The following is a 121896-nucleotide window of genomic DNA, read 5'->3' on the forward strand; positions in this document are numbered from 1 at the left end:
CTATAATGTACCTTCCATGCTTGTCCTTAACACACTCTATATATTTAAAAAGAGAGTTTTTTTCCTCACAAGGATTGCCACCCCTCTACTTCTTGAGGCAAATGAGGAGAAAAATACCTGTCCAACTCCACCTTGCTGTAATTTAAGGTGTTCTACGTCATCTAAATGTGTTTCTTGTAAAAGTGCAATAACAACATGTTCTTTTTTCAAAAAAGGTGAGTATTTTTCTCCTTTTAATAGGATTATGGACCCCTCTTAGATTCCATGTACACAAATCCGGTAGTACCTAACGTGTTGACATCGTAGCAGTGTCCAAGCATCCTGCTACATAATTACTATGCGACACTCCTGGGTTTCAAAAATGGCAGTTTCAATTTCTACCTTACAATAGAAATACTAGACCTCCCGAAAGCCTCAGGAATTTAATAAAGTCACAAATTATAAAGCAAGTTTAGTCTTTTATAGCTCCTAAAACTATATCTTTAGGTTTCTTTTTTTGCTGGACATCACACTAGTTTCTCTTGTATATCTGATAAATGTTTTTCCCTCTCTGTTGATCATCTGTCCAGATTTTCTTTCTGCTTTTCATGCAGTGCATGCTGGACCACCACCATATGTGGAAATTATTTGAAAAAACACACTGACAAATTGTTGCATGAACAAGGAAAAGTGCATGTTTGTTTTGAGGTATTATCAAGAAAGGAACAGATGACAGCAGAAGGAAATGAGAACAAGCTGCACACACTCCCAATGTGTTAAAACTGCTGAATAAATATCCTGTCACACCAATGCTGTGAAAGCAAAAAAAAACTCTGAACTTCCCATCTATATCAGCAAAAAGCAGAAGTTGGAAGAAATGAAATGAAAGAAGTGAAAGGCGTGGAAACAACTTTTTTTCTTAATGATTCGCTTTAGTTTTAACACAGTGCTACTTTTTGGTGCACAAGTTACGAGAAGCTCAACAGAAAGACTTCAGCAATGGCAGAGCAGAGGTTTAACAACACACCCGTCAATCTAAAACCTAAAAAGCGATGCCAGTCAAAAGGTATAAGCTAAGCTAATGCTATTCCTTCTTCTCCCCTGTGCATCATTCTGCATCACACTAATCGGTAGTCTTTGAGGCTGCTAATGTTGGTTTGTTTGGGCAGTAGGACGATTGTGGCTGACTTCAGGCATGGTGGGATGCAGGACTGGGACAGTGAAGCGTTAAAGATCTTAGTGAAGAACCCAGCCAGCTGATCTGTGCATTCTTTTAAAAAGAGCTTAAATATATTTAAGATGGTTGATTGTGTCAACAAATTTGCTGAATTCTGTTGAGCAAAAACTTTTGTGCATTGAAAATAATCAAAAGACGCTTTGGAAAATTGTGGTTACTTACTAACTAATTAACTCCAAATACCCTTTAACCAACAAACCAAATCAGATTACTCACTAACTTTTCTTAACCAGGCATTTCTTTTTTACCTGCAATTTAAACATTCTTTGTCTTCTGTTACAACATTGTCATTCAATTCCTTCAGTTAAAACAAAGGAAAACAACGTGTTTGAAGAAATGAACATGAAAAATAAAGGAACTAAACGAACTTCTGACACAAACGGTGAGTTATACAAAGGAAATGCAAAACCACTACTTTTACTACAAGGCGTCATGCTAAGTACTGATCAGCCTGTCTTACAAACTGGAAGGGTAGAAAATTTGGTGCCTCATAATCTGCAAATGACAGTGCCCTCAACAGAAAAAACAATAGCAGCAGTCACTTAAACTAATAAATTAGACTTGACATCCACCAAATGAATGTGAAAAACAAAGAAACTAAACAAACTTCTGACACAAATGGTGAGTTATACAAAGACAAAACAAAAATGCTACTTTTGTGACAGGAACTGAAATGAAACTTACTTAGAAACTGGAAGTGTGCTGTTGGCATTTTCCTTACAAGAGCTTAATGAAAACATCCTCTCAAGTCATGTTTTGATATGCACAGGATTCACTGTTATTGAAGTTTGATCCATAATATGGGCTTCACCTTGGTTTTGCCTCTCAACTTTTTCAAATAGATTTGTCTGTTTTTCCCTAGACAGTAACAAAAAAGTACATTAATTAGAATGGTTTTATGAGTATAAAAAGCTAATTAATGATTTTAAGTTGACACAAGCAATTTAAAATCTTAAATGTAAGAATGAATTTGATTGCTATAATAAGTATTTGTTTCTCCTAGATAAGCAGTGTGCATGTATAAAATCTTGTACATCAGTAACCGCTTGCTGGGGTGTTCTGTTACTGATCATGGCCCTTCGCATCTATTGTGAGTATAACTTTTAAAATTAGTTCATCTGCAATGTGCGTGTAAAGCCAAAGAAGTGTTACATTTTGTTTTTCAGTTACCACATTGTTAATTCATAAGAACGAAGACTTAACGAGGAGTCAACTCAACTGGACAAACACCTCCACTGCCTTTGAAACACAGATCAGAGACCTGAGTGCAGAAAACCAGAACCTAACAGAACAAATAAAACTCATGAAGATGGAGCTCAGTCTTGGTCCAGGTCAGTGCAGTGTTGATGCCTACTGTCCCAAAGAAAATAACAATATGCTCCAAATCTATCAGCTAAAAAAATAGGTAATGTAAAATAAATGTGCACTGATGATCTTTATTAATTGATTTCTATACTTGCAGAAAAGTCATGCAAACATTGTGAGGAGGGCTGGCTCCACTTTGAGTGCAACTGCTATGCAATTAATGATGCTGAACCTCATGAGCAGAAAACCTGGGAAGAAGCTCGAGAAAACTGCAAGGGAAAGATTTCCGATTTGGCTGTTGTAATTAATGCAGCAGAAAAGGTAATGAGACTGTGGCTCATTAGCACAGATTTATTTCATAAAAATGCATTTTCTTTTGATCTAAACACTCTGTGTCGCAGTGCCTTAAGCAAAGTATCTGAGTATTTCTAATAACTTTCTCTTTCCTCAGAAATATATCAGTGAGAAAAGCTGGGGGAGTTCAGGAAACAAAGGATACTGGATTGGTCTCAGAGTTGAAGGTGGGAAATGGAAATGGGTAGATGGAAGTTATCTGACTAATAAGTAAGAGAAACTTTGAATCAATAACGATTTAAAAATATTTTTCCAAATCTGGAATAAATCAATTTTGTTTTATACCAATAATTATCAGCTTTAATCAAACTTGTTTTTTTCCTCAGCTCCTGGATTCAGCAGCCTCCTTCTGATGGTCTCTGTGTAATTTCTGTCCAAAACGAAGGATTTAAATCAGTGAGCTGTGACAAGAAGAAACAATGGATTTGTAAAAAGAGACTCTAACTATTTGAATTACCACAGTTAGACTTCAGAAGACTTTTGTAATCTGTAAATATAATTTACAGATTACAAAGGTCGACTGGAAGGTGGAAGGTTGACTCCCTTCGTTATTCCCTTCTGGGCGGGCCTCTTACCATCGATTCACTAGAGGTCCACTATCTATGAGCAAATGGCTCAAGGCTGTTTTGATAACATGACAAGAGCATACTAAGAGGGCCTTGTGACTGATCAGCAGATATCAAGAGCTGACAAGGGCAGGAAATATGTCTTTTAAACCAATGTTTTAAATTGACTGACATACATGCATTGCAGTGATACATGCATGGGTTTACTACTGACTGCAGTAATCATGATAACTCATATTTCAGTCTGCAAACAGGTTCATCTTTAGAAAAATGCTTTTTGCCATTGTGGTATATAAAAGATTTACAATTGTTTTAAAATGTCAGTTGTTTCAGAGGCTGGATCAGAGGCCAATTTTTCCCACAGAGATCATAACAACTGCTCTGCAACCAGACTTCGTCCTTTGGTCTAACTCCCAAAAACTTGCGTACGTCATTGAGCTGACGGTACCATGGGAGGGAGCAATTCAGGAAGCATTTGAGCGTAAGAAGCTGCGGTATGGAACTTGGCAGCTGAGGCAGAGGCTGGAAGATCAAGGTGCGCCTGGTGGAAGTGGGGTACAGGGGCTTTGTTGCCAGTACAACAGCAAAACTGCTTAGAGAGATTGGGTTCAGAGGACAGGCACAATGGCAGCCTATAAGAGAATTAGCTAACACTGCTGAGAGAACCAATCACTGGCTATGGCTAAAATGGGCTGACATCACTTGGGCAGCTAAGGTAGTCAGCTAACCGCGAAGGAAAAAAAAGAGGGAAGCCAGATCGGGCGCCTCCCTTCCGGCTCTCCTCTCTGCTCTCTCCTATGTTGTCCCTTTTGTCTTTCTTCTCTCTATCACCTTTTCTATCCCTTTGAAGAAATGAGGCTCTATCAGGGTTATATTTTATGACTGTCATTTGTACTTAGAAACATAATCATTTATGCTTAGAGGTATATAATCGTTTGCATATTGATAGAATGTCTCATCCTTAGTAGGTCTTTAAGATTCTGTGTACCATGAGATGGGAGTACGTTCACTCCTTTTCCAGAGTTTTCTGGCATACCACACACATCCTAAGGTCATGAGAGAGGTCGTATCTTCTCTTTCTTTTATATGGTATGGCAAACACATCTACACATACACACGCATACCTACACGTACACAAAGACTGGTAGTATTTGTTCACACACATGCCTGTTTAAGATGTCATATGTTAATGAAACTATTCATATTCATGTAACCACAATAAAGAGCAGTGCTACGGAGGGGCTGACCGAGAGTGACGGGGTTCAAGCGGGAACAGCGCTCGGTCCCGGTTACCTCCCTCGTGCACGAGATCACGCAAAGAGCTCTGGTGTCTTGTGTGTAGTCTTTGCCACTGCAGTAGATTGTCTCCGTCCCAAATTTTAATATGATAATGTCGATCAGATCTCTAATCATTAAACCTAACCAAGGAAAAATGGCAGATTATCTTGGTTAAAAGACCAAAAATTGAGGCACACAACGTTTGCCGCTGGTAAAGTTTCTGGCCTGCTTTCCTCATAACAGCCATCCCTCAAGATTTCCTCCATTCAAAGCAATGTTTTATCAGGGATTGTAAAATCTAGTCCTTTTACTGAATCATTCCCCTCTCTAAAGCCAGAGTTGCAGAAATTATAAGGTCACGCCTCTGCTAGTTTCTGGTTCTGATAGGAATAAAGATTATTGTTAAAGGTTCAGTGTGTGGCAGGTAGGAATTGGACTCAAACATACAGGAAAGGGGAAACAGGAGTAGGGGGAAAAGGAACAATCTGAAACGCAGATTTATTGATGAACACAAACCAAGTACAAAATAATGAAGGTCAAACACAGATACCAAAAACTGTCACTCCTATCAAGGACCCCATCAAAGTTGAAGGAATACACAAGGCACACAGGAAAAGGGAAACATGACAGGTGACGACTGAGATCATATTTACACCAAGATGATAATGAGGCAACAGGCAAAGGGTAGGAGAACAGCTGACACTAATCACAGATAATGGGACGGGAAGTAGAACCAGCGAGTTTCCTTTTTTTACTTTGAAGGTTTGTGTCTTGTTAGGTCTAATTAGGTTCAGCTGTGTTCCCCTCTGGTGTGTCATTCCCTTGTTACCCTTGTGTGTATTTATAGTGTGTGCCAGCCTGTGTTCTATGTTGGTTCGTCTGTGTTACTTAGTAATCTCCGCTCCTCTCCCCATTCTGCTCTCCATCCCCTGCATAACCTCCTTATGTTTTCCCCTGCATGTGATTCTGTGAGTTATGGTTTTGTTTGTTATTAGTTTTCCCCAGTTTAGGTTTACATTTAGTTTTGCCCTCGCTTTTGTTATTTATCGTTCACTGTAAATAAACTCACTTGCATCACCGTCGCTGTCTGCAACTTGGGTCCTCCTTCGCTTCCCCACACGACTGCTTCCCCAGCCGTGACATTTAATCATTGCATTTCATACAAAACCCACAAAGATCTTAAGAGTATGAATACATTTAACTGTTTGTGGGTTTTTTGTGTTTGCATTTGTTTGTATTAGTTCATAAAAATGAACTTTTAATGAAAACTAATCTCAACTTGGCACAAACGTATTAGAAAATCTGATGAGAACTAACTGAAGAAAACCAGAACCTTAAGAAGAAAAATGAGCAGCTGGGGACAGATAAGAAACATAACCGAAGAAATGTGAAACACGATGACATCATGGAATGAGTTCGGTGTTAGTCGAGCTCAGTGGAGCATTGATGCCTGCTGTCCCAAAGAAAACAACGGTATTTTCCAAATCAATTAGCTCCAAAAAGACATAATTTTGGATAATGGTAATTGCATGTGGTTCAGCTGCCAAGTATTTAAATGTCTGTGTGCCGGGGGGGAAGGGCTATGTGTACAACAGAGATATGTTTATAAAAGTTCACAATTAATAATTATAGAAGTTTTACTGTACAAAGAATAGGACAGCTGACAGCATTTAGGACAACACAGAGTAAGATGTAAATTGGCACTCGGTTGTTTTTCATTTGTGTCACTAAAGGGGGCTTCTTCAGTGCAGTGCAGTTTGTATACTGAGTTTCTGTTCCCTGTATTGATGCTGTTTGGCCAAGGAAGGGCGATGAGTTACTTCACAACAAGAAGGCTGTTGTCTGAAGTACAGTGAAACCCCGCCTTACGAAGACCCCATTTAACGAAAAATTCAAGTTACGAAGGCACTTAACGGCAATATTTCTGCCCGTGGTACGGCAAAATGCCTGTGTAACGAAATCCGCTGGCTGAGCCCAGAATGCCCACAATGCCTTCCGAATTATGTGATAACCCCTTGGCTTTCGTACTTGCATTTCGCTGTTCCACGTGAAAGACGTATTGTTGTTGCAGTGCGCTATTTCGTGTGCTTTTCGTTTGCAATTAGCCTATCGTTCATTCATAATGGGGCAGAAAAAACTTTCTGCAAGTGATTCGAGTGAAAAGAAGAAGCGTAAAGTGCACTCAATGGAAACAAAGAGAGAAATTATTGATAAATATGAGCGAGGTCCTCCTCTACCAAGAACTTCGTCTTCAGCCAGCATCACCTCACTCAAAAGGCGAAATTTTGACTTACGAAAGACCCCTTAGAAAGAATTTATTTCGTAAGTCGTGGTTCCACTGTAGGCTATCTGTATTCTGGTATTTTTGTGGTTTTTATATATCTGTATCTGACCGTATTCTTAGCTTAAGTGCATTCTATTGAATCAAGTTATTGTCACAATATTGTGGAATTTTGACAAAAGTTTCTAATCAAGTTTTTTACAAATAAATAACTGAAAAGTGGGGTGTGCGTAATTATTCAGCCCCCTGAGTCAATACTTTGTAGAACCACCTTTTGCTGCAATTACAGCTGCCAGTCTTTTAGGGTATGTCTCTACCAGCTTTGCACATCTAGAGACTGAAATCCTTGCCCATTCTTCTTTGCAAAACAGCTCCACAACTGCTCTGTGATGGCCTCAGAGGTTGTCTAAGAGAATATTGGGAGCAAAAACACCATGAAGTCCAAAGAACACACCAGACAGGTCAGAGATAAAGTTATTGAGAAATTTAAAGCAGGCTTAGGCTACAAAAAGATTTCCCAAGCCTTGAACATCCCACGGAGCACTGTTCAAGCGATCATTCAGAAATGGAAGGAGTATGGCACAACTGTAAACCTACCAAGACAAGGCCGTCCACCTAAACTCACAGGCCGAACAAGGAGAGCGCTGATCAGAAATGCAGCCAAGAGGCCCATGGTGACTCTGGACGAGCTGCAGAGATCTACAGCTCAGGTGGGGGAATCTGTCCATAGGACAACTATTAGTCGTGCACTGCACAATGTTGGCCTTTATGGAAGAGTGGCAAGAAGAAAGCCATTGTTAACAGAAAACCATAAGAAGTCCCGTTTGCAGTTTGCCACAAGCCATGTGGGGGACACAACAAACATGTGGAAGAAGGTGCTCTGGTCAGATGAGACCAAAATGGAACTTTTTGGCCAAAATGCAAAACGCTATGTGTGGCGGAAAACTAACACTGCACATCACTCTGAACACACCATCCCCACTGTCAAATATGGTGGTGGCAGCATCATGCTCTGGGGGTGCTTCTCTTCAGCAGGGACAGGGAAGCTGGTCAGAGTTGATGGGAAGATGGATGGAGCCAAATACAGGGCAATCTTGGAAGAAAACCTCTTGGAGTCTGCAAAAAGACTTGAGACTGGGGCGGAGGTTCACCTTCCAGCAGGACAACGACCCTAAACATAAAGCCAGGGCAACAATGGAATGGTTTAAAACAAAACATATCCATGTGTTAGAATGGCCCAGTCAAAGTCCAGATCTAAATCCAATTGAGAATCTGTGGCAAGATCTGAAAACTGCTGTTCACAAACGCTGTCCATCTAATCTGACTGAGCTGGAGCTGTTTTGCAAAGAAGAATGGGCAAGAATTTCAGTCTCTAGATGTGCAAAGCTGGTAGAGACATACCCTAAAAGACTGGCAGCTGTAATTGCAGCAAAAGGTGGTTCTACAAAGTATTGACTCAGGGGGCTGAATAATTACGCACACCCCACTTTGCAGTTATTTATTTGTAAAAAATGTTTGGAATCATGTATGATTTTCGTTCCACTTCTCACGGTTACACCACTTTGTATTGGTCTTTCACGTGGAATTCCAATAAAATTGATTCATGTTTGTGGCTGTTGTTAAAATCTCCCAGTTCTTTTAATCTTTGGGCTGAAGGAAGGACAATACTCGGTGTATAAATGCTCAATCAACAATATTTTATTTCCATACAATTCAACACTTAAGAGCATAAGAACCATCATGATGGGGAGACCTGCCTGCAGAGGGTCACAGCAAGTCTCAAAATGGTGACGGGTTACTCAGCCTTTTATAGCCTCTAGTAGCCCCCACCTAGTCGTAAAAAGCCTAAACATTCACATGTTTTCTCTCTTACGGCGCCTAAGTTATGACCTCGACTCCTTGTCTTTCTGCTCTCTGTAAAGGTGGGGGTATGGAATGTGGTCTTCTCTTCTTCTATTCTAGACACAAGGTCTCCTGCACACAACATTCTCTTCATGATTCAGCAGTATGAAATGTCAAGAAACAGTGTAACACATTCAACAGTGTCGAGTAATACAGGTCAATCAAATAGATCTAATGATTTTCACACTCTTTTAAGTCAGAAGTATAATGCAAACTAAAACTACATACTGATCACACACTCTATATTAAGGGGTATAATATGATCTACAGCAATATCATAATTCAATTACTTTGATTACAGATATAAGGTAACATATGATAACAGAATAATCTCACACTGTAATGTGTCAAAATGTGGAAAACTTCAAGGGGGCCGAATACTTTTGCAAGCCACTGTATTTAATTAAGATGGGGAAGAAGAAGAGCTGTCCTCTATATCTTTATCATACTGTTCACATCAACCACAGAGAAAAACAGGAAGTTCAGCTTATTAGTAGTCTGATGTTGTGTATGTTACACATAGTGTTCGTCAATTCAAGTTCACTGTTTTTTGGTTTGATTTTTGTTTTGGTTGTTGTTGTTTTTTTATTTTTAGTGTGCATGCTTAATAAATATACATAAATCCATGCAAAGAAGATTTAAGGCAGTTCTGAGGCCAAAAACGGGCCAAACATGGTGCTAGCATCACTAAGTCTCTGGTGTGTGTGTGTAAAAGAATACACAGTGTAAAGTTCGAACATGCTGTAGGACAACTTATTTTTTTCAGCCAAAAGCAGAAGCTGGCCTGCCCAACAGTGCAACATCTCTTATTGGTTGCAGTGACATCTTCTACAAGACAATGACCAAATTATACTTCAAAAACATAACAACTGTGAAAACTGCTGTTATGTATGGTTGGGTGTGAGGGAGTTATAGATATGAGCCTAAACAATTGATGGAAGAAGTGCTTCTGTAACTGTTAGAATGAAACTGTGCTGTGCAATTTCTTTCCAAAGTAATTGATGGAAATCAGTAAGCTGTGGTGAACCATGAACCAGTGGATTATGCAAACTTCAGACATCTACTGGATAGCCTGTGAAGATATTATTAATTAAATTAAAACATGGACATTGTAAGTTGTTGCTGCTGTTTGGCCAACAGTGGGCGCTGCATTGCTAATCTCTGGCTCTCTTCCAGTTTGGTTTTTGTCCCGTCTTTCTGTCCATCACCCCCAGCCATTCACTGAAAGATGATGGCTGCCCCTCTCTGAACTTGATACTGTTGGAGGTTTCTTTCTGGTAAAAGGAAGTTTTCTTCTGCACTTTCGCCAATTGCTTCCTCAAAGGGGATTATTCGATTTCTCTGTATTATTGTCAGGTTTCTATCTTACAATAGAAATACTAGAGCTCCTGAAAGCCTCAGGAATTTATTGGTCTCAAATTATAAGGCAAATTTAGAGTTTTATATTTTATATCTTTAGCTTGAGATTTTATGCTCGACATCTTGTGAAGAAAAAGGAACCTCTCCTCTGAACTGAATAAGTATGAGTTAGAGTTGGATGTCTCGAGACCGGTCTTGGTCTCGAGACCACTTTTACGTGGTCTTGGTCTCGTCTTGGTCTCGACTGACTTTGGTCTCGGTCTTGGTCTCGGTCTTGCGTTCTCAAATCGACGTAGTGTTCGGGAGATTTGGAGTCAACCATCAGCGGAGCGGGGAGCGGGGGGGGGCATACTGGGCTTAAGCCCGGGTCATTTTTTCAGAAGCATGGGGTCTTTTGGAGTGTAATTTATTAGTTAGATGCCTGACTGACAACTGTATAAAACAAAAACAACACACGAAGCGCAGAGCGCACCGTCGTAAATTCCCCCTAATTTTGGTATGATCCGAGCTCAGGCACTAGGCGACTGAGCGCAGCACACATGTAAGCGAGGGGGGAGAAGCTGCTCCCTGCGAGTTTGCTGCAGACAGAGGAGAGCTTAAGTTTGACCAGGTACCAAAGCAAATCATTTGTACTGTACAAATAATGTAAATATGATGGTGTATCACAAAAGATCGATATAAACTGATCACTTGGTTGCGTTACTTGCTCTTCGAGTGAATCAACAAATGGATAAATAAAAAGCCGAACGACAATGCTGATTTTTTTAGAGTCTTAGCTTACATTTCATATTTTCAGTTCTTACCCTCCACGGCTAAACAAACTCTCTAAATCAGTTTCAATTGTGTACTGATGTAAACAACAATGGACATAAGGAGCTTCTTTCAAAGAAAAAACTCAGGTTATTTTATATATTATGCTTTGTATGTTGTTCAGTATATTTCTATGCAAAACAAGAGGAATTTCAATACAGCAGTATATTCACAGTTTAAACCAGATATTTACATACACTTTAGGGAGAAAACATAAAAACTTTTTTTTTTACTGTTAAACATCAATTTAGAGTAAACTTGTTTTGTTTTAGATAAATAAATGTTGAAATATCTTCTGAATTAGTTAAATGTCAGAATAAAAAGAGGGAGCTGTCTATTTTAATCACTTTCGTCAAATTTAGGAGTACATATACACTAAGTTTATTGTTAATTAATAAGAAAACTCCAGACGATTCCATTCTGAACTGAAGAAGCTTCTGATAGGTTAGTAGAGTCCATGTGAGTAAATTGGTGACACACCTGTGGATGCATATAAGGCAAAACACAGAGTCTGTTTCTTTGAAATGGGGAAATCAAGAGATGTCAACCGAAACACCAGGAAAAGAATCGTGGAGCTCCATAAGTGTGGCTCAATTTTGAATACAAAATACAAAAGTTAACAAATATGTTTTTTATATTTATCAATCTAAAAAAATAAACATTTAGTCTGATTTGATGTTACAATGTTTGTGTTTTTATCTGAAGAGTATGTAAATATCTGGTTTCAACTGTATATTTGATGATGTTGGTGTTTGGCTTGATTGTCAGCACAAAGAGGGAGAGAGAGGAAAAGAGAATGAGAGAGAGGAACAGAGAGAGAGATGAAGAAAGAGGACAAAACAGAGATGGAACAAGAGCAGGTGAGACACACATGTTAGTCAAATGGTTGTTTGCCAAAACTCATCAGAACATGTATCTAGTACATAGTGTAACTTTTTAGATACCATTTGTTAGTTTTCAAATTCTATATTTATTAAGTTATGCAGGCTTATGAAGGCTAAATAATTATATAAACTTTTCTGAATCTAAATAGTGTACTTTGGTAGAATTAAAAAATAAGTGTAGTGCAGGTCTATGATGATTTTTAGTGCTACTATCATCTAGTTTTGATTCTGGTTCTGTTTTGGTTAAGTCCTAAGTAGTCCTGATTTTGAACTGTTGTAGTCCTGTTTTAATTCCGGATCAGTTCTGGGTCTGGTTGAATTGGGGTTTAGTCCCTGTGTCTTGATACAGTTTAAGGTGTCCTGCATATGTGATATTTATTTTTTTTCCTATATGAAGTCATTTTTTTTTTTTTAACAAAACTCAAAACAGAGCCTAATAATCTTTCAGTCATTTCTACCCTCACTTAATTTCCTTTCGCTGCTCAGCTCTCACACAGTGGCTCAGCTATGCTCCAATCCCTCCATGTTGTGGCCAATCACATGCGAGGATATAGGATAATATCATTATGTGAAAAACAGAGAGGGTGAGAGACGCGACAGTCAAGTGGAGCGTGCGTCTCTCCTCTCAGTAAGTGAGTGAGACAGTAGACAGCGGTGAGGAGGGCTGTGCGAAAGCAAAAACACATAAATATGTCTGACACCTGTAAACGTAGCAGCATCTGGCTGCAGTTTAAAGACTTTTTTGTCTCGATCTTGGTCTTGGTCTTGGCCTCGTCTACTTGGTCTTGGTCTTGGTCTCGATACCCTCTGGTCTTGGTCTTGTCTTGGTCTCGGATTAAGCGGTCTTGACTACAAGTCTAGTATGAGTTGACATGTTTACACTAGTTTCTTTTGTATATTTGATAAATGTTTTTTCTGCTTTTCATGCAGTGCATGCTGATGTCTGTTTGTTTTAAGGTATTACCAAGGAAGGTACAGTTGACAACAGAAGTAAATGAGAACAAGTTGCAGTGATTTCTGATGAGTTAAAACATCTGAATAAATATCCTGTCAAACAAATGATTTCAAGACAAAACAAAACTCTAGGAACTTATGAGTAAAAAGCAGAAGTTGGTTGAAGCAACGGAAATGAGAGGCGTGGAAAGAACTTTTTTATGATTCTCTCTAGTTTTATCACAGTGCTCTTCTTTGGTACACAAGTCACAAGAAGCTCAACAGAGATTGAGATTTTAGCAATGGCAGAGCAGAGGTTTACCAACGGATCAGTTAATTTAAAAGCTAAAAAGCGATCCCAATCAGAAGGTAAGCTAAGCTTTTCAAATACGGTGCATCTACAACCTGATGTTTACAAACTCAGATTGTAGATCATGTAGATGAAAGTCTACATCTTTATGTTTTCATCATTTCAAGCAATGTTTATTTCTTGTACTGTTTTTTCTACTGTAATAGTAAATGCAAAAAACTGACAAAACCAAGATAAGTAAGAGGATGAGCTTACTAAAAGTGCTTCCACAAAAGACAAAATTTCCCTTGATAATGCAACAAACAAACAAGCAAAACCTTTTATGCATTGCAAATAACCAAAATATGCTTTGGAACATTGGCGTCATTTTGTAACTAATAACTTCAACTACACTTTAACCAACAAACCAAATCAGATTACTCAGATTTACTTTTTTACTTGCCCCACTCTTTGTCTTCTGTTACAAAATTGCTATTTAATTCCTTCAGTTAAAAAGAAAGGATGACAACGTGTATGAAGAAATGAACATAAAAAATAAAGGAACTAAATGAACTTCTGACACAAACAGTCAGTTACTGTATACAAAGTAAATACAAAACCGTTACTTTTACTACAAGGCATCATGCTAAGTACTGATCAGCCTGTCTTACAAACTGGAAGGGTAGAAAATGTGGTGCCTCATAATCTGCAAATGACAGTGCCCTCAACAGAAAAACAATAGCATCAGTCACTTTAACTAACAAATTAGACTTGACATCCACCAAATTACTCAGATTGACTACCTTTTTTTCTTTTTTACTTGCCATGAAATCATTCTTTGTCTTCTGCTACAAGGTTACCCTTTAAGTCTTTCAGTACGAATGCAGGAAGAAAATTTATATGAAGAAATGAACGTGAAAAACAGAGGAACCAAACAAACAACTGACACAAATGGTGAATTATACAAAGACAATACAAAACTGCTACTTTTGCGACAGGAACTCATATCAGCCTTGCTTAGAAACTTGAACTGTGCTGTTGGCATTTTCCTTACAAGAGCTTAATGAAAACATCCTCTCAAATCATGTAGACGATTCACTGTTAACGAAGTTTGATCCATAATATGGGCTTCACTTTGGTTTTGCCTTTTTAAACTTTTTCAAATAGGTTTTTCTGTTTTTCCCTAGACAATAATGAAAAAGTACATTACATAGTTTTATGATTGATTGATTTTTGCCTCTTAACTCAGTTCACATATCAATATCATATTTAAATCTGTTTTGTCAGTAGCAAATAATGAAAGATGAAATTAATTAGAATGGTTTTATGAATCTAAAAACCAAATTAATGGCTTCAAGTTGACATAAACAATTTAAAATCTTAAAAGTAAGAATGAATTTAAATGCAATATTTATTTCTCCTAGATAAGCGGTGTGCATGTATAAAATCTTGTACATCAGTAACCGCTTGCTGGGGTATTCTGTTACTGATCACGGCCCTTCGCATCTATTGTGAGTATAACTTTAAAAATTACTCCATCTGCACCCACAAGCAGACAGGTCTGGTGTCAAGCCGGCACTGCTGGCTGTCTACTGGTATGGCAAGTGGTATGTCATCAGGATATGGGCCAGGCCTGGCCTAGATGGCACTGTTTATGTGATAGCATGCCACATCTGGCCCGAATATGGTTTGGTTTATGTGGCCCAGGCTCATAGAAAACAGGTCTGGCCCGGATCCGGTATCAAAAGCTGGCACTTCTGACTGACTGGTGTCATGGCAGGGTGTATGCCAACCAGATATGGGCCAGGTCTGGCAATGATGGCACTATTTATGTTCCTATTTTCCTATTTTAGTTAGAAGACCCAAATGCAATGTTGCAATACTACACTGCTATGGTAGCCAACGTTTCAAATGCAGGTTTGTGAGTGTACATTTTATCCAAAACTTAGTGAGGGTTTAGTGTTTACCACTGGGTGGCTATAGCTCAGGATGTAGAGCACTTACTGATCAGTAAGTTAGTGGATTGATCCCTGGTTCCTCCAGCCTATATGTCAGGAGTGTGAATGTGTATGAATCTAGTTAGGAAGCACTCAGTGTAGAGAAAGTCTGTGACTGGGTGAATGTGGCATGTTGTATAGAGCATTTCGAGTGATCTGGGAGAGTAGAAAAGCGCTATATAAGAATTAGTCAATTGACTCACTGATCAGAGCTTTGGCATTTTACTTTTGCACTATTATGTTCTGGCACATGTTGTTATTACATGGCTTGATTAAGGTACACATTAGGCTGACACCTGGGGCCTGAAACTGTTCTGGGCCAGCACAGGGCCAGCGGTGTGTCTGCACCTGGCCCATGGCTGCACACAACTTACACATGGCCCACATACTGCAAAGAATGATGCCCCTTTGGTGGCACAGATAAGGTTTGCCAGAGGTAATCCACACATGGGCGAGCACAGGGCCACCAGTGTGTCTCCTGCTGGTCCATTTGTGGGCCACATCTGGCAAACCAGATCTGGGCCACCAAAGGGCCGTCATTCTTTGCAGTATGTGGGCCATGTGTAAGCACATTGTGTGGGCCAGATCCAGGCCATACCAATTTTGCTATGTGGGCAGTGTAGCGGCAATCTTCGGTCCTTCTTTGCTGCTACTGCAGAACGTTTCTGACTCGTGCTTTTCTTGGATCCCTTGTATGCCTTTCAGTAGCAAGAAACAAGGCGAATGTAAAAAAGCAAAACATTTATTTACTCCACACAAAACCGAAAAAAAAAAAATGAATGCCTACGGAGCTCCGTTTACATGTGTGTTATATCTGGGGCGACCGTGGCTCAGGGGATTGGGAAGCTCATCTGTAACCCGAAGGTTGCCGGTTCGATCTCTCTGTCCTGGTCGCTGTGTCCTTTACCCTACCGCCTACTGGTGATGGCAAGAGGGGCCGATGGTGCGATATGGCAGAAGCAAGGCTTCTGCAGACTGTGGCTACAACTGTAGCTTGCCTCCACCAGTGTGTGAATGAATAGTGGAATTGTAAAGCACTTTGGGTGCCTAGAAAAGCGCTATATAAATGCAATCCATTATATCTGAAACAACAGTAAAGAGCGACAGTCAGAAAACTGTTGCTCCAAGTCCTGCTTACTTGCTTAAACCTTCATCACCAAATGGTGGCTCAGCACAAACCTGCTTTACGACACCTACCAACTAGTGGTGGGCGGATGGATCCAAATATAGATTGTATCGACACCAAGTCGGCTTCTGATTTATATTAGCCTCATAAGATTGATTCTTTACTTTAAGTTCCGCTCTTGTTTGCAATGCTGTTGTTTTGGCAAAGACGAAACAGCCAGGTCACTGCACTTGCCGCTCATGTGTCAGTGCAGAGCAGGCACACTATGGTTCCTCTCCGCCTTCTTGTGTTTAGATGTTGCGCTGTCACATGACATGACTTAGACGCATTGGGGGTTGTTAAGTTGTTAACAACCCCCAAACCCCCGTGATTGTAGACCACGCCCCACCACAATAATAAAGCATTTTCTATTTAATTATAAACTTTGTCCTAATTATGTCCTAGGTTTTAACTATTTAATAATAAAAAAGGAAACATCATAAAAAAAAACTTAAGGTCATGAAAATTAATTGAGATTTAGCAATTCAATGACGCATCAGCCTTATTTATTGAAAAAGTATCGGTATCGGTATCAGCGATACTGGCCCGTATTTACTTGGTATTGGACGGACACCAAAATATGCAGTATCGCACACCACTACTACCAACACTTTACAGCAACACAATAGATTAACAAAGCAGGATACATTTATGGAGCATAGTATATTACATTACAACATAAAATAATCAAGATTCTAACTAGGAACACAAATTAAAGATCATAACAAAATACTTAAATACGCCCTGATGTATTTGAGTAAAATATTGGCCTGAAATGACAAACCTCTAATATGCAATGTGTGTTTAAAGCCAAAGAAGTATTCCATTTTGCTTTTCAGTTACCACATTGTTAATTCACAAGAATGAAGACTTAATGAGGAGTCAACTCAACTTGACTGCAGAAATCCAGAACCTAACAGAACAAATAAAACTCATGAAGAAGGAGCTCAGTCTTTGTCCAGGTCAGTGCAGTGTTGATGTCTACTGTCCCAAAGAAAATAACAGTATGCTCCAAATCTATCAGCTATAAAAATAGGTAATGTAAAATAAATATGCATTGATGAGCTTTATTAATCTTTCTATCCTTGCAGAAAAGGCATGCCAGGAGGGCTGGCTCCCCTTTGAGTCCAGCTGCTATGCAATTAATGATGCTAAACCTCATGAGCAGAAAACCTGGGAAGAAGCTCGAAAAAACTGCAAGGGAAAGATTTCCGATTTGGCTGTTGTAATTAATGCAGCAGAAAAGGTAATGAGACTGTGGCTCATTAGCACAAATTTAATTCATAAAAATATATTTTCTTTTGATCTAATATACTTTGTGTCACAGTGCTTTTTGAGTATTTCTAATAACTTTATCTTTCTTCAGAAATATATCAGTGAGAAAAGCTGGGGGAGTTCAGGAAACAAAGGATACTGGATTGGTCTCAGAGTTGAAGGTGGGAAATGGAAATGGGTGGATGGAAGTTATCTGACTGATAAGTAAGAGAAACTTTAAATCAGTAACGATTTAAAGATATTTTTCCAAATCTGGGATAAATCAATTTTGTTTTATATCAGTAATTATCAGCTTTAATCAAACTTGTTTTTTTCCTCAGCTCCTGGATTCAGCAGCCTCCTTCTGATGGTCTCTGTGTAATTTCTGTCGAAAACCAAGGATTTAAATCAGTGAGCTGTGACAAGAAGAACCAATGGATTTGTAAAAAAAGACCCTAACTGTTTGAATTACCACAGTTAGACTTCAGAAGACTTTTGTGATCTGTAAATATAATTACATATAAGTAAATATTACCATGGAAACTTCTACTCAGGTTTTGTTTTTAAATATTACTAAATAAATAAAGTTAATTATAAGTTTTTTTATTGTCAAGCTGTATATTCGGGAGATTCTGACTGCTGATATCAGCATTTAGAAAAACGCAGTGAAAGGTTTAAAGTGTCACTCAGCTATTGCTCTTTGTGTCACTGAAGTTTTTTGTACTTTGAAAAGATACAGTTGGTATATGTCTGTGTAGCTTCTCAGTTATCCAGGTCATGGTCATCTAAGGAGCTTGGAAAGAAAAGAGAGTGGACTTTTCTTGAAGACATTTCACTTCTCATCTGAGAAGCTTCTTCAGGTCTAAGACCAAATGGTGGAGAGCCAAGAGGTTTTGGGTGAAACCACTGTGAGACCTTGCCTTACCCTATAATGTTACCCGTTGAGATCAACTGAGGCAAGATGTGAGTCAGTGTTAGCGCCCACTCACATCTTGCATCAGGCGTCATGTTGATATTCCTGTCTTATATTCGAGTTCATTCTTTTTTTAGTTCATTTTTATCAAGTCTGTGAGTTTATCTGTGAGAGAGAAAACACCCATCCCCACAGTTAAGAAATCTGCAGCACTGTGTGAGGCTAGCACTGTAAAAGAAAAAAAAGCTCAGTGTGATAGTACCAATCGAGCATTCTTTAAATCCCATAGCTGACCATGTTAGCAACAATACTCAGGTATGTCTGTGAAGGTTCTCAGTCATCCAGGTCATCGTAGTCAAAGGAGTTTGCAAAGAAAAGCGTCTGGACTTAATCTAAGCAAGCAACTCAAAGAAGTCCAGACGCTTTTCTTTGCAAACTCCTTTGAATACTCAGGTATGTCAGTAACAACACTCAAATGACTCCCACAGTCACCACCAGACAAGTAAAGGATCTCGTGAGTGTCTATAGAGCCCTTCGTGTAGTGTTTCAGGTTAAAAATGGACGCAAATGACTCTGTCAGTCAAAAGCAGAAGTTAGAGGAAAGACTCAGGAAGCAACAGTTTATTATGATCCTCCGCGATTCAAACAGTGCTGTTTCTTGGTGTACAAGTCACAAAAAGCTCAATGGCAAAACTGTAAGTCTGGCAGAGGAGAAGGTCATTAAAACAAACAAATGAGATCAGAAGACAAGTTAAGCTTTTCATGCATAATATGTCAAGAAAAACCATTCTTAAACTCAGGCTATTGACGTGAATCAACTCTGCATCTTTCAGTGATTATTTTTTATCCCATGTTAGTTTTTTGTACTGATGTTTTTTTTCATTAAGACTAAACAGAAAAAAAGACTACACAGCAGGGTAGATGCTGAGCAAACTGAAAGTGCTTTCACATAAAGAACCTAATATTCTCAAGGTGGCCCAAGATATTTACACCTACAAAATGATTAATTAGAGGCTCTTCTTTTTAGAAGTGCAACAGATGCAGCAAGTTCCTCAAAATCTTTCTTTTATATTTAGAAAACAAAGCACTTCAACATGAAACATATTATTAAATTCTCTCACCTCCCACCTAAAAATAAAAACAAAAATGAAAATAAACTGGGCAAGTGTCTAGATCAGGGGTCGGCAACCCGCGGCTCCGGAGCCGCATGCGGCTCTTTAGTCTTCATTTTGCGGCTCCGGGTGGTTTGGGAAAATAAATTAGAAGTATTTCGCTGAAGTGAATTTTATTTGTGTTTAGTTCTTTTTTTAACTTGTAGTTCTAAATTGGAAGATTATTGTGATATTGAAATATAAAAATAAAATTATATCTTATTATTTTTTTCATCGCTCAAAATAAGCGTCACACTCGCGGAAGCCGGTGTACCCGCCGAAACGCTGTGCATTTATCGAGACTTTCAACCCCAGGTAGGCCAATTATGGATCTTCGGATCCACATTATGTCAGCAGCTGTTTTCCACTGTGAACTATGTTAAAAACAAACACCGCTCACACCTCACAGATGACAGCTTACAGTCCTGCGTGAAGATGAATTCTCCGATTTGCAGATGCTGTGCGCAGAGGTTCGGGACCAGAAGTCTCATTGAAAACATACCACGGCAGACCCGACGATGTTTGCATGAACATGCTTTTCAGCATCTCTTTATTGACCGTTTTTCACACACCGTTGCTGTACGCATACAGCTGGTTGTAGCTTTGCAGCTCACAGCCTGACACATACCAATACAACAGCAGAGAGAGCACAGACTTTAAGGCGGCGAGGCGTGATTGCGGGTGCCGCTCAGGTGCGTCCGACTCCCATGCAGCGGCACTGCAGACCACGCCCCGCCACATACATTAACCAGGTAAAATACATATTTAGGCAGAATTTTGCAAATATCCATTTCATTTCTTTTTTTTTTAGCAGCATAGTGCTTTTTCTCCAATTATTTTTTAAAAGTCAGGTCAAGGCTCCAAAAGCCCAAAGGCGATATAAGGGTGGCGGCTCACAACAGTTTTTGTTTGCTACATGGATCATTTTAGTTCAGCTGGGTGTCTTTGCTGTTGTTATATTTCTTTAAGAGTTCAAAATGTGTTAATTACATAAATAAAATGTAATTTTCTCTGTAGCACTTTTATAAGTAACACACCTTAGTTTCTCTGTGGATTCTTTTAAAAAGCAGTTAAAAACTTTTCTGTTCAAACAAGCCTTTTGTTGATCTACGTATTTTATATTCTTTACATTATTTACATTTGATCTTTTACATTATGTATAAAGTCTATTGATTGTATTGTTTATTTGAATCTTTGTGTACAGCGCTTTGTGACTGCCTGTCTGTGAAAAGCGCTTAATAAATAAACTTTACTTACTTACTTTAGTTGTTCACAGAAAGCACAAAGGTAAAAAAAAAAACCCAATATATACAGTGTTATCTTCATTTTAGATTTCAAAAAGTATTTGCGGCTCCCAGTGTTTTCTTTTGCGTGGAAACTGGGTCCAAGTGGCTCTTTGGGTGTTAAAGGTTTCAGACCCCTGGTCTAGATGAATAGAAAATATATTAGAAAACAAGTTTAACCAGCAACAACATGAATGTGCAAATGACAGCGCAAGATGAATATAAAATAAAATACCATTAAAGTACAATAAACATTTTTCTATTTTAAAATGAAAATAATATAAGCTAAACCACAGGATGAGTAAAATTTATGTTCACATATCACATATGCCTGTGATCAGAGTCTTTATTATCTTCAAAACTTCTCCTTTTTGCCTGTTTTAGAAAAGTTGGTCAAAATTTGCCTTGATCCATCTGGATAGGTATCCACTGGCTCGGGCTAACGTTTTTGTCATCCTAACATGACGTGAGAATTAATCAACCTATCAGATGGTTATAGATGTCACTCACTGATGATTATGAATTGATTATACCACAAACACAAGCTAAAGCTTCCTATCATTTCAGTTTAGCTTTGTTTATATACTACATCAGGGGTGTCCAAACTTTTTTCACTGAGGGCCACATACATAAAAATATAGGAGGGGCTGGGCCACTTACTAGAAATTAGGTATATAACCTTAACTGTAGTGTATTAAAGTTAGAAAAATCATTTAAAAGTGGTCAAATGTGTTATATTGTTGAATATAATTAAAGACAAAACTGCCTTCATCACAGCTCTCCATAAATGGATCTTTATTGATTTATTCAGAAAAAGCTTTGGTAGCTCATTCTCAGAACAGCAGCAGATTTCTTCTTAGACAGCAGATTTACAGCACAGAGAAAAAACAAAGGGGAAAATGGGACGGGTACATTTCAAGCTTGTTATTTAAGTTCTTAGGCTTAGCAACACACCTATTAACGTTCGTTTGAAACGATTATCAACATTAACAGACTGAACTGGACCTAATAACAGGAGTGCATATAATTTTAGTAAATTATTCTGGTGAGTATCAGCTGCGCTGGGTATGTAAATCGGGCCATCCAGCCGCGGTGCTCATCGTACGCCACTCGTGCCAAAAATCCGGACAAATGTCACTTGATCAAGGAGCAGATCTGCATCAGATGAAATCAGCTGAGTTTGCGTTTGCGTGCGCTGTGCACAGCGGTGTGTACTCTGTGTGTTAACAAGAAAAACGCATATAAGAAAGTGGTGCGCAAAAGCAGGGTAGTGACAGAATTGATGCGCATTATTGATATTTGAAGCATGTGTACCTGCACATGCATGCTTATTAACACACGGGTACTGTGGAATATATTTTTTACTCACCTAAAGCGCTCGTGCTCTCGTCCACTCCCCGCAAAAAAAAAAAAAAATAGCAGCTGTGCGGTGTCTGTGGCATCAGTGCTCGGATCGCATGCGATGGAGTAAAAATCAAAAGCACAGCTTTATCAGACAGTTGCAGTTTAATGTTGGCTGACGAGTCTTCAATGCTTCGCACAACTGTATTTCTGGACATGCTGACGTTGTTGAAGTCCTGCACTTTTTTCGGGCACATTATTTCGGTGACTTTAATGAGGCCGTGTTTTATGAGGTCTCCATCTGAAAAGGGCTTGCCATGTCTTGCGATGAGTTGGGCGACCTCATAGCTGCTATTGGAGCCTTTTCCTGGACAATTTGAGCACGAAAAAAATACTGTTGCTGACCCCGCAGGATAGCTACCCTTTGCTTTAATTTCTGCTCTGGCTCAGCACCAGTGTAGGATGCATAGGCCTGATGTTTGGTTTCATAATGACGTCGTACATTATACTCTTTCATAACTGCCACAGTTTCAGTGCAGATCAAACAGACACACTTCCCCTTTAATTCTTTGAAGAAATATTCACTCTCCCACTGTGTCTGAAATTTTCTGCACTCACTTTCTACCTTTCGCTTCTTTGGTTCTGCCATGTTTAGTAACTTGGGGTAAATTTCTTCTGTGATTGTCCTTTTTGGTAGAGCAACTGTCTTGATCATCAGTAGCTCCCTCTGGTGTTAAAACCAAGAAGTGCAATACACTCAAGCAAAAGTTGAAGTGCGGGCCGTTTTCTATTCTATTTATAAAATTACTTGAGGGCCAATTAAAAATGGACCGCGGGCCAGACTCTGGACACCCCTTTACTACATTTAATGTTTAACCAGTAAACACATGGAGCTCATCTAGCTACAAATGAACACAAGTGATTTTAATTCTCTCCAAACATACTGAGGCTGAGCTTGAAACTCAGGGGGTCCTACTGGCTGTGAGGCCCTATGCATCCATTGAGCCCACACATGGCACGAAAGAGCTCTGCGTGCCCTCTTCTTATGAGGCAATGAATTACATGATACAACAAAAGCTACTAAGGAAGCTTAAAGAAACACAATAAGAAGCTCAAATGGTTTACCTGATCTCAAAACTCCCCAGATTCAAATCCAATCATGCATCTGCAAGTTGTGCCAGAATAAGCCTGATTCATTAAAATGGACTACATGCATAAAGGCTAATTTTCAACATGGAGTCCTGCTCTCAAAAACTGGCAGAGATAAAACACTGTCTGTGAAGCTGGATTTAAGAAGTAAGTGCTTAAAGTTAAAGTTTTTAGAACATATTTAGCACCATCTTGTGTCAGGTTGGTTGGTTGTGATAAATAGACCTACATTACACACTGTTGTACTGTCTCTTTGCAGCAATGAGTTTTATGTTAATAAACTGGATATACTGTCCACTTTCACCCTAAAGCAATAAATGGTTCTTCATTGTTTGACTGGCTGTACTGATATGGGAAAATCCAGCTGTTAACTGTAATGTTCGGGTTTGTAAGCTTGTTTGAGTCCCATCAGCATGTGGGCAGGAAAAATAGATTGATGTGTGCAATGGACAAAAAAACAGAGGCTTTGAGGAAGAGATGCAGCACTGTTTGGAGACTTTTTCTTCCACACATCATCTCACTGTCTGGATTACATTACAAGTGAGGAAAAGCAAAGCCCAAATGTGAGTGATGGAGAGCGTAATGTGCACATTTTTTCCCCTCTGCGAACACGTTGATGGATGTCAGGATTCCCTATCATGCTTTGATTTTCCCATTTCAGTGCAGCTAACAAAACAAAGAACCACTTACAGCTTGAGAGACAGAGGGTGAAAGTGACCTCAGCCAACCAACCTGATGACGTCGCGCTCTGTACTGACACAAGATGGTGCTAAACATGCTCTAAAAACTGCATCTTAAATCCAGCTCCACACATAGTGTTACATTGATTCAGGTTTTTGAGAGCAGGGCTCCATGGTGTAAATTTGGGCTTATACATGTAGTGTTTCATGTCCACTTTAAGGTCCCATTCAATAACACACAGGGCTCAGATGATCAGCTGCAAATATCCTGGATTATGACATACACTACGAGAGATCCAGGGTCAATCACCAAAGAGCTGTTTGGGTGGTATTAGGTTGATAGCACCTTGTTTGATTAGCAGATATCTTAGTACAGACCTAGCATAGATTTACTTTTGTGTTTATTTTCTTCAAGCTGATAGGGGCAGGAAAAATATTTGATAAAATCCAATTGAGGCGATTCATAATTCTTTCTGGATTTGGATTTATCTTTCAGAAGTATTGTCTGAAGTACTGTATCTGTATTCTGGTATTTTTATGTTGGTGATAGTTATTGTTATAAATCTATGTTTTAGTGTTAGGCTGTTATATTTAACGGAATGTCACATTGTTGTTAATTTTTATCTTTTTGACAAGTTTTCATGAAGCAAAGAACAACAGTATTTAAGCTGCTGTAAGAAAGGTGAAGGCTGACAATCATCCACTAAAATAATACCTGCAACAATAGAAATTTTACTAAAAAGGTCTAAAAAGCAGGTTACTTTATTTATTTATTTTAGCACATTTTAGCTTAGATGTGCTTTTGCTTGATTTCCAGCTAATCTGTCATGATCCGAGCGAGTGTTGGGTTTGTCTCCTGGCCCACTGTGTGTCCCTGGGTCCACCCTGAGGCGTAGCTCAGGTAATCTCCTTCGCCTGTGGTGCATCAGCTGCAATCAAGAGGCTGCATTTAAACCCAGTGTCGTCATCTCTCCTTTGCCAGTCCGACAGCTACCAATGGTGGTAACAAGTTGCATCTCTCTGTGTTTCCTTTCAGGTCGATGTTTTGCCTTACCTAACTCTCCTTGTGTTCTCAGTTTTTGACTCATCAGTTATACTGTAAGCACCCAGCTTCCAGCCAGAAATCTCACCCACCACTGAACCTTGCCGTCTAAACTTGGATTCTCTTCACCTCTACTGCCTGCCCTCCTGCCTGCTGACTGTGCTGGAAACACTAAACCTCAGGTTGGACAAATACTCAGCTGCTCAGTCTTCAATACCCTCCCCAAGCTGGAAATCGGCTTCACTGTGTGTAAGCAGTCAAGATCTGTGTTGTAAATAATGTGAGTCTGATTCACTGAGTATGTTGTGTCTGCATCTGGGTACTTTCCTTGTGTTGGCCTCTGGGCCGTTTGTGACGTAATCTTAAGATGTTGCCTGGGCTTCTTGTTTTCAGTCATACTCCGTAGCATTGATGACATGTGCTTGATTCCCAAACAGAGACCTGTGTGACATGTTTTGAATGTGCAGAAGATTTTTTTTAACCTGAGCAGAAATATTTCTGAAGCATATTTAGGCTATTAAAAGCCGCAAGGATATATATTGTTTTATGAATAAGTGACACATACATGTTTAAGCAGGTAACGTCTCCTGACAAAGAAGCCAAAGTCTCCTAATATCAGACAAACCTTATTTATTTGTGAACACCTGGCTATTATGTGGTAACTGTGTGATGCTATCATGTGGACCAAAATCTCTGAAAAAATGTTTGCAGCACTTTGTTGAATCTACTCCAAAAAAGGCAAAAGGTGGTTCAGCCTGGTACTAGCACAGTGTATGTAATACATTTTCCAGTGAGTGTATATGTAACACAAAGTGTTGCAAAATGGGGCAACTTACTTTTTCCAGTCAAGAGCAGAAGTTGGTACAAGAAACAGAAGTCACGGAGTTAAGAAACAGTAACTTCTTGTATTATGATGCTCTGTGGCTTTAATACTGGGGCATCTCTGAGTAGAGTTCACAAAAGGCTCAACAGAAAGACAAAATAACAATGACAGAGAATGATATTAAGTACACTTCTTTTGTAGGTAAAACGAACAGTAAGTCCAAATCAAGAAATGCATATACAGGGAGACAACTTCATCAGTTTTGGAAGCCACTGAGGTCAACCTCAGACACATATGTGTGGATGAGTATTTTACACATACCACCTTAACATTGTGACCAAAAGACAGCTAGCAGATGTTGCAGCGATGAAGATGCCAAAAGTAGAAGAGAAGATGTCAAGTTGTCAGGATCTGCAAGATTTGAATTAAATTGAATTGTTCTGAATTCCTTTATTGTCATTGTACACAATACAAAGAGATTCAAAGGCAGTACTGACCATTTATGCTGTACTGACCAACTCAGCAACACTAAAAGGCCTGAAGACAACAGAAGACAACTAAAGTGCATCACAGAATTGTCTATGAAGGTTCTCAGACATCCAGGTCATGTTAATCTAAGAAGCTTGGGAAGAAAAGAGACAGGACTTCTTTAAATTTCTTGAGGATGTTTTTTTCTTTCCAAGCTCTGAAAAAAGCTTGAAAATGCATTACAGAATTATTTCCATGGTCAAGAAAAACAGTTTAACATCTACACATAAAGAAATTCTTGGCAATGCAGGTGTATAACTGTCAAAGTCTACAAACAAGATACACCTTGATGAATAGAAAAACTGTAATGAAGCAGAATCTGGCTCAAATGCCGGACTTGTAAGGGAGAAATGTACTCAAAAAGTAGCTTCATACTGTTACTTGTAAGAATGCAAAGTATACACAAATGAGAGCAAGCACTAGAAAAGACAGCACAAAGAAACACACACCCATGAGAGGAGACTCAGATAATAAATGCAATACAGGTAATGAGGGAGGAGGAAACAGTAATGAGACAAGGGAAGTAAAATTGAAAACAAAGCACTAGAGACAAGACAACAGCCTATCAAAATAAAAGAGTAAGTATAATCAAAACTGAGTCAGCGACTCAACCATATTAATTTGACACAGCGACAAAAGACAAACACGGGAAAGACTGGAGGAGAAGAAGGGAACACAAAAGGGAACTAGCAGACCTATCAACAAAACCAAAACACAGACTAAAGGCATGAAATATCAAAAACTCATAAATAGAAGGGAACCATTAATAAAAGAATAAAGCCTGATCATAATCCCTTTTTGACAACAAATAATGAATACACAAAAATGAATACCCTGGTTCCAAGACCCGGGAACTGTAATAAATACACGTTTACACTCAAGATGAGGAAGCTAAGATTAGGCTTTGCAATAAAAGATCTAAAAGACCCTGCACAGTTCTATGAGAAGACCACGTGAGGGTCATCTCATGATAAACCTCTTGAACATGAACCTGTTCAATGTGACATATAAAAGAAATCCAAATGTAGATCATAGCATTGCATTCACAGGAGGGTGATAACATAATACATACAAATATCCAAAGAATTGGAATTTATAATAAATGTTTTTTACAAAGATATATGTTGATAAACAGTAATTTCTAATGTATGTTTCATGAATATTTTTGCCTCTTTATTGACCACTGCTGTTCATGAAGTGCAAGTCCCAAGGAACTCGGAAGAAATGTTGTTTACGTACATACAGAGTGCATTTTTAAATCAGGTTTTTATCTGTTTGAATCCTGCAGTCAAAATTCAGACTATTGTATATTTTTACTGTCTGTCAATTTGAGCAATCTGTCTTCAGCATGCACACTGCTTGTAACTGCAAGGTTATCTTTCCTTTCACGTCTGCTGAGGCAGATGGCGTGGAGTGGAGAGAGTGTAGATCCAAATGCAGACTATGGAGGTGCATATTAGCAAAAAGCGAGCCTTTATTTTGGGCTGCACAAAACATTAAAAACAAAAGGTGACAGGACTGCGATAAACTAACAAAAACCTAAACTGGGGAAAGCTAAACATAAAGACACGAGGTGCATAGAAAACAATATAGAAACCTAAAACACAAAACCTGAAACCAGGAAAGAGGAAACTAAGACCTGAAAAGAACGGGAGACTTGGGAAACATGTGGAACTTATCCAGACAACCCAACAACGAACCGAGGAAAACACACACAATATATACACTGAGGGTAATGAGGGAATCTGCAACAGGGCAACACAGCTGGACCTAAACTGATATAATCAGAGACAGGAAGGAAGCAAAACAGAATACACAATTATCACAGAATTATTACAGTAAAACAAGAAACTAGAGACACACGCTGAGACATGGACTTGACATAGGGGCCGGGAAAGAGCAGACATGAAAACATAACTGACTCAACGTGACACCTGTAACACATGGAGGCACAGCTACAAAACCTAAGAACTAGAATTCACAAAAATATAACCAGTAACTAAATCAAAGAATATTAATGATCAAAAACATAAACACTGGCTCACCAGACCTAGAACCATGACACATTACAATACATTCATTGCTACATTATTAGTTACAACTCTTCAGCCACCCCTTTTGTCTTACTTCTCTCTATCACCTTTTCTATCCCTTTGAAGAAGTGAGGCTCCATAAATGCTAAAGAGGTAAGTATTATTTCTCAGTTGGAGTGAATAGATATGAGAAAATAAACTGTAGAAAACTAAACAGAAGAAAGTAGAAGAGAAATAAAAATTTAACATAAACCAGTCACACACTCCGGGGCCTGATCAACCCTGGCAGGGCCTCCTTGGATGAGGGTGTCTAGTGATAATGGCTGAAACACCCGATGAATCCAAGGTCCACTACTGACGATGTGTCAGATGGCAGATTAGCTTGGGTAAAAGGCCGAAAGGCACACAACAATGTGTGCTGCTGGTAAAGTTTCTGGGCTGCCTTTCCTCATAACAGCCGTCCCTCAAGATTCTCAAGATTCTCGCCATTTAAAGCAATGCATTATCACTACAACATCTAGTCCTTTTACTGAATCATGCAGATGTGCAGCTGACAAATCTCAAGCAACTGTGTAATGCCATCATGTCAATATGGACCAAGATATCAGAGAAATGTTTCAAGCACCTTGTTCAATCAAAACACGAGAAAGTGCTTTTGTTAACTACAAGCCTCATTCACTCAGTCACACACAGGTTCATATAAGTGCTTTTTTTCAATATCTAAGTGTCTTGTATGACGACACTCACACACAGTCACACTCCAGTGGATGCATTGGGGGTAACTTGGGGATCAGTATCATGCCCAACATCCAGAATGGAGAAGACGGGGGATCAATTTAACTTTATGCAATGAGCTACCACAGCTGCCCCAGTACACCACAGAGTGTATCTAGTAGAATTTCTGGTGAATGCAAATATACAGTGACTTGGTCAAACTCATGTGCTCTATCCTGAGATAATCTCAGTCCCTAAAATGATAATGTCTTTATGCGAACAGTTATTAAATAACATGCTATGTTTTGACTTTAACATATTTTTGATGTTGTGATTCTGCTTTGCAAATCTATAGAAATCACTTTCCAGTATGTACACTGCCTCCAGTATATATTCACAACTTTGAGGTTCATACTGATCATGACATGCATGCAATTATTTTCTCACCCATAAGCAGAAGTTGGCAATAGAAACAGACATGACACGTGAGAAGATTCAACCTTGTCTCTTATTTTGCTTCTCTGTGGCTCTTATAGAGGGTTATTTCTCTGTCTAGAAGTTACACGAAGCTCAACAGAAAGTCTGTAAGGATGGCAGAGGAGGAAGTTAACTATGCCACAGTCAAATTCAAAGAAAAGAAACATTCCCAATCAAAAGGTAAGTTTTTCCAATGCACTGCATCAAGAAAATACATTCTAAGCTACTTTTGATGAATATAATTGCAAATTTACTCAATGTTGATTTGTTTTAAACAGTAACAGTGACTATAAAAAATATCAGTAGAAATCAGCAAATAAGATCTTGAGCTAAGTAGGATTTTTACACTGATATTTTAACAGCTTGGTGCCTGAACCACTTCAGCTAGTGGCTTGGGGATCTGACTTGAATGTGTCCCAGATGCCTCTTAGGTGAGGTGTTTCTGGCATGAAACCCTGTTTGTTGTATGATAACTTATGAATGCCAGTTAATTTTTAAACCTTTCAGTTAAAAAGGAGGAAACTGTTTTTGATGAAGTGGAGGTGAAAAATGAAGCAAAGGAACAAACTCTGGACACAAACGGTGAGTTAAGAAAAGAAAACACAAATCCACCGTAAACAAATGTCCAATACAGTGAAAATTTCTAAAACTGTCAGTACAAGAAGGTGTGACGAGTACTGATCAGTTTGAGTGTCTTTCAAACTGGAACATTTCCCTAACAGGGATTTAATGAAGAGACATGAAGCATCCTGAGTTTTACAATTAGATTCAAATGGTGAATGTTCTCGTTTTACAATTATTTTTACCAAAGTTTTGAAGGACAAGTGGTATTTAACAGTTTAATATTAAAATGCTTTTATCATTCATGCTCATAATAGTTAGGAGATGCTCCTTATAGGGTTTACATTCCAAAGATAGAGAACAGCATGAGTTACATTGTGTAAATGCGCATTTCAAAGCTGATATGTAGCTTCAGCTGTTCCAGACACTCAAATGAAGTTTAAAATACCATCATTTGAGACAGCGAGACAAAAAGGAAATGTTGGACTTATAAATAGCAACATTGAATAATCAATGAACCAATAATCAAGTAGATAAAACAATATATTTCTGTTATTTAGATTTTTACGCCAGACAAGAAGAACGTTTACTTCAGTTTCGTTGCCCTACATGAATAAAATACGTTTTTCAATGGTACAATATGCGTTTTAAAGTGGACACAGACTCCCTTCTCTCTAAACAAAAAAAAAAAAAAAAAAAAGGAGAGAAAAAAAGCGATTATAGATTTAGCACTGTTTACAAATCTGGATTTAAGAAATAAGTGTTTAAAGATTTTAGAGCATGTTTAGCGCCATCTTGTGCCAGCATAGAACATGATGTCACTGGGTTGGTTGCTGCAAAGTCGTGTCAGGGTTCATAATTCACGGTTGTCACTTATACTAGTTCCCGTAAGAGGTCCGCAAGCATGTTTGAATAAAAAAATGACAAAACTGCATTTTCGGTCATTAGTTTTCAAAAATACATTGAGCTACAACAGTTTATATATCATAGTGAGGTATGTGTATTTCAATCTTTGTACATTCATAAGTCATATATTCAAAGGTTTGTTTTAACTTACTATAATACGAAAGTATTATAGTAAGAAACGTTAGGCTACTGGTTAATTTCACAGTCAGCTAACTAGTGACCAATAACTCAGCAGAAAACAAGGACACTAGAACTAAAACCATTTATAATGGTTGCTCCCAACCCTGTCAGCAATGAGCTTTATGTTAAAAACAAAACAAAGCAAGGATATACTGACCACCTTTGCTCCATCTCTGAAGAAGTAGTTATTTAGTTGTTTGCTAGTTAGCGATCAGCACTTTATTTATGCACTTAAATGTTCTCTCTTTCCCAAAGCACATGCAGACAGTTTATGGCAGAACTGATTACTATGCGCATCACAGCATAAATGTAACTAAGTTTCTCACTGAAGTGTGAGCGGGAATCCTAACATCCATCAGCATGTCCACAGGGAAAAGATTCCCTACAAGATTGACTGACACACTTTTTGGTAACCTTAATTTCTTATTTTGATTTAGAAATCGTTATCTCACATTATCTCAAGCGAAGTCCGATTGTAAACAGTTTTTTTCATGCTGACATGCTGTCAGGATGTCAGGACTTCCAATCATGTTCGACATAAAACATGCCAGGGGCTGCCACAAAGAGTTTTTTAAGACTGTTTTTTGTTTGTTTGTTTGTTTGTTTTAGTGTCCTTGTTTTCTACTGAGATCACTTCTGTCACTAGTTTCTAACATAAACTAATGTAAGTCTATTAACAACAACCAAGCAGTTCAGTGATGTTACGTTCTGTACTGGCACAAGATCCCGCTAAACATGTTCTTAAAAACTAAAACTTTAAACAGTTATTTCTTGTCAGTTATTGCTTTGGCTTCACAGACACTGTTAAATCTATTATAGTTTTTTACATAAGGGCTCCATGGTGTAAATTAGCTCCAATAAATGTGTTCATGTCCACTTTTAAACTATATGAAATTTTTATCAAGTCTTCACTAACTCAAGACTATAAATATTTTTCCAGACAAGACATCAGACAGAACTACGAGCAGACATCGCCACTATAAACAGTTGGCTTGTTGTTTGGGAATCATTTGTGTCATGTTGGTGTTTGGCATCATAGCAGTCACTGTCTACCGTAAGTATGAAAAAGATCATTTCATGTATAAAAGATGCGTTTATTATTATTAGTAGTAGTAGTAGTGGTATTGTTGTTGTTGTTGATATACAAATTCCACATTTCTTGATCAGGACAATTTCAACTACGATTTTTGAAATGTTTTGTTACTCAGAAAACTGTTTTATTTTTAGAGGCAACCACTGACAACAATATTTTGACAGACACTTAGAAAATATTCTTTGACAACAACGAATGCAGTCAAAGTGGATTTGAAGACAATCTACAAGGAATCACACCTGCAGTCACAGTACAGCCCTTATGCTGACACAACATATCTTCAGCTAGAAAAAAAAATCAAAACAAATATATACTTTTTATTGTCAGAGTATTTACATGAAATACATGAATGCATGGTATGAAATAATGAATAATTATATGGCAGATATCGGCAGTGATAAAAGACAGAGTATGGGGTTTGTGGTTTACTTCTTTTTGTTCTTTATTTAAAATTAATCTGACAAATCTGAAAAACACAAACGTAGCTATTAATGCGCAGAAATTTGGGAAACCTGAATTAGAACAGACAGAAGATGTTTTGAACTGTGATAAAATTAAAAAACAAAATGGAAAAAGAAATTAAACAATATAATGGGATTTCTTTAGGGGCTTAGAGTTTGCACATTATAAACTGACAATTACTGAACTCACCTGAAGCAGTTAGAAGAAAACCAAACAACTAATTGTTGCCAATCACAACCTGATAGATGTGTACTACAAACTCAGCTCAGACACTGAAGACTTGAGGAAGAACCAAACCAACCTCATACTCCAGATTCACAACCTGACACGAGACTCTACTCTCGCAGAAAAACAACTTGCAGAAAACGAGGAGCTCAAAAAGAAAAATAAGGAGCTGGAGACAGAAAAGAAAAACCTAACAGAAATAATACAACAGATGACGACATCAGGGAATGACTTCAATGTTAGTCGAGCTCAGTGGAGCATTGATGCCTACTGTCCCAAAGAAAATAACAGTATGTTCCAAATATATTTGTACAAAATTACCTAATTTAACATAAATATGCACTGATGTTGTTTATTAACAGTTCTCTATTCTTGCAGACAGAAAATGTAACCCTTGTCAGAAGGGATGGCAACATGTTGAGTCCAGCTGCTATGCAATTAATGATGCTAAAGGTGGTGAATGGAAAACCTGGGAAGAAGCTCGAGAAAACTGCAGTGGAAAGATTTCAGATTTAGCTGTTGTTATTAATGAAAAAGAAAAGGTAATGAGAAAACTGTGGGACACTTTATTACAGACTTCATGAAAATAAAAATATAATTTCTTTAGATTGAAAGCTTTCTTAGAGCAAAGCATTTAAATATCTCTGACAACTTTCTCTCTGTCCTCTGAAAACTGTCAGTGAAAAGAGTTGGAAAAATAATGAAAACAAAGGATACTGGATTGGTCTGAGAGTTGAAGATGGGAAATGGAAGTGGCTGGATGGAAGAAATCTGAATAATAGGTAAGAGACACTTTGAATCAATATAAATTTCAAGTATTTCCCAAATCTGTGATAAATCAATTACAGTGTACCAGTGTCCATCAGCCTTGAGCAGATTTCTTGTTTTCCTCAGCTCCTGGATCGACCAGCCTCCTTCTGTTGGTCACTGTGCAATCCCTGTCCAAGACCAAGGATTTAAATCAGTGAGCTGTAATGAGAAGAACCGATGGATCTGCAAAAAGAAAGCTTTGTCTGTTTGAATACTGCAGTAAAACCTCAGAGGACTTTTGGATAGTCTCAATCTCAAAAATATAATATTAATGATGATATTAATAACTGGTCAACAGAGGGCACTGCATTACTTCAAATCAAAGAGTTGTTGCCTGAAGTATCTGCACTGAGATTTTTTTCATGTTGCAATGATAGTTATTGTTAAGCTATGTTATATGAATGACAAATGTTTTAGTCAAGCCAAGAACAACACTGTTCAAACTGCTGTCACATGTGGAAGGAGGACATCTGGCCTCTACATTTGGACTTTGTTAATCAGTCACAGTGTCAACATCAGCTACAGAGCAGCAGAGAAGAACAGGATGTTCATCTTATAATTCAAGTCTCATGTTGTGTATTTTGCATATTGTTATCATATCAACTTCACTTTTTTAGTGTTGTTAGTAAAGTTTTGATTTTATTCATTTACATTGATTGAAATGAAAGTATGGATCCATCCTGCTTTGTATCACCAGCTCAGCCTGGTGGTGGTGCTGTAAGGGTTTGGGGGGCATTTTCTTGGCACACTTTGGGTCATTTATGCCAAGTGAGCATAAATAAAAATGGCACAGCCCACCTGTGTGTTGTTGTTGTCCATCTCTCCGTACCCACAATTGTTTTGGCTGATTCCAGCCAGATAAAACACTATGTGAGTTCACTATAGTCAAATTGCCTCCACAGTCACCAGATTTCAGTCCAGTATCAACCTTTCAAAAAGATTTCAAAAATATGTTTTTTAATTTGGAATTTGAAAAAACTTTTTCAAATGAGGTTTTTATTCAGAGTTTAATTCTTTTTTTGTTAAATCAATTTTCAATTTAAGTATTTATTAATGGATGAATAATTCATTTGAAATATTGATTTATAAATAGTGTTTTTATTCTAAATTAAATTATTTTAAAAAATAACTTATTTTATTAATGTTTAAATAAATAGAATCGTTAAAACACACATTCATAAATGAATTTACAGATGCACATTATATTACACAATATTATTATTTAAGCACAGGATTCGTTGTTTCTCTTGTGGTCCTCCATAAAAATAGCACAAAGTATGTGGAAGTAGTTAAAGGCCAAAAAATGTGTGGAACACTATTTCGTGAATGCTAGCTTGAATTTACATTTAAATGCTGTATAGCATTCACACAACAATGTTCCTGTTTCTCTTTATTATTCTAGTTGCTTCTGCATGTTTTTGTGGCTTTTAACCGCTTCCACATACTTTGTGCTAATTTCATGAAGGACCACAAGAGTCTCGCACATCGAAATAAAGAATCCTGTGCTTTACAGCATTAACACAACTAAATCTAAAGTTGACTAAGCACACTAAAGTTATCATGATTTTAATGGTGAGAGCTGCTCCACATGGTTTAAAAAGTCTCTTATTTGCCTTGACACATCGATTCTCTTCCCCACAAGCATCAACATTTTGTGATTTTTTTCATAAAAAACAGGGAGCATGGGAGTTGGTTTCCTTATATATATCTACATTTCTAAATGCAATGAGTTGATGCCTTGTGATTGGCTTATTAGTTCTGTGTGGTGTGGGGAATTCACATCATGGACTTCCAGCTGGCAAATCTGCAGCAAGTGTAAGATGCTATCATAATAATAATAATCTCAGGAATATTTCTTGGACCTTGTTGAAGAATTAAGGGAGTTATAAAGGCAAAGCCAATGTCATCTCAGTACAATCAATGTGTGCCTAATAAAGTGTCCAGTGAGTGTATATGTCAAAATCACAGGTTAGTTAGAAGAGACAGAGTTACACTGATGAAGCAGCAGTTTATTATGATGCTCTGTGGTATTTCTCAATGTGCAAGTCACAAGAAGTGTCGAGTCACTGATACATAAGAACTACCTGTCTTCAGTTTGAAGCCATAAATGGAATCAACTTAGATTCTCAGGCAAAAGCAGAAGCTGGTACAAGACAGACTGGGCACTGAGGAAGTTTATTATGATGCTCTGTGGTATTTCTCAATGTACAAGCCACAAGAAGTGTGTCTAGTCACTTGTAGATAAGAACACCACGTCTTCAGTTTGAAGCCATAAAACAATGTAAAATTCAACTCATCTTACATTCTCACGCAAAAAGCAGAAGCTGGTACAAGACAGACTGGGCACTGAGGAAGTTTATTATGATAATTATTATGTTCTATGGTTTAAACACAGTGCTATTGCTCAGTGTACAAGTCCCAAAAACTCAGCAGCAAGGCGGTAATTATGGCAGAGGAGAAGGTCATATTAAGAACTAACAAATGAACACAATCAGCAGGTAAGCTAAGCTTTTCAAATGCAGTGTATCAAAAAAAGATTTTCTAAAACTCAGGGCTATTGACGTGAATCAAAGTCTGCATCTCTGTGTGATTACTGTTTCAAGTCATGTTGGTTTAGGTGATGTTTTCTTCAGTAATAATAAACAGTAAAGAAGACTAAGCAAATCCAGTGGGTCAGATACTGAGATATGTGCTGTCACATAAAAGGCAAACTTTCCCTGTACAATCCAAGGCGAAGTTCCAGAGAAAAAAGACATTTTTAAAAAGAGCTATGATGTATCAAATTGGATTTAAGATGCTGAATTCTGTCAACATTGAGCAAAAACATTTTGTTCATTCAAAATGACCCAAACTAGTCTACGAAAATTGTGGTTGTTTGAAAGGTACTTAAGTCCAATTACCCTTTAAACTCTCAGTAAAACAGGACAAGGAAGCTGCACATGAAGAAATGAAGGTTGAAAATGAAGCAACTCAACAAACTCCTGATTCAAATGGTGAGTTGTCAAAAAAACAACAACAACAACAACAACAACAAAGCTCAAACAAAATCACTCTGTGTTAACACAACTGGAAGGAGGGATGGGAATCGAGAACTGGTTCCCAGTAGTCCAATTCCCCGGGATCGTTAGTCTGCCTGCCTATCGATCACACTTATCGGTTCTTCTGCTCTCGATACGATCATCTGATATTACTTTGTGTGCTGTATGAAAAACATGAGATCCATAATTATTGGAGTTTATTCAGATCGTGGGCTTTGTATTTCACATTTACACTCTTTCAAATATGTAATTTCCCCAGAGTGTATTTGATAAGCTCTTCAACCTTAATTATTTCTTGAGTTGTAATGATCTAATAAAAAAACTGACAATGTGTATAACTACATAAAATTAGAGTTTAGACCAGAAAACATAGAACTAAACCAGCAGGAAATGTGGTTGTAGGGAGGAGGGTGACATTCTAGTCAGTCTTTAGCAAGCCCCAGTCAACATGAGTGCAACACTCGTTATCAGAACCTCAGCATGACACACACTCAGAGACCGTTGGATGAGTTTGGGTGCACTTTTATTAACAGTGTTGAGAGCTGGAGGCTCTGTGGAATCTGTAGCTTCAGCTCAGCTCTTGTCTGCCTCTGCTCCTCCAGCCCTCAGCAGCTACTAGAAATAGGGAAGTCTTGGTTAGCATGATGACAATCAGCTGTGCCAGCCGGGCTTGCTTGGCACTATCCTGTGAATCCACTTCTCCACCCTCCCCCGCAGCTTTGCCTCAAACCACACCCTGCTACAATGACACACATTCTCATTGATATTTTGATACACCTGCCATTTCCTACACCAAGGCATTATTTCATACCAAGACCTTTATTTTGTGAAAGACAGGTAAGATTTGTAAATCTAAAATTAAAGCTCTCAAGTTGACCCAAGCAATTTAAACCTACAGAAATAATGTTAAAACATTTTATTTTAATTTAGGAAACACAGTTCTTCAATACGAAACATGGCAAAATTCTCTCCCCTCCCTCTTAAAGAAAGAAAGAAAGAAAGAAACTAGGCCTTTGTCCAGAAGAATATGAATTCAGAATAAAAATTGAGGGCAAAGCAGAACAGAAGATGAAAAGAAATCGTAAAATAATTAAAATACAGTGAACAATCTTGTCTTGATGCATGCTCAATCAGGAAATCCAAAAAACTTGAATCTGTTCATCTGGAGGTCGCGTTTTCATGGGGAGAAACGTTTCATTACTCATCCAAGTGACTTCTTCATTCTCAGCTGAATGCAGGTTTCTCCAACCTTAAAAACACTACATTTGCATAATGACTGAAACTAGCACCACTGACTACAATACGCATATTGTAATGAATACTGACCACTGATCATTGATGAAACCATGGTCAGACATGCAGTCAGCTGAGACAGATCGGGAGATATTGTAGCACAGACTCCTGTAATACTTTAGTTTTCCTTCTTCAAGCTGAAACAGCAGGAAAGATCTTTGCTAAAACAGCATTTATAATTTTTCATTGACTGGCGCTCGTGCATCAAGGTGTTGCACTAATGGGTTTACTACTGTGAGGAAACTGTGGTAATTGAAGTAATACGTAATTCTGTCTATAATCAGATCTGCCTTGTTAAGGTTCAAAAGTTGGAGAAAAGGAGTACAGAGGGCTCACAAGCAAATAACAACTCTGGTCCCGAAGATGTGATCAAAGCAAAGATTTATTGATTACACGCGTGGAGTCCGAAGCTGGGCAAAGTCAGCAATCGAACTGAACTTACAATAATTAGACAAAGGTTTTATATGGATACAACAACAAAGCCCCCTCTTTTGCAAAAACAGACAAAATACAGCTTACGTCAATCTAAACCACAAAATGTTCCTGCTAACTTTAACATAGTTTTAAAGAGCATTACGTCTCCTCTCCATCCCGGTGTCGCACCATGAGCGCCTCCTTATCTCCCCGAACATCAGGTGCACTTCCTGTAAGCATCTGACAATATGCCGGCACAATTTGCAATTGCAGCAAAAACACATCTTCACTTCTTACCTACCAAAATAGATCTCATATGGTGTGTATGTGTGTATGTGAGTGTGTGTGTGTATGTGAGTGTCTGCTGTGTAGGCTATGTATGTGTCATGACCTCGTCTGCACCCCAGCTCACCTCACACCTCTCGTCTTAGCCAGACATAAGGCCTGTGCACATACACAGCTGAACTCTGTGTGATTTCTAGGCTAAATGTCACACTCAAATGATGATACTCAAATCATGAAGGAAACTTACTCAAACTGAACATAAATGAAACTTAAGACTTACTCAAAAGGATATAAGGTGTAAATGATAAAAACTTAAATCTTACCTCTAAAGGATATAAGTAATAAAAGATAAAAAATCACTCCAGGCGTATGTCATGTAAGCAGGTGTGTTGCCATTCCTTTCCGAGCTCCTGTCCTCCTCACCGTGTGTTGGCTGATCCTTAACGCCTGCCAAGAGTTTCTGACCTTCACTTGACCAGGAGCCACAGCTCTTTAATAAGCTCAAATGCAATCATGTATAAAAGATTAAAATCATTTTCATAACAAAAGTTCTCTCTTCTCAGATCTACCAATATGTTTGCTCGTCTCTACTACAGTTCAATCATTGAAAATTACACTGATCAGCATACTTTGTGGAAATTACAGATTACATAATGGCAAAAGCATTTTTCAGACCCCTCAGCCTCCAAAATTATGTTTAATTGAATATTATAAGTTGTTGATATAGATTTTTCATAAAACAGTTTTGAATAAATTACCATATGTCAGTCATATTTTTGTTCATCTGTGTTCCTGGACTTTGTAAAGCAATTCTTACCAAAGGCCATTTGTGCACAGAGTATTTAAAACAGAAATGTACCCATTAAAAGGAATTAAATGTTTAAAACTGTGTAACCTTTGACTGAAAATAAATAAAAATATTGTACAATGGAATCCAAGTTTTTGACCATGTTTCTGAATTTTAGGGTTTTTCAAACAACATTTTTTAAGATGTAATATCTCCCACAAAGATACAAAACACAGAAATGACAAAAGCTGTCACTGACCCTGAGTTTTTTGCCTGAGTTTTCAGTTTTTGTACTTACATTTTTGCCTTTTTCTGTATATATAGTGTTCTGAGTTTTGGGGGTCTGTATTACATTTAACAAGGTTTAGCCTTAGTTTTGCCTTTAGGTTTTCTGATTTAGTTTTCTTTGTGATTATAGGTCTGGTCTAAAGTTAAATCATTTTTTCTCTGCCTCCAATAGGTATTTTGTGGTTGTACATAACAGAACAATGCTTAAATAATTAGGGATCTTTGACACATTGTATTTTATTCTAAAGACTTTAAAACTATGAATAATTTTGGTTGTTGAAATAACTTTTTTTTTTTTTTTTTTGCTAGATAAGAAGTCGTCCTGTAATAAATCTTTTCCATCACTAGCAACATGCTGGGGAATTCTGTTACTAATTATGCTCCTTCGATTCTACAGTGAGTATAAATTTAAATCTTACACTTTGATCTCAGGTGTGTAAGGCCAAAGTAGTCTCATGTTTTATATTTGATTGTGTTTTTTAACAGTTATTGTTGCATTAATTTATAAGAAACCTGTAAATACATTCAAACCACTTAAAAAAAAACCTAACTGCTGTCCTTTGTAACCTCATAGTCTCCACAGTTTTAGAAAAACAGATCGCAAACTTGACTGCAGAGACACAGATGCTCAAAAAGAAAAATGAGGAGCTGGAGACAGAGAAGAAAAACCTAACAGAAATAATGCAACAGATGATGACATCATGGAGTGACTTCAATGTTAGTCGAGCTCAATGGAGCATTGATGCCTACTGTCCCAAAGAAAATAACAGTATGTTCCAAATATATTTGTACAAAATTACCTAATTTGAAGCTGTTTATTAACAGTTCTCTATTCTTGCAGACAGAAAATGTAACCGTTGTCAGGCTGGCTGGGATCATGTTGAGTCCAGCTGCTATGCAACTAATGATGCTGACCGTGATCAATGGAAAACCTGGGAAGAAGCTCGACAAATCTGCAGAGGAAAGATTTCAGATTTGGTTGTTGTGATTAATGACGAAGAAAAGGTAATGAGAAAATTGAGAAAAATTGTGAGACACGTTATTACAGACTTCAGGAAATAAAAATAATTTCTTTAGATTGAAAGCTTTCTTAGAGCAAAGCATTTAAATATCTCTGACAACTTTCTCTCTGTCCTCTGAAAACTGTCAGTGAAAAGAGTTGGACATATGATGAAAACAAAGGATACTGGATTGGTCTGAGAGTTGAAGATGGGAAATGGAAGTGGCTGGATGGAAGGAATCTGAATAATAGGTAAGAGACAGCTTGAATCAATATAAATTTCAAGTATTTCCCAAATCTGTGATAAATCAATTACAGTGTACCAGTGTCCATCAGCCTTGAGCAGATTTCTTGTTTTCCTCAGCTCCTGGATCGACCTGCTGTCTCCTTCTGATGGTCACTGTGCAATCTCTGTCCAAGACAAAAGATTTAAATCAGTGAGCTGTAATGAGAAGAACCGATGGATCTGCAAAAAGAAAGCTTTGTCTGTTTGAATACTGCAGTAAAACTTCAGAGGACTTTTGGATAGTCTCAGTCTCAAAATATAATATTAAAAAAGATCACTGCTACATAGAAAGTGACACACACAACAGAAGAATAGCTTATAGTTGGTGTTGCTCTGATCCTGTGTGGGCTGGACTTTAGCCCACGTGCACCTGCAAACTCAAACTCTGTGCTTTCTGATTACATTTGTTTCTGAAAGCGCAGAAAATTGGCTGGATTCAAAGCCTCTGGTGTTTTCGCATGTGCCCTCACTTCCTGGATTTCCAGTGTCTGCAGGAATATTATGATGGAGTGGCGCTGTTCCACTCATTTCCACATATCCTCCTCTTTATTTTCAACTCCACCAGAGTGGCTAAAAACACATTTTAACATATGTTTGTTAAGACTCATTCATCTCAGCAGTCCCATTTGAGAAGAGCGCAACCCATGTTTTTGTGCTTGGAACTACAGATGTACCCTGAACGCATCACACTGAGATAATCAAAGTTTATGTAAACTACAGGAGAAGTGCGATGTTCTTACCGGACATTTCTGCATTTGTTCCTTTGCTCCTGTGAATGTTACTCCTAAGATGATCACATAGGATATCTGCTCCCTTTGACGTCACAGAGGCTTTGTGGAGCAGTCTGAAGCCTGATCTTTGGCTCACATACTCATTATCTGGAATGTTTAATATGAACATGTGCTGTTGTAAGGGATTTAAGAAAATAAGAATGAGCATAAGGGGCGATGATAGGCCTCACTGCCGGGGCAGCCCTTCGATGTGCTGTAATCCGAGTATGTGATGATTATGTGATGTGCTGTAATGCCACTGTTAAACGTCCACCTCCCCCTCTTTCAGTTAAATCCATTAATGAAGAGACAGAATAGCAGTGATGCTCTGAAATACAGTGTATGTGTTTTGATTTTTTTAATATGTTCTTTTCTGATGTTTATTTAATTTTAGTGATTGTTGGGCTTCATAGCTACGCCAGTGTGACAGCAGACTTATCCGCTCCTCCGCTGTTGAGTCACATTTTGATCGCTTTTTATTCAGCGTAAATCAGGACACGGGGAAGCGGAATTAGGCAGAATAAGAGAGAAACTTACAAAGCAACACTGGTGTTGTTGTACACTGTTGTATTCTTGAATGACGCTGACATTTTGAGACGTGTCTGTTTTCCAGTCTTTCATACTCGCTGATTGAGTGTGGATTTAGATAGAGCGTCTAACTTCTATTGAACTAAGTGCTGTTTAAATGAGCTGTTATTGTGTTATTTGTGACTGATGATTTATCTTAGATATTTTATCTTTTTCATAGTTCTTTCACTTTTTATACATAAACTACCTGCATTTTTATAGTCATCTGATTTTGATTTCAAATAAGCCTTAATGTAGCAATACTAACTTCCATTACTTAGATCTGTTAAAGAAAATTCATGTTCCAAACAATCGCACTCGTGTCACATTTATGATAACATAATTAACAGTGAGTTAACAGTTTATGAAGCAGAGATGAACATATACAGCAGTTTGCCAGACAACAGCTTAGAATAACTTCATGATCCATTGTGTCCAGTCTGGTGATGGTCTTGAAGTCAGCTTTAGGACAGTCCAGTGGAGCCACACGCTGCTCATTAATGCCCCACAAGTGCAGTACCCCTACCTGGTATTGAAAGTGCTGTAGTATTATTTATGCTTACTTTTGCACTTTCCCACCGATGTCAAATGTAGCTGAAATACTGAAGACGTCATGCAGGCACAGAAGGAAACACAAAATCATCTCAGCTGTCATAAGGCGAAGCGGGTCACTGCTGCAGGGCATTTAACCTCCTAAGACCCGAACTCTTCCACAGCATGCATTTTTAATTTCTCTTTGAAATTTGGGCATATTGGGGCCTAATGAATGTAAAAACAAAGAATTACTAGATTTTTTTTTTTTTTTTTACCCAGTTTTAAGAAAAATGAGAGCCACAAATGAGGATATTCGTTTAGAATTTCGATAGAACAGTGGTAGTATGATGTCCTCGTAAGTGGATATCAGGCCCTTGTAGAGCAAAATGAGCATTGGTCTAAATAACCATGATCACATATGTGACACAGTCTGACAGGGTGCACTACAAAAGCATTGAGATCAAAAAAAACTGGCCGCAAATTACATAAGAGATAACATAATTTATCTATTGTAAAACAATTCGCTTAAACCATGAATGCTACAGAGAAAATATATTTGTAATAAACATTGAACCTTAAAGAAATATAACACAAAGACACCAGGACAAAAGACATGCAAACAAATGCAATACCGGCGACGACACTAAAAAAATGAAAAAACACTATCCGATGATAGATTGAAAATGTGTATACCGGAATGCTGCGCGGCTGGCAGCGCCGCTGTAGGGAGGCGACGCACCGACGACACCCATCACGCCTCGCTGTACTCGGCCTCTCGCTGTTGGTGTTTGTGTAGTCGGCTGTGAGCTGAAGCTACAGCCGTAGCTACAGCAACCGTGTGGAAAGTGCTCAATAAAGAATGCCAAAGCATGTCATGGAAACATCGTCGGTCTGCCGTGATTTTTACAATGGACTTCTCCTGAACCTCCCACAGAGTCCAAATCGGTACAAGTCAGTACGCAGACGTCATCGTCAGCGTAACGTGCTTAACATTCACGTGGAGAACAGCTGCGACAAAGGGATCCGAAGACCATAATGGCCTCCTGGTGAAACCCGATAAAGCACGCTTTCGGCGTATAACGGCTTCCGGAGGCCTATTGAATGAAAAAAAAAGAACCTAGGAGGTTAATATAAGTATACATTTTTAGTCACGGCTCCATCCTTTTAAAATCCTCATCCAACTGAAGTCATTGGAGATGAGTAAGAGGATCAGCCAATCATGTTGTTACTAAGCAGCAGTATTAACCCCTGCATCATCATCCCAACAAAGTGACCCCAGCTGTGTTCTCTCTATATTCAAACTCTGATGTTATGGAGCTTATCTACACTGTAAAAACCACAAAATGTCCTGGTAATTTTCTGTTTTTTTACAGAAATTGACTGACTTCTCCATAAATGATGATAAAATAAATTTCCTAAGTATTTACAGAATACTCTGTAGGATTTAGACATTTCCTTCAGCTATAAAGGGGAAAATTCTCTTTATTCACAGTGCATTTTCTGTATTGTTAACTAATATTTTCCATTAATAGAAAAAGTTCTGTTTATATTACCCTTTACAGGCACTTCTTTTTACTGTAACTCATTAAATGTTCATTTCTATACAATTCCAACCTAATACACCATTTGCTCAAACATTCATAAATTAAAACTTTATAAATTAATCTGTGCTTAGTACACAACAACATTGGTACAGTTACTGTTAAATATTCTTTTATTCTCCTCAACTCAGAAACTATCCTAAAATATAGTGACCGTCAAGACAGGCTGTGTGGCAGGCAGGCAGGAATGGTGGACCCAAAACGCAGGACTCTCAGAGACGGGACTTGGACTCAAAACGCAGCTTTTATTGCTGGAAAAACTCTTCATGAAAATAAACACTTACAAAAACCTCAATGCTGAAACTAAGACGAGACAAACAAACAGCAAGAAGAGGGTACCAAACATTAACGACACGACAGATAATGTGAACACACTGAGCAGATTAGAGGCTGCAGAGGGACGTAACACCTCCTCCCTTAAAAGGGTTCCTCTAGGACCCCTAAATTTATTAAAAGCCCCTCTAAAGCCTTCAGGTCCTTGACCCACAAACCTGGAATAAAAGTAAAAGCTAACAGAAGCACAGTGTTCACATTATAGTTGGCATCTTTAAGCATGGATGCCCCTGCATGAGGATTTGAAGTCGCCACACTGAACACACACAAAGTAACACATGACCAACACAAAGGAGCACAACAGTCAAACCCAAAATGATTACTTGACCTGCTACAACACAAAACCAAAAGTAGCAACAAATAATCACAACCAAGTGATCTGTTGTCTCCACCACACAAACGGTCACATACAAGTGGCCTTATACCACAACAAGTTACTTTAATCCACAAGGTTCAGTAAAGCAAGCACACTAGTGACCAACCACAAAATGTAGAGCTATGGCCACACAATGATCACATCAAGGGTGGCTCAGCACCCCACAGTGTTATTGCCATCACCTGGCCAACAACACTGACAAGTGATCCAACAAAAGTAGCCATATTCCCCACAACACTAAAGGTCACAGCACAAAACACTCACCTCATGAGGATCTCATTAGCATCCATCAACACTGACATATTAGAGGCACACACGGTGTACACACTATGCCAACTTAAAAACGACCTACCTGCCTCAGCTACAAGACCATTATTAATGAATGGTCTCAAACCTCCTGCCAAGTTTGGTGCCACTGATTCACTTTGAGCAACTCCCATCCTAAAACGCTAAAAACAAAACTTGACCTGTCTAGTCTTCAGTGGTGTACCGGGCTCGAGGCAACTTTGAACGCGAACTCGAGAGCAGGCAGCAGACCAGAGATATAGTCTCCTACCAAACTCTGAAGCGTGTCCCCACCCAGGATAACCACCAAACATAAATTAAAACAAAGCAAAACAATAAACAAGTGCTTCGATGGAAGGGCAGCACAGCCACCCAGCTGAAACACACTAAAGAGTTTGCTCAATTACAATGAACACCATCACTCACCCACTTAAAAGCAATACAAAAAACTGATATTCAGTCTCCACTAAAATGTCCAAAGATCCCGGACGAGCTCCCACTTATGTTACGACCCGGCTCAAAAGCCGCAACATAGAAAAGTAGAAGAATACCAGAGTGTTAGTGAGAAGAGGGTTTATCTTAAAATGGAATACCAGGTTGGCTAAAATGGCTCGTGCCACCAAGGCAAAGACAAGTGAGTTCTCTGGAAAGCTTGCCTCATTTATGCTTTTATCCACACCTGACAAGGTGTGGCCAATTAGCACCAGCTGAAAACATTGAGGAGATTAGAGGCTGCAGAGGGACGTAACACAAAGGCAAACACAGGGCTAAAATACACAGTGGAGTAATCAGGGAATAGGAAGCAGGAGGGAGACACAGCTGGGAGAAATTATGGCTAACGAGACAGGGCGAAGTAAAACTGAATACACTGACATAAGACATGGACCTTTAAAGTAAAACAGGAAACAAGAAACAAATCACAAAGACGTAGACTTGACACTGAACTAGACCTACACTAAACACGAGGGCACAAGAACAAAACCTAAGAACTCATAACCCGGACCAAACTGAAACCTAGAATAATAATAATCAAAACAGCACAACTAAAGAATCAAAACATAAATCATAATACAGAAGAATACCAAAACACAAGAAACTGAAAATGCTGGGTCAAAGTGACCCAGAACCGTGACAATGACAGCATCCATCTCGCCACAGAACGACTAAACAGCTGATACACAAAATCATTCACAAACTTTCAAATTTGCGCATTTTTATTTCCTTGAAATCAGTTTGTCCTCATTTAAATACCTTTATATACATTCATTCAAGTGGCTCCAAAGTGTTTTCTTCAAACACTTGACAACGAAAAAGTGTGATATTTAACAATATGTTCACATTTAATAATATCCAGAGCACCTCTAAGTTAGAATCACTGCCTCAGCCAAACAGTTAAGGTGTGGTTTACATCCATGTCTGTCCACTCATGATACAGTACACACATGTAGTCAGTTATAGCCACTCACCTTTGAGTACTGACATTGCATTCAATTCATCAATGAACTGAATGCAATTCACATTGGTGTGAACATTTTTGAACTTTTTGGGGTCTTTACCTTACAATATAACATCATTTGAGTCCAGATTTGTTGACTGTTTAAGTGGTGCTACATGAATAAAACTGAACAGATCTAAAGAAGGTGTTCCTGAAATTTGGCTTTATTAGAACAGGACAGATGGATGAGCACAGCCCTCTCAGCACAGGGTTGACAGGACTTATAAACTTATAAACCATAATATACATAAAATACACAGTGACTTAAAAGAAATCAATAAATACACAAACACTTCAACCGGTGCTTCCCCAGACTGCATGAGTAACAGGAACCACTCACTGTCGGCTCTGTGGGTGCTAAAATTACACTGTTACTAGAGCCATCCAGTCGTTCTCTAAAAGTGAACATTAACTTTCTTAAAAGTGCTTTTAAAAGTCCAAACACCACAGCTACAAACATCTGACTGGCACTACCCCCTTTAGGTATCCTGACCACAAGGGGGCAGTATATAACAGTATGCAACAAACATAAATAAACAAAATCACTTAAACTGCAAGTGAACAAAAGCTGAATTTGTGTTAAACAGTACTTGCCTGCACATAGAGCTTACATCATTATCTGTATATGTCATCATCATCATTTATTTGGTCAGTAGTAAAGTAACCGAGGTATTTCCCTTTTGAAATAAAAAATGTGTTAACCCCTGGACTAAAAAAAAATGTTCCAAGTGGGCTAGGTGCTCATTTTCAGATGGCAGGTCTACATCTAGAATCAAAATGAGCACAAACATCAACAACCAAAGTGAAGCATTAAGACAAAACATAGCAATGTCAAACAGGATCCACACATTTGGGCCACAAAATAGATGTAAATTGACTAAACTAAGACACAAATCAGACAAAAATAGATGCAGCATGATCACAAACAGACACATTTTGGCTACATATTAATGTAAAATGACTAAAATCACATGTGCAACACTTTCTACATATTTGACAACAGAAGAAAAACACAAACAAAGCTGGAATGTATTTTTAATTTAGATATTTTTTATTTCATGCCAAATTAGATATTTAAAAATCAAGCGCCAAATCACAAAGTCTCCTCCCTGTGTGTACTTAAGGTCAAAACCCTACAGTACTACAGAGAACCCCAACAATCAAATGATCCCCCTCTGAGCAAGCACTAGGCGACTGTGGGGAAGAAAAACTCCCTTTAACAGGAAGAAACTTCCAACGGAACCGGGCTCAGAAAGGGCGGCCATCCGCTGCGACCGGTTGGGGGGGATGGAAATCAAAAGGAGACGAGATGGCGCGAACTACAGTTGTTAAAATTTGGATTTGGTGCTAAAATTCTGCTTCAAGATGTTAAAAGAAGCAGGGCGGCGGGGAAAAGCCAGGATGGTCATTTTAATCATCTCTGGCTTTAGTGAACCACCTAAAGGGTTTTCGCAGAGCTTTTCCCACAGCTGAAAAAACCTGGAAATTTTGGACTTTTTGGGAGGACTGGGGATGACTCCGAGGCGGATTTTTAGATGCCTTATCAGAGCCTCATCAAAAGACAAATCATTTGCTATTGCAGCCTTTAAGACATTGTCTGGGGAGCCAAACTCCTTGATGAGGCATTTGGCTAGTTTCTTGATGAACTTTTTCTTGTTATTTGTCAGACTTGTGGCAGACTCTGTGCTGCTTAGTTCAGGCTGTATCAGATCTCTCAGACGGTTGATGACCGTCTGTAGTTCTTCTGACAGAGACACAGACTGTTTGGTCTTAGATTTAGATTTTTTGACGACTCTCATCATGAGGATAAAAGCGAGGTCATCGGAAATTTTCTCAGCATCAGAAGATGACACTGACACAGAACGCATCTCAGACATGTCAGAGGAATCCTTGAGAGAGCGTGAAATGCTAGCAGAGCATTTTTGCGGAGAAATGCTCCCAGGTTTTGGTGTTACAGGTGTTTCATCAGGTGCCGGGGAGGATCTTTCTGGGGAAATGCTCTCAGGTTTTGGTGTTACAGGTGTATCATCCGGTGCCGGAGAAGATCTTTCTGGGGATATGCTCTCAGGTTTTGGTGTTACAGGTGTTTCATCCGGTGCCGGAGAAGATCTTTCTGGGGAAATGCTCTCAGGTTTTGGTGTTACAGGTGTATCATCCGGTGCCGGAGAAGATCTTTCTGGGGAAATGCTCTCAGGTTTTGGTGTTACAGGTGTTTCATCCGGTGCCGGAGAAGATCTTTCTGGGGAAATGCTCTCAGGTTTTGGTGTTACAGGTGTTTCATCCGGTGCCGGGGAGGATCTTTCTGGGGAAATGCTCTCAGGTTTTGGTGTTTGATTTGTCTCATCCGGTGCCGAGAAGATCTTTCTGGGGAAATGCTCTCAGGTTTGGTGTTTGAGGTGTATCATCCGGTGCCGGAGAAGATCTTTCTGGGGAAATGCTCTCAGGTTTTGGTGTTACAGGTGTTTCATCCGGTGCCGGAGAAGATCTTTCTGGAGAAATGCTCTCAGGTTTTGGTGTTACAGGTGATGGAACAGATTCTCTTCCACTGCCATCTGACTCTGTGCTTGTTTCCTTTGTCGGTGTCCTTGTTCTTTTAATAAAGTTCTGAATGTCTTCCACCACCACAGAAACCTTGTCCTCAATCATTTGATCTTGGTCTTCGTTCTCCACCCAGAGTAAAAGCTTTTGTAAAAACTTTTCTACTGCGTCTTCTACGAGGACATAGAGGACTTCAGCAGAAAAGGGACGCTTTGAGCCATGTGCTGGTTGTGGAGTCCTGGAGATGACTGTATCTGAGAGGGATCTACCCATTAGAGGTTCGGGGATTTGATACAGTCGATCCGTCATAAGTAGATCAAATACTTTTCCCGTCAACTCCACGGTAAAATCTCTGTTGCCCCACTATTTCTGAAGTTGTCCAATGTTTTATGGATGATGAAGAGTTCTTCTTTCTTTGTTAATTTGTCAAACAGCTGGTTAACGTCTGACCTAATGGCGTCAAAGTCGGCTGGAGAAGAACGCATGTAACGAAGCAGCGTGTTTCGGGAAGGGGCTCGATGAGCCTCTTTACTCTGGGACCAGTTTCTGGGACTGACCCTGGGAGGCTACTTTCATCGGATGGCACTGTTTCATACTTGTGGAACTTGAAAATGTTTTTTAGACAAACAAAAAATTTCCTGTTTGCCTTTATTACTTGTCTCAGCTCTTTTTTCATTTTTTCAAACTGTTTTTTCGCAAACATGGAAAAGCGGTGTTTGCGTGCTTTGAGCCCTGAGTGTGAGGTGGATGGCAAACATCTGGAGAAAAGGTCTCTCACCTTGTTGATAATTAATCCTGCATTAAAGGCAGGCTTGGGTAAGCTACACCTCTCACAGGGCTCTTCACTGCTTGAATTCATGTTCCCAAGTATCTCATTTACGATGTCAGCTGCAACCACTTCTACTGGCGTTGGAGCTCGGATACTTTGGCTCTCTGCAGCTGGTTTTATTTTGTCTTCTTCTGTTAGAGCTGATTCGTCTGGGAGCTCAATTTCTTCCTCATCTTTATCTTTTTCTGTCATCTCTCCATCTGAGCTGCTTGATGACAGAATCACAGAAATCTCTGTGATTGCTGATTGCACTGATATCTTTGAATCCGTACTTTCTGTACCGGAATCACACCCGCTTGACACGCACCGGCAGCGCATCTTACGTGCTACAAACCTTTTAAGGCACGAGGCAGCGTGACAAACCATGCGGTGCAGCTTTTTAATATTACTACATTTCCCGCTAACATAAACGGCGGGGTCTTGCGGGAGATCGGGGCTTTCTGTAATGAGTTTGACTGTTGAGCTTACCTTTTCGGAGATCTCTTCCTCAACCATCCGTGTCAGCTCGTCAGCGCTCTCATGTCGCTGTTTCGGGACATTAAGAGAGCTGGCGATGGCGTCTGAGATCGAGTCTCCGAGGGACGGGATTATTTTCCCCGCATCTAAAGGCTCTGGATCTTCCTTCGTCATGCAATCCTGAGTAACAGGAAGGGCAATTTTGAGGATTCTGCTAGAGGCGATCTGAATGATTTCACAAATCATATCAGCAAGCACCGCTACGGTCCCCGAGTCGCATGCGCCATTTTCTATTAAGCTCCACTGAACTCCAGAGAGCCTTTCGAAGCACCTCTTGATAGGTGGCATTATCTGGTCTGGTGTGACCACAATTGAATTTTCATTTTCGCTGCGTGTTGACATGGTTGTATCACACATTTGATTTTCCGGGTTTGAGAGAACAGCGGGAGAATTTTCTTGTTTTGGAGGACGCCGACTGTTGAACATTTGCAAACAGATGAGCTGTAATTTTTATGTGTGAGAGCCCCTATTTGTGGGGTTTGGCTGCCTGTCACGTGGCTGACGGATCAAAGCAAAAGCAAATTCCTTTGATCTGCCAGTGACGTCGCAAAGAACGCACGCGCACACGGATAAAAGCCCCTAGCGCGCGCTCACAGCTGCGCAGCAGCAGACTTGGGCTACGTCCACACGTACCAGGGTATTTTTGAAAACGGAGATTTTTCTATGCGTTTGCACCTTTCGTCCACACGTAAACGGCGTTTTCGGTCACTGAAAACGGAGATTTTTAAAAACGCCTGCCAGGGTGGATATTTCCGAAAACTCCGTTTTTGCATTTACGTGTGGACGAGAAAAACGGAGAAAACGCAGCGTCAAAGGTGTGCGCCTTTTTGACGTCACACTGTGCGCCACGTTATTGTTTCGGTGAAATGAATTTCTACAATACTGTTACTGTTAATTGTACTCTCTGCAGTGTTTAAATGCTTACATATACACACACAGTTACTGTCCCTCCACACAGAGGACTCGGTTCTGCTTCTATGCCCCATCTTTGTTTACTATTTCCTACCGAGGCTTCTAGACTTCTGATTGGCCAACATTTCTACATGGTTAGGAATATATCGCCACCTGTTGCGTTGGCATGTTCCTAGCAGCGTTTTCCTTCATTTCTGCGTTTACGTGTGGACGGGATTATTTTTTAAAACGAAAACGGAAAATCTCCGTGTACGTGTGGACGTAGCCTTGATATGCCCAACCATATACCAGGATTAACTGCGAGTGAAAGGTTGAAGAAAAGTGGTGGACGGTCGAAGTGAGGCGGTCCAGAAATCTTCAAAGTAAGCACTGGGCTTGTATCTCTCTTCAAATATACAGCGGAACAAGTGTTAGCATAATGAAAAGCCTTAAAAAAGTTACGTGACGTTAGTGATATCGCCATTTAAAGCGGCTCTTTGGTCGGTTAGTTAGTTTAGGTTTCTGCCGAAGCTGGGTCTGTTTTTCGGTGTGAAGCCAAACGTACTTAAACGTTTCAGGAAACACCGAGCAGACGGTTGACCAAATATCTGGCCCGCGAACTGTGGCGAGGACGCAGACTCAACCATGTTGTGCTGAAGTTTGTCCTTAAAGAGCTCTCATCCTGTATAAACCACTAATAATGAGACAGACAGTAGATGGAGAAGTCCTCCTCCTGTTTCTCCTTTCTCTAATTAAAACACAAAGTGTGTCTTTGTGATTATAAGACAAACTGTTTTCATCCTGCAAGTTAACAGATATTTGATAAACTTCTTTTGCTTTTGTTGCTAACTGCCATGGTTGATGTCCTTCTGCAAGTGTCCAGAGTCAGAAGAGACTGAGAAGGAAGGTGAGAGGAGACAGGACAGAGGCTCTCCACCCCTGATGAGACACCAGGACAGTGTGTGAGGAGGAGGAGGAGGAAAAGGAGCCAGCAACAGCTGAGAGATGCAGAGGAGAACAGGGGGAGAACAAACAGCTCGCTGTAATTGAGGGACTGGTAAAAACATTGAAAACACTTTTCTCGATATTTGCTTCCTGTATTTGCAGAAGTATCTCCAACACAAACTGTAACAGCTGCATACAGGGAACCACTCACTGATGTTTATCCTGCAGGACAGGATCTGACAGGGAAAGAAGGAAAAATAAGGGAACCACGGACAACTTTGATAATGCTTTGATTTATCCAGAATATATTTAGTTCAAATATTGTCTTCATCACAGTGGGATTGTGCTGGTTTCAGTGGGAAAAGTATGCAGCTCATTTAAATGCAAAGAGCTGTGAAAAGTTGTCCATTCATAAAACGTGTCAGTATTTTATAAGGATGTCATGTTTCTGTATCACCTCTCTCCTGTTAGAGCCTCTTACCCAAAAATCAGCCTGTTAATGCTCTCATATCTTCAACATCTTGAGTAAATTATACTGCACAGTTTTCTCATCAATAAAAGAATATCTACTGCATCAGTGTGTCTTCATTTCATCTGAAACGCACAAGGATCAAATCTTAGACTTTATTTTTGGGGTATTGTCCTTAAATATAACTAAAACTTTCACACAGGGGTCATAAATGATATGAAATAGAAATAATACCTTGAATTTTGACTTAAATGTCATATTTGATTCCACCATTGAGCTTTCTTTTTCCAAAAATGGTGTGTATATAGTAAAATATCACTAATGTCACTCATGTTACATTTGTACCATCAAACTGAAATGAGACTAGTGTAAGCAGCTACACTAGCAACTGTTTTACTAGCTAAACTTAGCATCATTGTTGTCTAAGGGGACTCAGCGCATGGCTGTAATGTTCTCCCGTCACACAGAGCTGAAACGACAGTTTTCACATAGAAAACCGAGTTTAAATAAGAACTGGGTACTTTTCTGTTGAATCATTTTCATGATGTTCGTTTGTGGGCTGCGCTCAGACAGGACGGAAATAAAGGTTTAAAAAGACCTCGAGTCCTTTTTCATGTACTCGTGGTGGCTGCAATTACTCAAACCTTCAAAACACAAAACTGAAATGTTGTCAACTGATTGTTGAAGAGAATAATCCAAAGCAGACTTCAGGTTTACCATCATTTCTGATATTCTCTTGATCTTACACATCATCAGATATGAGTCCGAGTGCTCTGTCATGTGGATGGTAAAGTTTTCCAAGGCCTAACAAGAAGAAAGTTTCCATCGAATGAAACTAAAAACTGAAAATAAATAGAGGAGCGTTCGGACCTTCCTCGGCAGCGCCGGCGTTGAGCAGAACAGACCCATGCTGACACCTGGCAAAGGTGGACTTCTCCGTCACCACGGGCAACGAGCTGGCATCTGGCTGCCGTGGCAACACCGTTCACCATGTGATCACTGGGACAGGTATGTCTTGTATCAACATCATCACCTGCAGCACATCCAATAATGATATTTAAAAAAATTATCTTTTCTTTTAAATTCCTTGGTATTTCTTTGTGAAGCACTTTGTGATCTTCACATTGTGAGGCGCTACATAAATAACATTTTATTTACTTACTTTCAGTGAAATTTAGTGGTGACTTTAAAATCAGTGCATTTTATTTGTATTTGACTGAGCCTCCATCTTTGGAAGTGGTGCTGTGTGAGACTCTCAAAGCAAGTTTTGCACTTTTAGAGGAGATGCACTAAAACTGTAATATCATTAAAAAACACGCTGAAGCTAAACAAAGAAAGAAAGAACAAAGTAAAAACTATTTGTTCTCTATGATTGGAACTGACATGTGAAATGTGTCAGGTTGTGTCTTCATCATCACTGATTTGGAGGAGTCAAGCTTGAACGCTGTTTTGTCAGAATTATAATAATTACAACATTATTCAAATAACACTGAAGTGGTCAGGCAGAGAATCAGTGCTGTATCTATGCAAACACATGCACAGCAAGCAAACTCGCAAACCTCGGCTTTGGATTCAAATGAAGACACAAACATTTCCAAGTGTGTCCATCTTTGCTGATGATGCGGCAGACACGCTGACCTCCAGTCAGGAGGAGAAGCATGTTCTTCCACTCACAGAGACTGAAGCCTGAAACCGAACGGCCCGTTTCCTGCGTTTAACCTCAGTCCTAGTTTCATGGTTCGACGCCTGTGACCTCGTTTAGCTCCAGTTCACATCCCGTTCTGCCAGACGTCAGTCTGTTTGCATCTGTAATAACTTTGAATAAGTCATCTTCAGTTAAATGACTCTGAGCATCTTTAATCAAATGCACTTTAATGAACACTGGGCTGCTTTCTAAAACCACTTTTACAAAGTCTCTGATAGACGTGGGAGGAGGAGCGAGGATGACATTTATATCAGATGAAGAGTTCTGACTGTGTCACAGCTGAACAGACGTCTCATCGTGTCGGGTATGTTATGCATATGTTTGTTTTGGTTTATTTGATAATCTCACACATTCATTATCTGGTATTCTAATAAACAAAATGATGATAATTGAATGAAGACAACATTTTTTAAAGTTGAACGTTTCAAATGTTAAATATGTTTGATAATTTTGTTTGAATCATTAGATTAGGATAGAAATGGAGTGAATGACAGAGACATCTGCCTCTTTGTTGATGCTGGTTTAAGTGTTATGATTAATAATGATAGAGCAGCTGAAGATGAGATTCATGAGGACGTTTTCACAGTTTTTCAGCTCTCAGTCATGAAGAGGTGTGGACTGATCCTCCTGCTGCTCTCAGGTCTGTAAACTCATCTCAGTCGCCTCATTTATAGTTTGAATAAAACTTTTAATATCAGAAAATCAAAGAAAGCACAAACTGAACTGCTCCATAGTGATTATTTTCAAGGTGTCTGTAAACGAGTTTCAAGCAGTCAAAGAAACACTCGTACAATCTCCAAAGATCTTTGTCATGTCAACTAAACTTCTAAAGCTTTCTTTGGGTCCAGTTAAAAGTTTGATTGACAGTTTAATAGTCGGTAGTTTGTAACAGTTTGTATAAAGTGAAGTAAAAGAGTAAAAAAAGAAAGACAGGAGGGAAGAGAGAGTGCATGAACGTGGCTCTGTTTGTGTGCACTGCTGAGAAAAACACGTCTTTATTTTATTTTCTGTGTAGAAATCTGACTGAAAGCCTGAAACACTGCAAACCCGTCAGCTCGCTGAAAAAGATCCTGACTGCTTTTACCACGTCCGTGTGCACATGTTGTTCAGCTTTGAGCCTCGACCACTAACATGTTGTTTTCCTTTATTGTGCACACTGAAGAGGAAAAATCATCCAAATACATGTGCAATAAGGCCAGAGTGAAAAACAAACTTAACACTGTTAAAGCAGCTTTTTAACCTGATGTGTGAGTTTGGCCCTGGAGCGGGAAACCAGTGTGTAGGTGTCCACTGGCATTGTAAAACACATTTTAACCAGTACACGAGTTACAGATCCTTTAAAGGACACATTTATTAACAGACCACAACACTGTTCAAATCTCTGTAAATTCTCCTGACGAGTAAAATCGAGCTGAGGTGAGTCTGTGACCATGCTGACTGACTCGTGTCCTCTCTCAGGTTACGTGATGGTCTGCCATTTTCAGTCTGATCAGTTAGTCAGACAGCTCCACCTCGTTGACCTGCAGAAGTCCTGGAACGACGCTCAGCAATACTGCAGAGATGAGTATGTTGACCTCGCCATCGTTAACAGCTCAGCTCTCATCCAGGAAGCCCAGAAATGGGCGGGGAGCACAGAGGTGTGGATTGGACTCTCCAAGAGCGGCTGGAAATGGTCTCGCCTCGGTCCAGTTCAGTCATCCTGGTTTAATTCCTGGTCCCCGGGACAGCCAGGGACTGGGGAGTGTGTTACAATATCTAGTGATGGATCATGGTCCACAAGACAGTGCTCAGAACAACATAGCTTTTTCTGCTTTAATGGTGAGTGTTTTGGACTTTGGTACCAGGGTTTGACAAACTGAACATTTTAGCTGCAGGTCTGAATCCATCTGATCTTTTGTCTTTCAGGCATGAGTAGCAGTATCATCCTGGTGCCGACCTTGATGACCTGGCCTGATGCTCAGTCTTACTGCAGACAGACATACATAGACCTGAGCAGCATGATTGATTCAAATGTAAACACCATGGCCGCTAACATGTTGACATCTTCTAATCAGGCCTGGATTGGACTGTATAGAAATTACTGGACGTGGTCAAACTTGAGCACAGCCTCAAACCTGCCGTGGGGGCCCGGGCAGCCTGATGACACTCAAAACTGTGCCACAATAGATGCATCAACGGGCTCCTTCTACAGTCATAATTGTAATGAACAACGCCCCTTCCTCTGCTCCAGAGGTGAGTCTGTCCTCTGCACGGTCTGGTCCTCCTGGGCTCATCTGGACACTCTTGGCACAACACTGTCAATCCTTTGGGTGGCGCTGTCATTTGGTGTTCGCTCTCTCTGCGGTAGAGTATCACTTCCTGTTCCTGTTCCACCAACACAGGAACAGGAAGTACTAGTTGAGTAGCTTATCTGCATACCAATTTAATTAAAACCTTTAGATAACTTCTGTTTTCATAGTATAATCTTCATGTGCAGCATGGCCTCTTCACCTGTCCCTCCTGCACTTTCCTGCTCATTGTGTCAGATGTTTAGTTACTCCTCGGCCTCCTTTAGCAGTAGTGATACTTGTAACAAATGTAGCATATTTGCAGCTCTGGAGGCCAGGATTACTGAATTGGAGACTCGGCTTCACACCCTTGAGTCACCCGTAGCTAGCCAGGCCCCTGTAGCCGGTGCAGCCGAAGATAGCGTAGGCCCCGCTACCTGTTCCCCGGCAGACCCCAAGCAGCTGGGGAAAGAGGGCGGCTGGGTGACAGTGAGGAGGAAGCATAGTCTTAAACAGAAGCCCCAGGTATACCACCAACCTGTTCATGTGTCTAACCGTTTTTCCCCACTCGGCGACACACCCGCCGGGGGTCAAACTCTGGTAATTGGTGATTCTGTTCTCAGACATGTGAAGCTAGAGACACCGGAAACCATAGTCAATTGTCTTCCAGGGGCCAGAGCAGGCGACATTGAAGGAAATTTAAAACTGCTGGCTAAGGGTAAACGTAAATTCATTAAAATCATAATTCACGTCGGCAGTAATGACACCCGGTTACACCAATCAGAGGTCACTAAAATCAATATTGAATCGGTGTGTAACTTTGCCAAAACAATGTCGGACTCTGTAGTTTTCGCTGGTCCCCTCCCCAATCAGACCAGGAGTGACATGTTTAGCCGCATGTTCTCCTTAAATTGCTGGCTGTCTGAGTGGTGTCCAAAAAACGATGTGGGCTTCATAGATAATTGGCAAACCTTCTGGAGGAAACCTGGTCTTGTTAGGAGAGACAGCATCCATCCCACTTTGGATGGAGCAGCTCTCATTTCTAGAAATATGGACAGATTTATTAAACCCCTCCCAAAATATGACTATCCAGAGTTGGGACCAGGAAGCAGAGCTGAAGTCTTACACGCCTTTCTGCAGCTCCTCTCCTCCTCCAGACAGAAATGTAAAGGGGGCACATGGTGGCAACAGAGGCGAGAAAGGGGTAAGGGTTGTGTGGGGTGCTCTGAATAACTGTTTTTGTCATGTAATTGGATTGCACTTTGTCAGACCTCTACCCTAAAACCTGACCAACTTGGGTGTCCCCCCTGAAGGCTAAGCTTCTGCAGGTCTAGCTCTTAGTGTCACTGAGGCACGCAAACCCCCTGACCACATTAAGGTGGCAATCTCTCAGGGGGAAAACTGAAAAACAAAATAACAAATAATAAAATAAAATATTGCTCATCAGATTCTAACAACTAAAAACATGACATTTACCTTAATTAGATGCCCTATATTAAATACATTTGAATCCAACCATAGTACTTCTCACTATTGCCAATATTAACAAAACTAAAAAGGGTAGGCCAAGTTATATAAAAAAGGCAAATCTCCAAGTCTTGAAAAATAGAAATAAAGAATACATTAAAATATCCATCCAGATCTTCAAAACCAACAACATAAAATCTATCTTAATTTGATGGCCTAAGTAAAGTATCAAATCAATTTTATTTATATAGCACTTTTAAATTATACATGCTTCCCTTAGGCAGTATCATCAGAAGACATAGCATACATTTTCACTGCTATGCTAATGACACCCAACTCTAGCTGTCCATGAAGCCAGATAACACACACCAATTAGTTAAACTGCAGGAATGTCTTAAAGACATAAAGACCTGGATGGCCGCTAACTTTCTGCTTCTTAATTCAGATGAAACTGAGGTTATTGTACTCGGCCCTGAAAATCCTAGAAATATGGTATCTAACCAGATTCTTACTCTGGGTGGCATTACCTTGGCCTCCAGTAACACTGTGAGGAACCTCCCTTGGAGTCATTTTTGACCAGGATATGTCCTTCAATGCACATATTAAACAAATATGTAAGACTGCTTTCTCCCACTTGCGCCCCTCCCTGATCCTGGTTCTGCTGGAGGTTTCTTCCTGTTAAAAGGGAGTTTTTCCTTCCCACTGTTGCCAAAGTGCTTGCTTATAGGGGGTCATTTGATTTCTTGTTTTTTTCTCTATATGTGTTATTGTAGGGTCTACCTTACCTTTTAAAACGCCTTGCAGCGGCTGTTGTTGTGATTTGGCGCTGTATATATAAAATTGAATTGAAATTCGGCCTTTTCCTTCTCTGCAGATGTCAAATCTTCTCGAGCCTCGAGGTCAGTGAAGGTTCAGCTGAGGGCAGGATCTGCAGACCTGAACGACCCCACAGTGCAAGAATCCATCCTGCAGCAGGTCAGAGGACACACTGGCCCCGATACAAGGGACAGACTGCTATAACTACTGTGAAATGATAGAGAGCAGTGAGTCTGTGCAGTCCAGGTTCAGGGAAACGTGACAGCACACAGCTGCAGAGATACGGGGCTCATTTAATGGAATCCCATCGATTTTTGTTATTTAACCTTTTTTAATTCTTAACTTGAAGAAGTCATTTAATTTCAGATTACTGTGAGGAGACGAAGTGACCCAATGACAGGCAATGAGGCCTAATAACAAACTTCAGTTTCATCACCAGGCAGTTCATTTAGTTCATTACCCCCAGAAACAGCACGAACAAAGTTTTCTGCTCACTACGGAAACAACGGCTGATTAATGAGGAGCTTCTGTTAATGTGTGAAAACTGTGTTTCAGGTGAGGGAGAAGCTGCTGGAGCAAGGTATCAGAGAAGAGGTGAAGCTGAGGTGGAAGACGCAGCCTGATGGGAAGATTTTCCACAGAGAGGAGGAGACAGCCGGTTACTGTGAGAAGGAATACTGTGGGTCGGTTTAGTCTGAACGTTATTGGCTGATTTTCCTCAGATGATCTGCTGTGTAATTCAACTGATTTCCATCTCTATACTCTGACTGCTGGACTGTAATAGTGTAGCTTTGCATGACTGATAGTTGGAAATAATCCTTATTTATCCTAAGCTCAGATCAAAGAGTGTCTGATGAGCTGTTTTATGCCTCTTTGTTTCTTCTGATTGGTGCAGCTAAAGTTTGCAGGTGAGCAGGTCATATTTTTGTTAATCTCTGTTCCTGGACTGTGTAAAGCAATTCTTACCAAAGGCCATTTGTGGACAGAGCATTTAAAACAGAAATGTACCCATGCAAACTAATTAAATGTTTAAAACTGTGTAACTTTTGACTGAAAATAAATAAAAATATTATACAATGGAATACAAGTTTTTGACCATGTTTCTGAATTTTAGGGTTTTTCAAACAACATTTTTTAAGATGTAATATCTCCCACAAAGATACAAAACACAGAAATGACAAACGCTGTCATCAACCCTGAGTTTTTTGCCTGAGTTTTGAGTTTTTCTATTTACATTTTTGCCTTTTTCTGTATATATAGTGTTCTGAGTTTGGGGGGTCTGTATTACATTTAACAAGGTTTAGCCTTAGTTTTGCCTTCAGGTTTTCTGATTTAGTTTTCTTTGTGATTATAGGTCTGGTCTAAAGTTAAATCATTTTTTTCTGCCTCCAATAGGTATTTTGTGGTTGTACATAACAGAACAATGTTTAAATAATTAGGGATCTTTGACACATTTCATTTTATTCTCAAGAAAACTATGAATAATTTTGGTTGTTGAAATAACTTTTGTTTTTGCTATATAAGAAGTCATCTTGTAATAAATCTTTTCCATCACTAGCAACATGCTGGGGAATTCTAATACTAATTATGGTCCTTCGCATCTACTGTGAGTATAACTTTAAAACTTACACGCAAAGTAGTGTGATGTTTTATATTTGATTGTGTTTTTTTAACAGTTATTGTTGCATTAATTTATAAGAAACATGTAAATATATTCAATCCACTTAAAAAAAAAAACTGACTGCTGTCCTTTGTAACCTTATAGTCTCCACAGTTTTAGAAAAATAGATCACAAATTTGACTGCAGAGACACAGATGCTCAGAAAGAAAAATGAGGAGCTGGAGACAGAGAAGAAAAACTTAACAGAAATAATACAACAGATGACGACATCATGGAATGACTTCAATGTTAGTCGAGCTTAATGCAGCATTGATGCCTACTGTCCCAAAGAAAATAACAGTATGTTCCAAATATATTTGTACAAAATTACCTAATTTAACATAGATATGCACTGATGTTGTTTATTAACAGGTCTCTATTCTTGCAGACAGAAAATGTAACGCTTGTCAGGCTGGCTGGGAATTGTCAGGCTGGTTGTTGTGATTAATGAAGAAGAAAAGGTAATGAGAAAATTGTAGGACACGTTATTACAGACTTCAGGAAATAAAAATAATTTCTTTAGATCGAAAGCTTTCTTAGAGCAAAGCATTTGACAACTTTCTCTCTATCCTCAGAAAACCGTCAATGGAAACAGTTGGAAATATAATGAAAACAAAGGATACTGGATTGGTCTGAGAGTTGAAGATGGGAAATGGAAGTGGCTGGGTGGAAGGGATATGACTAATAGGTAAGAGACACTTTGAATCAATATAAATTCCAAGAATTTCCCAAATCTGGAATGAATCAATTACAGTGTACCAGTGTCCATCAGCCTTGAGCAGATTTGTTGTTTTCCTCAGCTCCTGGATCGACCAGCCTCCTTCTGTTGGTCACTGTGCAATCTCTGTCCAAGACCAAGGATTTAAATCAGTGAGCTGTAATGAGAAGAACTGATGGATCTGCAAAAAGAAAGCTTTGTCTGTTTGAATACTGCAGTAAAACCTCAGAGGACTAGTCTCAGTTTCAAATTATAACATTAATGATGATATTAATAACTGGTCAACAGAGGGCACTGCATTACTTCAAATCAAAGAGTCGTTGTCTGAAGTATCGGCATTGAGATTTTTTTAATACTATGTTTAGGTATAAAGTTTTAATCAAGCCAAGAACAACACTGTTCAAACTGCTGTAACATGTTTAATCCAGATGTGGAAGAAGGACAGCTGGCCTCTACATTTGGACTTTGTTAATCAGTCACAGTGTCAACATCAGCTACAGAGCAGGAACAACAGGAAGCTCAGCTTTAGAGGACTCTCATGTTGTGTATTTAGGTTTTATGCAGATCACTGTTTTTTAGTGTTGTTATCAAAGTTTTGATTTTATTCATTTACTTCTATCTTCTTGTAATTTTATTTTTCCCCACATTAGTTTAGTTAATTTTCAAAGTAAATTTATGCTTTTTGTCTCAGTAGTTATTTCAGTTTAATTAACCAAATTATTAAAAACTTTTGCCTGAAAGTCTGCTGGAATATTCATATGGTAGACTCAGAATTTGGCATAAACAGCACAAAAACATGGATCCATCCTGCCCTGTATCAGCAGTTCAGACTGGTGGTGTCAAAATAATGGTTTGGGAGGTATATTTTCATGGCACACTTGGTGTCCTTTAATGCCAAATGAGTATTGATAAAATGAGTATTGTTGCTGACCATGCCCATCTCCTCATGGCAACAGTGCACCCATTTTTCTGATGGCTGATTCCAGCAACATAGTACATCATGTGAGTTCACTGTAGTCAAATAGCCCCCATAGTCAACAGGTCTCTATTTCAATAGAGCACTTTTGATAGAGTCTTACAAATCTGCAGTAACTGTTTGAAAGTATCATGCTAATATGGACTCAAGTGTCTCTAGATATTTATATAGAAAATATTTCAAGTATCCTCCACATAGAATTAAGGGAGGTCTGACCATAAAAATGGCTCCAACCAGGGATTACTGTGGTGCACTTGATAAAGTGTTTTCTGAGAGTATACAAGAGCATACAAGGGGCAGAGTGAGAACTATGCCTCAGACATGTTCAAACAAATAAATAATTCCCATCAACAAATAGATATGTGTGGAAAAAAGACTTACAATCTGGTCCCTATTGACATGAGATACATTGTTACCACATGCTCACATCTAACAGACAATTGCATCATACCTTTATGTGTATGATGCACATTAAGATAGTTGTATTTATGTGAAAGGTTAAAATCAGAAGCACTGAGAATAAACAGTTTAAAAGATTTTCTTATTGAAAATGTATATCCTGTTTTAGTTTTGGATATACTAAAATCATAAAGAAGATTGCTTATTGGGAGGCAAAATAATTTTATTCTGAGTATTTTTATTTGTATTGAAAACTATGAGTCACCTCAAATGGTTCCATGGCTTCATGGAGCTATTGGTATTTTATGCAACACAAATCAGAAAAAGCTCTTGGTGAGTACAGAATATATCTGATCTGCAGCAAGCAGAGAAAATCAAAATTCAAATTTCCCCATTTGCTGTTTTGAGGAGGCAGACATTCTCTCTAGATTAAATTTTTATATTGAGTAATACACAAATAATTTTTCGATTTCCAGTTCCCAAGGATAGTTTTCTTCAAGAGGTATATAAGGCATTCAGAACTATGTTTGCTGTTTGCACATCCATAGATAATTCACTTACCTGACCAAAGATACACAGTGAGGTAAGGTTGGAATACAGCAACTAAACCATGTGCATAGGTATTCATATATCCTCTGCCAGAAACTCTGAACAGGCATACAAGACCTTAGAGCTTGCATATAGTTCTCAGATTAAGGAATTTAAACACATTTGTGTTGAGAAGTTTTTATCTTGAGGGATTGATCTTGCTCCCATTTTGCAGTTGGAAAGGAAACTGAGTCATCTATTTTAAAAATAACTTTTTAAGTTCAGTTGATTGGAATTAAATCTTGCCTGTATCACAGGCTTCATTTACTGATATTCAAGAAATTTACTGTTGCTGATTTCATAATTTGATACAAGTTATTAGAATTAGGTAAAGTTTCTTTCTTGAATAACATGTTCTAGATTTTTTACATTTGTAATTCTTTTCTCATGCCATGAGGGAAAATGTTGTATTTTCTTTTTCTGATATATCTAGACTCCAAATGGGTGTTAGTTTATAGAGGATAAGTGAAGATTTAAAACAGTTTTAAAGCAGAGTTTTACTCTTTAACTGAGTGCTTGTTCTAGCTCTAACCATGAGCTCTCTAAAAATCTTTGTTTTGACTATTTTAAAACATACTGCAATCTATTTTTTCCATAAAAATTTTGAGACGTTTGAGTGTAGTGACTTAAACCAAGAAATAGAGGGTTTATTAGGGATCAGCAAGGAAAAATGATTTTTGAGACAGGTAAAGTTTTCCAACAGGTAAGATCATCCTCTACCATTTTTAGTAAACAAATGTGATTCTGGAAAAAAAAAAAAATCCTCATAAAAACGATTGCTCTTCCCCTTTTCCTCTTGATTGTCAGCTCCAGAATCAAAATCCTTTGTCCAATATATCCACTATCCCTCTCATAACCATGTAAGTCTGGTCAGTTCACCTGGTCAGACACAATTTAACTCATTCTGACCCTTTGTATACTTCTGCATCATCCTCTTTCCCATATTTTAATGGTATGGCTCATAAAGAAAAAAAGAAAGACTAGACTTATACTACAATATTTTACTAATTGCCAATAAATAACGTTAGCTGTATTAAAAAAAAATGTTATTTTCCCCTGCTCGTGAACGCAACGTCGTACCCCCCGATATCTGCGCTCTTCAACAGCGCTAGCGTTTCTACTGCGACTGCGCGAATTGTCTACCGGAAACAGTATGGTTCTTTTGGTGTCTGCTAATGTTGTAGTCATTTGTTAAAAGGCAGAGGAAAACTTTTACCGTGGCAGTTTTGGCTGTGGGATCAACACCACGTATCAGCATTATCTTCACTATGTTTTTTCCGAGTTGATAGAATGAACAGTGCCAACAGAGAAAAGCAGATATTTTGTTTGTAGACATTTTATAGGTAGCTAACGGTTAGCTAGCCTGTTCTGGCTAACTGAGAGATTGTCACTCTGTCAACAAGTTTTGTTCGACATGGACTCCGCGGCGCTGGAACTTGATGCTGTCACTTTTGCCAAAACAGCTGTAACACATGACCAGAATGGCAAATATAACGAGGCTGTATTTTATTATAAGGTAAGTGCCAATAAGTTTTACCTGTAAACGTCTGCCATTTTTCAGGGTTAGCATTTTGCTAATCTTAGAAGTTCAAACTCACTTTCATTTCTGTAATAGCCGCAGGATTAGATTTAAGAAGTCTACTACTTTACGAATCAACAGTTTACAAATATATTTGGTCCAAGTTGAGGGTTGCTAGTGCCCCTGGATGCCAGTACTTAGTGACCGGATGTGATACTTTTCCAACCGCTGCCTCTTTTATGTTTGTTTTCCATAGGAGGCAGCTCAGGCCCTCATTTATGCTGGCATGGCAGGGTCCAAACTGGAAGGGATCCAGGAGAAAGTGAATGAATACTTGGATCGGGTTCAAGCCCTCCACAATGCAGGTAAGCTCACCTCACAATAGGCCCAAAGGGTTGTGCTTCTGATGGATTTTCAGATGACTTACAAATGAAGGCTTAATGTGAAATATAAATCACATAAAAGCTACCCTAGTAATATAGAATGAAAATATAGACCTGGAAATGAATATAGTCCCATTTTAATTAAGGTATGGATAGCTGGAAACTGTAATAAACACACTCCACATGTTGTTCATTAAACTTGTTGTCTAAAAGACACTCATTATCCTGTTTTACTGAGTTGTTGATTTATCTTGAGCAACACCTTAAAAGAGGTGAAGTGTTTAATGAGTAAGAAAATGTTTCTCTTTTTTACTGAAAAGGACATAAATTCTCAGTTTCTGTCTGACCAGTTTTTTCCATGACTCTCCTCATGCTCTTGATTTGTGTGTTCACATGGGTGTGGCCACAGAATGTACAAGAGTCCTGTTACCACTAGATGATGTGTAATGCTGGGTATTGCTGTTTAGTGATTTCTATAATATGAAGTGTAGAAATTGATTGCTCTTTTTTTCTATCATCTTTCTATCATTTATCCAGAAAGCTACCAAAAAAATCACAACTAAGTTAACTTAGCACCTGTCTGAGCCAGCGTTAACAAAGAATAATAATTACTTTATGACATTTTTAAAGGTGGAGTTTATGTGTATGCTGTTGTATTAAGCAGCACCAGTAAACTTACTAAACTGATAGTTTAAGCACTATTTCAGCACTGTTCAAGAGATTAAAGGTGGCTCAAGAAAAGTTGTTGGAGGGTTAAATTCTGTTTTACTTACTGAATACAATGTGAGACAAATATGGACAGACAGTAGTTAAGATGAGTCTTTGGGTCAGATAGGAAAGACTAGGGAGCATTAATCTCCTTATCTAGTGTCTGGTCTTAATCTGGACCTGTCCAACAAGTCTTTGGTGTTTTTTCCTGCATGTTGTTCAGGTTTTAGCTAGAGACAAAGAAAAGCGCCTGTTTTGTAATGAAGATATTCATATTTCCAACTTTCATCTTGAGTTTTCATTTACTCAAGTATAATGTGCTAAAAACAGGTTTGGATAACTTGGTGTCCATTAAAAATCCTCTATGACAACAATGTAATTAAGACTCCATGGGAAAATGAATTAGGTCAAATTACCTGTTGTCTTAACCATTTCTTCCTTTGACCTTTGACACTAGTTCAAGCACAGAAAAGTGACCCACTGAAGTCCCGGCACCAGTTGGACCTGGAACGTGCCCACTTCCTGGTTACCCAAGCCTTTGAGGAAGATGAAAAGGGAAATGATGATGAAGCTATTGAACTGTACACTCAGGCTGTGGAGCTGTGCATTAAAACGGTTAGTATCTTGCTGTGCCCCTTTCTGTTTTTCATTATGTCACTCACTGACTGACACTCAAACTTCCCTCATATTATCCCTACTCATGCTCACATTTCAATCACAATTCCTCTTCCTGATTTCTTTTGTTTGTTTTGTTTTCACCAGTCCAATGAAACATCTGAGCAAGTGCTGCAGAACAAACTGAAACAGCTGGCACGTCAAGCTTTAGACAGGTACATATAAAACTGGTCCTGATTTTGTGTTGTAAACTAGAATGTTCATCATTCATTTTAATGCTCTAGAGCTTTTTGTTTTAATGTTGTTGTTGTTTTCACTTTTTGCATATTAAAAAAACAAAACAAAAAAACCCAAAATAAACTTCTTCCACTATATTTTGCCAGAGCCGAAGGTCTTAAAGAATCCCAGTCCAAAACGGCTTCAGCTCAGGACAGGACGGGGGCTCCTGGAACCAAGCCCAGCACTGGTGCCAGTTCAGGAGGACCTGTCCGCCAGTTCCTCCCTCTTGGGCCAGACTTCAGCCTCAATGACCGACAGCAATCCCAATCTGTCCGGGCTGTGCAGTCCAGTGAGCCCCAAGGTCAGCGCTACACATCTGAGGAGATCGAGGTACTCAGGTGAGAAGGCTCACTGAATATGTCATAAAGGCCCATGTTTCTGGGTATCTCTTTAGCATACCCCTTTAGTTGCTGAAAACTTTTAGAAAGTATAACATTTAAATTTTTTTCGAATGTAGTTTTGTGCTAAATCACTGCACCAGGTGGCAAATGAAATTACTGCCTCAGCCTTTGATGAAATTATGTTGAAAATCTTTGGATGCAAAAGATGCCTGGAAAACTTGTATAGGGCTCTTTAATGCCCTAATGGTTTTATCCTTTTTAAATATGTAAATACTACTGCATACAAAATTATGTGTCAAAGCTTTTCTATTTCATTAAACATGCTTTATTTTCAGGAGTACATCTACAATCAATGGCATAGCCTACGTGCCCTTTATGAGCGTGGACCTTAAAGAGCGATTTGCCTTTCCTGTACCTTTCTCGTGAGTTTGCTTTATTGTTTGCAGTCAGTTTTTATAATAGTAACATTGTTTCAAAGTTAATACATGCCTCACTTAGGCATTCAGGAGAGAAAAGTCATGTGCGATGTATGTATTTTGGAGACAGTCTTAAGATTTGTGGAAACTGCAGTATCTGTTTCTTGACACATTGAAGGAAAGGATACCTGAAACACTCAACACTAAAACACTTTTGCTTTGAGATGTGGTTGTAAGAAGTTTTTCCAGGTTAAATTCGTATAACAAATGCAGGCTTGTCAGTAGAAAACATTACATATATGAAGCTTTGGTCCAATACATGTGGGAATTACTGACAGAAACTTACTGTAGTTGAAAATTGATGACATAGAAAAATAAAATGTGTGACTGACTTGGCTAAACACAGTTTTTGTTTTTATTTTATTTTTTTCTTCTCACCAGGGACAAATCAGGGAAACTGGCTTTGTCACCCAAACAGAAAGCCATCTTCTCCCGCTGGGTTCGGCCAGATGAGATCTGCAATAACCCCACGATGATCATGTCTGTGTCCAGCTTCAGCATCAAACAGGTTGGACTGGTTTCATTTTATTTCCACAATCCTCAATTGATCTCTACATGTATTTTCTAAAATGCTTATATTTGAATATTAAATAAAAATCTTGTTCAAACTTTGTCCTTTACCACAATTATTTTTCTCATGTTAGTTATTGAAGAATCATGCATTTAAAATTTGTTTCTTTAACATGGGTTGGATGATATGGTGGTTTTTTTGTTCACTGCTTAAATTCATCCAGTAGATGGCACAGTAACACCACAGATAAACGTTTTTATGGGAGACTATTTAAAAACCCTTTTGATATGTAAAAAGAGCACAAACATTCAGTGTAAAAAGTCCAAACTCAGACTTAAAGTAATGGTGATTTTATGCAATGTATTTAAATGTATGTAATTATATATTAACCCACATTCACATTGATTTCCTCATTTCATCTTCTGTCCAGACGGTGGTATCTGACTGTTCGTTTGTGGCCTCTTTAGCCATCAGTGCAGCCTACGAGAGACGCTACAACAAAAAACTCATCACCAGGTGCTGTGTAGCTTCTGTTCCTTACTGATATTGTTTTTATGGCACATCAGCATGCAGTGCATTTTAATTTAAACTGTCTTTCATACTAAAAAGCAAAATAGCCATTGAACCTTGCATGTTTGTGTGTTGCAGCATAATCTACCCTCAGAACAGACGAGGAGAGCCAGAATACAACCCCTGTGGAAAGTACATGGTCAAACTCCATATCAACGGAGTTCCCAGGAAGGTAAACAACGATTTACAACAGTCAGTTACCTGTTACCTGTTGGTTATTTGCATTGCAAATATTTTGTCTTTACAGTGTGAGTTGAAATAAGCATAAAAAAAGTACTTTGTGAAATGTTTACACTCATGTCATCTGTTCATGATGCAAAAGAAAATATCTTGTTTTGATTTTTTGTTTTGGGTTTTTTGTTGTTGTTGTTGTTGTTGTTGTTTTTTTTTAGATTTAATAATGCATTCTGGCATTAATTTTAATATAACAATAGTTTTTTTTTTTTTTAAGTATACAAATTCATCCCCCCCCCCCCCCTTTTTTTTTTTTTTTTTTTTTTTTGTACTTCAAAAAATGGAAAATGAGGAAAAAGTCTTACTTCTATCTGATAACTCCTGTGCATGAGAAAAAGTTATAGTTATGATCTTTGTTATATTACTCCTGCTTTCCTTAAACTGAGGAACTGACTCTTTGCCTGTTCCAGGTTATTATAGATGACTTCCTCCCAGTGGATCGCAATGGAGAGTTATTGTGCTCCTACTCCAGCAACAGGAACGAGCTCTGGGTGTCCCTGATTGAGAAGGCCTACATGAAGGTGATGGGCGGCTACGACTTCCCTGGTTCCAACTCGGTAAGTAAACCGGGACATTTGTTAATTAGTGATTTCTCCTGGTGCAAAAAGGTAACATCTAAAAATAGCTCCCCAATAAAAAGTAATTAAGTAAAATATTTTGTGCAGGGATTTGCTGGAACTGAGGAGAAAGGAATGTACAGTTGCAATAAGTTTAAATATATTTAAAAATAAATGTGCTTTTTTTTTTTTTTTTTTTTTTTTTTTTTTTTTAGCTTGATAAATTTGTGTCTTTGTAATTAGTTCACTTCCAGGTTTAGTAACTCCAAAAAGCTTCTCTTTTCCTAAATTTTGCAGCCATGCTGTTGAGCAACTTTCTGCATATATTCTGAATTCAAAAAAAGTCTGATGTCAAAGTCAAGAAATTAGTTTTCTTAAGAACTGTTTTCATAATAGCCTAATTTTTACAGAATATTGATCTGCATGCTCTCACTGGCTGGATTCCTGAACGCATCGCTATGCACTCTGACAATCAGTCATTCAACAGGGACGACACCTTCCGCATGCTCTTCCAGAGGTAGATGCACAGACTTACACAGGCATAATTATTTTATAGGCCATAATAAATTCCTCAACTAAACATCTGTGCTTATTCTCACTCTGTATGTGCTTCTCTCTCTCCTGTTTAAGGTTTCACAGGGGTGACGTTCTCATCACCACAGCAACGGGTGTAATGACAGAGGAGGAAGGGGAAAGATGGGGTTTAGTGCCAACACACGCTTACGCTGTTCTTGACATCAGGGAATACAAGGTTAGTGTTGGTCGTTTACCATTATACTGTCAGTTTGAGATGGACAATGGTGAAATAAGCTGTTTTAGAAACTGTCCTTTATAAAACTAAATTCAAAAGCTAATCACTAACACATTAGTCCATACCATTGCTTAACATCATTTTTATATACATCAAGCCATTAGTGGCCCCTCATACACAATGGATAGTGGATACTTTCTAATTTCCAGCAGGGGGAACTAATTTTGTTGCAAAAAAAAAATCAGATTGATATGTTTGTGAGAAACTGTTTCTACTTTTCACCTGATTTGTTTCTTTAAGCACTTATCAAGTTAAATTTGTATACAAAGATGATCCTAAAGGAACGATGGGATTGTCTTACTATTGCGGTTACACAGTCAATGTTTCCTTCAATTTTTCATCTGCCTTATATTGACTCAGAGACGGAGTGTGGGGGGAAATCAGGTTTATGACATTTATATTATACTGACCCTGCTGCAGCGCCGATATCCGAAACACTGGTGAACTCAATATTTCAATATGAATTGAATTCAGCCCTGCTAACCGGCTTTGCAGGTATCTCTGAAACTTCTAAAAGATCTCTGTGCATGGTTTTACTAGTTATTGTCAATTATGGTAAAATGGTAAATGGCCTGCATTTGTATAGCGCTTTACTCAGTCCCTAAGGACCCCAAAGTGCTTTACACTACATTCAGTCATTCACCCATTCACACACTGGCAATGGCAAGCTACATTGTAGCCACAGCTGCCCTGGGGCGCACTGACAGAGGCGAGGCTGCCGGACACTGGCGCCACCGGGCCCTCTGACCACCACTAGTAGGGTGGGGTTTTTAAACTTCCCAAAATAAAAAAAAATCCTCATGCACACTAAACTGAAGAATGAGCACTTCATTCTTATATTCTTCATTGTAAATGTTTAGTAAACACACTAGTTTGTAGTATTTGTAGATAGTGAAGTCATTTTTTTCTGCTTGTGTGATTAACCTCATACCTGCGGGTTTGTTTCTCTTGTAGAAAATGCGATTCCTGCAGCTAAAGAATCCATGGAGTCATCTTAGGTGGAAGGGACGCTACAGTGAGCGCGATGAGAAGAACTGGACACCTGAGCTCCTGAAATACCTCAACTTTGACCCCAAGACAGCTCAGAAGTTTGATAACGGTATCTGAGTTTATTGAGTTTTGCAATCAGTACTTTGAAATTGGTCACACACATTGGTCTTTATATTCTGTCTTTAAGTAATTCCAGGGTATGGAGCATATTCTGTCGCAGTTTAGCTGTTACAGTCGGTTTGTTTTTCTGTTCCTGGTAACTAATGTACTATTTATTTATTTTTACTTTTTTTTTTTTAAGTTAAACATTGTATGTACACTTACTGTGTGTGCATTTAAGAACCTTGTGAAAATGTTAGTCACATTCTTAAATAATCAAACGGTATTTTAAATGTTATAGAAATATGTGGCAGTTTGCGTCATGCATAAAATTACTCACACAGTGTTAGATTAAATAGAGGGTATGCCTCACTCTGGTTGCCTCTGTCAGGTGGTTTTAGTGTTTACACCAGGGGTCCCCAATCCCAGTCCACGAGGGCCGGTGTCCCTGCAGGTTTTAGATCTCACCCTGGGTCAACACACCTGAATCACATGATTAGTTCATTACCAGGCCTCTGGAAAACTCCAAGACATGTTGAGGAGGTAATTTATCCATTTAAATCAGCTGTGATGGATCACAGACACATCTAAAACCTGCAGGGACACCGGCCCTCGCGGACTGGGATTGGGGGACCCCTGGTTTACACTTTCCCATCACAGAGAGAGACAGAGGTGCTGAAATCTTCAACATTTGCCATTATAATATCTCAGAAGACAGTTTACCGGTGTTGCAGTTTAATAAAATATGAATTGGATAAAAAGAAGAAAATAAATGGACGGATAGATTAGCCAACTGATTCCTTCTTACTGTTACCAGATCCACCATCTTTCTGTATGTAGTTTGCATGTTCTCCCCGGTGTCCAGGTACACTGGTTTTCTGCCACAGTCCAAAGACATGCAGTTAGTCAGGTTAGGTTAATTAGTGTTTCCAAATTGGCCATAGGTAAAAAGGTTGAGTGTGAGTGGTTATCTGTCTCTCTGTGTCCGCCCTGTGACTCACTGGCAACATGATCAGGGTGTACCTAAAAGGTAGCTGGGATCGGCTTCCACCAACCCTAAACTGGATAAACAGAAGAAAGTAGATGGAAAGATAACTGCTGTTGTGAATGGGTGCCATATAAATAAAAAAATTAATTCAAAATGAAATAGTATCCACAGAAGAACTTAAGGAGATAGAATTAAAATATTATGCTTTACAAATAATGAACATTGGAGAGTGTTTAAAAATTAAAATCACTTGCTAAGAAAGCAAAAGTTACAAAAGTTACTCACCATGATGTGCAGTGCCGACTTTATTCATAGGCTTATGACATAGTCGATATGTTGCTAATGAAATCCAGTATATACCTGAAGTCACTGTGAGGGTATAAATCCAAACAATTTTTATCTCTCTTGGCAAACTTAAAATGATTAAAAAATGATAAATTAGTGTTAACGATCAACTTGTGTTTGCTTTCCAGGTGTGTTCTGGATCGCATGGGAGGACCTTTGTCAATACTATGATGTCATCTACCTGAGCTGGAATCCTGCACTCTTTAAAAACTCTTCCTGTATTCACAGGTGTCTGTTTATTTATATTACTCATGTTTTATGGATGCAGAGGTTTTCGCTCACATTTTAAGGACTATTCAAGGGAACAAAAAACATCACATAGTATCTTACTCTTAAATATTCTGGTACATTTTGTGATATTCTACACTGACATGTCTATGTTCTGGTTTCTTTTCCATCTGCAGTACCTGGGATGGAAAGCTGGGTCCAGTGAAGGATGTCTACAGTCTTGCCAACAATCCCCAGTACAGGCTGGAGGTTCAGTGTCCAGCTGGTGGTGCTGCTGTGTGGGTGCTTCTCACCAGACACATCACTGATAAGGTAAAGGCACAGATCTGATATATTTTTATTTCATCCAGATTTCATTTCCATTAATGTGGTGGCCTGATACTGTAATGCTACACTTTTGTGCTATGACTGTGTCTGTCCAGGATGATTTTGCACAAAACAGAGAGTTCATCACGCTGGTCGTTTACAAGACGGATGGCAAGAAGGTTTACTATCCAGGTGAGGTTTGATAGATGCTTTAGAGGACATTTTTTTCTTTCTCTGCACCACCGAGCAAGGAGAGTTCCACTATAGATGAATGGTAGCAGGAGATTGATGACGGCCTTTATTTCTGCCCTACAGTCGCATACAGCAAGGTCAGATGCCTGGAAGAAAGAGATTAGTCTATTGCAGAGCCCTAGCTTTAGTGATGCATCGCTCTTTTTACAAAGATACAAAGAAAAACTTCACTAACATTTACTACCCTATAAAATCGATACTGGAGGTTAAGAAGAAATTCAGTTAGAAGTTCAGTTTGAAGAAAGTTTTACGTTATCTGTAAGCTACAGTGTGGTTATTTACTTTGAATACCTCTTCTTCCTCCCCAGCGGACCCCCCTCCTTTCATAGATGGCATCCGTATCAACAGTCCACACTATCTGACCAAGATGAAGCTGACCAGTGCAGGAACACACACCTTTACTCTGGTGGTTTCCCAGTACGAGAAACAGAACACCATCAACTACACACTGCGGGTGAGAGATGTTAACTCTGTTTATGCTCATACACAGAAGTACAGTCTAAAAAGTAATTTAAAAAGTCTTGTCTTCATTATTTTTTTTTTTACTATTGAAATCATTTCTAACTCTAACTAGAATTTGATGTGACAGCTGGTAACAACAGTTTCAAAGCTATCTATTGGGCATTTTGTCAGAACTCAAGTACACAGGAGCCAAGTTGATCTATAAGTTTCAGTTGGGTTTCCTACAAACTCATAAGGATCAAAACCTGGTTGTGCTAGAATAAGCACGATGTCTGTTTTTCTGTCAGACTTACTGTACATACTTATACATGCAGTTAGGAACAGTGACTGCTCTTCTCTGATCTCCTCTCCCTATAAATGAAAATTCACCTCTCACATTATTCTGCTACACCCACTTCAGCTTGTCTGAAAAAGCAGGTCCTTGAGTTTAGATTCTCAGGGACTTTTTAAGTGCGCGCGTGTGCTGCGTGACCCAAATATATTTTTAGTTATTTATAATTCATGGACTCCTCTTGCGAACCGCAGTGAAGACTTGGGAAAACAGTTTATACTGAAATCCCTCATTAAAAAAACAACGTGCACTAGTGTGCACGTGTCAGCTGGAAGCTTTGTGTTTTATGTGTGTGTGAATTCTGTAACAGCAACACGAATTCTGTAACAGCAACACGACTGCTGTAAACACTGCAGGCTTTCTCTCAGTTTCTCTCTCTCCCTCTGTCTCCAACAAGCCAGCCGTGAAGAAAAAATCCCCTCCTATCAGCTCACATCAGTGTTTCTCTATGAATATCATCTTTGGAATAACTGATTGAACTCTCTCGTGTTCATTGTGTTTTCACCAGAGATCAAAGCCGGAAGCAGAAAATCTGATTTCTTTTCTAATGTTTCTTTTGCCAGAATGGCACTGATATAAAAGATCTATTTCATGAGCAGATGGTTAAGAATTCACACACAGTTTTTACAGTGTTTGGAGCTACAATATGCACATTTTGACAAAGTTCTAGATGATGAAGGAGTATTATTAGGCAGGGTATTTTTTTTTTGGTTGCTTCCTTTGTTTTTCATTGAATATTTTACTGAGCAGTTTGCCCACTAACAATGTGAACCCTAAAATAATGGAGGTTGTTTCTTTATGCAGGTCTACACTGGATGCAAATTCACCTTCTCCAAGATCCCAAATCCCTTCACTCACACAAAAAGGGTATGCTATGTATAAATCATCAACTAAATTCTGTGCATTATGTATTTTGTCATGCAATTTAGTACTGTTACATTTTTGGGCAATTTTGTTAGCTAAATTAGACAACATTATATTAACTGTATTCTGTGAATGTATTTACGTTGTGCAAACAGTTGGATATTGTGGATATTATGTTTACTGACTTTATTTCTGTCTTCAGATCAATGGTCAGTGGAAAGGGCTCAGTGCCGGTGGCTGTGGAAACTACAAAGACTCGTACAAAAATAACCCAATCTATCAGATTAACCTGGAACGCTCCGGACCACTGCTCATCGAGCTCCGAGGATCCAGGTGAGCCCCCTATACCCTAGTTGGTATACTGAGGCGCAATATACTATATGTGGTATAGAGTAAATTGGGTCTCCATATGACGATAATATCCTAATAGGAGCACAGTTTTCAATTTTCATTGAAATCATTCATGTCGTTTTAGCTCCAATAGATTTAAAAGCTTGTTTTACTTTTACTTCATCTGTGCTTGTAGTTGTATAATCTGCATATAGCAGAAAATGATGACATAAAACAAACACTGAAACCATCAGCATCATCAACCTCTCAGTCTGGGTATTTATGTGCTACTTAGAAAATGCCAGCAAAAAGATTCTGGGAAAATTAGATTTTATAAAACAAAATTGGGTTAAATTAGTCCTCCGGGGTCGTGGTCACGGCTCTTATTTTAGCATACCTCAGATCTCTAACCAACTGATGGAATTTATGTCAGCACAGCCAAAACTACTTGAAAGTCTTTGTCACTCTGTGCTACATTATTATATAAATACTTCAGAAGTGAAATGGAATTTGAATTTGTTAAATGTTCGGCTCAGATAAACAGATAAACCAGGTTATGCTTTTCTAGTTGTTTGTAGGGAGGGTTAACAGTGACGCAAATGGCACAAAACTAAGGCGTTTGTTCACCATGCCAATGACAGATGTTTTTGTAGTGGTTTTGTTTTGTTTTTCTGGCATTAAAACTCCTCGTTAATGGCAATAATTTTAGGTAGTTGCCACTTGTCCTGCCATTATATTTTACTTCATTTCAAGCATATTTGTTTGACTAGCTTTAAGTGACTTATTAGCACAACAGCTAAGTGACCTTTCTCATGTAGCATTAGCATATAAAAATCCTTTGGCTCAATCCCTTACATACTGAGACGCACAGGCTTGTTGCACTGAAGTCCAACTATGCACTGCAGGAAACCAAATAAAGGCAAAACAAAAAGCTGTGATTTTTCCTCAACAATGAATAACCCTACGACTTTAGCTTGAGCATCTTTGATCTGTGTAGAAGTCAGTTGCCATTCTCTGCATTTTATTTCTGTTCTGTGTCTGCAGGCAGTACAGCGTTGGGTTTGAGATGGTGACAGTGTCGACAGTGGGTGATCCAGGCTCAGCTGCCTTCCACAAGAAGAGCAGTGGCGATTACAGGTACAGTAATGAGCAGGCATCATCGTGAAAGGTACACAGGCTGCAGAGCAACAAGTCCATCCTGACCATAAACTGAGTTTGAAGTCTGGTCATTTATCAACACTGCAGAAGATTTATTTGAGTTCAGTTACAGCATCAGGACCGCTGTTACAACTGAGCAGTACATTGATCTAATGTGATATCTTTGTGACTTTCTGAGGGCAAAATGAATTTTCATTTGATTGAAAGTATTTATTCATTAAAATAAAATTAAATGTATTCTGCTGAATTTTCCTGTAAGAGATCACAAAAATGTTTCTTACTACAATTTGCATATTTCTAAGATATTGATCAATTAATTTTGTTCCTCAAAAACTTGTTTCCATCTGCGATTGTAGATCTGTACCATCAATAAATTTTTAACAGGTCAATACTAAAACGGTCAGCAGGAATATGTATTAAGCTGTGGATTTTATTGTTTACAAACATGTGGGTATAGCTGAGTCAGTTCAGTGTTTCACATGCAGTAATTTTAGATTTTACCACCAGGGGGCAGCATTTTTTTTTTTTATCAGTGGGTGTGTTACGATGTTTTCAGATTTTTGCTGCTGTTTAAGATGTTTAAGTCTTTTTAGCAAACCTAGTTTCCTCAAGAGAATTTGAAAGTGTTCCTGATTACTTGCCTGGTTTAAACAAATAAAATAAAAATAACTTATGCTGTTTATAGATTTGGTTAGGTTTGGAAGATTAAAACTTTTTTTTTTTTTTAATAAAAGAATTTACAGAAAGTACCTTTTAGTCAAAGTCGTTCAAGAAAAGTTAGTCTGATCAATTTGGCTCATCTTTTAAAATGAAAATGTGATGTTTAGTTTCCCACACCTCTGAAATGACATCAACCCTCTGCCATAAATTGACGTCACAGCCTCTTCCTTGCTTCTTGCAGATGTGGTTTCTGCTACATGGAGGTGGATCATGTCCCAGCAGGCATCTATAACGTCACCCCCACCACTTTCCTGCCCAAACAGGAAGGACCCTTCTTTTTGGACTTCAGCAGTACTACACCCCTCAAGGTCTCCCAGCTCCAATGAAGATGGAGCTGGGATTGGGAGGAAGGTACTTGGTGGCATTGTGGAATATATTTCTGAAACTGCATTTTGGAAGTGCCAAGGCCTCCACAAAGCCCAGAATGTGACTGCTGCTAGCATTTCCCCTTCTTTTACTGAGACCTTTTTCTGATGTGGACTTGAATTTCAAAACTGAATCAAGGATACCACAAATCTGTTCTGGAGATATAATCAAGAGGGACTTCGATATGGACTAAAATGCATCAACCATCAAGGCATCTTGGGACATGAGTAAAAAAACAAAAACAAAATAACATCTCTGCCAAATTTAAAAACAGCCCATTACAAGCCTCACAAAGTAATGGTGTTAAGAGCAGTAACTCCTTTTACCCTAATAAGGCACAGAATTCCTCAAATAGAACAATTAGTATCAAGATTTTTGTTCTTATTGTAGGCAAATCTGAGTGATTTCATGGAACAATAATGATCACACGGCCACATCTGGGATTCATCGGGATGTGGAGCAGTAACGAGGTTGAAGCTGCAGAATTAGTGACATGGGTACTTAAACATAGCCGATTTTTCTACTTGTTCACAGGATCTGTTTTACTGCAGTGAACACCTCAGCACTAAAGAGCTACAGCCTTGTGGTTTCGAATCACAGGTTTAATTTTAAGACAAGGATTATGTATTTAAGATATGACGGTACTTTTGGATTGTAGCTGAGTGCATTCAGCCTAAAATGTGACCAGCAGCAAGCCAACCAGTGTTGAACTATACACATAAGTAAATGAAAAGATGAAGCTGAAATTCAAAATTAATTAAAAGACCAGGGGAAAAAATGAATAACTCTCATATAAATGAGAAAAGTAGTCCAAGGGTTTCATGTTTGAGGTGCTCATTACTTCAAAGCTTCAAAGACACTGACAACCACAGTTAAAAAACACAACATGCTGTTTCTGAGAAGTAATTAAATCACTTGCAAAGTATATTGAAATCTTATCTGTTGTGATATCCACTTCTTCTAGCAATTAAATAAGCTGCCAAAAAAAAGCTGTTTTAAAAAACAGTTAACATGTCAGGTGGAAGGGGCAGTTAGTTTCTTTGAACGACCAACAAAATATTTTCTTTAATTCTCAGGAGCAGTGCAGCAGAGCAGCATCACAGGGAATCCAGTATGGCAGCAGTTGAATGATGTCTCTACGTGTTGTCTGTTGATGTGATGGCTGAGTGAGAAACATCAGCCTGATTTCACTGACAGGCTTCACGTTGAGTTTGTTATACATGAGCGTGCGTATGTGGGTGCGTGTAGATGTCTGATTGTCACTGTTACAAACTTAAATGTCTTGCCAAGTACCCATTATATGTTTACCTTTTGTTTTGTCGATGCACTGCACTTTAAACTCTTTTTCATCGTGTTTACTGTTTGGTTCATCGGTGCAAACAGCAGCTCATCCTAAGTCACCGTGTTTCCTCAGTTTATAGTGTAGAAAGTTTATTTTGGGTGATGTCAGCTATCAGCAGTCTGTCATGTACAGATGCTGCTGCTATATTCATTGCTGCTCATCTCTGCCAACCTTTACAATTGCATCACAAATCCCTGGGCAACAATATGTGTTGCAATCATAGAGGTACTTCTGTAAGAGATTGTATTAGATTTGGATTTGGGCTAGATACCCTGAAATACCAATGCTGAAGTTAACATGAGGAATATGTTGCATCATGTGGAAGCAGCCGGCCAATATTATGCTCATTAACTGTAGTGTATGCTTAGAGACATTTGAATGGGAGAACATTGAGTCAACTCACCGAAGGACTTTTGATCTCATAAGAAGAAATGTTCAGTGCTCTTCTCATTGCATTGCAACTTGCAGACTCAAAATCTACAGGCCAGTTTTTTTCTGGAGTTTCCAACATCAAAGTTTATGCTTCACCTTGGGAACATAGTTTGAAAAATGATATGGTCAGCTTACTATATGGTTTTTGTTTGTTTGTTTGTTTTAGCTTTTAATTGCATCAAAGCTTAACTAAAAGTGAAGGGAGTTCAGTCAGTTGTCACAGAGCTTATTGTAGTTGTTTGAGGACCTAAGAACCATCTCTTTGATATTCAAGCACTTACTGTAAAGACAAGCTCGTGAAAAAACAGCTCAAGTAATGAAAACTTTCTTCAGTCCATCCATCCATTTTTTTATTTTTATGTTTTGTTTTGTTTTTATGCTGGACCCTATCCCAGCTGCTATAGGGTAAAATTCAGGGTACGCCACGGACAGGTTGGCTAGTGCAACTAGATAGACAACCATTCATACTCAGTTCACACCTGCAGCCAATTTACCTTTAGTTAACCTAAACCCACAGACTGCATGTCTTTGGACTGTGGGAGGAAGCTGGAGTACTCAGAGAGAAGCCATGCAGACACGGGGAGAACATAAAAACTCCACACAGAAAGGCCCCAGCAGGGATGGTAGATTAAAACCCAGGTTCTTATTTTGCAAACTCAGAAGTTAAGTAACAGACAGCAAACACTTGGGAAATAATTATTAAACTTAATTTATTTTTAACTTTAATATAATTTAATATAATTCACTCTACAAATGTGTATTGTGGGCCATTATACTTGTCATTTTCGCCCTTGTGAATGGATATGAGGACACTGATGTCAGATCCACTGGCACAAGCCATGCTTTAGTGTCATTTTGGATGGTCATGCACCATTCAGTTTCTGTAACCTCAAGTTTTTCTGTTCCCTCAAAAATGCCATAAAGCAAATATAAATGTCACCGTCGGTGCACGAAGCAAACATTGCAGGGTGTATAATGGGCCCTGTAGTGCCATGGCTGCATGCTGAAGAAGTCTGTGTTCACTGAGCACAATGCACAGCTGTAAACCCCTGCGTGAGCCACCCTCAGTCTGCGCACAGCTGTTTCTTCTGTGATTAATGATTTCACCAATTTAATTTGGATTGTTTATTCATAAAATGAAGGGGAGAAATCCAAAACATGCAGTTTACAGTGGTGTAAAACACTGAAAAAGAGTTAATCATCACTTAAATAAACTTATAAATGAAGCATTTTTGCACAAATAATTAAGTGATTATCAAAATAGTTGCTGATGGATTTTCTGTTGTGTAACACGCCACGGGATGCTGTGCTGTGCGCTTAGTGTTCACAACATTACAGAAACCTCTTCACAATAAATCAGATAAAACTGTTCATCTTGGCTTTGCTTTTTAATCAATTTATTTTGAATATTTTAATTTCTCATGTGAATCATGTACATCTTGTCTGTGTACCATTATTCCTTTGCAATGGAAAAGTGTGCAGTGGAGACGGACTGTAAATGAATTAGTAATGTTGGTGTGTAAAAAGATTGACGCGAGCAGTTCAGCTTTAAATATCCATTGCGAGGGACTTCTTTTCACCTGTTTACTGATGATAATTTATTGTTGTAATGAATATCCCTCTCTCACCATACTGACTTGTCTTTTTATTACTGACTAGCCGACTCATTTAAAGATGAAACAAGACAATCTTGCAGCCGCCTGTTGTGTGAATGATGACATTTGCAGAACTTGCACTAAGCGCTGAGTAGACTGGCATGTTCAGAATTTGAATACAGAGAATTATACCTGTTTCTGTGTGTGCTGTTTTTCAATTATTTGTGCAGATAATCACAAGTATGGCACGTTATCTACCTCTGAAGCCAGCGTGCCATATTCAGATAACAGTATTTCTGCCCACAGCAATCCTGTACTGAAGCAAAACAGAAGTAATCATGTCAACTATAGAGGTGTGCTAATGACATGTTCAGCTATCAGCCTTATGATAACCTAACCCCTACAGAAACACTTCAAGCCCTCCCCCACATCTGACTGAGCCATGATTGCATGTAGCTGACTTAAACACTGGATCCAGTGCTAGAGGGTTAAGTCAGACATCTAGTGTTAAATTAAAAGGTAAGCCAGCCATATCAGTCTTGATCATCTGTGTGGCAATCTGACCCTAAAATCATTTGATCCTTTATATTAAAAAAAAAAAAAAAAAAAAAAAAAAAAATCCAACTGTGAAAATCATCACGAAAGGTTGTGATAACAGGGTGTTTCAAGTGAGCAGTCGGATGAAGCAGAGCCAGTTAAAGTTTTTATCAGCTTCTGAAGAATTTGCAGAAATGAAAGCTGTGAGGTGAGCTGGTGATCTTAATTTTGTCATACCGTTAGCTTTGTTTGTTCTATTTGTATTCAAATCTCATTGAAATGGGCAGTTGTTTAGACACTACTGAGGTTGTGCTGTGATTGGACAAGAAAAAAGGGGGTAAGTTCTCATAATCTTTTTTTAGTCTTTTTTGTTAAAAATCAGTGTTTTTAATTCATTTCTTAAAACAAGGTATATGAAGTAGAGGAGACATGAAAAATGATGAATTATGTTAGTGTGCAATAATCAGGCTTAGGTGTTATTTTCTTTGTGTATCAATAATTCATTTTAAAGTCTTCAAGCTTTATATCGAAGTGTTTAATACAAGTATTTCATTAACTTGGAATTACAGCTTTAATCCATTTTCAGAAGCTTAAAAGTAATTGGACAGTTAACAAAATACTAGCTTCATGCCCAGGTGAGGCCTGTTGTGCTTCTAACAGCACATCTCTCAGTGTCTTTACACATCCTTAAAATTAGAGGATGTGATGATGGCAACACCATGACAAGACAAAAAGGTTAATGTGATGTTGTTGTGTGTGCAACTACACTGAGGGAAAAAAAGCTAAAAGGTCAGTGTTAAAGTGCAAACAGGAAGACAGGCATGGGAAAACACTGAGCAGCCCAGTCAGCCCTCTCCAATTTCTTTTCAAAGCTCATGTCACATGTGGCTCTGATAAATGCCAACATGTCAGCGTGGAAATTAAGTGCCTCATAATCTCTGCAAAGCAATTTTCACAATTTTAAACTTCACAAGTTGCCTCCGAAGAAGTCTATCAGCACATTTAGTTACACATGCTTTAAGATTCGAAAAATGTGCTATTCTTAAGATCCTTACAGAATAGTTTAAAGTCGAATGTATGTTAAAACCCTACATGTTCTCACTTTAGACATTTAATACGGTCTCTTTGTTCTGTTAACAGGAGCTAAAATATTCTATTGTTCATCTTGCTAAACCTTCAGGCAAAGAAGCAATAACCTAAACAATAAACAATAAGTGGTGGTAATGTCCTCACCAAGCTTTCTCTTCTCTGAATCCTGATCACTTTACAGCTATCCCTAACTACCTGTTCAGAAGACACCACTGGCAAGTGTAATATATCTAAGCGCACGTAATAGTCAGATCATTCCTTAAAATAACTGACACATAAGGAACACGCATAGGGGCATGCACTCCCATACAAACCTCCCTCTGCACCAAATCAGAGGTCAACATCAGACTCAACAGGTTCATCCCTGTTTCTCTGAACAGTACAAAACTCTCATTATCAGTTTCTGAGGAAAAGTGGAAGAACAGACTGATTAATGTTGGGCTCTAAATCACCTGTGTCTCTAAGGACTGTAACAGGAACTTTCTGACCCCGATCAGGTAGTGGCTCATTGGCTTCAGTTACGTAGGGACCATGTCCTCGAGAAGATCCCTCTGAAGTTCAGATGGGCAGAGACTGGGACTCAAAAAATATTAGAACTTGAGTGACTGGTGTGACGTAAAGGACTACTTCCCCACCCACTAACTGCCTATCACCAACTAGCTCTTAGTCTCAACCCTAGGCTTCATGCGTTGCATGAGGTGCGTGTTAAACGTACTTGCCCTGGTTAAACTCCAGCCCTTGCGTCTCAGTTACACTTCCCTGTACACAATACACAAAAGTGTAATCATGTGATGCACAAAAAAAGACTATCCAGCAGCACCTGGGTGGACCGTGTCACTAATGCCTACAGGGTGGGTAATCCAAAAAAGCACCAGGTTAAATAGCTTTACAACGGCCTAACCATGTAGTGTCATCACTAAACCTTTGTCTGTCTCAACAATTCCACCAAGCATGAAAACACTGATACTCGGCGAACAGGCCCGAGGACAAGTAACAGTTATTCTTTAAAAAAAACTACCAACTGGTGTTGAGGGCCCTCCTGTAACGTAATGCTAACAAACTAAGGAGAAGACCTCATTTTTTTTTTTACACGTGACTCCACCTTCAACACAAGAGGGAGCCCCTGCAAGTATAATAAGCATTAACTGTTTTATTTAGATAAGATGAACAGAAAAGTCGGTAAATCAGTGCTGTGATGGATGCTTGGATGAGAAGAAAGTCAATGTCCATCAGTTCAGGAGCCTGCCTGCCACATGGAGGGGAGGAAAGAGGGAGGTCAGGTCAGTCTTTTATATCCTTGAGGCCACAATCAGCCCTTTGTGGCAACCAGCTGGGTCGTCTCAGCTCGACACCCACAAACCAAACCTGTCTTAACGAGGACCGATCATACACATTTCCAACACCATATTTCTATTCTTGGACTCCACTACAGTAGATTTTCTGATTCACAGTTCAAAATAATCCTTATTTATCTTATACTAGACTTTGATTTATCCACTCACCCTTCTCCCCACATTTATGCCAGCTTTCTTCTGATTGGCTGCCCCTCGTAAAGAAAAGATGACCTTAAAAGCTCTCGATGATACACTGACACAAGTAGAAAGAAAATATCTGAAAGGGAGTGTTTAGAGTAGCTCAAGCCTGAGCTTTTGGTTCACAGGGAATACTTCTGCTTATGGTGACCTCATTCATCATTCACCTCATTTTCAGCTCAGGGGAAGTATGGGGAATGTTTCTGTGCATATAATTGAGACACTTTGGTTTTGCCACCATGCTTTGGTTTCAAATTTAATTATATTTGCAGTTTATGTGGAAAATAAACAATTTTAAAACAGTCGAATCTAAACTCAGACACGTCACATACACAATCTCGAAATTACAACATAGTTCTAAACAAATACAGGAGCACAGGTCAGACTAGTTATTTATTTAGCTTTAGCATTTCCACACTTGTTTTCACTGTTGTGCCAAGCAGAATTTCTTCTCTGCATAGTATACAGCATGTCATTAACAGTAACAAGTTCACTTTTACGAGTTGTTTAATAGAGCAGGTTTCAGATGCACGCAGTTAGTGTACATTTGCTTTTGTGACAGACGCATTTTCAGCTTTTAGTGAAAAAAAAGAAAGAATATATAACAATTTTATAGCTTTCACCACCCTTAACAAAAACATTGCCAACATAACAGTGCTCTTGATATGTAATAGAGGAGTTCAAAAGGTGCCGTGTCCTTCAGAAAGGGAAATCACAGATGTATATTTACAAAGCTAATATACACTAACTATGACATTCAAAGTCTCTCTTTGACCACAAAGACTGGCAATGGAGTGCAGCAGTGGCAGCTAGCTTACAGACAGCTCACACCAATTTGGTTCAAAATGAGTCAAGGGCGAGTCAAAGTCCTTTCAACACGTTCTCTTTTTGTTCTTCACACTCCTTTGACCAGGACCACAGTTTGCTCGGGCTCGGGCTTCTGGGAAAGGCTGTCTGTGTTTTTGGTGTTGTTGGCTCGTGGGCGTCGCAGGTTCAGAAAGCTGAAGCGTGCTTCCAGGCTGAAGCTCTTCTTGGTGCTGGATGTCAAGCTGATGTTGTTGTTGCCATTGCTGGTTGGAGCATTGTCTAGATTTCCCTCTGAACCTTCAGCCCGGTCACCTGAGGCAAAGGAGGAGGTGGTCGGTGAACATGAAATGTTTTGTTCTTTAACATAATTTTTAAAAGATGTTTCTTCTAAAGCAGACAATTTCTTTTTAAACCAACAAAGTGCTGATTAAATGTGTCCTTTTATAGAAAATATTGTTCTCTGTTGCAAAGCGTGTTAAAGTAAGTTAGAGAAAAGGTTTTAAAATGAACAAAGACAAAAATAACAGAGGAAAAACTTAACCGAAAGCTGGACAGATACATTAACAAATCTCCAAAATTTTTAATAAGGGTGACTAATGTTATGCGAATCATTTCCTCTCTGCAGGACAATATGCAGATGAATATTTCTCTGCAGGTGAGGCACTCGCCTCGCTGTCACTTTGACTAATAGTCATGTTTGGTTGAGCAGGTGTGAACCACGCAGGGAGGAGGAGACTGTGTGTGTTACCAACAATAGATTCTTAAATATCATCCATCACACTTCCATCCAACTTTCTCTGCCGTCTGTGTGCAAATACAAACAAATGGAGTCACCCATGAAACAAACCTTTAATTGCCGTCTGTGAGTTTTTCCTTATCTGAATGATGTTGTGGTAGGATGAGTGTAATACTGACAGTTTTTTTTATATATATATCTACAGTGGAGTCCGGTTATTGAGACTGGGTCAAATTAGCATTTTCTCCATTAACAGGCTCAGTTATCGCATATTACCATGTCAATGACCGCTTTTGAATTATAAACGGGGAAACTGAGACCTTCTGATATCAGCAGGAGCTGATTTATGATGGTACATTAGTGCATCACGGATTTGCATCTTCAGTTTCTGCAAGCTTCATGGGGTTAAACCGGATTTTCTCTCTCATCACTCACCTCTCTCTATATCACATTCAGGTGATGAAGCGCCGCTGCACTCGCTGCGAGGCCCGAGCACCGGCGAGATGAGGCCGAAGTCAGACAGCGACACGGTGCTGGGAAGGTCAAGACTGCAGGGCCTGGACAGAGGAGCCGGGGAGGACGCGGAGGAGGAGGTGGATGGAGTGGGGGACGGGGAGGCAGAGGAGGAGGACATGTAGGAGGAAGACGAGGAGGAGCTGGCGAAGGGGCAGGGCGACAGCTCCTCTTGCGGGCTGCTGGGAGACGAACCCAGGCTGCAGGTGGAATGAGTCTCGGAGTCTTCTTCAGACATGATGCCGCCTCCCCCGCACGGGTCGTCATCAAAACACACTGATGCCACTGTAGCAGAGAGAGGGGAATAGAAGAGTGGGAGGGAGGCAGAGGCACAAGAAGGCAATTAGCAAAAAGAAAATGGAATGAAGAAGAGACGCCGGTGAAAGGACAGATGAAAAAAGGAGGGCGAGATGAGAATAGGGAGGTTTTTATAAGATGGAAGGAAGAAAATGACAAGGGTAAAGTTGGGGAACACAGGGTGGAAAAATGGAAGGAGGATGAGGATGAAGACAGAAAAAGTTATGGAGGAATTATGACAAGGAAGGAAGAAGGGAAAGGTGGAGAAGAAAAGTGTGACCAAACAGATATAAATAGAAGAGAGGACTCATCTGTCACATCATATTTACACAAAGTGTTACATCTTCCTGACATAAATCAAAGTACATGAATGCAAAATGAGTAAACTTTAATTTCAGCCACGCATCAGTGTCTCCCTGGACTGAACTGCTGTTACTATGGTAACACCATTCAAAGTACCGAACAGTTAAAACTTCTAGTTCATATGCCGCCTCCTAATATCTTGTTTTGTCCCATCATCGGTCTCAAACCCCCCAAACTGCTTTTTGTCAAACAATTTATGTAATTTATTACTGCAGCAGAACAGAGTGTGAGTTTGGCATCAAAGCTGCGAGCTTATCACTTTCTCAAAATATGTAACACATGAAATTGATGAGTCTATATATCCCCCCTAGAGCGTACAGATGAAACTAGGGTGGTGGAAGGGTTATAATATCAGGCTGCGGCACTGACATTATCACACAGAGAGATGGGTGAGATTTCACAGCTTGAATAAACCTCCACATTGAGAGGCTGTGTTTAGTATATGACTCAGTGAAGCCTGAGCTGCCTCCCGACCTAGCTCCAGGTTTTGCTTAATTCAGATTATAGCTGCCTAAGATTGAACAACCTAGCAAATAATAACATGCAACAATTAATTTGCTGTTGATTGGCCATTTTTAGAGCAAAAATTAAACCAGATTGTACTTTTTGTAGGAACTAGGGACAACCTGTGAGGCCTATTTTAAGGGTTGGAATAACTTTCTAACCCTGCTCACATATGAAATTTTCTCATTGTGCATTGCTTAGAGCTAATAGTTGTTCTCTAATGGCCAGTCTCCTGGGAATAGGAGGGTTACCCAATAGATAGGTAACTGTACACAACTGGTAACCTTCTAATTCAGTTGTATAGACAACCCTATGATATATTTACCAGCCCCTAATATGTTAATCAGCGTCATCCTTCCCTCTAGTTGCTCGTTTGAAAATTAAAGGTTTAACTGAAGACCTACAAATCAGTAAATTTGTTGACCTTCTGTGGTTTCGCTACATCACTGCTGGTCTCCTCAGTGTGGATGGATATTTAGAGTAAGAGTTAGATTTTGCTAAATAGACAGTTATTGCATCCCACAGATACCCTCTGATAGAGCATGCTTATTAACACATAAGACCTAGGTGTGATTTCCACTTCAAAAATAATTGTCTGCCATGTTTTCAAAGTTTCTCAGTTGTCTTTAACACTAAATGCTGCTAAATGGCAACAAGACTGCAACGAAATCTCATTACAGCAATTGCTGACATTTAGAGAGGCACCAAAGTGAGCAGCTGATGCTGCACGGATCGACAGAGCAAAAACATGGAAACATTTAACCTTTACTAATTAGCCTTTGAATCATCTGAAGTGTCCAGAGAATCATTTGAGTCGTGCTGAAGTGTGCAGAGACACGCAGTTCAACATTTGCAGTGAGTCCACGTAACCAGCATCTTTGACAGACTCATGAGGTGAAGTGAGGGAGAGGAAGACTGTTTTTGTACTCACTGGACACTCCGTCCGAGTCCATCTTAAAGTTGGAGATGTCGTCCCCAGAAATGCTGCTCCCCTCAGCGCCAACGCCGCGTCCCCGGGGGCCCATGGCAGAGCTACGCCGTCGCTCATGGATCTCATCGGAAATCATCTCCAGGTTCTTGAGAGCTGTCTTGTATTCGCCCTTTGCCTGAAACAGCTTGATCTGCCTCTCATCCACAGTCTTCTTCAGGTTCTGGAGGAAAAATAAACAGGTGATTTTGGGTCAGTCTACAGAAAGAAGAAAATTTGCAGTGCTGTTTCTCTGTGCTGAGGAAGGTCTGACAATTCAGATCTTTGATGCTCAGAGGTGGAAGCTTTGTATTCTGCTGTCGACGAGAATTAGAGCTGACTACAGCTGCTGTCCTCTCCAAAGGAGAAACACACAAACATTTCAGAACCACCTCATGAAAGTTTAATATATTTCAATGCAAAGACTTTTAATGTAGTTTCCTCCCTGTCCTGCAGAAGACACTGCATCAGTAATGCTGATTTTTGTCTCATGCTAATTAGATAGCATAAAACTTTTATGTGGGCATGATGCACTCTCCCTAACAATGCTAACAGCTGCGGTTTCTAATCAAGTTTGGGAAAAAACAGCTTTAATCAGATTAAAGCCTCAAGCATGGGTTGATCTACATTCAATTAAAAATAAGTCACTGCAGTTTCTGGTCAAGCTGTTTAAACCCTGTATCAGGGTCTGACAGTGTCTAAAGAAACAATAAAACAGAACAGTGTCCTCATAATCTTCAGAGGAGGTAAGTGGTCTGTAAAAGCACAACAGTGGTCACATACCTCCAGCTGCAGATAGTACTTCGCCTTCATCTCAAAGTAGGGCCTGTGAAGGAGGAGGAGCAGAGGTCAGGACAGACAGATTAGAACGTGGGGGGAAAAACAGACTAACCCAGAAAAGACCGGTACCCACATCATCACCATGGCAACCCGGCAAAGGAAAGGGAGATACAGGGGGCTGTGATGTTGGATGAGCGAACGATGCAAAATGGATTAACACCCTGCTGAGGCAACACACGGCAAGGCTGCAGCTGATAATTCGGTTAGAAGATTCCAGCTTTAATAATCGGAGCTGGAACTTCACTGATCGAGCAATGACTAGATCATGTGACAAGAAAGACGTTGTTTTAGACTCTTCCAAAAAAGATTGCAGCAGCTCTTTTTGGTGTGGTTTAAAGATCATCAACAACAGAGCAAATATCAACCTTCATTTTTTATGTGTATGCTCATTTTGAAAGGTACTCGGATTCTTGAAATAGTGAATAAAATGATTACATACAATATTGTCAGCATGTATTAGAGGAAAAATAACAACTTACACTGAGTGCAGGTGCAAATGATGGAGGACTAAATGCACAAGCCTGCCTTTGTGTTAGTAATGAGTTAAGTTCAGTATCTGTGTTTAATTTCCTCTGTAATTCTGTACCGTTCCTGTTGCGAGTTACAGTTTGCACATTGTGATAAAAATGGGGAAACTTTGTAGACTATTGTCTTTAATTCTGGGAATTAGCCACTGATAAAGCCCCATGCAATCTTTTGATAAACTGTGGAATGTAAAGCATCAAACACAGACCATGGGTTTCATAGCCAGTATGCCCAAGAGAAAAAATTACAGCAAGCAAAATCTGTTTCAGTGTTGACGTGGGAACCAGATACTTGTTTTGGGAAACTCGACTCAATGTAAATCTGATGGTTCTGTCTTGTAAGCAAACTCTGGATCTAAAATTCAACAAGTACTTGTGTCTGTCAAGCAAAATGGATGAGAGATGGTGAGAGTTTACTCTTTCTTTTCTTCCTCCTCCTTTCTTTGGTGGTTTTTGAGTAGTTGTTGCTCCCTATTTAGTCATAAATAGGGAGGGTGAATGGGACAAAAGGTTTATAACAGTTACAAAAACCCCCAATAAAACAGAAATTCATCTAAGCCTAAATTACAGACAAACAGAGACTAGAAAAAGTTAAGTGAAACTATGTGCTAGCGATTTCTCCAACAAATACTTCAAATCAATGTTTTAATTGCAGTGATGAGATAGGAAGTATGGCTTACAAAAGGTACACTTCCCTACAAAAAGTACAAAATCTGCTCTTGGTAGTAGATAGTCCTTCCTGTTCTAAATCTATGTGCAGAAGAAAATGCCTGAAATGCAAATTCACAAGTTGCAGAATTTAATGAAATACTGTGAGAGAGAGTAGGAGTTGGAGGCTGACAGAATAAAACAGCCTCTCTGAATGATAAGATATGAGACTTAAGGGGGATCTTATGCAACTTCGCAATTCTTCAACTACAGTTTTATTTGAGGTTAAAGTTCAGGCGTTTACCTCGAAGCTTAAATGTACTTTTTCCTACACAGCAAACTAAACTCCAAAGGTGTTGGCATCATGTTAGTGTAATCAGCAGAGCTCTCATCTGTGTGGTTTTAATGATAGAGGATTTAAATTTGTAAGGCTCAAATGTATCATTGGATGAAATTAAGTAATGTTTTGAAGGTAAATAAAGACTTGTGTTTAAAAGGTTCTCATTTGCAAAAACCTGCAAAGGCCTTTTTACAATTTTCTTAAATATCCTTAAGTTATGAGCTGTCGATTTGACAAATCAGATCAGCAATTAATAGCAGTTCTAGTATATTAAGGGCAAATTACTTCTATCGATTGCATTTTTCAGTAATAGATATTTTGAATATAACATTCACAGTAAAAAATGTGGAGCTTAACTCTGGTGGATCATTTGTAATTTTTTCCTCCCTTCATATTTTGAACTGAAGCTGAACAGGCATTTGCCAAATTACAGCGTTGGCAAAATTTAAAAAAGAAAAAAGAAAAATCTTTCCCCCTGAGAAACTATTTCGTTGCAGTAAAATAAGGGGGGATTCTGTCAATTCTGATCATTATATATCGAAACTTGTCAGATTGCCAATTGCAGCCTTTATCATGTGATACCATGGAACCCATGACTGTGCTACATTTAGCCAGACTTCCCCTTTAACACCTGACTTTTGTATTAATATTAAAAGAAACACGTTCAGTGTGGCTGGAAATGAAAGTTTCTCTACGTCAGAGAGTTTTTGCATTTAGCTGAACAGAAGTGTAACCTGGCAGCGATGCTTTCACAGAAAACTGAAGCAAAACAAAGCAGGTTTGAACCGCTGCGTTAGGAGGAGCAGATCTGTTGTTATTACATAATTTCCATTGTTTAATTTAGGATTCAATATGCAAGATATTTCAACTCATCGAACACTAAAATAGCAGCTAAAGTCTCGTGTTGTGGTTCTGTTTTCTACATGGCATACATGGCAACCGACTGCAGAAAAGCTGCCCAATATCTTGAAGGTTTTAATCACAGTTCTCTGCTGTGTCCATAAGTGAGACTCATGACTAAATATTAATGGGGCTAATTAGAAGAAACAAAAACAGGATGCTGAACATTTGGCTCACACAGTCTGCTTTAGAGGTTCTGCATCTCAGCACCTCACTGAGTCCACATGCTCATCCACCAAAAGACAAAATGGCCAAATATAAATCAGCTACAAACTAGGTCTGACTGTGTGTAAATATTTAGCTTAATAAGGGCATTTTTCTGTTGAAATACACAAACTAAATAGTCTATCTAAGGAGGGGCGCCACCAATGGTGTTTTTGGCCAGCAAAATAATTTCAATGAATGTGAGTACAGGACAGAGGGAGACACCCTATAATGAGTTGAAACATTGACTTGTTATTTAAAACAGATTATTATGGATTTTAAAATCTTATATGGTTTTCATATGTACCTGTTTTCAGTCATATCAACTTTAATAACAGGAAATTAACTAGGCATAAAATTCTTTTCTGCCATATTTTTCAAGTAGCCTATATTTGACAATAGCATATTAAAACTGGAAGTATGGCCACCCCTACAAAAAATTCTGGAGGCGTCCCTGCATCTAAGTTATGCTCAAGAATCTCTTAGATTCATGCACAATGGGCAAAACGATAAAATGCGATAATTTTTCTTTCAATTGAAGTTGATTTGTTTGATTTGAAAATGTGTTAAAAAGTTTTGAGATCACTTATTTGACAAATAACAATTTCAGAAGCAAAATAAAAAAATAAAAATGTAGCCATATATTATTGCCTTTTTTCCCCGAACAGTGGCTCTAAAACTCCCCAAACAGAAGGAGTCGATAAGTTAGGTGACTTTTACTGAGTGCTGTTAAATTCAGCTCAGCTCTTACTTTGACTTGTTGATGGTGCGTTTGAGTTTTTTCTCCAGCTGCTTCATGCGTCCAGTCGCTGCTGTATATTTTGCTGCCGTCTCTTTATGCACCAGCTCACTTTTCGTCTTTGTGTGCTCTGCCTCCATAACCTGCAACAGCCAATCAGAACTCTGTGTCATCCAGTATTTCGGTTCAGTGTCTTAGAAATGGAAAAAAAACAGGGTTCATGGACCATGTTTTATGAAATATTTTCATAAATGAACAATACAAAACAAAGATTTTGGAGGTTGCGGCGCTCCATACACAGTGGGCATCATAACTAGATGTAGATGGATCATTAATAATGTGTTAATTTAGTTTAGGTTTTATTTTTCCTGTTGACAGAAAACTAGCAAATAAACCCAAAAAAACATTCAGTTTTTGAAGCAGACAATCCCACTTTCCCCCCTCCTCACCCGCTGGGTGGCATGGTTCAGCATCTCCTGCCAGGCCGAGTCAAACTGCCGGTTGTCCTCCTCCAGGAGCCTCTGCTCGGCCAGGGAGATGGTTTCCTTTGCTGCCCGCAGAACCTCAGTGGCTCTCTGAAAGTCCTGGGTGGCCTTCTGGGCCTCCAGCTGGGCCTGGGAGATGGAAAGATTGGATACAGTTTTTAAATTCTTGTTTTTTGGTTTCAACTAACTTTAGCAGATTTTAAGGTTTTATAGACAGTTTTCATGTTCTCTGAGCAACTCTTACAATTACCAATGTGCTATGAATATTGTCTTGGTGCCATAATAAACTTGTGCTTGTTGCTTCCTGAGGAAAACAATCAACATGCATTGCCTCTATAGCTACAGAGCTTTACGGCTGCACTGTTACCATTAAGGGCTCGAAGCACCCAGGCCAGTCAGATCAGGGGTCAAACAAGTTGCTCAGCTCGTGCCAATATTAACTTCATTTACAAAACACACTAAATTTCTACATGTATTTGTTAGCAGCTTTAATTTAATAATAAACATAATATTGATTAAAAAGAAAGAAGCATTATTGAGTTATGAATCTTCAGCTGTAACACAATAAGCACTCGTCTGTTTCTATTTGTTTCTGTTTTGTTTTCTTCTCTTTAGCAACTGCTATAATTACCAAGCCCTTTAGATTTTTCAGATATGGTAAATGGCCTGTATTTATATAGCGCTTTCTAGTCCCTAAGGACCCCAAAGCGCTTTACATATCCAGTCATTCACCCATTCACACACACATTCACACACTGGTGATGGCAAGCTACATTGTAGCCACAGCCACCCTGGGGCGCACTGACAGAGGCGAGGCTGCCGGACACTGGCGCCACCGGGCCCTCTGACCAATATATATGTTTTTATTAAGTCAGGAGAATCTAATTTTTCAAAAATAAAATAAACCTTTAGTTCTTCTGAATTTTTAAAGTATTGCAATTTCATATAAACACCAATTTACACTGTTTTTTAAAGAAGAAAAAAAGGAAATCTCAGACCTGTAAACACCAAATTTTTTTTTAAAGAAAAAAAATGTTTTTGTTATCTTTTAGTTAGTTTGGCAGGGCTTGTATAAAAGCACCTTAAGGCAACTGCTACAGTAATTTGGCACTATAGAAGTAAAATTGAATTGAATGTGGGAAGTGGCAAGATAACCACTAAGCCGCTAAGCACTAAACCCCTCCCCCATCCTGAAAAACCAACTTAAATACAGTCAAATGTGTCGAAGAAAGAAAAACAACGTAGAAAAAGAAGAACCCAAAAACATACGCCTTCAGCCTGCACCTAGCAGCAATTATTAAAAACAAGCTTTGAGGTATATCTGATGTTTTGTGATAAATGTTTTGTGCATTGCTTCATATTTTTATGTGTAAAATAAAACAATAATAGTGACAAACTCCAACAACACAGCTCTCTGTTGCATCAGAAACACCATTTGTGTAATTCAGGCAAAGTTGTACAGCTGAGACTACAAACTGCTGTTACAAACAAGATAAGACTGTTGCCATGTTCAGTGTGGTTGAGTGTGAATCCACAATCGGTGCAACATGTGGTCCTTGTGGATAAACGCCGCAGTGGTTTGACAAGGTCTGTGTGTCACATTAAATCAGTTCATGTGACTGGTGAAGGCACACAGGAGCCGAGCTGGACACTAGAGACCACATCAATTATCACTGTCAGCAGTAAATGTTTAGTTTTATGTCAGAAACTCAGAGCAGTGAACATCTTTACCAGTGTCCTTCAATCTGTTTGCATCCTGCTGAGAGAATTTTTGGAAATTCTTTGAAAATTATTCCACAGTCAGAGCAGGAAGGGATGGTGGTTGTTATTATTATTATTATTATTATTATTATTATTATTATTATTATTATTATTATTTACATTTCTTATCATATTTTTATTATTTAAAAGGATTTCTCGTCTAAAATGCTATTTTTGATGCAGTTTTCACAAGTCCAAGTGAGCACATTCAAATCAGTTAGCTGACCAAACAACCAACAGATATTCAGTTTACTGTTATAGAAGACTGAGCAAAAGATAGTATCAATAAATTTTTAAAATTGGAAGAAAAACTGTAAAATCAGCCAGATCATAAAACTCATACAGAGTTAATCTATTTAGAAATATCCGTCTCTACCTGTGAATAAAACTGATGTATGAACAGTCTAAATAATTTTCTGTGTCAATGGACAGAAGTTTGAGATATTTTGACTCTAATCTCGTGAGGCTGAAAGCCCGTCTGTGTCCTCTGCTTTCTGCCGGTCTTATCAGCTGCTGTCAGCTCTGCCTGAACACATCAGCAGCAGCATTTAACTCAGTGCTATGCAGGCCAATAAAAGCTATACAGAGAGACAATAAAGGCTCAGAGCTGCTGCAGCCTTGACACTGCAACACTCCATTTCTCTCCAGCTGGTTTATCTACACAACAGCTACATGAGGGATCCCACTGTTTGCATCTATGTCAGCGAGAGATACAGAAAGATGACGAACACACAAGATGAATCCTTTATAAGGGAACGCCTGAAAAGTCCACATTTCATGGGTGAAATGTTGAAAGCAGACTTTCAGACACTTTTGAAGGACATACTCTTTTATCCTTGAGTCATTTGGGTACATAAGAAATGCTAACATAAAATACAAAATGCAGACCTCTTGGCCACAAATCTGACTGTGGATGATTTTTTTTTTTTTTTTTTTTTTTTTTTTTTTTAAAAATGGTATCTTGATGGTATAACTTTACAATGGCCTCGTTACCTATAAAGGATTTGTCTACTGCTCAGGTGAAAGTCAAGGAGACACCTCAAAATGATCTGTGGGGTACTAAATCCACCTTAAAGCAAAATAATTTCAGATCACAGTATGAAATTTCACTGTCACTCAATGCTGCACTGATATTTACGATATTTTAATAAAATAAAATAAAAAAATAAAAAAATACTGTGTCTGCTACTTTAGAATGCTTCAAATAAATGTCCCACCTGTCTGTCCTGAAACCATAAAGTCTGAAAATGACTGGAACACCCAGATTAGTGTTACTTTGTTAGGCTCAGAGTAACAGTGTTGACTGAACGAAGTATTAATAACGTCGTATTAAAACTCTTTGGCTGCATTAAAACCACATCAGAAAAAGGAAGTGACAAACCCAAAGAGTACAAGTTTGCCAAAGAAAATGTAGACGCATTGAGTTAGAGTGTGCACTCAGCTAATCTTCTCATATGAAAGTTCAAGCCGACAGCACTAATCCAGAATGAGAAGTTTCTGAATAACTGTGTAAAAGTGCACGGTGTGCATATGAAGTACAGTATGTAATGTGAATGTCATGAGTCACCATTGATGTGCTGCAGTGCTCCCTTCATCGCTCTGAGACAGAAATAAGAAGCACTGCTTACCTTGTCATTTTTTCTCAAGTTTTCTGAAGTTTTGAAAGAAATACTCAGATTAATGGGAAGAGCTCAGCATGAAGAAGCAAATGTAAAACGCTGCAGAGCGACAGATCCCTCAGAGAGAAAATATTCAGCTGAAAACGGTTTGCTGAATATAAGATCAGCTGTTGTTTCCACTGACCCAGTTTGTATCAACTTAGTTACTGTACAAACTTTGTTGCAAGTCTATATTCCACCCATAGACTGTATATACAAGACAGCTGCTGTGAAGTCACGCTTTATCTTCCTGTTTTACTTTAACAGGAACCACAATGTACAACATACACAAATGCTGTACTCGTAATGACTGGAAACTTGCAGCTGAGCAGTTCTTCCAACACAAGACAACTGGACTGCATTTAGTATCCAGAGGATATGCCCACTGCTGGCAAGAAGACAAGTTTCGGACACTGCAGATGAGAAAGATACGACAATCTTTTAAGTAAAAGTCTTTGGTAGCACTCAAAGAGACTGCACGTAAAGTTAGCTAAATGATCCAAGTGTTGAGGTTAAAAGGTTGTGGACAGAAATGTGTGTTTCTGTGAAATACAGTAAATATAGGTCAGTCTGAGAGTCAGCAAAGCCAGTCGTGTACACCCAAGACAATTTTATTTTTCTTAAGGTGAAAATGTCTTACAGTGCTGACTGTCTTCAAACACCTGATTGTTTGCCTAGACTGTCACACTTCTATTTAATTAATATACATGTGCATTTGTTTATTGTGTCCTTTAAATGGTCTTAATGATGAAGTTCACTGAAAAATTCGAGGAATGTGTTAGCTTTCAGAGTTTTCAACTCACAAACACAGCATCTGTCTTCCCTCTGCTTTCTCAGTCAAACTCTAGTCTGCAAACACTCTGACATCACCACATGCTCACTGTAATTTCATTATCGATGGTCATCAACATGCCACGACAGCAGAGTCCAAACAGCTTCTGCCTTGTTGCTGCCATGAGGTCAGCTTTGTGTTCGAGACTGTCTGAAGACTACAGAGAGCCATGAGTTACATACAGTTATGCCTCTTACGTTGTCGTCTCTTGTGACATCAGTATTCAAATATTCAGATGATTTATCAGTTCATTTTTGCTCATCGAGCAGAAAGGTCCTACTTTTGCAGCCACTCTGCTTGTCATCATAAGTTGATCTTGTTATGTGTCTAAGGATCCTTATGAAACTCAATTTGCTAATGTAGCAAATTACATCTGCAAGTCTTGCATAAGGTAAAAAGAAGTAGATATCTATAAACAGATATGTTGATATAAAAGATCTATACAAACCAAAGGACACAATTTTTGTGGAGCTTTCTGATTTTCATTTTTCATCAGGTAAAATTGTAACCTGCAGCTTTGGCTGCTGCTGGTAACAATCCAAGTGGAGAGCAAATAACGCTTGGGAACTGGGAACGCCAACCGGTCAAAAGCTCTGAAGTCCTTTTTTTTCCTCTTTTTATTCATGATAGCTCTAAAATTAATTTGAGCTCGTCTTCAGTTATATTAAAAGTGAAAACAAAACAAACAAAACATGTAAAAAGCCTGTGTTTTTCTTGGCTCCGAATGGTTCTTTGAAGGGATTATACAGTCCTGGTAATTATTCTAGGGGGAAGCCAAGACATCTTTGGCCTTCCTCTTTGTAGGCAGGACAATGGAAGATGCTCACTGTGGTAAAATGATACAAAAGGAAAATATTTACACACAGACGATATTAGTATGCCAACATCAGCCGTCCGTCCAATTCTACCAAACAATCTCGATCTGTAGCTCATAGAAAAGATTGTTAGTAAAAGGCATCACTGTAATTATGGAATAGGCCAACATTTGATTCCAGAAACATCACTGATGTTTTGAAAGTTGCATCAACACATGTATTTCCACCATATGACACAATTAATGAGCAAATTTATGAAATCTTATAGACGGTTTATTGGCTTAGACTGCATCTTTTAAGCTGATGTTTGCATGCTCACTACTGCGAAACAGATGGCAGAACTGGGTTTCTGTAAATTTCATGGTCAAACGTCACATTTTTGAGAAAAAGAATGCTAAAGTTGTCTCTCCATCTGTCACCTCCTCACCGATTATCACCTCTCAGCGCCACTTTTTTTTTTTTTTTTTTTCTTCTTCTTTCTCACGTTCCCTCACTACCTCCTCCTCTGTTCTCACGTTGCCCACAAGAAACCCTTCAGGCACGTGCATCTTCATCTACCTCCTGCGCTCACCTCCCCATTCTGTCAGCACTACTCTCTGCTCGGTCTGCTTCAGTAAGAATTAAATCAGAAGGTCATTTTTGAAGCTGAGAAGGAACTGAAGATGCTATCTCAGTACACACTAAATTTAAATTCCAAAGCTTCTCATCATTCAGCTTCAACGGGGGATCGATGGACTCCTCTTCTCTGCAAATTCTTGTCAAAGCAAGAAATGTGTTCATGCTTTTAAATAGTTGAGTTTTCAAGAACATCTCAGACACTCAAACACAAAACATGTGACAACACAGAAATAAAGGCCTGTTTTTCTCCCTTTATCAAAGTTTTTCTTCTCTTTGCGGTGTCAACATGTCAACTACAAGCAAGTAAAACGCCAGTGCTGTCATCACCGAGCCAGAGTTCAAAGGCAACACTCATAAGGAACCGAGAGAGAGAGAAGGATGAAAGAGGGAGGGGAGTGCTCGGAAGAAAGGCAAAAAGTGAAGCAGAAAGCAGAGAAGAGATAAAACAAAGCAAAAACAAAACACCCTCATTAATATGCATGCTCTCACTGCTGAATGCTACACAGCCAAAAGCATGTGTGCACCTGAACCAGCAAGTTACACCCACATGAGTACAGTTAAACATTAAAAAAAAAAAAGAACATTAGAGTGTTGCTCTCACTTCTATAAAATGTATGCATTTTATAACTGACTACCCTCTGATTACTGAGATAAGAGGTTGCCTCAAACCTTTATGCAGTCTATGGGCCTGAATTAGTTACAGCTGCAGTTCATGCCCTGCTCCTTCTGACTGACACGTCATATTGAGTGCTGGTTGAAGTCTTGAAAGGTGCGATTACCACAGCAGACCCGTTCTGCCTTTAGACGTGTGTAAGCGTGTGAAATACAATACGCTTTGACAACTGCCTGACAATAATAAATAACCTGAAGTGTCTCATTCCTCTAATTCTGGTCCGGTAGTTTTGGCACCTTTGGCTATTCTTCCTGCATTTCTTCCCATTTCTCTTTCTCCATCATATTTCCTTCATCAGCCTCTTTTCCCCATTGTTCTACCATTTCTCCTTCCTGTCATCGTTATCCATTTGTCTCCTTCCATCTACATCCACCGAGCTCTCTCCCACCATCAGACCCTTTACCAAATCTTCAGCAATGTCTATCCTTCCTTTCTCTTCCAATCTGTCACTTCCTATAGTCAACTTAATCTCTCTTGCTAGCCACATTTATGACTTTCTGTCTGCCTCTTTTTACATCTTTCCCAACACATCATGCTTAATCTCTCTCTCCTCATCCTGCACCTCTGCAAAAATCATCACTCATCCCTTCCTCTTTCTTCCAACCATTTGCTCTTCTACTTCATATTTTAATCACTCTGCACATAGCCCTATGAAATGTTCAGAGATTCAAGCCTCCAGAGGGAATCCAACATGTAAGTAATGCAAGACTTCTGACAGATCTGTGATTTCATGTATGCCCCTCTGTTTGAAACAAGTGCAATTTGATTTAACAGCTGCTTCAATTATCCAAGCCCCTTTTAAAGTAAGAAAACTTGATTTGTTAGCTTGTGATTACAAGGAAAATAATGGCAAAAAGGATGAATGTAGGATCATCAAAAATGTAATCTTACCAAGACGACCCAAGTAAAATAGATGTTAAAAAAAAGAAATTGATGGAGCCCATTTGTGTGCGAGAATCTGTAAATCAGTCAAACCCCAACACGTGAGGAACATAGAAGGATGAGAGGATGCAGAGAAAGGACAAATGTCATCATCAGTCACTGCTGTCAAAGGACAAAGTTGTGTAAAATGAGCCTTCATGATAAAGGCTTTAGAAGACTGACCTTCACAGCATCCCAGAGAAACTGAAAATAAGACATGCCTAGATTTCAAAGTCTGTTGAAATAACACATTTGCTCCTGTTTAATGTGGGTGTTTGCTCTTACAATGTTTATCATGACTGTTTTTTTTTTTTAAAGGCATATTCCTGCCCTTAAAAAAACAAAACAAAAAAACCAGTCATGATAAACATTGTAAGAGCAACACTCAGATGTATGAACCTAAACTAATGTAGGAGGAGATCCAGACAAACCACAAATCAGTTTGTTTTCCACCCAAGAAAAAAGGTTTGGGAATGCACGAGACAGAATCTGTTTTCAAAGTGACCTGATTCAGCCAGCTTTCCAGGAAATCTGATTATTTTTATCTGTCCCGCTCCATCAAGCCTGGCAATTAATTTTCTCTAAAGGGGAAGCACAATCTGGGACAATGGCATCTATTAAAGATGCCGGCTGAAGAGCGCAAGAATGCTGTAAACATGACATCCTCTCTGTCTCTGTACGCCTGACTAACCTCAGCCATCTATCTGATGTTGCTGTTTATACCAGGAGAGGGGGAACGAACTGTGACTGGCCTAGATAAACGTGAGAGCTTCGGGGCTGAACAGATGACTTCAGCAGCAGGGAGGAAGCCTAAGCCTCTGATGTCCACTTCACGGTCTGACACGTGCAATTTAACCCAGATATGAACAGGGGTAGATAGATGGCTGCTGTCGTGTGTTCAAAGGGACAAGTTTTAGCCAGGGTTTGCTTTTTAGACAGATTTGTGCCACCTGAGAGAGCTAACAGTTATGACCAGAGTTTTTATTTTTAATACATCCATCCATCCATCCATCTTCATCCGCTTTATCCGAGGCTGGGTCGCGGGGGCAGCAGCCTAAGCAGAGAAGCCCAGACCTCCCTCTCCCCAGCCACCTCCTCCAGCTTATCCGGGGGAACACCAAGGCGTTCCCAGGCCAGCCGAGAGATATAATCTCTCCAGCGTGTCCTGGGTCTGCCCCGGGGCCTCCTCCCGGTGGGACATGCCCGGAACACCTCACCCAGGAGGCGCCCAGGAGGCATCCTTGTCAGATGCCCGAACCACCTCAACTGGCTCCTTTCGATGTGGAGGAGCAGCGGCTCTACTCTGAGCCCCTCCCGGATGGCCGAACTTCTCACCCTATCTCTAAGGGAGAGGCCAGCCACCCTTCGGAGGAAGCTCATTTCTGCCGCTTGTATCCGTGATCTCGTTCTTTCGGTCACTACCCACAGCTCGTGGCCATAGGTGAGGGTAGGGACGTAGATCGACCGGTAAATTGAGAGCTTCGCTTTTACACTCAGCTCCCTCTTCACCACGACGGACCGGTGCAGCGTCCGCATCACTGCAGCCGCAGCACCAATCCGTCTGTCGATCTCCGGCTCCCTTCTCCCATCACTCGCGAACAAGACTCCGAGATACTTGAACTCCTCCACTTGGGGCAGGAACTCATCCCCGACCCGGAGTGGGCACTCCACCCTTTTCCGGCTGAGAACCATGGCCTCAGATTTGGAGGTGCTGATCCTCATTCCCACTGCTTCACACTCGGCTGCGAACCGTTCCAGTGAGAGCTGGAGGCCTTCACCTGATGAAGCCAACAGAACCACATCATCCGCAAAAAGCAGAGATGAGATTCTGAGGCCACCGAAGCGAAAGCCCTCTGCCAGTTAAATAAAATTAATACGTTTCTGCAATAAAGAGTGATCCCCAAAAGTTGCCATGTTGATGAAAGCAACACTTTCTGCACTTCACACTGTGACAGGATGAAAGCAAGAATAGCTTAAACTCTCTCTACATAAAGTTCTTTTAAACAGTGCGGATTTCTTTTAAATTTGAACATAATTCAGAATATAATATGAAACTCAACCCTGCCTGCACTCACTACTACTTACCTCTCTTGTGTACTCCCTTTTGCCTTACATGGTTGACCCCAGGTATTTAATCTCATCCAATTTCACTACCTCTACTTTCATTTTTACTGGGTTACAGGCAGAGCCCATCTTGTGCAAGTAGAGAGCCTGATGTGACAAGAGTCTAATGTTAGAGTGGTCTCTCTCTTCCCTACAAGTCTGTTTATGTGAGTGAAGGTAATGTTAGCAGTGCATAGTCTCATCCCTCTGTGAAAGCGTGCCCACAGAAGTACAGCAGCCTAAAATGTGACTAAGGGGCTCAGTCATGAGTGAACTGTACACCGTGTTTGCTGCTTCCTAAAGTAATAACGTCTCGTTAGTGTGCATTTTGGACGCCTCTCTGCATCTTTTCACTCTTCCAAATTGGCTCAGATAAGAAAGCTAGTTATCAGCTACAAACCAGGCTTGAATAAGGACACTCGAGGAGTCATGTGCTGATGCTGTTAAGGTATAAGTAGTCATTTATATTGGTATTGGCATTGGCATTCCTGATGTGCCAGAGGCTACGTGATTGTCAAGCCATTTATGCTAATGGGAAGGTATTTGCGGGGGCAGAGATAATGTCAGATTAGGTATACATACCTCTTTTACAAAAGTATTTCATGTTGATGCCATAACTCAAGATTATTCACTATTTATCTACTGAAATTTTCCAAGTCAGTTAAATCACTTGTAATGATTTCCTATATTTCTTCATACAATAAAAGTTACAAATTACAGTCCAACGTGTACGGTAACATGAATATTAAAATTAAAGTCTGCTTCTCTTTTCTGTAATTTCTGTTCTACATTTCTGTAGAAAGGTTAGTGAAAAGCACAGACACATAAATGCATGTAAACACACAATAACACACCTGTTTGCTCCTATTGAGTCATTGCCAAAAGTACAAAAGGAAATCCTCCCATCTACAAAGAACTCTGTCAGAGCTGCTCAGTGACATGCTTGCAATAGTTGTTATGCAATAACATACACACACACACACACACACAGAGTCCCAGGTGGTCAAAACAAGACCAGATGGCTTTGACCTTGCAGCAGCTTCCTCTGCTGCCCCCCACCCCTCTTCCAGAAAACCCAAATCCCTCTACCTTTCAATCCACCCATCCATAAATTTGACTTCATCTCTCATCACCATCCCGTGTGCGCCTGCATTGCATGCCAAAAACAATTCACACCAGTGAGGCAGAGAGGGAGGAAGAGAAAAAGGGAAAAAGGAAGGGGAAGGGAGGAAGATAAGTTGACAAGAAATGTGGGGACATCTATGAGTCACTGCCCTAAACTCGGTTTTTTTTCCTCTTGTTTCAAATTACATAACATTATAGCTAAAATCACTGCTATCGGAGATTATGTTTGTCAAGAGATTTCCATGAAGCTTCCTGAAGCCAGTTATATGGTATTACATAGTGTCACATTAAAAATGACAACTTAACTATAATCCTTAAGAAAAAAATATAACAGGAGCAGCACTGCTAATCCTAACGCGGACAGACACAGACTCTAGCATGTAAGAATAATCCTGAGAAAATAAATGTCAGAAAGCTATGCAGTACGAATTAAACAACATCCTCTTAAGTTCCCATCAACACATTTCTAGTACGCCCTGTTTCACAAAGACTGCCTTGTTGTGTCCCTCTGATGTGACTTGACGTTTAATCAACGAGGTGAGGAAATAATTAGCATATGAATGCATCTGTGTACATCACACATAACATTTTAATTTCAGCAAAACACATTTTGCAGGACCCCCTACTGCCTCACCTCAACCTTGAAGCATTTGATCAGTGGTTGCAAACCCCAACCCTTCAGTATCAACCCTCCACTCCTCCACAGTCTTTCACCGAGCCCCATCTGGCTAATGGGACTGGAAGACATGTTGGACAGGTTTTGTCGCTCACCGCTGAGACAGTCAAAACAAATCACATCCATTAAGCAAAGCGTGAACTTTCTTGCTGACTACCTCTCCTTTGTGCCCGCCTTCCTTCAAACAATCTCAGTACTTCTCTTTCAACTGGAGTCAATTTTCCACTCCAAGTCTAGCACAGCATCCTCTCAACTGCCAGCAATGTGCTTGTTAAGTCCTGACATCTGTTCAAACCGAGACCATCCGTATGAACTCTGAGGAGATTCCCACAGCACCAGTAAACACCCTAATACATTACAATATTAGAGCAACGCCCAAGACTCGATGACATGGCCATGGCTTATATATCATAGTAATGCATCACAAAGTGTGTTTCAGTGACATACATATTTCAATCACACACTTTCAGTGAGACACATATTTTTAAAAATGAATGCATCACAATGGAGATTATATTGCCCAGTTATTAGGGAATAAATCCAGACCTGTGAGATTTTGTCAGATTTTCACCTCTGGATTTGCTCCCATTATTCACCTGCCACCTGGATGCAGACTTGTCTTGAATCAGTGCATCAGTCACATCACAGGAAAGCATCCTCTTATCTGCAAATTTACTCCTTTCTTCCTTCATCCCTTATCTAAATCCTGTACATTCCCATCTTATTCTCAAACTGCCTTCCTGTGTTTCAGATTTACAGTCAAAGTACTGCTCCTTTCTCTCTAACCAAGATCAGCAGACCTGCAAACACACAGTGTGGTGCAGCAGGCTGAGTGGGCTGCTGGTTTCAATCAGAATCTGCAGTTGCCACACTGATGAGGAGAAACTGAGTCATCCACTTTAATGCTCCCTCATAACGCAGAGAGCGCCACTGCTGCTCTTCACCCCCATTAATAGACAAAATAACCAGCAAGGACAAGTGGTTTGACTTCAAAATGCAATATCCACAATTGAAAAGGGGATTGCCAAAGAATAACGAAAAAAAAAGCACTTTAAGCCTTCAAATGCCGGTGTTCAAGAAACACCAAAGACATCCAGTTCACATGCTGTATTAGCTGTATGATGTGAGATATTTGCATATGCTCACTTCAATCTCCTGCTGAGTCTTGAGAGGTGAAGTGGAATATATAGCAGGCCCAGTGCATATTTCATAATGTTTAAAAAGCAACTTCATACGTCAGCCTTACTCCATCCCACCACAGTCAGCACTTAAAACGTGCGTCTTTGAACTGATGCGAGCTTGACACATCACTTTGCAAACTTTTTAGCCTTGTCGCCATGACCCACTTCTCAGATTAGCATTGAAGTCACGAGTACGGACATCTACTTTTCTTTTTTCCCCACTTTCTTTCTGGACCACCTGACAAACCTTTCCCAGTGAGATCAAGAGAAAAACAAGCACCTAAATGTTATTCAAGTTAACATCTGGAGACACTGTTCTCTAACAGGAAGGTCGGAAGTATGATTCATACAATATTTACCTTCTCTGCCACAACTGTTCTTGAAGGAAAGAGTTCTGCTTGATCAAAATTGGATAGATTGTAAAAGTACATATAACAGCAACATTGCAGCCTGCAATCAGAATAGCTATAAAGTAATGCAGTACTTTTCCCTAATGAACTCTGAGACACTCATACAACTGAACAATTTCCAATCAGCCATCATGTCTGCTGCAATTATAACTAACAATGTCAATGGGTCAACAAATAACTACCGAAGATGCTGTCTTAGTGCACATGCATTCTTAACATTTAGAGTTGATCGATTTTGCTGATTTGTGGGGGGGTCTACCTCAAACCCTTTAAAATAACATTGACACAACCTTAGAAGTATTTGTAAAGGCTTTTAATTCATCTTTTCAAATTTAAAACTTTAAAGGATTGTTCAAATCTTGGGGAACTCTTAATTTTCTCCTGCATAATGACTCATTCATGAATCATTGGCTGCCAGCATGTCTTACATGCAAATGTAGATTGTCTAACACTTTGAGTTCTGGTTCTCCATTTTATCTTCTATCTACAGTCAAGGTCACACCCATCAGCCAATACCGCTTCTCCCTGGGCGCTGGTGCTACTTATCTAATATGGCAAACAATTTGTTTCTTATCAAACTGAGTGGGAGGGTGATGGAGAGAGAGACAATTATTTTGTGAACAGGAAAACAAAGCAGTAAGTCAGGACAAATGTTGTGTACACACTGATGACGGAGAAAGGGCAAACCTGAAATAAGATGAAGAAATCGTATAAGAGAAGACAGACAAAAGCAGAGAGAGAGAGAGTGTGAGACGGAAGCTGAGAAAGGCCAAGGAAAACAATCAGGTGTACGAAGGAAACATTAAGTAGAAATACAACATGACAATAAAATGCTGAAAGGAAACGTGCCCAGAGGGGTGAAGACTAGAAAGGTTAAAAAAGAAAGAAAAAAAAAAAACCCCTGAAAGGACGAATTCAAAAGATGTGGAAAGGACAGCAATACAGGAAGTAAAATTTATACATTTGTTATGCAATAAACAAGAAAAGGCGTAATGAAGGAAGAAGAAAAGAAAGAATTACAAAAGAAAGAAAGCAACGAAACAACTAAAGAAACAAGGCTGTGTATCTAAGATGGATCTCAAACAGATATAAGCAGGATGTGTTGAAAACACCAATTACATCATTAAACCACTACTGAGCAGAAGCCAAACATCACACTCTGCTGTACTGAGAAGTGGGCGTAGTGTGAGCGATGGAAGGCTACGCGAGGACAGTGACAATGAGTCCCAGTATGTTTCTTTAATTTGAGATATTTTTAGTTGGCAAGTGATTAAAGTAAATGACATCAAGGGAATGGTGCATGAGTTTTGCCCAACTGTGTCAGAACCCATTTGCATGATTCGACAGCTTCATTAGGGAGGTTAGATACCCTCAGAAAAAAGAAAGGAGAGAAAAAAAGTGTTCACAGCTTCCAATGAGCAGCTGCTTTTAAAAGGCTTCAACGCTTTCTATTTTGGCTCCAGCAGCTTTTTTCTCACCATCTGTTCAGAAAATAAATCTATGATCACAGTCTATACTGGAAAGTACTTATAATGTCGACAGTTGACGGATTGTACAGTCTTGTTAAAGGCCTCAATGGTTTCAAGGGTGAGTGGCACTTTATGAGAGAGACTTAATGTGAACAGAAAGCCAAGATGAACAGACTTGTTGGGAAATTGAGGGTTTTTTTGTTTATTCCCCCCCCAATCACAGTCAGCTCAACAGGATGTTCTGTCCATTAAATCAGCTAAAGCAACCCACTATTTAATGGAAGTATGAAATGTATTCAGTCTTACCTGCATGAAATAGGCAACTGCGTTTGTGCACAGACACACACATAACAATTAAAGATTTATCATAAGCCTGACAAACACCCAAAGTGGAGCTATGCGCCAAAAATCTTATCCAAAGCTTTCCTTCACAGAATCACTGCAAGCAAAGCTTTACCTTTATATGCTCAGGTGCAGACAAGTGCAATGAATTATTGCAAGTAAGAAACTCTACTGCAGTCACGAGACAGAGCACAAAAGACAAAGAGAAAGGCAGGGTACAAGGGTGGAACCGAATGTGACATGTGACGAAAAGACCTAAGAGCAAAACCAGAACTGGCTTACTGAAAGAGGAAAATGTTTATCCTCTACTGCTGATATGAAGCATAACAACAACTGAACATGTCCTGGGAGGCACTTACAAAGCAAGCACACTTTGCTATAACAGCCAGAAAACGTTTATGGCAGTGGATTCAGCCACACTGAGCTTAGACAAGCTGGCTGGGATTTCAAAGTCACCGTTTTCTAACATCAGACCTGCTGAGAAAACCTGGATTGTTGAGATAAATTAGCATTTCAAGCCCCCCTTGAACAATATGTTCCAACCACAAACACATTTAGAGAAGCGTGAGCACAGTGTGTTAATAAAAAATGTAAACAATCAAATAACAGGAACTGTACACTGCTATCCATATACAGACATAGTCACACTGTTCAATTAAATTAAGTTGGCAAGCGAAAATCTGATAATTAAAGCCATTTAGAAGAAGAACATTAATGTCATGACTTAATTGAGAGAAAATTGGAAAACAGTAAAGTGCAAATTGCTTTAACCTAAGTAGGAGGCATTTATGGCCGATCTCTTTCTTCTTCATGTGCTTGCTACATGGGGGAAGAAAACAGTTGCCTTAGATTTGGGTAAAACAAAAAAACAACAACAAAAACGCACTCCAGTTATACAGCCTTGTGCCGCCACTAAATAAAATTTGGGTGACCCACTATCTTAATGAGGACAGCAGTCCAGATCAGTCACTTTGAAACATGTTTTCCTCAGAACAGAAGAGAAGATGCTTCAAAAAGTAAAGGCTACTTTTCTTTGTTCAAGTTAGAGGACAGTTTCTCTCACCAAGCATACCACAACTGGGTCATCTTTAGCAAGTCACGAGCCAAACTAAAACCCCCTCACAAACTTGAACCGATTATTTTTGTCAGGCCAGTATCGAGTTATCATCGGCTGGCTGACCAAGCAGAAAGAGTGGTGTGGTCTCGCTGAGTGTATTCTTACAGAACTTCTCCGATAGTCTCTCTTACAGCATAATAAAGGAGGAAGAGACGATAAAAACTGAAGTATTTTTTTCCCTCTAGAGGAAAGCACAAACCCTGCATCACTCTCGATCTTCTGCATTTTAGATTCTCTTCCCTGTCACTTTTCATTCCTGAATAACCATCTAAGCGGCCTCAGCTTTTTAAATTCTACTCTCAACAACATGTGACCTTTCTAGGGACACAATTTAGCCTTTTGATATCCATTCTTTTGCTCATGCACAATTAAAAGTGAAAGTAAACAAGCAGAGAAGACCAAAGTAAAACTATGCTAGCAGGTGAGCGGACAGGTAAAAGGGAACTAGAACGATCACGTGCGGGGCAGTCTCATCTCAGTTCCCCCAAGAACCAAAATTGGCAAGACTGCCAGAGGAGACACTTCTGTACAAATACCTGACATATTTATCTCATACTTTACTTTCGTGTTTGTGCATTTATTCTTAATAGCAACATGCACTTTTTCCTTGCAAAAAAGTCTTAAAATGAGTAACTGACAGAGGAATTGGTAAATGAAACGCATGATGACCTTGGTACCTTAGATTGCATTAATGTTAACAAGAAACTGCAAGCCATTTCTACAGAAAATTTCACATGAAATCACCGATTAACCTAATCCGCAGTATATTTGAGTCTTTGCAGCACATCTGGATGTTACCAAATTCTTCTAGGAATTGATATTTTTGACCACAAACTTTTCCATATGACCTTTGTCATAATAGTAGCAGAAGCGCTCTCAGCTCTCAGAGAACCTAGTTTAAGGTCATAATGCTAAAAAATGGGAAGTCCTGCTACAGTGTCACTTTACAGAAGCTCTTTCAAAATTGCCAAAATTTCACCACACCGTGAAAAGTTAACCTTTAAACACATATCTACAGATATGTGAACAGATAAATACTGACAGAATGAAAGTAAGACCTGCGTCTTAAGTAGAATTCTATAAAACTGCACAATAAAGTCTTTTGAGTCTCACTGCTGCCTAAATGTGCACTTACAGCTGTATGGGCTCTTATCAAGATGTGTAGGTGGTTTCTTCCCCTTTATTTACACATCACAAATACACACATTTTACTGAGGCTAGGGCTAAGGGGAACTGAAACTGTAGTCTGAAATTAGTCTGTATGTCACCCTCATCTCCCTTTTTATCTCTTTAAACACATTAAAACAAAGACCAGACAGCTACACAAAGGAATGCAATTACCAGGTGTCACTTTAAGAGTACTGAAGATGAAACCATTAAAAAAGGCAGGAAAAGATAGGACAAAAAGATAAATACTGGTGCACACATTTAGGCTTGAACACCAGTGAACAATGGAACAATGTTTTTCACTCTGACTTACTCAGTGCTTATTTCAAATTCAAACTAATTAATAGCTTTCTGGGGCCTGACCAGGTCTTTCTATTTTATACATCAATGGTTGCTGATAGGAAACTTGCTGAGATTCAACCTGCTTTTCAAAGCAAATGTATATCAAGAGACATGGCCCCCAAAAGAAAAAACAACCAGCAGGTCATGCATAACTAAACATTCTGTATATGTGTACATCTGTATGGACTAGCTGTGTAAAAGCCAGGAAGGGGGAAAAAAAAAGAAGGAAATCACAGGATGCAATCCTGTTTTATTGGCCACTGCTAAAACCTAATAGCCTTGCAATTGGCTTTGAACCAAGTCCATACTCAAGGCTTGCTTTAACCACACCTAAGGCTTGACTTGAACTCAACGGATTAGTCTGAGTTGCCCAACTGTGCTTAAAGACAGTTTAGAATGTTTACTCCATCCTCCATTGCTCACTGACCTGTCGGGCCAGTCTGCGAGCCTCCCAATAAGGTTTGGACTCCTCTATTGCCTTGCCGATCTTCTTCATCAGTTCATCCAGCTTCACTGTAGCCTCCACCAGAACAGAGCGGAACTTCTGTCTTGCATCCTGATCAAAAGGAAAAAAAAAATCTTTAAGCAATTTAAGTCAAAACAAACTAGGGACAGGTGGTTGCAAAAACTGATAAATACAACTCTAGTGCTTCTTTAGAAGCAAAAATCAATCCTGTGCTTAAACACTGTCAAAAAAGGATAACATCTTGTACCATTTGTACCAGACTCCCCTACTTACCTAAATATCCCTCTTGTCAAGTAAATCAGCCATCTTAAAAACGTCAAAATGTGTGTGTTTCTTTTTTAATATTGTATTTAAAAAGAAAAACAAAACAGTTCAAAACGGGTCTTTGCTGAACAACCACGTTTTAATGCTTGATCACCATACAGGGAAGGCAATGAGTCTATGTCATAGTTGTTTATGCATATTCCTGTTATTTCTGGCAATTTAATTTGTGGTGATTTTCCTTTGGGGAGAAGGAAGAAGCCTCAGCATTAGTAATTACACACGCTGCCATCTTTATTTGTCATATCCTTCTAAAGGGTGTAGCTCTTAACCCCTAACCTTTATTAACCTCACAGCTTATAAGTTGCTGTTTAAGGAAATGAAGCTTGCCCTATTGTTACCTCTCTTGTAAGTCACTGCCAAGCCATTAAAGCACCTTGAAAACCCAAGAATTTCAAGAGAAAAACAAACAAAAAAGGGTGTTTAAAAAATGCAAAGAAAACACTGACTATCAAGCATTAAACATAATTTAATCTGGATAACGTGTTCACACCATGTTCCAGATAGAGCCGACACATTTTTCTTGAAACTGAAAAACAAACTAAAGCCAATCTGATGAACAGAGTCCATGAAAATCTCATCTGATACACTTTTCTAACTGAAAAGAAGTGACCTTTTTGTTTAGTCTTAGAGAGCCTTGTTTGTCCACTTGTATACAAACAAGGGGAACTTCTCAGACATTTATCTCTACAGTTTCATCACAGTCATCTAATTTGCATTAGACAAACCTTCAAAGCACAACAGCAAAAAAAAAAAAAAAAATCCAGGAAGTAAAAACAAAAACATTCAGTAAACAAACTACAGCAAAGAAACTGTTCAAATCCTCATAACTTGAAATACTTCCTTGTTTTCAAACCAAACAGAATCACATCCATGATAAATTATTTTATATGACAACTGTGTTAAATTGAGGCTCTGGTGTCATAGTGCATGGGTAATAACTGTTAATTTAATGTAAACATATTGAAAATAAACAAGATGTTCTTGTTCGCTTAAATACTGTGCGTAACAGAAAATGTAAGTAATTTAATATATATACATTTAAGGTCAAAGAACAAAAAGCAAGTTTCTAGTTACCATTCAGAGTGCACAATCCTTGTTTGGCTCTCCACACTTTTTAGAAAATTCCATGGACATTGGATGTGGCTAAAAGACAGATGTTCTCACCAAACAGCATTTTGGTGCGACAGTTCTTGTTTTGTTGTGCGCTGAACTTATGTGGTCAATAACAGTACATAAGATTTACTACAAGTTATGATCGACTTTAGATTTCTTTTAACACATCCGAGTTCACATTTTCGGGTATTAGAGGTCCCTGGAAGGTAATTGTCAATATGCTTTTCAATATTGAGGAAAGTGTATTGAGTGTACTGGTTCAACAAGGATGCAATCTCTCATGTTAGATTACTCACAGGCCATGAGGTTGTGAGGGCCTATTTTGAAGCAGTCTGAGGTGTCAGATCTGCACAGGAAGCAGAAACCCAACACTAAGTGCAGTTTGCTTTCACTCATGTCTGAACCTAAAGTTGACTTTGACTGTATTCTGGTTTCCAGTCTTACTGACAGTCAGTCAGCCCTCCCTTTCACCCTGTAGTTAGATTTTTAGCCCATGGCTGTTGTGTCAAACTAGTTTTTACTCCTCGTCCAGTCTTTTCTTCCACACCGCCACTCTTAAAAATGCCCTTCTATTCCACCTGCCACTGATCTTCTAATCACTCAACACTGCCCACTTCTTCCACATCAACTGGCAGTGACTGGTGCATTGATAGTGTATTGAGAAAACTCTGTTGCTCAATCGATGGGGTCACTTTGGCTTAAACTAAAATGCCTGAACATCAATAAACTGTCAAGCAATTATTCAGACATAAGCATTCCCCAGAAGATGAATCATCTTGACTTTTTCTCTAACCAACAACATTCAAAAACTTACTGAAAGCTTTTTAACTGAGATACAAGAATCGGCGATTCTTTATCCTTAAAGAAAGAAATTTAACTAAATTCAGGATTATCTGTATTATTTTTAAATTCTGTTAATCAAGTTGTCAGCAATTAACTATGCCAGAAATATGAAAGAGGGATACAAAATATGAGTTATCAACATATGGTATATATGTTTTGACTCTGACCCCCAGAACATGAGGATAAAGTACTGACTTAAGTTTGAGGAAATAAATCAACAGTCTTTTTGTCCTTGTCTGTCTATCAAAAGAAGTGCAGTTTCCATATAATTTCTTAGATGTGGCTTACAAAACCCTCAGCAGTCATTGTTTCATTTCCAACTAATGTGTTACTTAGTAAACATGAAATCACTTCTGTGGAAACAGCTCCCAGTTTGGATTCAGAAGACAGAAACCCTCTTTACTTTTAAAGTTAGACTTTCCTTTCTACTAATGATTAGAAAGTCAGGTGACCCTGATCCAGCTGCTCACACTGCTGGGGGATTTTCTGTGACACACTAAGCATTTCTTCTCCATTCATCTCTTTTCCCTCCCCTGGTGTTTACATGAGGCATCTCATTAAATTGTGTCTCTCTCCCATAGGCTGTCTTTTGTTGTCTCCCTTCTCTCAGTTCTCTCTTCTCTTTCCCCCAACACCCAACTGGTCAGGACAGATTGCTGCCCATCTCTGAGCCTGGTTCTGTTAAAGACTTCTTCCTATTAAAGGGAGTTTTTCCTTCCAACTGTCAGCTAGTGCTTACTCATAGGAGATCATCTGATGTTGGGGTTTTCTCTAATACTGTAGGGTCTTTACCTTACAGTATAAAGCATCCTGAAGTGACTGTTGATATGATTTAGAGCTATCTAAATAAAACTGAATTGATATAAATTAAAAGTGTCAAAGAAGTACTTATTTTGAGATGGCACTTAACAAAGGCTTTAGGCAACAACAACAACAAACAAAAAAAAAAGAATCTGCTTTTATTGGAAGGAAATTTGGCAGACATTTGCCCACATACTCCTTTTGTTTTTCTTTGCTCTGTCCTTTCCTCTATATTGTGCCGTCTCTGAGATTTTACTGATGTTGATGCAGACTGAGGTGCAGAGTGTCTGTCCTCCCTCTCAGGGCTCGGAAGCTGACACTGTGACGCACTTCAGCTTCAATACATTTGTGCTTAAGGCGGTGTGTCAGCAACTTGTGGTTATCTGCTAAATTAAATATCTTTTGCGTCACTGCTCTGAAGATACATTTTCTTTTTCACAACAGTGGGATCGGTACTACTCCAGCCTCTTTATTTTACTCATCAGCAGCATAAACACTTGAAATCAAAAGCCTCTTTAGGCAAAACAAAAGCAGTATGATACCACACTGCTCAGTGTGACAACAACAGAAACCTTTATTCAAATAAGAAGACAGTGTCCCCGCTGTTGACATAAACAAAAGGATGGATTTCTTTGGGAAGTTCTGAAGTCGAGTGTGCACAGTTGGGGTGAATGGATAATTTAAGTTTCGTATTATTGTTGCTTATATTTACCAGTGGAGCGTCATAAGCTGCACTGGTGTGCAAAAAATGTTCTTGTCTTATTTGAACAATTATATTCTGTGCTGCATAATAATACAGACCTCTTGTTTAAAACAAACCCTGAGAAGATGCAAAGTCATGCACTCCTGTTCAGCTTAACCTCTGAGTGCCCCGATTAACCCCATGAAGAACTGTCAACTTCTGCAGAGCAACACAGATTTGGACTTTCAGCCCCATAAAAATGCACACAATGTTGCTGACCTATATAAATGCAAGCCATCAGCTGCTACGGTGCTTTAATGGGATCAAAGATCAGTTCACCAAGTTAAATGGTTTTTGATGGTCCAAGTGAGAGTCGTGTCTCTGCAGCACATTCCTTCTGTTTTGGTCATCATGGGCTTATAGCTCCACAACACTCAAACTGTTTTATATGGAGGTGGTTTGCCAAGACTTTGAAGCTTGCATGCTTTTTTTTTTTTTTTTTGGATCATTGTAAATTGATTTGAATACAGCTGTCAGCAAAAAGTTTTTAAGGCTTAAATGAGTTTATTGTAATATAACACAACAAGTTAGTGTCTCACACAAAAAAGTAACAAGTTAGTTTGTAGGCAGAAACCTGCTGACATGGAATAAAATCTGAACTTTATATGAAATTTGGCCTTCAAAAAGGAAAGGTCCAACTGTATCTATATTCTGAAGCCTTCAAAACAAAACTTGATCTCTTTGAGTGATGACTTTGTAAGAGCAGATGAAGTAGATGTCTCTCTTCCACAGCATGTCTTTATCCTGTTTTCCTTCTCTCACCCCAACCGGTCGCAGCAGATGGCCGCCCCTCCCTGAGCCTGGTTCTGCCGGAGGTTTCTTCCTGTTAAAAGGGAGTTTTTCCTTCCCACTGTCGCCAAAGTGCTTGCTCATAGGGGGTCATATGATTGTTGGGTTTTTCTCTGTATTTATTATTGTGCTATCTACTGTACAATATAAAGCGCCTTGAGGCGACTTTTGTTGTGATTTGGCGCTATATAAATAAAATTGAATTGAATTGAATTGAATAGATGTTAAGTATTTATTACTGACGGGGGTCATATAAGCATGATTATTTGCTTGATCATTCAAAAGCTAACATAACTCCACTACACTGAAAGGAAAAACACAAGCACATGCAATGCACACAACACTGCGTGCACCAAATAACTGACCTCAAGCTCCGTCTCACATCTGTTGATGTCGACAGTGGACTGGTTGAGTTTCTCCAGCTCCCCCTGGAAGAGAGATGAGGACAAAGTGATGAAGCAAAAAGGAGGAGGAGATAATAATGTAACACAACACCTAAAACTATGGGAGAGAAAAACTAGCAACATCTGGAAAGAATTATGTGAACATGGGGAAGAAGGGAATGTAAACTATGGCTTTTAAAATGTTAATGTACTTTTTTAAAAAAAATAAATAAATAAAACCACTGGAACTGTGAATTGTACATTACACTAAATATATTTTCCCTCATAAAAGGTGCAGAAAAGAGTGCAGTATGTTAAACTGTCAATGGTCCACTGATATCAAATGTCTTCCTGAAATTCAAATTCTGATTCCAGAAATTTGGGTATTTGGAGATACAAATTAAGAAATCTGTATTTCTTGCAGGACTCAAAGAAAAATCACTGTAAAGAAAACACTAACTATGGCCCCTACAGGAGGCAACATCAGAAACTTTTTCATGCTGGTGTTTGTATGTTATCCCGTGAAAGCCGAGACCTTTATCTACGACAAATAAACCCAAACACAAGCGAATACTAGAGGACACATGAGGATAGTGCTGCACAATAACACTGAGAGCCACTCATTTACGTTTAGCCTGAATAATGAAAGGAACGGTGGTTGCAAATGCTGGTGGACTCCAGGAATACGCAATGAAAAACCAAGGAAAGCGTAACAGTGGCAACTTTATTCAAAGCCTAATGTAAGTTTCCCAATACAAAACTAAACCAAACAGGAGAGTCATAATTTCATTACCACACAAATCTAGGTTCTTTGGTAAATTGCATTTTTTTTTTTTAGAAAGTTTGGACTGACCAAGCAAACATTTATTTAATCATTATTCATTTAATTTTTTTAGGTTTACTTTTTCCTAGACTAAACAACTCTTGAGCGATCATGGCTCAAGAGTTGGGAGTTCGCCTTGTAATCGAAAGGTTGCCGGTTCGAGCCCCGGCTTGGACAGTCTCGGTCGTTGTGTCCTTGGGCAAGACACTTCACCTGTTGCCTACTGGTGGTGGTCAGAGGGTCCGGTGGCGCCAGTGTCCGGCAGCCTCGCCTCTGTCAGTGCGCCCCAGGGTGGCTGTGGTTACAATGTAGCTTGCCTGTGTGAATGGGTGGATGACTGGGTGTGTAAAGCGCTTTGGGGTCCTTAGGGACTAGTAAAGCGCTATACAAATACAGGCCATTTATTAAATGACTTTTAAAGTCTGGTATTAAATTGCCAAAGTACATTTTTACTCATATTACTGGCTTTTACCATTTAAATTTTGACTTGCCTGTAAATTAACTGGACTAGCTTTTTGAACATAATACTTTCATCCAGTATTAGTGGAGCTGCTACAACCTGCACACAACCAGCAGCAGTCTTTCATAGCTGTGGGGATTATTTTATATGTATATAGAAAGCAAACTGAGAAGACAAAGACAAAAATTAAATTACTAAGAAAATCCAGGGGCTGAATCATGCTAGGACTTCGCTGTTAGCTGCTACAGCGGTTTGGAGACAGACATACTGCTGTCTGGAAAACAACGAACCCTTACCGATTAATAAAACACGCTTAACGCTTTAAAAGTAAAGGTTAATCACCTGGATTCTGGGGTCCACCTCCTCGTCTTCATAATCAGCCTCGTCGTCGGACCTGTGCTCCTTCTCTAAATGGTCCATATCGGAGCTGAAGAAGAGACACCACAGCCAAACAAAGACAGAGCTCACTACAAGCGGAGACACCGCAGACTCATCTGTCTCTTGCAGCCGGTCACCGAGAGCTGGACTCGCCACCCTTACTTCTAACCCCTACTTAAAAAATCGGTTTTAAAAGCTCGGCTTTTCGAGGAGGAACATCTCGGGTGGTATCAGCCCGGCCGAGCAGTAGCGTCTATCCCCGTTCAGCAGTGCCTGCACACGGAGACCGCTGCTGACTGACCCGAAAGCTGACACAAACGGGAACGCCCCCTCTGAGTATGGGAGGGTGATTGGTGCCATACAGCGGTGAAACATTATAGAGATGACTTTTAAACGCTCGGAACGCTTATGAATATATATTTATTTAAAACAAAAAGCAAATCTCAGTTAAATTATAGATGCTCTTTGTATATTCCTATGTACAAACATGTCAGAAAATAAGAAAATGCGAAGAAACACTTGCTATGACTTCAAAACATGTACTGTGTTGAAGAGATAACAACTGAAGCTTAACATGGGCCTAGCTGTACTTTCATGTAACTAGTTTGTACCACCAAGTGGTTCAGTCAGTTAATATGACCATTATTTAGCCAAGTAAAGGGACTAGATGATCCTATGTAGAGCTTCGAAGAATATTGTCTATATACTAGAGTTTTGTACTGTCACTATAGGGAAAATTCAGACGTGTGAAACAAGTGGTCTGTAAGCTACTCATACTTGCATTTGTGCTATTGTTAGTCCTTTAGCAATAATAATGATGATGATGATGATGATGATGATGATGAAATCTTTATTGTCATTACACATCAAAATCATAATTGAATCAAAATTGGATGCAATCCTATTAGTGCAAAGGTCTGATAAAGGCTTAAATGTCTTAAACTGCATACATGCATGTATGTATACCATACATAAAAGACATGTAACATTCTGTGGGCATACTAGCACAGTTCATTCTTTTAACAATAAAAGCATCTTTTGGATGATGCATACTTTTAAAACCTGACACATGTGCCTAAGAGCAACAGTTCAAACAGGAAGTGTCTAGGGTAGGATGGATCTTTCAGGATGCTCTGGGCATTTTTAAGGCAGCAGGAAATGTAAAGATCTTCCAGGGACAGGAGAAGCCATTCAGTGACGTTATGGACAGTGGTGATGACCCTCTGGAGAGCTTTCCTCTCTGCCATTGTGTGGCTGGCAAACCACACACAGACACAGTAGCTTAGCCCTTGTCATAGAAAAACAGTGAAGTCAGAAAAAAGCAAAATACTTGGTGGTGAAAGTATACAGTGTTAAATATAATGAAAACTGTCCACTGAATCCCTCGTCTGTGATTCTTTCTAATACTCATGAGCTCTACTATCATTCCCTTTCCATCAAAGCCCTCTTCAACTACAGCTCTGCATTCTACCTATATATAGGTGCTGGGCTATGCAATGCTTGCTTTTTGGCAGACTTCAGGCAAGCATATCAGCATAGGTACCTACAATAGTTCCACTAAACCACTAAGACTGCATTCCTATTTACCATGTTTGCCTGGCAAAAGGAAAAGCCCATTAAGAAAATGCATGTAAAAGTGTGGAAGTTATAGAGTAGTACATAAAAATACAGTACCTTTAGTATATACTCCTATATTTGTTGGGATTAGCTCTAGCCCCCTGCAACTTTGAACTGGATAACAGTTAAGAAAATTATGTATTGATGGACTTTGATGGAACGTTAAAATCATCATGTTACCGGAGGATGAATCAGAGGTTCACTTGAACCCTGACTTTTCCATAGGCAAATAAGCACATATATATAACATGAAGCAGGACCAAGCACTGCTTATAGACTGCAACCAGCTTCTGGCTGGTTGTACTCGCTATAGCCAAATGGGCCCCCCCCCCAAAAAAAAGACATTTAATGGGACTTAACAATAACACAACTGTCATATCTATCACAAGTAGTAAGGTCCAAATCTTGCCTGAAGTATCGTTACAAAAGTGTCTGGACCAGGTTAACCTACCCATCATGAATTTAAAACCACAGTCATAATACTGTGTAGGTCTGCCTTGGTTTACACATTTGTATTGTCCTGTGGTGCCTGGTATCTCAATGTTGTAGCAGTATGGCAGGTCTTTGGCTTGTTCCAGAGTATCCCACAGATGCTTGATATCCTGCTGGAGGAGGCTGCTGCCACTGGGGAGTGCCTTTGTCATAGAGTGATGTACCTGGACTTCAGCATTGTTTAGATCAGCAGTGGATGATTAATTTTCCCAAGGAGCGGCATGAGAAACCGGAACTATTGTGGCAATAATAAGCTGTGCCCACTTGGGAAAGTTAATGGTCCACCCCTGCTTTAGATGGAAAAGTCAAACCAGCATAATGCCAGGATTCAAGGTTATCCAGCAAAGCATTACATAATCTAATGCAATGAAATAAACAGTGTCATTCATCTGAACCTGTGAGTGGCTTTAATGTTTTTTGCTGAGTGATTGCTATACCTGCTCCAAGTATAGCCAGCCTTTTACAGCACTAGTTAATGTTACAGCCATTAGCCAGCACAATAGCTATAGCAGGAGCAGCTCTGATCACAGGCTCCATAATGTTCTTATTAAGGTCAGTTGTTTTATTATCTGATTTTTCTTAATGATAAATTTTCACTTCAGTTTATGAGAACCTCGTGTGGAAAAAGGATTAAAAACTATTGCTATAAAAATGTTACTGCTTTATTCACAGAGGTGACAGAGTTTTACTACGAATGTATTGAACTACGATATAGTTATGTGAATGTGTTTTTATCTAAATCCAAAAATGTGCTACCTTAATATATAATGCTATCTCACTGTAAAACAGCATGATCCACATTGCCTTCCCTGTATGACAGGCGCTGCCCTTTGCACTGAAAGAGCATCTTGTGTGTCTCTTGTTTGTGTATGACACACATTTCTGGGTTATTGGCATAAATATGAATCCCTCAATATTTTATATTCTTGGAAATTTGTTATTATTAACCACACTAACTGACATTTCATCATGATACAAGCAATTCTGTTGTAACTCTTCTTAATCCACATCACTGGCCACAAAAAAGTTCCATATAAAAGTCATTTCATTTAGTTAAAAATTAAAATACTAAGAAACAATATTTAATATGATCATAGACATAGACTTAATTATAAGTTTCGACTTAAAAATAAAAATATAGTTCTGTGGAAAAGTATCAAAGACTTTAATGTCATGACTGATATGCCAAATGGACTAAATATTGGATTGAATAACGTGTAGTGATACTGACAAACGTTATCCCTACTGTGTACACAAACAGCATTTTGTCCCAATTAGATTAAAAGCAGAAACTTTGCTGTCCAGCTGACGCATGAAAGCTGTTTCCCAGTTTGTAAACATCCCCTCTTTGGCTGTCTTATTGAGTGGCCTTGGCCTTTTCATGTAATGTCTTCATACTGTAGCTGCACAGAATAATTTTCAGTTTGACAGAAACATGTCTGTTGGCTTATGGATGTGAAAGCTTACTGTCTCTCTGGTTTGTCAACCCCATGTTCAGACTTGTTCCTATTGCACAAC

General features: G+C 39.1%; 6 protein-coding genes across 16 annotated transcripts; 5 read left to right on the forward strand and 1 right to left on the reverse strand.

The window, feature by feature from the left end:
• Positions 1-862: 862 nt before the first annotated feature.
• LOC102076932 (CD209 antigen-like protein A) lies at positions 863-4763 on the forward strand. Of its 2 annotated transcripts, none has more exons than XM_019364997.2 (7): positions 863-1045; positions 1521-1598; positions 2220-2306; positions 2383-2547; positions 2679-2842; positions 2973-3042; positions 3202-4763. In XM_019364997.2, the coding sequence occupies exons 1-7, from the start codon at positions 979-981 to the stop codon at positions 3240-3242; spliced, it is 672 nt and encodes a 223-aa protein (XP_019220542.1). In that variant the 5' UTR covers positions 863-978; the 3' UTR covers positions 3243-4763. The 2 variants fall into 2 exon arrangements, with proteins under 2 accessions (XP_019220542.1, XP_019220541.1); XM_019364996.2 differs by having other exon boundaries at positions 864-1045; positions 2973-3085.
• A 942-nt stretch (positions 4764-5705) lies between these two features.
• Positions 5706-19527, forward strand: LOC100694662 (C-type lectin domain family 17, member A). 6 transcript variants are annotated; one of them, XM_013267946.3, is made up of 8 exons: positions 5706-6192; positions 13135-13257; positions 14033-14131; positions 14602-14688; positions 17179-17301; positions 17431-17585; positions 17706-17818; positions 17935-19527. In XM_013267946.3, exons 1-8 carry the CDS (start codon positions 6117-6119, stop codon positions 18050-18052), a joined length of 894 nt encoding a protein of 297 aa, XP_013123400.1. In that variant the 5' UTR covers positions 5706-6116; the 3' UTR covers positions 18053-19527. The 6 variants fall into 6 exon arrangements, with proteins under 6 accessions (XP_013123400.1, XP_025767432.1, XP_025767434.1 ...); XM_019364995.2 differs by lacking the exon at positions 5706-6192 and adding an exon at positions 10681-10871 and having other exon boundaries at positions 13124-13257; XM_005466370.4 differs by lacking the exon at positions 5706-6192 and adding an exon at positions 10681-10871.
• Positions 19528-25021: 5494 nt separating this feature from the next.
• On the forward strand, positions 25022-34753 carry LOC100706893 (C-type lectin domain family 4 member G). 3 transcript variants are annotated; one of them, XM_025911643.1, is made up of 8 exons: positions 25022-26277; positions 29787-29907; positions 30235-30309; positions 32315-32428; positions 33175-33444; positions 33533-33696; positions 33824-33936; positions 34049-34753. In XM_025911643.1, the coding sequence occupies exons 1-8, from the start codon at positions 26140-26142 to the stop codon at positions 34173-34175; spliced, it is 1122 nt and encodes a 373-aa protein (XP_025767428.1). In that variant the 5' UTR covers positions 25022-26139; the 3' UTR covers positions 34176-34753. The 3 variants fall into 3 exon arrangements, with proteins under 3 accessions (XP_025767428.1, XP_025767429.1, XP_025767430.1); XM_025911644.1 differs by having other exon boundaries at positions 33277-33444; XM_025911645.1 differs by having other exon boundaries at positions 25022-25432; positions 29807-29907.
• A 17505-nt stretch (positions 34754-52258) lies between these two features.
• Positions 52259-60818, forward strand: LOC102076378 (macrophage mannose receptor 1-like). 2 transcript variants are annotated; one of them, XM_013274431.3, is made up of 8 exons: positions 52259-52473; positions 52967-54512; positions 55418-55513; positions 55796-55849; positions 56668-57027; positions 57115-57441; positions 59818-59918; positions 60315-60818. In XM_013274431.3, exons 4-8 carry the CDS (start codon positions 55813-55815, stop codon positions 60450-60452), a joined length of 963 nt encoding a protein of 320 aa, XP_013129885.2. In that variant the 5' UTR covers positions 52259-52473; positions 52967-54512; positions 55418-55513; positions 55796-55812; the 3' UTR covers positions 60453-60818. The 2 variants fall into 2 exon arrangements, with proteins under 2 accessions (XP_013129885.2, XP_025767431.1); XM_025911646.1 differs by lacking the exons at positions 52259-52473; positions 52967-54512 and having other exon boundaries at positions 54623-55849.
• Positions 60819-65215: 4397 nt separating this feature from the next.
• On the forward strand, positions 65216-82109 carry capn7 (calpain 7). 2 transcript variants are annotated; one of them, XM_005455184.4, is made up of 22 exons: positions 65216-65616; positions 65876-65984; positions 67168-67325; positions 67473-67540; positions 67709-67942; positions 68281-68367; positions 68803-68929; positions 69363-69448; positions 69581-69674; positions 70147-70293; positions 70704-70810; positions 70924-71044; positions 72059-72203; positions 73655-73754; positions 73931-74066; positions 74177-74252; positions 74621-74766; positions 75910-75972; positions 76172-76302; positions 77344-77436; positions 78359-78528; positions 79620-82109. In XM_005455184.4, the coding sequence occupies exons 1-21, from the start codon at positions 65515-65517 to the stop codon at positions 78501-78503; spliced, it is 2475 nt and encodes an 824-aa protein (XP_005455241.1). In that variant the 5' UTR covers positions 65216-65514; the 3' UTR covers positions 78504-78528; positions 79620-82109. The 2 variants fall into 2 exon arrangements, with proteins under 2 accessions (XP_005455241.1, XP_003450327.1); XM_003450279.5 differs by having other exon boundaries at positions 78359-82107.
• A 3185-nt stretch (positions 82110-85294) lies between these two features.
• Positions 85295-118627, reverse strand: sh3bp5b (SH3-domain binding protein 5b (BTK-associated)). The gene is made up of 9 exons (XM_003450313.4): positions 118234-118627; positions 116591-116653; positions 111575-111703; positions 93902-94066; positions 93465-93595; positions 90041-90083; positions 89222-89441; positions 87049-87411; positions 85295-86189 (listed from the first exon to the last, which is right to left on the reverse strand). Exons 1-9 carry the CDS (start codon positions 118309-118311, stop codon positions 85966-85968), a joined length of 1416 nt encoding a protein of 471 aa, XP_003450361.1. The 5' UTR covers positions 118312-118627; the 3' UTR covers positions 85295-85965.
• Between the last annotated feature and the right edge of the window lie 3269 nt (positions 118628-121896).

The sequence above is a fragment of the Oreochromis niloticus genome, linkage group LG11 (assembly GCF_001858045.2).
Source record: "Oreochromis niloticus isolate F11D_XX linkage group LG11, O_niloticus_UMD_NMBU, whole genome shotgun sequence".
NCBI classification, from domain to species: Eukaryota; Metazoa; Chordata; class Actinopteri; order Cichliformes; family Cichlidae; genus Oreochromis; species Oreochromis niloticus.

Coding starts and splice junctions, on each gene's coding strand:
- sh3bp5b (XM_003450313.4), bottom strand. CDS start 118,311: ATGGACCATTTAGAGAAGGAGCACAGGTCCGACGACGAGGCTGATTAT. Junction 94,067..111,574: donor CTCGCAGACTGGCCCGACAG/GTCAGTGAGCAA, acceptor TCCATCTCCCAG/GCCCAGCTGGAGGCCCAGAA. Junction 93,596..93,901: donor TGAACCATGCCACCCAGCGG/GTGAGGAGGGGG, acceptor TGGCTGTTGCAG/GTTATGGAGGCAGAGCACAC.
- LOC102076932 (XM_019364996.2), top strand. CDS start 979: ATGGCAGAGCAGAGGTTTAACAACACACCCGTCAATCTAAAACCTAAA. Junction 1,046..1,520: donor AAAGCGATGCCAGTCAAAAG/GTATAAGCTAAG, acceptor CAATTCCTTCAG/TTAAAACAAAGGAAAACAAC. Junction 2,843..2,972: donor TAATTAATGCAGCAGAAAAG/GTAATGAGACTG, acceptor CTCTTTCCTCAG/AAATATATCAGTGAGAAAAG.
- LOC100706893 (XM_025911643.1), top strand. CDS start 26,140: ATGACAGAGAATGATATTAAGTACACTTCTTTTGTAGGTAAAACGAAC. Junction 26,278..29,786: donor CCTCAGACACATATGTGTGG/ATGAGTATTTTA, acceptor TGGCTCTTATAG/AGGGTTATTTCTCTGTCTAG. Junction 30,310..32,314: donor ACAAACTCTGGACACAAACG/GTGAGTTAAGAA, acceptor ATATTTTTCCAG/ACAAGACATCAGACAGAACT.
- LOC100694662 (XM_013267946.3), top strand. CDS start 6,117: ATGACATCATGGAATGAGTTCGGTGTTAGTCGAGCTCAGTGGAGCATT. Junction 14,132..14,601: donor ACAAACAACTGACACAAATG/GTGAATTATACA, acceptor TATTTCTCCTAG/ATAAGCGGTGTGCATGTATA. Junction 14,689..17,178: donor CACGGCCCTTCGCATCTATT/GTGAGTATAACT, acceptor TTTGCTTTTCAG/TTACCACATTGTTAATTCAC.
- LOC102076378 (XM_025911646.1), top strand. CDS start 55,741: ATGATTAATAATGATAGAGCAGCTGAAGATGAGATTCATGAGGACGTT. Junction 57,028..57,114: donor TAGCTTTTTCTGCTTTAATG/GTGAGTGTTTTG, acceptor TTTGTCTTTCAG/GCATGAGTAGCAGTATCATC. Junction 57,442..59,817: donor CCCCTTCCTCTGCTCCAGAG/GTGAGTCTGTCC, acceptor CCTTCTCTGCAG/ATGTCAAATCTTCTCGAGCC.
- capn7 (XM_005455184.4), top strand. CDS start 65,515: ATGGACTCCGCGGCGCTGGAACTTGATGCTGTCACTTTTGCCAAAACA. Junction 65,985..67,167: donor TCAAGCCCTCCACAATGCAG/GTAAGCTCACCT, acceptor CTTTGACACTAG/TTCAAGCACAGAAAAGTGAC. Junction 77,437..78,358: donor AAGAGCAGTGGCGATTACAG/GTACAGTAATGA, acceptor TGCTTCTTGCAG/ATGTGGTTTCTGCTACATGG.